The 116,702-nt window shown below is 29.6% G+C and overlaps 5 protein-coding genes, 1 long non-coding RNA gene and 2 other non-coding genes across 12 annotated transcripts; 4 read left to right on the top strand and 4 right to left on the bottom strand.

The window, feature by feature from the left end:
• The first annotated feature begins 10,834 nt into the window (after positions 1–10,834).
• On the top strand, positions 10,835–16,360 carry LOC132921040 (uncharacterized). The gene is made up of 4 exons (XR_009660821.1): positions 10,835–11,197; positions 12,893–13,068; positions 14,562–15,343; positions 15,402–16,360. It is a non-coding gene; the product is annotated as an uncharacterized LOC132921040 (long non-coding RNA).
• A 5,002-nt stretch (positions 16,361–21,362) lies between these two features.
• On the top strand, positions 21,363–84,258 carry LOC132920067 (uncharacterized). Of its 4 annotated transcripts, none has more exons than XM_060982117.1 (5): positions 21,363–21,839; positions 48,578–48,991; positions 63,406–63,540; positions 76,161–76,655; positions 82,553–84,258. In XM_060982117.1, exons 2-5 carry the CDS (start codon positions 48,749–48,751, stop codon positions 82,838–82,840), a joined length of 1,161 nt encoding a protein of 386 aa, XP_060838100.1. In that variant the 5' UTR covers positions 21,363–21,839; positions 48,578–48,748; the 3' UTR covers positions 82,841–84,258. The 4 variants fall into 4 exon arrangements, with proteins under 4 accessions (XP_060838100.1, XP_060838102.1, XP_060838103.1 ...); XM_060982119.1 differs by lacking the exons at positions 21,363–21,839; positions 48,578–48,991 and adding exons at positions 42,212–42,718; positions 57,156–57,587; XM_060982120.1 differs by lacking the exons at positions 21,363–21,839; positions 48,578–48,991 and adding exons at positions 42,213–42,303; positions 57,156–57,587.
• On the bottom strand, positions 81,132–81,233 carry LOC132923561 (U6 spliceosomal RNA). Its single transcript, XR_009661215.1, has one exon. It is a non-coding gene; the product is annotated as a U6 spliceosomal RNA (small nuclear RNA).
• A 4,303-nt stretch (positions 84,259–88,561) lies between the features above and the next one.
• On the bottom strand, positions 88,562–88,668 carry LOC132923557 (U6 spliceosomal RNA). The gene has a single exon (XR_009661212.1). It is a non-coding gene; the product is annotated as a U6 spliceosomal RNA (small nuclear RNA).
• Positions 88,669–93,816: 5,148 nt separating this feature from the next.
• LOC132918968 (E3 ubiquitin-protein ligase CHIP-like) lies at positions 93,817–96,469 on the bottom strand. Its single transcript, XM_060980322.1, has 4 exons — positions 96,419–96,469; positions 96,309–96,365; positions 96,131–96,247; positions 93,817–95,141 (listed from the first exon to the last, which is right to left on the bottom strand). The coding sequence occupies exons 1-4, from the start codon at positions 96,467–96,469 to the stop codon at positions 95,007–95,009; spliced, it is 360 nt and encodes a 119-aa protein (XP_060836305.1). The 3' UTR covers positions 93,817–95,006.
• Positions 96,470–97,745: 1,276 nt separating this feature from the next.
• LOC132921831 (E3 ubiquitin-protein ligase CHIP-like) lies at positions 97,746–102,093 on the bottom strand. 2 transcript variants are annotated; one of them, XM_060985056.1, is made up of 9 exons: positions 101,977–102,093; positions 101,512–101,585; positions 101,041–101,204; positions 100,755–100,953; positions 100,537–100,664; positions 100,348–100,473; positions 100,238–100,294; positions 100,060–100,176; positions 97,746–99,070 (listed from the first exon to the last, which is right to left on the bottom strand). In XM_060985056.1, exons 3-9 carry the CDS (start codon positions 101,170–101,172, stop codon positions 98,936–98,938), a joined length of 894 nt encoding a protein of 297 aa, XP_060841039.1. In that variant the 5' UTR covers positions 101,173–101,204; positions 101,512–101,585; positions 101,977–102,093; the 3' UTR covers positions 97,746–98,935. The 2 variants fall into 2 exon arrangements, with proteins under 2 accessions (XP_060841039.1, XP_060841040.1); XM_060985057.1 differs by having other exon boundaries at positions 102,001–102,019.
• Positions 102,094–105,207: 3,114 nt separating this feature from the next.
• On the top strand, positions 105,208–109,044 carry LOC132922522 (uncharacterized). Its single transcript, XM_060986089.1, has 6 exons — positions 105,208–105,371; positions 105,647–105,769; positions 106,322–106,469; positions 106,957–107,884; positions 108,447–108,612; positions 108,697–109,044. The coding sequence occupies exons 1-6, from the start codon at positions 105,358–105,360 to the stop codon at positions 108,860–108,862; spliced, it is 1,545 nt and encodes a 514-aa protein (XP_060842072.1). The 5' UTR covers positions 105,208–105,357; the 3' UTR covers positions 108,863–109,044.
• Positions 109,045–109,955: 911 nt separating this feature from the next.
• Positions 109,956–116,258, top strand: LOC132922145 (nuclear pore complex protein Nup85). Its single transcript, XM_060985497.1, has 11 exons — positions 109,956–110,156; positions 110,334–110,629; positions 110,986–111,131; positions 111,276–111,547; positions 112,004–112,126; positions 112,197–112,415; positions 114,733–114,845; positions 114,931–115,148; positions 115,264–115,482; positions 115,703–115,805; positions 115,883–116,258. The coding sequence occupies exons 1-11, from the start codon at positions 110,127–110,129 to the stop codon at positions 116,112–116,114; spliced, it is 1,971 nt and encodes a 656-aa protein (XP_060841480.1). The 5' UTR covers positions 109,956–110,126; the 3' UTR covers positions 116,115–116,258.
• Positions 116,259–116,702: the final 444 nt, after the last annotated feature.

Below are 116,702 nucleotides of genomic sequence, written 5' to 3'. Positions count from 1 at the left end.
AGGAACGCAATATAATATACTGAGCATATAGCGAGATTAAAAAATATATAGATGCATATTATAATTTTCATTAATATTCACTTTGAAAATGCACACGATAAAATCAAAGTCGTTAGATGTAGCGAGTGCAATATAACACAGCAGGATTTACATATGTATAGGAAATCGAGGAATAATAGATAAAATATTCACATATTTAAGAAGTGTTTATATTCTTCGATCTCTACCATAAGTGTGGACGAAAGAATTAAAAAAACTAATTAAATTTTATTTCCAAATAAAATATAAGTAAATCGAAAAAGGGGCCTTTTCGCTTTAAGAAATATTGGTCCACATATGTTATATCTGCAGAATAAATCTATAGGATAAGTATATATTAAATAAGGATTGTAGTTTTTGAGATTTAATGCAAGTACCGTACAGGAGAATAACTTTAATACGTATATATGATCATGAAAAGCTATTAGAAATATACCAGGGATCTAGAAAAATATCAAAAACAAAAAAAATGAAATTAATGGATGGAAATTTTACTGAGACATGATAGTTGCTGCTTGCTTGGATTATCGTACGAAAAAAATAAAAGGGTGACGAGTGTCAAAGAAGAATGGTCAATAATTGCGCTGCTGTAGACCGATCTTATATAAGATTGAAAAATGAATAAAAATAATATCGAAATAAGCAATACTTTTCTGGCTGTTTCCAGTGTTTCCTTACACCGTATTCGACTAATTATTAGCTTTCCCTTAATGCAGTGACAATTCGTCGACTGACGAAAATATATCGTAAAATGTTGTTTTGATGTTAACAATTATATAGGTACGTATAATAATATTGTGCAATGGTGTGCATGTACTACCGCGTGCGCGTAAATCTGTCACGTCTATGGCCGGTGTATAGACACAAGTCTAAATAAGTCAATATATCATCCGTTCGAGAAAACCGATTACCATATTAGGTACCTGCGGTTCACCCGCGCGTCATGTCTCTCGTTTGAATTTATACGTTTTACAAATACGAGTCGATTCGACATCTACCGGAAAAAATGTACCTACAAACAGTAAAAATGTAAAACACAAATTACGCTAACGAATAATTTTATGGTTTGTTCGAACAACTCTATTAAACATACAATACAATATAGTGTGTATTATTGTGTATATATTTCCATGTCGTTATATGCTCCCAGTGAGTACAGGCGGGTGTGCCCGAGTGAAACATAAGTCTTCAAAAAATTCATTATTCTAATACTTATATAGCCTTCGAAGTACGCGCGTGGGTACGATTTGCAGTATTTTCAATTTGAATTCATTTCCACTGCGCCGCCGAGGAAAATAATAATAAATAACTAATCAGTTTTCTCGTTTTCCGCGCGTGTAATAATAATATTGTCATGCAGTCTGCAGGGAAACTGAGAGAAATCGCGATAAAAGCCTGTGATTGTTTTTTTGCGAGCTGCAGTTGTAATATGTCTTAGCCGGTGGTTTTTATTTTTTGTAAATTATTCTCGGCCAGAGTATATTATTATATTTTTTTAACGCGCCTCTTGGCAGAATAAAAGCCACGCGGTGTCCGCAGTAATACACACACACACACACACACACACACACACACACACACACACACACAGACATTTGAGATTTTTAAAATATTGATTTTATACTTATTAAGTATTAAGTACGAGAAGAGTGTTTAAAGAGGGTTGGTTAAGGTTGACACGATGACACTAAATTTGAACTCGCTCGACTAATTTAATTTTCTGCGGGCTTGTCGCTTCGGGGGACGTATATTTAACACAATATAAGTATATATAACGTATCGAATGAATATATATATATATAACATAGAATGCGTATAGAAGTATTTATAGCAATTAATTAACATTGTATATTGCGTATGGGAAGTCTGGTTCAAATTTAGAGGTTCATAATGTGCGTTATTGAAAACGATTGTTCATTAATATAATATTATATAATAATATAATAAGCATAGAACGAGAATTCGGTTACTATAACATGTATTGTTATTTGTTACACAGGCGTCACACGTTGTTATTTCGTTTCAGTCAATTGATATTTTTTTTAACGAGAACAAAATATCTCTTTGTCTCACGTTTATAAAAAAATCATAAACCACACTGAACTGATATAATAATAATATACACAAAAAAAAATTTAGGCATATTATATATAATTCAATTAACCATAGTTATTTATTCTGCAGATAGAGCTATTGTAATACATTTTTTTGGTGAATATTATTTTTAAATTTATTAAATACTATTTTCTGTTTAATAAAAACATATTTAATTTAATTTATACAGTATCTCCATAAATATTACACATTATTACCTATTAACACATATTTTCGACTTCATAAATACAAGTTTGATGTATATAATGTATTATCTATGTATATAATAAGTATATCGATATGTAATACGTATATTGTTATGTTTACCAAGTAACTATTAAAATAGATATCGAATATAATGAACCAACCACAGTCCATAATATGATGCCAGTTATGATTTACAAGTATTTTGAGTATTGTTGCAAATAAATTAATCGATTTTTAACCTCTTGCAATCATTGTCCCCATAAAATGTTACTATAATAAAAATTTAAAAAGGATTCAATTTAAATATACGGACAAAGGATATTTTAATGTATTTGCGGTAGTATTTGTTACTGGATAAAGGCAATTATGTGGTCAAACTCAATCACGGGCGATATTCAATATTGTTTTAAATTCACGTTTCGTTTTTGTGACGCTCGATTTATCCTTGACATTTATTATGTACCTTATGCAAAATAAATAATATTATTCTAATGGGTTCGATAATATAATAATAAAAAATAATAATAATATTATTTATATTTTTATCAGCTTGCACGTGGTGCGACGCCAACGCATAACACGAACACTGTATACGATATGATTTTGTCGAGCTAAAATGTATGGTCTGCGTATCACACCATATTATGTAAGTAACCATAATAATATCACGCATGTTTTATCATAAACGTTTGTTTTCAGACATTTTTTTTCGAATAGTTTATGTATTGTAATTTCGGTACTCGTGCCATCGTCATCACAATTGTAAACGTGATACATATAGACACAGGCGTAGGTGTGGTAAGTGTATATCATACACATAATGTATAGTGCATTTTTTTTAAGGTTCTGTTTGGTTTATAATTTATATGATAAATATTATGCATTTATATAAACATACTGGCACATTTTTACAAGTCAAATATTGTACATACGCGCGACCTGTTGCAGTATATAGAGTATAATAATATACTATGTTTACTCACACTGTTTTCTCGAACAAAACGGTCTGTGTTATTATGCTATTCCTCCGTGGTATAGTTAGTTTCACCGAGTTTTGAATTTACTTCAGCGTATCTATTCGTAAATGACGAAGGTGATGAACATTAATAGTCAACATGATTTTCTTTGGTTAAACACAGCGATTTATCAAGTGAATTTCGACCATTATGGCATTCGCGAGCGACTCGTCTACAATGGCGTAATAATAGTATAGGCATAATAAACTTGTTAATACCAAATCCATCATAATCCTATACCATCACCGGCTATGTTAATAATACACGTCGGACGATTATTATATATTATTCATATACCTGCAAAAGTGCAGTTCGCATGCAGTTACATCAGATTCAAGCAAATGCTCGAAGAGACCCTCTCAGTCACCTGCAGTGGGGTCAATGACCGTCAACCGCGGTAACCTGTAGTTATCGCAACGATTCGGGTATATATTTTTCTAAAAAAAAAATGATATGATGACTATATACGGTTTACGTGCTGAGCTTATATCTGTGTAGCTGTGGTATATGGTGTATCTATGTATTTTGTATATAGTTATAATATTATTATGCGGACTTTTATTAAAGTCTTTTCCCGTTAATTTTGTTCAGCCCATACTCACTTCGCACCACCGAGTGGTTCGAATATATTTTAGAAACGCCTTTACATAAATACATGTAATTATTATTAATTGCCGTATCTCCATATAGATTTCGTTGCATCTCGGAACGCCGTATGAATTTAAATTGCGTTCAGACATATAGCCACATATATGTTATACCTGCACACACACACACATATACATAGACGAAATAAGTATGCGAGTACACGAACTTCCGGAAACTCGTACGTAATTACACCGCGGTTTATAAGGATAATAGAGATATATGTATTATAGCAGCCGCTGCAGTATATATAATAGACGACCCGACTCCGCGGGTATATATATATTATACTTATAGACACCTCGTATAAAGTATCATTTATTATGGTCACAAGTGTTAGACGATTATTCGGTGATGATTAATAATAATTATGAAAATACGCTCGCTCGTTTATATTCGCGTAGTACGATTAAATGAGCGCCCATAGCTCCTTATACGCACATAGTAGGTATATTATATAGATACATTATATGTACACGGCGTAGATATATCCATAAAATAATAAATACTATAGCGGCATCCGTATAGACACGACATTTAATCGAAAGCATGCAGCCCTTCGACGATCACACGGCAATGAGTTTGCAGAATCTTACAACGTATGATGTATAAAATAATATGTATAATGCACCTAAATATATGTTGTTTTATATATTACGTTTAATACCGAATAGAATAATATATTTAAAACATCTGCATTGATCAAAAGAGACGACTTAATGTATATTATTATTAGATACATAGATACTGTGATCAATTCATAACGAGTTGGGCTGTTGGGCATATTTATTCGGTCAATTTGTATGATTTAAAATTAAAAAATGTTAGCACATAATATAGAAAACGCTTTGAACGGTAGATTTTCTATTGTTTTTAAAATGGTGACTTTTAGGTTTGTCTTTACTTTTTATGCGGAGTACAGATGTATGGTTTGCATGTATTTTCATAACATTTTAAAGTTTAAATCAACAATAGTGCACACTTATTAGTTAAATTTTAGGGACAAAATAAAAAAAAAATTCGAAATGTATGTTAAATAATTAAATAAATAATAAAATTTAATATTACCTATATAAAGTTTTTAATGTACCCATATATACTTATTGTGCTAAGTATTATTATATGTTAAACTAAATTAATTTTATTAAGCGCAGTGAAATAAAAATAGTAGAACAATAAAATTTATTTTTTAATAATATATCGGCCAATAATAAGTGTATAATTTTATTAGTATAATCTAAATTAAATTTATTGGATGATGTCATTAATATTGCGACGTCTGGAATGAAACTATCTTGGCACAATTGTTCACTCTTTCGCGATGAACGTCCAATAAATTACAAGTTTATATTATTTTTCCACGATAGTCAAGTGCTATTCTCTTCTCCCGTACCAACGGGAGCCCGTGTTAGTGTGGAACCTTCAAATTTGAGGGATACTCGAAAATTATTATCGCGAGTCATTCAGGCGCTGTTGGCGGTTGGCGCTGTATAGTGTGTAGACGATGAGAAATTCGATCCTATATAATATATAGTTGTTTTGTATTATTTTATTACACTACTCGTGCTTTGCAATACATCACCTTCGGTGGCGGTTACGTATTTGTCGTCACGATGAAATCGATCGTTTTCTCCCCGACATACGCGCGCTAACGGCCACGAAATCGCGAAAATCACACTTTGCTGCAGCGGTTCAATGTAAGCGTAGGTAAACAGTATTTGTTGAACGCGCTCAAAACGTAAACCCGAAGTGTATATATTAATATATTATGGGCAACCGGAAGAAAATAATTAACAGGAAGTCGAAAAGAAAAGAAAAATATCTAGCTATAGAGCTGCAGTGATGGTAATATCTATTTATGTATATATAATATATATATTATATATTCAATTGTACAGGGTGCGGGGTGATCTGGATTTTCCGCTTTCCCTTGCGCGAACAGTTGACACAGCAAATAACAGGAACGAACGACGGCTCGCGGCGTACCCTGTATAATATTCGTGTATACGTAACATTATTATAATGACGTACGCCGCACAGCAGTGTAATGATCATCAGACGTAACGATAATAATATACAGCATTACTATGTAAAATAATAATAAACGGACAGTTTTTCCGAAGAAAGCGAGAAACTCCTTGGTAACCGTTGATAATTTTCAATCGTGCGTACGAAATCGGCGGCGGTGTGCGCTGGCGGTATAGTACGCACTTGAACATAATTAAATTATTGCAGAAAATATTTTTATTCCTGTAATAGTTATCTGACTGCGATGGTATATAGATCTGCGGTTCCAGAGCTATGCTATTATATGCGTATAATTAGGGGGCTTGGAGGGGTTAAGCCTCCAACTTTGATTTTAGCCCCCTGCAATCATAACTCATAATTCTTATAGTCCTACCGATATGATATAGTTAATTTTTAAATTTAAAATACTGTTTGATTTTTTTTAAATTTCCAAATTTAAATAAAATTCTACATTTAGCACTTTTCGTTCCAACAAGTTGGTGAAAGAACATTTTCAGCAACGCGTCGCATAAATACTTACATAAAGTTAACAATGTTACTAAATCGTTTCTCTAAATTGTCTATAATAGCTATTGAAAGAGATTTATCAAATGTTCTAAATAATAAGAAGATATTTTTAATACATTTTCTAATAGGTACTGAGTGTAGGTTAGACTTAAACTGTAATGACTAGTGTTTTTATTATATAATGTTACCTTTAATAATCCTTTAGATATCACTTATATTTTAGGAAAATTAAACTCGAATTTGTATCCAAAATAATACTTAATAATATTTTAATCATTTAATTAATTACCACACTACCACTTTTTTATTATTTGTTTTACACACAAAACCAAATATGTCACACCTCACACACACACACTTTAATAATTAAATGCGGTATTATAATTTTAACGATTTATTTAACACGAATTGGAACGACAGAGCCACCACTTTTTTACTTTTTTTTTTTGAAAATTCTAGGGGTGGAGCCTCCTTCCCTTTAAGGTCTAATTACGCCTGTGTGCGTATATCACTATATTAAATTTGACCACTAGGTTATATGTAATATGTACCACATATTTTACTATACGGTGCGTGATGGTACGATGCAGTAGTCCACGTACTATACGTAGTGGTAGTACGGAAAATTAATAAATACATTTTTTGCAACGGATCTAATTTTTTTTTTATGTTTTATGTAAACATAGATACTGAGAAGTAAATACTGTTAAATGTACCTAAATTATTATTTTAGATTTGGAGCGGATAGATGAGCGTATTTACTTTACACGTCTTCTAGATTCAATAATAATCTAGAACACCATCGCCTATTCTGTTTTCATCATCTTTTTTTTTGTGTTTAAGTATGCGTAAACGATAATAGTAATCGATTAAATATTTTTTTTTTTAATTTGGGAATGGTTTTGAATAGAAAATTGGATCTTGGTTGTACTTTAAAGAAATCAAAATAAAAAAAATAAAACCAACAAAAAATTTAGGAAAAACGAGAATTTTTACATTAAATCAGTTTTTGGCTAATTGTTTTACTTTGTCATAATTAAAAAACAAATTACATTATTTGCAGAAAGATGTTAATACGTTTGATGAGTTATGTTAATAAAATATGTTTAAAATAAATATTATTTTAATAGTTAAATATTATATAATAAAATAATAAATGCAATATTTTCAGAAAACTTTAAAAGTAAAATAAATGACTTATTTAATACCTATAAGTAGCATGAGAATATTTAGTGATATAGCTATAGGCTATACTGCAATAATGACATATTATTGAAAATAGTAACTCACTCAACACCTAATGTACAGCAGAGTTGCAGAGCTGTACACCACTTGCTCACATTTTTATTTATTATTGTATTGTCATAATTTTATGAAAATTTTGAATATTTCTATTTTTAGTCATAAGTGGCATATGAGTAATTCGTAATACACACTATATAGTGGTATACGAAAATAAATGTTTGAGAGCTTCAGGTATAAAGATTTTATCTTAATGTCAACAAATACTCTTAATATTAAAAATAAAAACATATTTTCAGAGAACGATCAAATAGAAAAACACATCGTACAGTTTATTTTCAATAGTAATTTTCGTATACTTATTACTTATTTATAAATTATATAAATATATATGCTGTGTGTATTATATATATTTATGTGAGATGGACTTGCAGCGTGTGCAAATTTCAGATCTTCGGATATATTGAATATTTGTGTTCCCCATTAAACTTTGAAATGAAAAACTCGGTAAGTTTATGATAGGCGTAACAAAAAGGCTAAACAGTATGGACTCAATGCTGATATTAATCATATTATATTATAGTATTAATAATTTAATGCTGCAGTTATAATTTAAATTAATTAAATTTGTTTATTGTTCTGTATTTTACTATTAAATATTCTAAAAAATTTTTCGTTTTTTATTAAATGTATGTACTATAGTACTATGTATACGTAAATAATTTTCGTGATATTAATATAAAAACATGGTTAGGTAAGTCTTTGTACGTCCCTCAAATGATTATGATCAGTGGGCTCATAATTTTTTTGAAATAAATGAAAATAAAAATATAAAATTAACATAAACGCAAGAATAGCCTTAGTTAGGTGTGTATTATGATTTATAATAATTGTAGTTTGTATACTCGACTTTGCCATGTAGTCGCGTGTTACGGGAACAATTAAATAAAAAAAAAACAGATATAAATAGGTAATCAAAACTTATAGACTTGGCATGTTGTTTTTTTTTGTAAAACGAATTTAATAATTATTATTAACTTTAAGTATAACTGAATAAATGCATAAATTATTATATCATATTTATTTAATTTAATTTTTGTACGGTATAATTTATAATACTTTTTGACTCTTGTATGTTATACTCGACAAAACTGCAACACCAACAATTTTGCGTTTTTGTGTATAATGTGACGTGATAGGTGTGCAATGCGCCAATACTGGTCAGTGCAGGTCTGCAGATACCATTTCTTCATTAGAATGTCTTGTGGTAAGTATTATATGTTTTGTATTTTTAACCGAGTTATCGAGTTACGAGACATACCATCTTTTTCTTGACCATAATATACTGGAATATGTGACTCATCGTATATATTAGTTATCTCGGATTTCTAAAAAAATAACTTAAAAAAAAAACCGTGTAAACAAACATTTTTATATTTACTATTTTAGTTCGGAGAAACTGAATCATATACTATTATATCACCCATAAAACAATCGTGGCTTTTCTGTAATAATTTATGCTTATTAACGTCAAACACTGTAGGTACACGAGGATAGACGGAACATCACTAAACATGTTATAAATGTTATAAAATATGTCACGATAAGTCAGGTGTAATTATTATAAGTTTATCCACTCTTGATTTTTCATAATGAAAACCAAAAACGGCAAAAACATACACATTTTTAACGTTAAAACTATTTTAACTATTTTTAGCTTGATGGTGTTGAAAAAATTGAAGATTGCATCAATGTTGGTCTCTCCAAGTGCTTCTTCGATGTTGGAGGGGTGGTTTAAGATGCTTCGTTCGTTGTGGCAGGTTGGTTGTTCATAAAGATTGATCAGGAAGAAGGAGTGAAATGTGTGTGGCCGATTCTAACTTTTGTGATGGTGACAATATCTACTATTATACGGGCTGTGTTGATAGAGCGTCGCCATTTTTGTATGGGTTTTTTATGTTTTTTAATTTATACATAAATTATTCGAACGGCATTGAGAAAAATGAGAAATACAATTATTATTGAATTAAATCGTGTGCTTGTAAATTGTAGGTACATGTACACTGCAGACACACTGTACATGCATACCAAAGATTTTTCAATTGCAGAGTCCCCCTCGGACATAGAGACATAGAGTAAATGAAAATTAGGTAGGTACAATACATAGAGTAATAAATTACTTTATGGTACCAACTGTCTGTGCACCTTTTTGAAAAATAAATTTACTTTCGTAAATATATATATATATATATATATGTCGTTTTTTAAAATATAATAATACAATTTTTATTATTATTCTTGAAGTTATTGGAGGACTACACTCGAAGTTGAATATTTTTCAGTGTTTGGATTTCAATTAACGATAAATATTATCAAATGTATTATATATTTATATAATAATATTTTGCAAATTACAATATATTATGTATCTAATTTTATGTAGGCACGTGATTTAATGGTCAATTGAGTAAATTATCATCAATATATTGTACTTTAATATGTATTTTACGTTTCTAGTTTTCAACACCAAACAGTTGAAAACGATTTAATATTTTAATGTTCTCAATAGGGGGAGGGGGCGGTGCTCGAAGCCCTCTTAGCCCATCACACACACACACACACATGTATTATATTCACATATTTAATTGCACCTGATCGGTTGCCAAACATTTAAAAGAACACAACTCCATCATCGCAAAATGTCCGTCTCCGCTACAACTGTAGGTGTGTTTAATTTCTGCGACGTTATTTTTTACGTGTAGTGTGAGCATATACGTAATAATACTACTCTATCGTTAAACGAACGGTAAGTTATATGTAGCCAATAAAGGTACGAAATATACTAGGTATATATATATATATACATGTACTAATTGTACGTATATCGATAGTTCGCGTAATGCTGTAACACGGGTATTGCGCGGCCGTGACGTAGTTCACCTAAATAGTAAATATTACACGTGTTAACCTCACATCGACATGTCATGTTATGTGTATAATAATATGTGTCGTCTACTCGTCTCGCGTGCGTACACCTCACACAAACACTAGCTAACTATTAGCACGCACACTTCGCGCGCGCGAATTGTATATAATATATTTTCGCCGGTGCTGCCAAAAAATGTTTTTTTTAACGCGCGACCTTGACTTACATACCTGTTATTATAATTTTTTACACGATTCGTTTTCAAACGTCGCGCGTTATTTTTTTCGTCGATATTATAAAGAGGTAGGTATTATGAGTAAAAAGCACCTATGCACGTACTCTATGACATTATATGTTTTCGTATGACATAGTCGACGGGACGACTGATTGTGATAAATTTAATAACGTTAACGCCGCCGCGACTACAGCTATAGGGAGCCTATTTTACAGACTCTCTAACGGTGACTATAATATAGACGCAGGTAGTTTATAGGTAGGTACGTCATATTATTATATTATATACGATACTTACCGCCGTCAGTGACCGTATTTCGGTATTACCACTCTGTTGGCTTGCAAATTATATTATTATGTAAGTAACTCACGCGTATCGACCTGTATGTTTATATATATATATATAGTAAAGCCTGGTGTAGATAAATTCAATATTCATATATTAGTATTATGTACGAAAAGATACATACCTGAGCATATCGTAATTTATATAATATACACCGTACACAGTTCCGACAAGGATTTATGTGGTGGGAGTGATGTGAATGTATACATTCGTATATGCAGTCGAAAGATTTACTTAACGTTTAGAGTGATTCTTTAAAAGTGAACATCATCAATCATTAACCTCGAAAGTTTCTGCGTTTTTGCGGATATTTTTTTTTTATGTAATATTAATTAAGATAAATTTTAATGCAACAGTGCAGCGTCGACTTCTATTTTTGAAGATATTAATTTATTTATTTGTAATAGGCACAATTAAATATTTATTTTTAATTGATTTTACCAGATAATAATTTTTTTTTACTAAAAAATATTGTATATTTGTATGTGTTCTTATGTAATTTTTTTTAGAAAATACTTTAAAAAGCCAATGGCACTAGAATTGAGGTATTTTTTATCGCCTCTTTAATAATATTTGTAGATAATATGAAATCGTAGTCAGAGTTTATTGCATATCTACTACATACGTTGAACACTATGTCACTATCTGACCACTATAGAAAAATTCTAACATTATGTTGGTTTTTATCACAAGAATAAATTTGATACAGCAATTTACGTTTGCTAGAAAAAAAAATGCTTTAAAAGCGCGGAAAATGACATATAAACTCAAAAAAAAAAAAATGCCAATAAATGTGAGATAAAAATATTATTAATTTACTCGTATAATTGGTAACACTTATACCTATAGTTATAATGTATTTTCCACTTACACGTATTAAAACATCATAAAAAAATGATATAACATTACAATTCTATACCTAGTTGATAATAAACACCAGAATAAACCACAGTCAATTTTTACACAAATTAATTCATCATTGCTCCACTTAAAATTTAAAATCGTATTTCAAATGATTATAGTTGCGGTTAGTTATACAATATAAGTATTTGAAATTTAGATGAGGGAGCCAATATTTTACAAGACGTTTTTGTGCCACCGGCGTATTTATAATTTAAATTGGTATTCCACCTAAGACTTATTGTTTATTGAAACTCGCAGAAAAATATTCTACTTCTGAATATCAAATAAAGAAATATTGTCTGTTATATGCTATAAAAATAAAACACTTAAAAATTATAATGATACAAAATTGAAAATAATAAGAATATCATTTTTTTAGAGATGCTGTTTACGTATTTTTATTGTATATATTACATTTACACTATACTTTATAATGATTTTATTAGGTCTAACGCTGTATTAAATAATATCTTGCATAATGCTATATTTAATACAATTTTCTTAAATTTATAATTTACGATTTTTAGGTTATTTTGTTTAATCCGGATTACTGATGAGGTTCTACTCTTCTACAGTATTATTAAATGGTTTATAAATATTATAAGTATTTATTATATCATAAACACACGTTTGCACGTAACGTTTTTATACACCTAAAAGGCACTTATTAATAATAATTTGTCTATATTTTTTTTTTTTATCTAGCCGATGTAAAATCACAACATTCGTACAGTCCTGGAGATGATTATCTTTGTCAAAATCGTATACAGCGGAAACAGAAATTTAAAAAAAAAGAGGTTTTCACGACGCCTTTCGACCGATCGCCCACCGTGTGTAAAGGCGCGCACTATATGCAGTAAATGCGTTTGCAATAAACTCAAGTGTGTATATATGTATAAAATAAATAATGTATAAACTATAAGATGTTTACGACCGCCCCACAGCAGCTAGGAGGCGTTAAGCGTGTAAAACGCGTTCGGTGACTCTCTCCTCGGATATAAAATCCTAGCCATCACTGCACTGTATGCGTCGATTCGCGAGTAACAGCCGTTTTGGGTTAGATTAGATTGATGTCCAGCAGTACGCCTAGTCTGTTGATGTGCGTTAACGGTATAAATGTATATAATTATATTATAAAACGCGAGCGAAAGTCTACTACGGCGTAATACAATATTATATGTTGCGTTAAATACTTCAGACCTACTCATACGTATAGCTTTTCAACTGTGTAATATACATGTTATACAATTGCATGTTATATCTCATACTCGTTTTTGTCGATAACATTATTATTTGTAGCGCAATATACACTACACATACTGAATACTTTAATTCTGTATAGGTACTGCCGTATGATAATTATGACGTATGTCTGTAGTACATTTTTTAATATAAGGAAATAATGTTTAATTTTATTATCGTCTACAATAGTTTTAATTTTGATCGTAATTTATATGTATACAACGAACAAGCAATATTTTACGAACATACAATATGTTACCTATATATAGTTTTTATTAGCACTTATGTACACTAATTATAATTACGTACACTTTTTTTTTAGTCACAGATTACGCTGCTCGTGCAATTACATTTTATATATAGAAATGGTCAAAGTTCAGCTGTTTAGCACAAGTATAGGGACGATTTGAAATGTTTATATATTTAGTGTATATAGTTATTATAACGTATAGTAAGGCATTAGGGTGGATTGCTCTGCCAGGTAAGTTCGATTAGCGTCATTAGCGACAAAAACCCAACGGGAAGGCATAACCGAATTGTAATGATTATTTGATTTGTCCCATACCGATTTTCACTTAGCCTAGATCACTTTAATAGGATTTCATTTCACCAGAATGCTTAAAATCGACTTTCAGTCACTCCTGGCGTATAAATAGAAAACGATAACATTATATTTTACTCTTTGGCTGGACACAACACACAACCGATGATCCATTTTCGAGTTGTTTTTTCTTCATTTATGCACGGTTTCTATATGGGTATAGCTTCTATAGGTACGTCAACCATGTGAACAATTAGGTGATTCGCATATAACAATGATCACCATTAAAATTGTTAAGGAGTAATTTTTATAGTTATCCGCATTGCACAGTCATCCGTGCATAATATCATCACAGTAACTATACACTAACCTGAAAATGTGTTAAAAAACCACTCTATAGTTGGTTGAATGAATCAAATCTATAGTATTTACAATGCGTAACAATGTTGCGTATAATGACGATAATAATATTATTTATACTTGAGTAATAAGTAAAATACACCAATATTGTTCATAGAGCACACGAGCTTTACAATAATATTATTACAAACGATGAAACGTTGTTTTAATTGGCGTCATCGTGTTTTTCAGGTTTTTGGCTGAAGTCGAATTAAGGCGTACGAGTATGCGTCGCGTAAGCCGTCATCGTCGATTTCGATGAACCAAGCAAAAGCTATACGAGCTTCTATTGCGTTGGATTGATCGGGAACTCCGGACGATCAGCTCCGCTGTTTGCTCCAGCATCTCTGCTGTCGTAAAATCACGTTATGAATTTAATGCATAGATACCTTTACACATCACAGCAATAGCCGCGAGAGATTAACGGTGTTCTTCGCACTGTCACCATAGCCTCTGAGTTGCACAGGCTGTCGTTGCCGTGGTGAAGATTGTACAGCGACATATCTGGCCGAAGTGGTTGTTTTTGAACTATAGATGTTGTGACTGCAGACTAAGGATAAAGGTTCGAGGAAATGTCACTCAATTACACCACAAGGGGTCACAACTTTCGGAGGTCACAGAAACAAAATAATAGGCATACGAATGACTCATTAAAGTCATCTACTCATATGGTATATATATTTTACTATAGTTAACAACCACGGTTTATATAACTCGGTAAAAAAATATGAAAATACCTGACTATATTTGATTTTTTATAACAATTAAATGTTAAAACTGCCTCAATTAATAAATAACCATATGTTTAACCGGATATGTATTATTATGAATAACTGCAGTTTCTGTTTTTATTTTATAAAACACGACAACTGGCGGACCGGCGTGGAGTACCTATATATACGTTTATGGTTTTCATTGTTTGATTTAGATCTCTGACGTAATATTACAATGTATTAATGTCTCAAAAGTCAAAGGTAGGTAATATCATTCATATCATATTCACCATTAATCGTAGGTATAATATGTACACAGGTGTAATGCACTTATGTAATCCAGCTATATATACACACCGCTGCTGTCGCCGCCGCCGTCGGTATACTGGTTTCTCTTCGGGCATCATCGAAATAATAATATATCGTATCGCAGTCGTTTTTACAGTCCGTATTATAGGTATCGTTTTAGGTATGCCTCTAAAAAATGCAAACACATTATACGTATGGTCGTATTATTTAGGTTACGGTGGACTACTGTTCAAAATGTGTTTTTCTGTTCGCGCTCTCAAACCGATTCCATTGTCATTATAATGATCAGTTCGAGCTATTGGCATAATATACAATATTGTATCTGCAATTTTCTGGTCTCTCGCACATTTGTAAATCGTCATTGTGTAATATAACTAATGAGTGTACTCGCGGGAAAATAAAATTTCTTTATGATGTCGTACGGAACAGATGGGAGACCAGAAATATCGGGAAATTTGTACGAAATATAAAGTAGATTTACTCCCGCGACATTCCCATTGACGGAATAGTAATATTATATACATGACAATAATTTATCTGTAAGAATGTTCATTGTTCGTGTGTTTTCTTTTCGTTGTTATTTTAACGACAATCGTTTCTTTGTTTCTGCTGATGAGACTCGCACACGCACAATAGCAAACGAATTCAACAGCTTAAAATTTATTTTAAATTCTGAACGATCCAATTTATTGGTTTTAAAATAATGTGTTTATTTTTATTTATTTTGTTTGTATTTTTTGTCATGTTTTGGTTAAAAATTGTATACAATCATCGACTTAGAGGATTTAGTTAACACAACATATTATATGAATTGTCGATAAAACGGATAATTAATATTGGTGACGAGAAGTATTTCCACTATAATAATATTATTTTGTTATATTAATAAAATCTATTGTGGACTTTACATAACCTTGTTGTTGAAGTGACAATACGTATAATCAAAATGATAGTTGTTGATTTTATACCATTGATCATACTAATACATCTATTTATTATTTTACCAAACTAACAAGGTAACAACTTGTAGGCTCTATATCAACAAGAAATTAGTCGACTTAACATAGAACTTTATTTCTATGAATGTGATTATTTTTATTTATGTTTTTTCAATAACTCATCTGTATATACTATATAATACATAGTCTGTGAATTCAGTACTATTATTAAGAAATTACTACAGCGACTCAAAATTTTCCCTAAATATTTCTATTGAGATTTTCTAAGAACATGATGATCTTTAAAAATATTTTTATTAATTTTAAGTTATTAATACCACAAATCGATTATATACTATTCTCTATTTCGTCATTATTTACTTATAAAGTTATAATTAATAAGTTATTTACAATTTTTTCTGGTAAAAATTAATTACTGTCGAATTGCCATTCCAACGTTTTCTATAGAATAGGAGTTAGGACTTGAAAGAGATATTCGACCGTATAATATTTGTATTAATAAATTTGGTAAACGGTCATCATTATTTTATACAATTGAGTATTTTATTAAAAATTTAATGTTTAAAGAAGTACAATTGAAAAAATAATATATTTCATACATCAAGTAACAATTTAAAAAATATGAGTATTATATTAGAACGAAATAATTTTTATTTGTTTTTAATAACCATTTAATGATAATAAAAAAGTACAAATTAAAAATACTAAAAATAATTTTTAAATGAAAAAACATAACAAGGCAGTTAGACAGATATAAGTAGGTATATCGTGTAACCGCAAACAATTCAATTTTTATATTTTATTTAAACCTAAGTAGATAATAATAAAAATTGATTTGCATGTCTTATTAACCTTGAAAATGTATTACATAACATTTTAACTTTAAATATAACTGTAATTTGTTTGTATTTTAATCATTTTAAGTTTTGAATGTTTTTAAATAAAACTTACACAGTAACATCAAAAATTAGGTTCTATATTATTGTCTTATTTTAACCTTTATTAATTTTTCAGTATTATTTCATTCATATTTTACTAATAGTACTAATAGAATAAATTATTAGAAAAATGTTATGTTGTATAATACTGTATTATATATATTACAGCCTTTTGTCATTCAATTGGTTGAAGTTCATTGCCGTCAATTATAGTTTTTTTATTTCATTGAGGTTTTTAATCAATACGAAAATCAGAGTAGGTGCGTCATTACAAGGTAATAATTTAAAAAATAAAATTATTTTAATCAGTTAATTAAAACATTTAGGCATAAATTGCAGTAATTGCACTATATTGTATTATTGTGAAGCTATGAATTATATTTTTTACTAATTAAGTTAATTTCGCTCTCCTTAGATTGTAAGAAGTAATGAATATAGATTATACATTTATAATTATGATTATTAAACTTTGATATTTCATATTTAAATGTTGGCCATTGAGTACTTGGATGAAATACTAAAATATTTTTAATAAAGGTTACTTAAAAGTAGTGAAGTTACTTCGGGTCACGACTATAAACTCTATCCCACTAATAGAATCACCTAATATTACGTCTAAATTATTTACATTCTAAAGTACTTAATTTTTTTGTTTTATCTAGCAACAGGTTGAATATAGATTGCTGGTTAAATTTGCATATTATTTGAATGAGTCATAATCAAGTACATAATGACGTGCTGTTTTATATATTTATATATATTCTAAAGTGGTGTAAAATGATGGAAAAAATATATGAATCATAACTTTTATCTTATATTTAAATATTTAAAACGGAAATTAATGTTAAAACTCTTTCCTGTAATTTATTCTAAAAAAATTCTGAGTATGGACCGTTATTGACTAGAAATTTAATTTATTTTAAAAATTGTCATAAAAAAAATGCAACTAATTTATTTAAAAAAATCAGATAGTGCGTTTGTGGTGATTATTTAAAATATAGATTTTAAAATGTGAATTACAGGTATACAATGTTGAAAGCCTTTAAAAAGTCGGGGATTAAGCTATGATAGAAAACATTGAGATTTTAACTAATCAATAAGCATAGGCGCAAATTGACTTAATTTGGTGAGCTTATTCAGTCCAGACTATTTATACAATGAAAAAATTTTATTGACAATAAAGAAGGCACATATTTATTAATAGGTTTAAATTAAAATTAAGATCGATCAAAACTTTTTTTTTAAATTTGTTCACTAAAAAGTATAAGATACTATACAAAATGTATAATTACTTAAAAATATTGGTGCTCTAAACATATACTGAAATATATACTTATTATTATTGTTTATTATAATTTATTGGTCAATTAGTATTTGACATTTTTGAAAGTTTTAAATATTAGCGGTTATTGATTTTGAATTATATAACAAAAAATAAAATACGTTATTCTATAAATACTGGTTTTGAGTAAACATTTTTTTTTATCCTTTCTTTTTGTAAATACTGAGAATATTTAAATTCGACCTCTTTAAAGATCAAACTAGATCAAATTTTCTAACAAAAACTTACCTCAAAGTTGAAGATTGACAACACACACACAAAATACATTATTGTAAAATCAACACATTCATCGTTCTTCTCAAAATCAAAATATATATATTTCAAATGCATTATTTTGTTGCATTTTTACATAATACAAATTAAATATAGGATCTATTGTTTATTAACGATATCCAATGATGGACGTCACGGTAAAAAATGTATTAAGAAAAAAAATATTTATTAAGTATTAAAGAATTTTAAATTTTGCGAGTTTAGAAAATTAAAAATTAAAATAATTATTCATGGATAACTAAGAAAAGTTATAAGGTTATAGTTAAGTTAAGAATTGTTATCAAATTGTTGATCAATCTAAGGTTAGATATACCGAACATACTAAAATATTATTAGTCAGCAATTCTTTTTTATATATCATTAAAAAGAATGGATGAAATTGTTAAATAAGCAAAAATGTTATTATCAAAATTAAAAATAATTATACATTTTTTATAATTTAAAATGTACCTAATGTGTACTTATATGTTTTATTATGTTATTTATGTAACATGCTATAGTGCATTCGATTTATTTGTCATCGATTTCAATTTTTTTAAGTATAGGAATTCACCAATTTATTGTTCCGTATACTATCAATTATTATAAGTTTTCACTAATGTTTCAGGAAATGTGTAAAAACTATTTAAAAAAAGGGTAACTATTAATTATTATTTGTAAATTTTTGCACAAACGATTCGTAAAATTGTGCGCAAAAAATATTGTTTTTTAGGTAAATGTAAGTAAAGTGGTTTTAATTGTGTGGCATTGGAATATAAAGATTAAAGGATAATTTATGGCCTTGGAATATAAAGAATAAAGGATAACTTTTAAATTTACTGATATCATGTTAACTGATAGCATATTAGTATACTATCTCGTTATTGGTGGTTTATATAGTAATTTTTGTAGGATGTCAACCAAAAATTGATCTAAATTAAACTATGCATAATTATATTCTATAAGTATAGTAAGATAAAGTATTATTATTATTATAAATAGTATTTACGCATATAATTCAAAAGCATAGAAACTCAGAACTCTATATATTATTTATCTCGTTTCGTGGCAGATTAAATTAATAAACAAATAAAATGATTATAACGGTAACTATCGGATTATTTCGAGTAAAACCTATTTATGTAAACTTAAAATCATAAAACTGACATTATTACGTTTATATTATATTATAGAACCGTAGTTTTAGTACGCTTAGGTACTATATGTGTTGCGATTAACGCAGACATCATTGTGGTTGAGCGTAACATGTCTTGAGGCTAGGTTAGGTACTAAATAGTTTATCGATATCAACATTTCATAGTCTGTTTTACATAAAAGAAATTTCGGTTTTTAAAAAAATTTGGAATTAAACATTGGCGTTGTCTAAACAAAGTCTATAATAAATCATAATACCTAGCTTGTGTGTTGATGTATCTGTACGAAAAACACATTTTCCCACTTTTATATACTAAGAATAAACAGAAATAAATTGGAACGTAGAAAAAACGAATGAAGGCTTAGAGTTATCGACATGCGGAGTTGGAAGTAATCGTTTTTCAAAACATCATCGATCGTCTTATTAAACAATTTAAGCCATAATTATTATAATAATAATTGATCATATTTGATATTTTGCTTTTGTGCGCATTGAACGCTTACATTTTCTTAATTAGGTGCACAATTTCCTTGCATTTTTACGAATGGCTCTCCGTGTACATTTTTTAACAAACAAAACAAAAAAAAGAAAAGGTTATTAGACCGAGTGGTACTTGGACATTTTCAAAACTCGTATTGGCGGTACTCGGTTATAAAAACGTATGTATATAATCTATATCGCATGTTATCGCACTCGCGATCAACAACCCCGTGTCCGGCCACACTGTATGTCGGTGTACTCAGCTGTCACAACCCCCTCGCTACGGGATTCCGCTCCCTGTACGGCGGGGTATACGATATATAAGCGTCGATATCGACGTGTTTCTCGGAATATATAGTATAGAAGTCGTCAAGGCGTGCAGTCGTCAAGGCGCATGTTCGAGCGACAGAAAACACGAATTGCACCATATGTACCCATCACGCTCTGTCCGTAATCGAATCCGGATGAGGAGTCGTATGGCGGGACGGGCCAAAACGGACCGGAAATAAAAAGAAAAAAAATCCGACTACGGTCGACGGAAAAGAAAATTAAGATCTAATTAACTCACGTCGTCGTCCGAGTGGATATAATGTACCGCTAACGTCGGGGGTGTCGCGTGCGCACCATTTGCTCCGGTCGTGTTTGTACGTATAATGTCATACATCGTGTCTTGTACACACGCACACGCCTACAAGCGGACACACACACGCACGCTGGCGCTTTCTATGCGCGAGGGAGGCTCCCGCACGTGCGCGTCGACGAAAACCCCCTTAGGAGGTTTGGTCGGGCGACTGGTGGGGGCAAATCTCGGCTAGGGACATTGCGCAGGAATGCGTTGAATTATGAACCGCTACACGCAAAAAAAAAAAAAACACATCGAGACGACTCCGAAGAGAAGGAGTAAAAATCGTTTACGATTATCGTAGTAAAACGCGAGTAAAAGGATTAAGGATTTAATATGTTTTGATAAATTTTTTTCGTTAACGGATATTGTATACGCAATACATAGTATTATTCGTTTTATTCGTTATATTGATTTATCGCCGTACGTTATTCTGTACGATAATTTTTCTGTTTTACATTAAATTGCGCGGTCCTTTGGAAATTCTAACGTTTCGTATTTATACCACTATTCATTGCTTTCATTTACGTCTTGGAGCGTATTATTGTTTCGATTTTTTTTTTTTTTATCACTTTATTCACGTGACAACGAGCCGTTCAAGTAACGTAATCATTTTACGAACCTCGTGTCTATTAACATAATTTATTTTATTATATACACACACACATACACTCGTGAACTGAACTTTGTCAATGGAAGGTGAGTCGAATGACCTACTAACAAAAAGCTTAGAGTACCGTAGCTGTTGTTTTGGTAGATTTAGAGTATGTTGAGGCATACAGAGTCTTAGACGACGATAAATTAGTGATTAAAAAGTAACCTAACCATTTATCAGTAGTATTAGTAGTATTATAGTATTATAGTAGTAGGTCATTCGTTAATGTTGACCTTCGAATGGGTATTTTCATCTCGCCCTTCATATTGTGTGTATACGAAATCTGAAACTTCCGCGTACGCGGTCAACTATTTATATTATTATAATCCACACGTAAAATATATAATTTTCCTTAGTATATATTATATATATCAAGTACCGTATATGTTTACAAATTAGACCAAAACCACAATATATTATTGGCTATTGTATTGCGATTGCATTAGAACTATCTCGCCCGTTATTGGGTCAATAGTGTGAAATCGGGTCATGTAATAAGAGTCACATTTCAAAAATTCAAACAATATATATTATTCATATAATTTTTACTAATCCACTCTTATCGATGTCTTCTGAAATAAATGTTTACATCTATTTCATGTGTCAGGGCTTGCAAATCAATGTAAATATATATTATTTTATGTGCACACGTATTTGCATCAACTTTAAAGTTGCAGATATCGATACATGTATTATGTTTAAAAATTACTATAAAATTTACTTGTATACGTACTTGCATAAAAATGATAATTTTATATCATCACTGATTGTCGATTTTCTTTATCTCTAAAATGGCAAGTGTGTTTATGTGTTTTCAACCTTGGTTGTTCGGCGAGTTGTTCAATTTTCCTCCCGAATATATCACTAGAGTGCGTTGGTATTACGTAATATTTTCTTCCGGTGGAAACTATATTGTATCACAATAGTTTTTAAAGTTTTTCGTTAAACTAACAACCAATAATTTAAATATCGTGGAAGAATACAGACAAAGAAGACCTCGTACTTGACACTTGTATAGTTTTACTCGCTTTTAATCAGTAGTCAGTACCTGTAGCGTCGAGTTTTTATAAACTATGATATTAAATTAGAATACAATAATAAGATTACATTCGAAAGACGATGTTTCAACATTATTTGATTAGGTATACAATAAATTTTATAAAATAAAATCAATAAATGTACTTATACAAAAATGATGCTTAAACGTTTTAAATAACATTTTATTTGAAAGTACACAATTTATGATAAACCTATAAACGCAATAGTTACAATAGGTCAATAGCTATACATTATGTATTCTCTAGCAATTGGATTAACATGTATCTATAGATAGAATATATATGTTATACTACTTATACTTATTGAATAAAGTAAACGTTCAAAACAAATATTAATATCGGATATTTATAAATTTATGATGCACCTTCATAGGTGCAAACATCTATGAATGGATTTGGATTAATATTGATTAGTATAACACACATAATTTACATCATGCAATATTTTTAACCGTAATTAATAATAATATATTGTTTGATGTTTTGGGTTACAGGAAAATATTTATATTATCATGTATGACAGTAGTCCTAAATTAGTAATTTATAATTTAGAAATTAGTGCATAATAATTATGGGCTTTACATTTGTTTAGTATAATATAGCACTTTCAAAATAATAAAAAAACAATTACAATAAAATATATAATATAGGTACCTACTCCGACATACAAACACATGCTTCTATTATTTCAATAAAATTATATGATTTTTAGAACAATATAATAAACCTAAATTAATGTTTAAATTGTTTATAAGAAATTTCTTTGATAAAATTATTTTTTATTGCAAAAAAAATAAAAAAAATGAAATTGAATAAATTCTAAAAGGACATAAAATGATGCGATCAAGATTAATTTTAATTGAAGAAATGACATCTTATATTATAAATCATGTACTTAATATAGTTTTTTTTATATGAAAATTTAATAAGACTAAAAATAAATGAAGAAAGTTAAATCATTTCACCTAATTAGATCAAGTTTATTAAATTAATGTGTAATTAAAAAATTCGATTTTTTTTTTAGCATCTTATTCCTTCATTTTAATTTTAGTTAAAAGTAATTACCTATGGGAAAACGTTTTTCTGATTAAACTTATGAGACTAATACTATACAATCTTAGTCATTCAAATTGAATTTATTTCTTTATAAGAATATAGTATATATAATACTTAAAATACGAGTTATTATAATTTAAATTTGAAACAATAAAAATACTTTTGTACCATATTAAATGTTTAGATTATGATGTAGTATAATTTTGTTTTACAATATATCAATGTTAAAACAATAATACGTAATTATATAATTAATTCTTAGTCAATGAATTATGTTTTGAAAAAAATAAGATAATATACCATATTAAGATTTTATTACACATAGATTAAAGTAAATAATATGATTCTACGGCATTTTAATTATAATAGGTTTATTTTTATTGTGTTATAAACTTATAAACATATTTATCTACAAGGTCTTTCAAATTGTGACTATGTAACATTTTTTAGCATTATAATATTCTGGTTATTATTTATATCTATAAAATGTGTAATTAAAAATAAAAAATGTTTTTCCATAGGGTCAAAGTGCTCAGAAATGTCCATGTTACATTGTTACAGCATTTCATTGAAAATTTTTAGCATTATTCATCGTACTAATAAATGTTTTATTTTATTTTTTTCATAAATATTAAGTATATAATTTTTTAGTCAAGTTTAACTCCGTAGTAATAAAGCTATGACTGCGGTATTTTTAAATCTAATTTTATCTAATTGGAATTTTTTCTTAATATCATTATTTTTATAGTTTATTTTTTATTTAAAACAAAATATTTTTTTTTTGTTACTGCTAAAATAACTTTGAAATTCAAATAACTAACTTTTTTTAAATGCAATGGTAATCATTTTAAGTTGATATACTTAACTTAAGTTTTCGACTATTACGCAACATATTTTATTGAACACTATAATAATAGCAGTTTTCCGACATATGCAGAAGTTTAGTTTTTTATTCAAATTGTTATGAATATAACAAAAGTATTTTTTAAATGTACATCCACAATGTCATTCAGTAACTACTTGTTACTACTTAAATATAAGTATAATAAATATTAAACTTGTATAGTTATTTTCGTTTTCCATTGGTGATAGGTCTTCTGCATAATACATAATAGTACAATAAAATGTATATGATGATAAAATGCTTTTAAAATCGTTTGCAACTGTTTAAATCTTGTATAAAATAAACTGCCAAAATCAATAATTTTTTGAAGAAATTCGTGGAATATAATCTCAAAATACTTGTTTTATGTAACTTACGTTAATTGGTGTCTAATGCCAAGATTTACGGAAAAACAACATTGCTTTAATAGTGCTATGAAATAAGAAATCTATATTTCGGAAACACTTTAATAATGGCCGTGTGAAATAATATTTTACAAAAAATCTTTCGTTTTTAAATGATTGATAATAAAATATGTTATTATTATGTGTACCTTACTAAATAAATGTTTAAACGTTATTTATTAAATATAATAATACGCAAAAATGTAAAATTCTTAGGAGGAAAAAATTTTATTGGTAAAATGAATAAGTTATGAGTAGTTAATTCTATATCGAATGAGGTAGATTTGAATTAATGGCTAAAAAACGAAGAAATATACTGAAAAAATTATATGTTTTAGTTGATCATAATATAAATATATAATTCAATACTAAATCCGAATCGATATATATATATTTTTTTATCGTTATAGGAATTATATAATATATGCACATATATTTATGTATTAAGTGTATACTGAGTGTATGGTATACACATTATACACTGCATCTCGACCAACTAAAAATTGAGTTTAGGAAAGAAAAAAATAAAACATTTTTATGTAATTTATAAAAACCCCATAAATTGAAGAAATATTAACCTGATTGTTTGCAATTCAAATGTAATTCACTTAATAGGTTCGACACGGTACATTAATCTTTTTTCTCAGACTCTTAAACAATATTAATTATATTTATTATATAATATAATGGTATAATCCTTTAATATATTTTTAAATTTTATTGAATAAGCTATTTAATTGATTAATTTTTACGCACTAAAGGAATTTTTAATTACAGACCCGGATTCCATGACGAATTCTTTTCAGTCTAAATTTGTCTTTATTTTGACTTGGCACATAGTTGATATTTCTTATAAAAAATACAACGTCTAACCGTATAATTGATTTATTGAGACGCTATCTTCGAAATATTATAAGCACATTCTTTTAAGGTTATATTTTTATTTGATTGTTTCTATATTTTATTTGGATACCATAACCACTGTGGCACTGTATACCTACCCTGTATTTTATACACACAATTTAATACTTAAATACAGCATAAAGATTTTTTCTCATATTTTTTTTCATTAGTCTTTCAAATAATTTAATAGGTTTGGGATTTCAAGTACTTACGAAGAGCGTTTTTATAGAACATCTGTTAATTCTGTAAATTATAAGACATTAACAATTGACTCAATAAAATCGTCACATCGCAAATAAAGTGCTTACTCCTCTATTTACTATAGGACAGGTATACCGTATACATTTGGTTGGCATATTAAATAAATATTTTATTATTATATAAATATGTATTAAACTGTATTGGTTCATACAATATATATTTTTTTAAATATAAATATAAAATTATAAAACAAAATTACAGTAAATATGGTCCTTAAATACTTTTAATTTACTTTTTGAAAGTATTAAAAGACTGTGAATTTATTGTTCTTAAGAAAATTTGTTAAATTTATCTGTTTTATAACCATATTTCATAGTAGAAATATTACGCTCTCTAACGTATAAAAAAGATAAACAATAAATGGAACCGGAGTTCCACTCAAAATAATTTCTTTTGGTAACGATTTATCATTACTTTGACATTTATAATAATAATATGACATTGTCTCACACCAAAAAGAACGAAATAAAAAACTCAATTAACAAATATTTAGTGTAGGGAACTTTAATGTGTATAACATCTTATAACTGCCCCCCCCCCAAAAAAAAAGCTGTGATGTGAGATACAAAAGTTGTGCCAACGTGATAAGTGAATTAATTTAAATTTGTAACACTGTAATCAATACAGAAAAAATTTGCAGTAACCAGAGCTCTTAATGTTTCTATTCCAAGCATTTAACTTATTTTATGGTCAACGTTTGCTGTATAGTGTATACTATATAATGTATAAAGGTAATACTGTGTTTTAGTATTTGAATTGTGCATAATCGTCATTCGTCAAGTTATTCAAAATAATTTATTATACAATATTAAGTAAGCAAAGTCTAAACACTCTAAACTCTTTTGTATTGCATACTATACCTAGTTCAGAATCTAAAATGTAGGTAATTATAAAAATTGTATATTATAATGAATGTCTATAAATAATAATTCAAATAAGTAAAAAAAAAAAACATACAGACCTATATTTACTGATTTAAACGTCTATTTCGAACAAAATATGGGGGTGTGTGAATACAATTTTTTATTCGTTCAGGAAAAAGGATATTTATTTTTAACTTACTATACAGTATAACCTGGGGTATATTATTTTAACAGACGAGTAGACGACCTTAATAAACCGTTAGAGAGGAAAAAAAAATGAAAAACCACTAATACTTGGCAATATTCGTTGCACACGTACCGGTACTTATAAAGACCATCATCGTTGTCCCAGTTTGCTTATATAAAAGCGACGAGTTTATGATATTATTTCGTGTCGTCTCTTTATTCGCAGCACCCTATCTGTAAAAATATCCAACATTTTTACCATTTTATATTTTTGTTTTTGAAAACGTGTTGACATCGCACAGTACTAAAACGAACTATAGAATATCTATCCATACGCGTTCGTGTCCACATGTAGTGGTGTACTGCCGTACTGGTGTATATATGTATGCGTAAAATTTGACCTATATATAAATGAAAACAGTTTTTAGCGTTCCCAAGGGATCTACGCGATGTTTCTCGGGAACACCCTTCCTCTTCGTTCTTCTACTCATCCCTATCATCATCATCATCATCATCCTATAAAAATCGCTATTTTCAAATCAAGCGATTTGCTGATGCGTGGACTATGTACACTGCGTACAGAGTGCTTTATAAAGCATATTCACTCCATAATATAAGTATGTAAAATATTACAATTAAAAAATGATCATATCTAGTTTTAAAATTGAAATTTTATGAAAAAACAACGCAAAACATGGATAATGTTTTTTACTTAAGTTTGATAATATAAGTTATTTCATTTTATTACTAAAAAAGTCACTTGTGGGTTATTAATATATTTATTAACTAAAGATTATAGTCTATGGTAATAGATTTAGATGATATTATGGAATCTATAAATCATAATAATATATAATGATTAGATAATTATTGTATTATTTTATTTATAAATTTACATTAAATTTTATAAATTGTAAAGATTTTTCAAGTTTAATAAGTTCTTAATTAAATATTATCACGTATATTTTATATTTTATTAATTAATTTTATCTTTAGTAGGTAAATAATAACTCAGAAACTTCAAATCACTTATTCAAATGTATTCGAAGAAAGAAGTTTATACCACTACAGAATCCTCTTTTAATGTTAAAAAAGTAAATATGGTCTTTCAGTATTTTTAAAAATTCTGGAAACAAGAATTAAAATCACTTCATTATAGTTGGATTATGAGCGTTCTCGATGAATCACTCTGTATGCGGCATTGCTATATATATAAAAACAAATTATAAAAACCTAAGTCAACGAATATCGTGCAACACGCGAATTCGGAACACTGTTGTCCACCGTTATAGTAGTAGTAATAATAATGATAATAATAATAAAAAATGTCCCTTGGGGATAGTCGTCGTCAGTGGTCGATGTTGATTGCCTGATCTGATCCGGTCGATTTCAAGACATATTAATTATTTTCAATCAGTGGTTATCTCAATAACGAACAAATGCTGTTTGCCAAAAGTCTTTTAATTCTGGTCCAGTCTTTTACGAATTAGAGAGGTAGATAGATACAGTATGAGTAAAGTAAAGTATAATGAAATAGTTTTTCTGGCTGAGGTAGTCATGACTGACAAAACCTTTTTTTACGTTTTTCGATGTCGCTTCAAATCTTTCTATCATTTTCATAACAGTTTCCTATGTAAGTTTTTCGGACTATTAATATTTTTGGTTATTAAATAACCATTTTATTTTACATTTAAATTCACAGAATATAACTAGGAGGATAGTGAATAATAATAATAAAAAAAAGAATAGTAAATTATTGTTAATTTTTTTTTATATTCTATATACTTTATAAATTACAATATTTGACAATTATAATAATATTGCGCAATAATTTATTTTTATTGTTTTGAATGTGTGTTTTATAAAGCGCACAATCAATAAATATTTATTTGTAATTTAAGACACGAGTGTTGTATATGCTTATAAGTTATATTAAAGGTGTGGATATTATTATTAACGTATATTTCAAGGTTTTTCCTCTAATATCACGTGTAGTGTATACGGTCCAATATCGTCCACTCAGTACGTAAGAAAACACCATTTTCTGTAAGTACTAAATTTCTATGTCCGTGAAAGCATATAGTGTGACATATAACGTCACTTTTTTTTAAGGGGATTCAAAACAATTATTTTTATGTTGTCTAACACCTTTATTATACAAGTATTTATATGTGTTATATTTTTATTGTTAGATTGATCTAGTGAAGCAACAAGAATTTTAAAACCAAATTTGAATTTATTGTCATATTTACCTGCAATAGACTTTCTTACTTTTTCAATCCTAAAAAAGTAACAATATTATTATAAATCATTGTTTTAAAATGTTTGCAGAAAAAATCAAAAAAATTGGAAATTTAGTTTCAAGTAGATTACAATAAATTTAAATAATGTTTTCAGAATTCTTACAGCTTTACTAGATCAGTTGGTACGTTAAAAATATACCTCATCTAACCCTTATGTTATACGAGTGTATTTTAAAAATGCAGAAACTCACTGCTTGTATAAATCACTTAACTTTAAAATATCGTTGGACAATATAGATTTTTTTGTAAACTTCTTGAACTTATTAATCTTACGTAAATGTAATTTTTAGAAGTTTAAAAAGGTTGGTTCATACCCGGAAAATGTATCAATATCTGTTAACTAAAATTAACGCAAATAATAGCCGTTTATTTGAGGTACATATCATATTAGTATAAATTTGCTTATTTACAATTAATATATTAAACGTTATTTTGAGCTCCATTTCAACAGCATGTACATTTGTGATTTTTTGAATTTTTATATATACATTATTTTGCGGATAATTTGCGTGATTTTGCGGACTAGTTTTCAATTTTTGCGGACAAATAGTTTTTTAGCAAATCAAAAAAAACGGTTGACATGCTGGTGAAATGTTGCAAAAATTAAAAAAATTCGATTACTTCACTTTTTAATATATCATCATTTTGCGGATAATTCGCGTGATTTTGCGGACTAGTTTTCAAATTTTGCGGACAAATAGTTTTTTAGCAAATCAAAAAAAACCTTGCAAAAATTTAAAAAATCACTTACTTTATTTTTTAGTATACCATCATTTTGCGGATAATTTGCGTGATTTTGCGGACTAGTTTTCAAATTTTGCGGACAAATAGTTTTTTAGCGAATTAAAAAAAACTTTGCAAAAATTTAAAAAACCACTTACTGTATTTTTTAATACACCATAATTTTGCGGATAATTTGCGTGATTTTGCGGACAAGTTTTCAAATTTTGCGGACAAATAGTTTTTTAGCAAATCAAAAAAAACCTTGCAAAAATTTAAAAAATCACTTACTTTATTTTTTAGTATACCATCATTTTGCGGATAATTTGCGTAAATATTGTACTAGTTTTCAAATTTTGCGGACAAATACTTTTTTTGCAAATCAAAAAAAAATTTTGCAAAAATTTAAAAAACCACTTACTGTATTTTTTAATACACCATAATTTTGCGGATAATTTGCGTGATTTTGCGGACAAGTTTTCAAATTTTGCGGACAAATAGTTTTTTAGCAAATCAAAAAAAACCTTGCAAAAATTTAAAAAATCACTTACTTTATTTTTTAGTATACCATCATTTTGCGGATAATTTGCGTAAATATTGTACTAGTTTTCAAATTTTGCGGACAAGTAGTTTTTTAGCAAATAATACTATTTTACGATTTTGCTGACTTTTCAAATTCACTTGACAAACATTTATCATATTATAATTACCATATAAAAATTATAATTTTTACAAATCAAGCAATATTTTCCCAAAATTTAAAAAAACTGATTAGGTACTGTATTTTTTAATACTTTTTATAGACATGTTATTATTTTGACTACCAAAACCTGCATACTATATTTTTGCAAAGTTTTTTTTAATTTGCTAAAAAACTATTTGTCCGCAAAATTTGAAACCTAGTCCGCAAAATCACGCAAATTATCCGCAAAATAATGGTATACTAAAAAATAAAGTAAGTGATTTTTTAAATTTTTGCAAAGTTTTTTTTGATTTGCAAAAAAAGTATTTGTCCGCAAAAATTGAAAACTAGTCCGCAAAATCACGCAAATTATCCGCAAAATAATGGTATACTAAAAAATAAAGTAAGTGATTTTTTAAATTTTTGCAAAGTTTTTTTTGATTTGCTAAAAAACTATTTGTCCGCAAAAATTGAAAACTAGTCCGCAAAATTACGCAAATTATCCGCAAAATGATGATATTTTAAAAAGTGAAGTAATCGAATTTTTTTAATTTTTGCAACATTTCACCAGCATGTCAACCGTTTTTTTTGATTTGCTAAAAAACTATTTGTCCGCAAAAATCGAAAACTAGTCCGCAAAATCACGCAAATTATCCGCAAAATGATGATTTACAAAAAAATAAAATAGGTGGTTTTTTAAATTTTTGCAAAGTTTTTTTTTATTTGCTAAAAAACTGTTTGTCCGCAAAAATTGAAAACTAGTCCGCAAAATCACGCGAATTATCCGCAAAATGATGATATATTAAAAAGTGAAGTAATCGAATTTTTTTAATTTTTGCAACATTTCACCAGCATGTCAACCGTTTTTTTTGATTTGCTAAAAAACTGTTTGTCCGCAAAAATTGAAAACTAGTCCGCAAAATCACGCAAATTATCCGCAAAATAATGTATATATAAAAATTCAAAAAATCGCAAATGTACATGCTGTTGAAATGGAGCTGAAACTTACTAATACAATATTCCAGTATAATATAAATTACACTAGGTTTCTAACTAATGTTCTTTAATCAGGGGCTTGTATACAAATGTAGTAAATAATATAAGTAGGTACACTATGTATTTATATGTATACATGATGTAATAATTATTAACTAGCCCCTAGATAATATTGCCTATTACTATAATTCGTATTTGATTTGAATTATAGTCATAATATACAATATGAATCGTTATTAATAGAATAATTCAATTGTATTCAAAATATATTTGAGAGTATTAAATATCAAAATAAATAATAAGTAACAGTACAGAATTGCATACAATATGATTGCACTTGAAATAGTATTTAAACACTAACTCTTTATTCTTTTTATTTTATGTTTTAAAATAACTACAGATAGCCTATAATATATATCTACTAATTACTAAAATACTTAGGTGGGCGATTAGCGACTTCTTCTAATATAATAATTGCGTTTTCTATACGACAATACAATGAGACACTTGTAATCTATGTACATACTTGAAGTTTTTTCTATATTTTATTTAACATAGTATTTACACATTTATTTTATTTTATATATTTTAATACTTATATATCAGACTTTTTAAAAAGTGCTAAATTAGTAAAAATAAATAATAAACAATTAAATTAAAAATATTATAATATATGTGAAATGTTTGATATTTAAAAACGGTATCTAGTTAAATAGACTAGGGATTTTATTTTCAAATTTTACAATGATCAAATAATTTTCATGATTAACTTATATCAAAATGTATAAATTACACTCAGAATTTGGTAATGGAATTTTATTTATTCAAGAATAATTGTATTTACGTATTTATGTGTTTATGTATAGTTCTATAAAATATATTACATTTATTGATTTGTAATGTTTGATTTTTAACGTTTTTGTCATTCAATTCCTCTCAACCAAAACTGATTATTTAAGCGTTTATATCGATTTAAACATAATTTGTGCTGTAGAATAAATGTATCTAAATTTCTATTGTTCATAGTTTCTACATCCTTCCAATATATGTATTGAACATCGCCATAAATACATCGACTGTTGACTAAATGGTATTTGAAATAATCTAGATAATATAATATAAAAACAAGAAAAAAATAAACAAATAGATACACGTAAAATAAGATACTTCAAAAGTATTCATAATAAAATAAAAAAGCAAATACCATAATAATAATTCTAGTGCCTACAAAGTAGTAAAAAATATAAATGGCAATGGAAATAACAATAAAAATAATAATAACTTATAATTTTAAAAGAATGAACAAAGGAAAAATCAAAAATGATGTTATATACACAAGAGGAAAGAGCTAAGTGAAGTTCGCAATGGCCATTTATAACACAATTTGTGATAATATTCAGTAAAAATATAAAATAAATTGTTTCTTAAATCATTTTTTTATTTATAAATAATTATAATTTAAATTAAATTTTTTCTATTAAAAATAAAACTGTTATAATTATATTTAATTCTCGAGAACCTAAAATTAGATTACGTTAGATTATATATTATTTATAATGAGAAACTTATTTTGCCTAACGTATGTTTACTTATTTATATCATAATTTTAATTTGATGAAATTTTACAAATCAATTACCAATACTGGGAAAACGTAATAACAGGAGACAGTGATGTACATAAAAAGCCTATCCATAACGCCGTATATATATATACTTAATACTTAAAAAGTTATAAATTATAATGAAATAATATAAATGGTAGCGTACTTAGATTATCTATCATCGCTACAATGTAATCATATTTGTATAAAAATATCATGTCAACATAATAACTGTATAAATTATTATATTTAATAGCACTATATTAATTTTATAATTTTAAGTTTTATCAGTTTTATGAGTCAACACAATAAATCAAAATTTTATTGATATATCAATACAGAAAACGGTAAAATAGAATATGATACATTACTAACGGCGATTGTTGAGCACTTGAATTTTACAATCCATTTAGTTATGTTATATAACTAAACATAAATAAAAATTTGTTGTGATGGTCATCTTGCTTGACCCCCTGCTTACGTCTTGTGTGCCACAAATTCTGTGCATATAATCTTTCATCTGAGCCCATAAATAAGCTTTTTAAAGTCACTGTCATGCTTTATCGTCGTTATTATTACAAAAGATAGGGGAAGAAAATAATTTAACGTAATATAATATAAATAAAAAATAAAATTTAACACTAAACATTCTGAATATTATGTTTGCATAGCACACAGTACATAAAAAAATATATTCTACGCTAACGAGGATATAACACGGTTGTCACTTTTCCATCATATTTCATCATAAAAGAGTTTTACGAGAAGGTCATTTAAAATAAGAATTTGCGGTCAATAAACATAAAACTATAAAGGAATCAAGACAAAAAAATAAATTATTATTATTTCTGTTCGTGGAGCACAAACGAGTTGTTCAAATGCTATTAAAATGATCGACGATTCTCATCTTTGCACTGTAACCAAAAGATACGAGGTATTTAATGATTGAACCATATTATTGATTTTTAGAAATATATATAAGTGTGTATAGAATAATGTTTAAATGTTTAAATATTCTTCATAATTTATTTTTGAATATTCAAAGTTTTTAATTGGAGACTATTTCTTTGTCTCTTTGTCTCTTTTTTTTTTATCAAAACTTTATGTTCGACATGAATTATTGTTTTAGTTTCAAAATGTCTTATCTGTGAGGGAGTGGGGCAAGAATCGTGTGAAACGAACACCTGTTCACGAAACCCCGAATTGTATTTTTTGAACGCATCTAAATAAAGGTATACCGTTATTAAATATTACACAAAATAAAATATATAAATAGAATGAAGTATGTATAGTTAGTAGCTGCTATATAGCCAGTAGGTTATATTTATTATTTATTATGAATCCACAGTAACCGATGTTTAACCAAAGAAATTGTATTCATCAAAGGCATAAGTATTATGGGCACGTCGACGATAATTCAACTGTCGCAAGTTGTACAGGCGGAATTAATACAGCCAAATAAAAATAAAACATAAATCGAAAACAGTGTAATAGAAATTTTGTGCGTAAATCACAGTTACAATCCTGTATGTCTTTGTTAATAGCTTGTGTCTCCTTCCCCATCACACTTAAAAAATAACACAAATTAATAGAACACGAGTTGACCTATATAATATTTTAATACCGTAATTATTTTTAATCAAGTGCAAAAAAAAGTAAAAAAACATTTATTAATCCGATCTTTGATCTGGATTTTTATTTTTATTCTACCATTTTATTAAAATGAAACGGTGTAACTAGATTATAAAATCGACAACGGATAACTACTGCGATTTCCTTTTCCCGATTGTAAACTGCAGTAAGCAACAGAATCTAGGCAGAAAGCGTTTATTCTTATTTATCATCGTATCAAATTAAATTAAATTGTATACTTTATTTATTTTATTTTATACATGCATTTTATACTTTTTTACATATTAATTAATAACTTGTATTCTAAAACTAAACTACATAGGTACATTTCAACATCGTTCAATACAATGTAGTTACACCGAAATTTACGGTAAAATTATTAGTAGTATAGGTAAAGAGAGGGTTAAAATTTTAAAATACCTAAATATTCAAATTAAGTCAGTTCTCGATTGTTTGAACAAACATTATTACAATTCCATGATAGATAAAATTACAAAATTCTTTGTATTTTTTTGTTTTGTGAATAGATATTTAACGTTTGGAAACTATTTTGTGCTTAAAAATTTATAAAATATTTAAATTAAATACATAAGAAATTTATGTTTAGGTATAATTAATTTCTACATTGAATAAACAAAAAGTTCAACCACTTCGATAGGTAGTCTGGTTGTAACTACCACGGTGATTAAAGGTCAAATATCTTATGTATTTAAATTTATTTTAAAGTATGCTACGGCTGGTGGTTTTGTTATCGTTCACACAATATTCGCACAAGCTGTTTGTGGAAATTAAGAAATTTTTTTTTAGTCAAAATATCTACCTTAACATTGAAATATTCATTAATATTATTTTTGTTATAAATCTATCCACCATTTTTTATGGATAAGATTCGTAAGTAAAATCTAAATTATTAAAAGAATTTTCAGTCATTTTAAGGGTAATAAAAAGATTTTTTGGGGAGAGGGGTTGTATACACCAATGTGTTGTATACCTCTGTAAGCTGTAGTCACCTATTATTATGCAACTGTGTGTGTATAGTATATATTAAATTTAAGCTGCACATCTATATTTAGGAGTGAGGGGCTGGTATATTCGGTAATTAGTCTTTAAAGTCCTAAAAAATAAAAAATAAAATACTAAAATAAAATCCCCAATTTTATACACACACGTGTACAGAGCAGTGGGATATAAAAGGTTATACATAAAGTATTGTACGTGTACCTATCTACATAAATATCCATTCATATAGATAATTGTGGATTATAAATTATATACGCGGGCGTTTTACCTAGAGTGGTAAAACAGGAATATAATAACACTGATGAATGTGACAGAAAATTAAATCAGAAAATGCGTATGGGTCAAAAACAACCAGTGAATCGACAAAGACGGCTCTAGTAAAGTTAATGAAAGTTGATGAAATGTACGATGGTCACACTAAAATAATATTTGAATGTTTAATTTTGACATAGTCATACTACGTTGAATAAAAAATGTAAAAAAAGTTTTTTATAATAATTGTAATATGGTATTATTATTATTATATTATATTTTGTACAATATAATAATTTATATCATTATTTAAACATTATATATTATATATCGTAGGTGATGGATTATAGTAAAAATTCTATGTAAAATTAAAAAAATAAAAATATTAACTACGCAAGGATAATACATAAAAATTAAAAATTTACATAAAAAAAAATATAAAGTAAAAATATTACATTAAAAATTGTTTTTTTTATGGTATGACAAAATGACAAAATATGTAGGTCCGAAGTTCTAATTACACTTTTGTGTGCAACTTTCCGCGGTACTTACCTATGTTCTACTCAGAGAAACAGTACTAGTTGAAAATTAAAGAATGTCTCTTATTATATATATATATATATTATGAAAACGTGATTTAGACGAAATCGTCCATTTAAGAAGTCATTAAACAAATTTTTACAAGGTCCACTATTCTATTATCGTCGTATTAAAGTGGCCGCATAAGACGTACGTAGAATTTCCACACACGCGGCACATCCTAGCCTAAATAAAACGAATATTAAATAATTAAAGATCACCGTTCACCATATTTTGATGTCTTGTGTTGTAAAAATGTCTGTGGATTTAAAAATTGTAAGCTATATTTTGTTAAAATATCGAAATATCAAAGATGATGACAGGATGTACACATACTCGTTATATTATATATTATGTAAGTGTCCGTTTCAACTCGACAACCGAAAAAACGGTGAATCGATATTCATTCGACGACACGAGTTCCTTATCAAATGTGATGTAGAAAAAAGTCTGTACACAAGTACAAGTATGATGATGATGTATAGTTATCAAATACAAGCGCATATAGGTAAAACCTATATAGGTATACATTATTGCTATCGGTTTGCCCAAGAATCTAGATAAAACGCGTGGGAAAGACGTCGGGTCTTTGAGTATTCCGTATAACGTGATGTATGCGCAGCAAGCATGTATGTAACACGCGCAGAGGCGACGACATCGTCGGCACTCGTGTGGACTACCGTGACACAAGAAAAACCGATACGACACACGGCTCCCGCGGCGGCGGCAGGATCGTTCACCACCGTAATTTATGGAATCACTTAATCCGCGACGTTAATGGACTGGCGCGACGACGCGCGCGTTCGATACAGCGTCCATTAATTCGATTAGAACGCGTCGACGTCGTATTAGCAATACACACACCCACTGCACACACATATATATTATATTGTATGCATTATACACTAAAGCGCGCGCCAAATAGTCGAATTCGATGTGTGTCCTTTTAAAACGTTATCGTTTTCACGACAAGCTTAGCGTCGCGCGTATACATTATATTATATTATATAGTTTGTAGTAGCGTTCTGTGATCACACGTTTTTCTGTGGGACGCGTAACGTATGTCGATAGAATCGTCGAGAAAAAACGACGGTTTTTGCGATTTATATACATTACACTTAATATATGTGTGTGTGTGTGTGTGTGTGTGTGTGTGTGGTTTACTTTGCGCAAATAGGCTTTTCTCAACGCCGCTGTACGTGGATTAAACGGAAACGAGTTTTCCATCGCCGCGAAAAATACAATCGATTCGCTAACTGCTGCGGCTTTCTTTGAAATTATATGTATGAAAAAAAAGCAATCCAATATCGTTAATTCGTTCTCCGGGTACGAGAGTCAGTCTCGCCGTTTATGCGCTACACTATATATAATATACATTATGTATTATGCACGCGATTGCCTGCGATGTGTATGGACCATTGGTTTTATAATATATTATAAAATCAGTTGGTACGGGCGGACAGATGAGGACTGCGGTTCATCAATTTCCTCTCGCGTTTCGAGTAAAAAAATGAATTGTACACGCTATTAGTATAAACGATGAGCGTGCGCATAGTTACGTGACGACGACGATGAAGGGGTGGCATTTCCCGAAAGTAAAAAAAAAAAAAATTAAAAACGAAAAAAAATAAAGTAGAACGACCGCTGTGGACTACGCCCCGAAACCGCACTCATGTAATAATAATAATAATAATAATAATAATAATAGTATCCGTTGCCCGCCATGTTCGTAAATAAGTTAGGTGGTACCTGTGGTAACTACACGTGTTGCAGTGGGTGTCCGAAATCGCCGTTTGGACTTTCGCACACGTGCGTGTGAATTTTCCCCCGGGTTTTGACGGCGCCGGTACTACAGCCGTTCACATTGTTGTACGCCGGTTATGATGTATTATTATTTTTTTTTTTTTATGTATAATTCCGCATTAATCTCTCGGAGGCGTCCATCGAGTATCGATCGATTTCCCGTCACGTGCGAACGACAACGATTCCTGCACGGTGTCCTATTAATATTATATTATGTGTATCGCAAGTAGCCTATACACCGATACAATATATTTATCTATTTTAACCTGATAATAATATATTATAAACGTACGTTTCTATGATGCTATGGTGAAAATAAATTCGTTGACCCAGCGTCGAGGCCAATTTAATGGGTAGAAAAAACTGCGTACGGTTGCGCGTACTGTAGGTATGTTTAACGGACGTACCTTTTTCATAAAACTATTCGGTATCGTCATTTTCGTGTGACGTTGGCACGTCGGGAAATCACGAATGAATATGCTGCTTATATGCGGAGTATAGACGAAGATGGAAACGTTAGATAAATATTATTGTGTAATAAAAGGTCTCACTATTTATCACTGATAAAGATTTTATTAGCTGACCGTTCGGTTACACATGATAGTCATGATACATGAACAACACTGTTTTGTCGGGTAGTGGAAAATGTGTAAAATATAAAAAGAATCAATCGAAATAATTGCGAATACGGTAAAGACTTGGAATTAGTTAAGTAAATATTGATTTATAATCCAGCAAAAAAACGGAAAAAATTAATAGATGTACACAAATTATACTTATAGTATACCATTTTATTCATTAACAGTGATCGTTTCAAATAAATTACATTTTGGGTGGTCATTATCATATATGATAAACATATTAAATACGTGAAAATTAACTTAAAGCAAATGACTTAATTTTAATAACAAGCCATAAAATAAATTAGAACCGAGCGTAATCAGTCATGATGATGGCAATAACTGCGAATGAATACGAAAATCCATTCCATAAAAACGAAAAATATTTATTTTAGTATTATAATTCTTTCACTCAAAATTGGCCTTCTTCTTTTCGCCCAATTATCAATGACTATTTTTCTCTTTTTGATCAATAATATTATTATTATCATTCTTTTCGCTCAAAGTTTGACGTTCAACATTTCGGAGGGAAATATGAATCAAAATAATTAATTTTAGACATTTAATTATTATTTATTATTGCTTAGGTATATTTTTTCATGTTTATACAAACTATTTTAAGAACAAAAAAAAACGATTAGGTTTTAACTAAAAAAACTAATTAATACGAGTCGTAGTGTTTTTAGACAGTGACAACATTATTTGTATATAAAATAGTAACAGCTAATGAACGTGTGTCATTTCACACGTTCTTTAATTAAAGTTTTTATTGTAATTTTCTACCTTTATACGTATGTACGTGGTTTTCTGTAATTCAAGAAGTCCAAATTGTTGTTTATATGAAATTAAATAAGATTCAATTATATCACTTTCCTTAAGATAGGAAAAAAGACAGAAAAATAGAAGAACGTTAATTCAATTCTAACGATATAATCGAATAATATAATAAAGGAGAGTCAACTCAATATGAGCTTATTAATTGTATGACATTTGACTACTCAAGTAAGTACCTACCTATAATTAATTTTTTTTAACGACCTCATGACAAATATAAAATACTTAATTACTATTAATATTATATAGTATTATAATGGCTATTTTAATGAACACAAACATCATAACTTTTTTTATGTTTCCCAAAATTTTGAACGTAAAACTGTAGATAAAAAGAATATAATTATTATTATTATTACTAAAGAAAAATGTTTCATCAGATTTGGGCAAAAAGAGGAGTCATATTTAGACGATAGAAATTCCGCCTATTATATCATATACGACGAATTGTGTTTCCAAAAAGGAAAATCGTACTCGATCGTAAGTCTCACCTAATTTAATTGTTTTCTACCACGTAGAGAATAATATAGTACAGCATAGTATAGTGTAATACATATATAGCATCATTCTACAGTATCTAATTATCTATATGTGTATTATGTACTGTCTATACCGTAAATTTTATACGATTATTATTGATCTCGTACATTACACAAATAGAAGTTGCACATACTGCACTGCTGCAGTGGTTCATATACATATTACACGTCGACTAATAATATACTATACATGTATACATATTATATTTCAATTACCATCTATAATTTTCATACGCACGTGTATTGGTAATAATAGCATTACTGAGCGTTGTTTGCGCGGTGTCTGCAGTGTATGATGAAATCAACCGAATGCGGACGACGGAAACGTACACCGGAAGAGGGGGTGAAGGGGAACGAACAAATTACACGTGCTTTACACAAAAGCTGTCACCTCCATTTGTACGGCGGATCACAGTATAATAAGTGTCCTATACACATAGAAAACGCACACACACGACTTTAATACGCGAGCATATTATACAAAACCTTTGGTGTCGATGAGACACCGTGTGTTGATCAGTCGTCACACGAATGAGCCGAAGGGCGCGATTGGACGACTGCAGAGATGTATAATATTATATAAAGACGACACGAAATATCCGTAGTGTGCCTGACGATTTACATTGAGAAAAGTGCGTTGATCTCATATCGAGTTTGGCGTGCAGCAGCGTCCCGCGATGACACAACCACACGGTGTCGGGTACAATAACGCAGTGCTTCGTACAAAAATCTACTGTCATTCGGTTAATATTTTCATAATATTATATTATTCGCTGTGATGTTTGCGAATCTCATCACAAAACGTCTAGACCTATCGCCACCGCCTACTCCGCGGCGGCGACGACGACGTATAGACAGTACAGTAGTAGCGTCGCGTCACGAGGAGGTGTGCATATGAGGGCGTGTGTGTGTGGGGGGGGAGGGGAGAGTAGGTTTTTCTTAAAAATTCTAATCGGTATACGGTCGGCGAACAACCGCAACGCGGCGAGGCTTATAACAAAATAATAATATGTCGTCGTCGGTCGACGAAAAAATAAAACTAAAAACTCGTCGAATCCGCGGGGCAGGGCAGCGGCACGAACGAACGAAAACACGACGTATACCTTGTGTGTGTGTGTGTGTGTGTGTGTGTGTACAACCGAAGTACCGAACGTAAGGCGCGTGCTCGGATCACCACACCTCGGCGGCGGCGGCGGCGACAGCGATACGCCGACGGTATCCACCAAACGCGCAGTCGGCGCGCATCGCCAGCGGTAGAAACCCTCGGGCCGCACTCGTCTTCGAGTATCGCGGCGCGCAACACGCGTTCACAGGTGTAGTATATTATAATAGCCTCTGCTCGTCCGCGATTACCGCCGACACGGTCAGTCCGCCCACTCGCGGGACATCATAATAACAATAATAACATAAACACGCGCGACACTCGCGGGGCGATCTGCGAAAAATATCGTTAAAAATCGGATAAAAACCGCCGTGTCCATCACGGGGCGATACGCCGCCGTAAACCGTTTTCGCCGACGTTATATCGTAACTGTTGCTCGGCGGCGCTCGAAACTACCTGTTGGACATACGCCGCCGCCGTCGACGCCGCCGCAGTCTTCCACCGGTTTTCCGCGCGATTCGTATAATATATAATTTTCGAGTTATCATGGTCATGCGTATTATGTAAATCGGCGATCCCGCGATGACGCGTACTCCGATTTCCGGTCGTTCACGTCGCCGCCGGCCGTACGTATTACCGTATACAGTATAACAATATGATATTATTATTATTATTATTGTTGTTGCACTATATAATAACAATAATAATAATATCGTGTGATGATGTCATCGTTACACGAGCGTTGCGTAATATTATAACCACCGACGTACGGTCGTATGGCGATATTATTATTATAATGTCGTCGTACGTCACATCGTTGGTCGTAACGAGTCATAACGCGATTGAGTTACGACGCCGTATTTTTGTTTTTCAACCTCTCCAGAGAAATCGTCGGGTTTCGGGGTTTTTTTTTTATGTTTTGTTTTTGGTCCGACAAAAAGCTCCGCAGTCTGACGTTTTGCCGTAACCCGCGCGTGTACATCACCAGGTCATATATACTATATATATATATTACACTATATATGTACGTACGTGTTCGGTGTAAACATATTATATTATACACACAGACATGACGGCGGGGATCGGGCGAAAACACACAAAGCGCAATGCGAGCCCCGCCGAACGAAATACAAAAAAACACGCAATGTTGTTATAGTATTACGATCGTCTCGCTCTCTGCTGCCGCCGCAAATGCCGCCGGAAACGTTTCCCTTACACGTCTTATACCTATATATATACACACATGTATGGTTTATCTGCGCCTGACACACCGCGTATAGAGAGGTACATATATATATTTATATAAATATATACTTAGTCGTTACGTCCGGTCGTGTTTTTGACGGGAAAACGTTTAGACCGTTTATGTATGTATGCACTATGCGTGTGTCCGCGACGACATACGTATTAATGTAATAATTATATTATTGTTGTCGGCGTTGTCGCGCGTCCGAAGAAGGGAGTGCGAACGACGTCTGCCGCCGATATATTTGACGGACCAGCTCCGCGATGTACGTCGCAAACCAAGTGAGTAATATTCTATACGTACTTATGGAAAATAAATATTAATAAAACACTCTACGGGACAATATATACTCTCGAATACAATACGTATCTATAGGTCGTCTATATAAATACATTATGTACACAATAATTTAGTCGTTCGATCGTATCGTAAACAATAGTTTAAATGGTTCGCATCACTATATTATATGACATACTTGATAATAATATTTTTGGAGAGCCTCAAATCAGGAAATCGGAAATCGGTAAATCGTTTGGGTCCATCGAAATTTAATTTAAACGTTTATCCAAAGAAAGTAAAGTCAACATGAAAAAATAAAAATAAGATTAGGAGTCAGACGAGGTTCGTCCGCAGCCCACCAATTTGGTGACCCTGGCATAGGGATCGTTTGGGGCGTATAAAAAATTGAACCGTACACTACACTATTCTCACGCATCCGACACGTACCTTGTGCACACACGCCAGCCGGTGTAATATAATATTATTGTTTCAACACGGCACCGCCACCACACGTATACATAATAATATTACGCGCATCTATTATACTTACATAAATTTCTATTTTTTATTCGTGACAATTTTACGCTGTTGAATTAAATATGGAATTTTTTAGTGCGAAACGCACCGAAACATATATTGAAGGCGCCGACGATTTTATTACTGCGTATATACGCGGCGCCGGTAATATAGTCATATGTACATGCGAGGATATAAAACATACACTGAAGATAATCAATGTATGCAAATTATTATTGCGAATCGAGATGATTTTTTCGAACAGTAATACATATCCGACAACCGGAATTGATTACTTGATGTACCTATATCGCGACATTTGAATATATATATAATAGTAACGAGTCATCGCAGTTTAGAATGTTTCTGATACCTAAGTCATAAGTCATAACAAACGTTTCACGTATCCAAGTGTATGGATAATTAATTTATATGAAAAATCAAAATCAATTTTGTATGTAAAATTGACATTTTTTTTGTCAATATAATTTCATATAACGCTAAAAGTGAAAATATTATAGATCTATTTTTTTCCACGAGGAATTACTTTTTGATAATACCCAATTATTATTAAAATATAATTTGTAAGAATGTGCAAATGTATTCGAGTATTTTTATTAATAATTTAAACATCTGTTCATTAAGCTGAAAAATTAAGTTTCACATTAGTGTCAAATATAATAGATATTGATTTAATGTTTATTGAATTTATTATGTTGTATTCAACTATAATTTTATTTCATAATATTTTTTAACGAAGTACGTCGATTTATAATTCTTTAGTATGCAAAAGTGTGTTTGTCAAATGTGACAATTCAATTTCATTTTTACAGATCTATAGTGTAAATTTAATGTATTATTATTATTATTTTTTTTTGTGTAATATAATATACATATATTATATAAATACTTATTATATGGCTCAATAGCCATATATAGTATATAGTCTGTACACTTTGTAAAAAATGGATACGAAATAATGAATTTACTAATCGATAACATGATGCGCTTAAAAATGCTTTTATTATTATTGTGAAAGTACACACAATTTATTTTATTTACTGTATAAACCAATTAAATATTATTGAAATCACATATATTTTTTCAGAAATATTATTTCAAATAACAAAAAAAAATCCATTATTGTAAGTCTGATTGATTATATAGAATGTTTTTGACGTAGATAACAGCATGTTTTATTCATAATAAAACCAAATTAATTATATATTTTGTACAACAATTATTATTATTATCTTAGGGTACTTTTCCAAACTTTGAGCAATTAAAAAGGTGACAGGTAAAAAAATAATATGTCGATTTTTAATGAACATCGTGTGTGTGAAATAATTGAATAAAGTGGTTTTATTGTATTAAATAGGTCGGGAAAATTGAAATATTTTATTATTGAGTTGTAGACTCTCACCGGTTAAATAGTTTATAAAATCAAAACTTTGAAAAGTGTGTTATGGAATCGTCCGACGTTTTTATTAATCCCAATTAAACTTGTTGTACCTGTTTTTATTATAACCAATAATCACGCATACATATAATGGATATACGGGACAATATCATAATTTAGTCAATGAATTAAAATAGATCTGTTAGAATATATCTTAATTACCATCTGATATGCAATAAAATAAAATTATAACCACGACATATTATAGAATATTTGATCGGTAGACGAAACAAAATAGAGTTAAACTACGACGGAGTACAATTTTGTAATATTGTTTTATTTATTTCAAATACCTTCGAAGACTTATCGGTAACACATAACACTATAACAGCCCCATTCAATGTATAATAAAATATACGAATAATTTTTATTGCAAACGTATATTTATGTATAATGTATATTATAATTTATAATTCCTACTATTACCAATATATTGTGTGATGGTTATACTTTTTTGGCGTACATTTATTTACTATATAAATTATGGACGATTAAAAAATTCCATCTATAGTTTTTTGACCAATTAAATTTTTTAATATTAAGATACAACTAAATTTGATTATTAACAATGAAACATTTTACTTCCGAATTTCATGCTAAAATCAATTATACAACGCGTTGAGTGTCATAAGCTACTATTTTTATGTGTAGAGATATGGTTTTTTTTTTTACTATTATCGTGAAAATTATGTGTTAGTATACATTTATAAAGTTGATGTTATGTTCTGATAAAGAGTATTACTACATTTTTCCAGCTATATATAACCATAATTGGAAAAATTAGTATAAATGTATTTAATTTAATTTATGTATATATACATATTCTACATTTATATTTTAATGTATAATTATGTTTAGAAAATTTGGATTTTATTTTATTTTTTTATAACATCGGTGAAATTTACATTGATTTAAATACCGGTGGAACTTCTTATATGTTATACATTTGACCCAAATCATTATTTTATTACTATTACCTAATATTTGGCCAATAATAAAATATATGGATTAAATTTCTAATATACCTACATAAAATTTGCTCAGTAGCGTTTTTAGATTCGGAGCACTCCGGTGAATGTACCTATTGATTTTGTCATGATGTGTTTTGTTTTGTTTATGAGTATTACACGATAACTTGTCAATAAAATAGTTTGATTTATAAAAATGGGGGTTGTTTTGGATATCAAATTAGATCTAGTTTGTACTTTAGATAGATGACATTTTAAAATTCCAATCTTATTTTAATAATTGGGAAAAACAAACAATAATTAAGGGAAAACAGGAATTTTTACTCAAACTTTTTTCGATAAAATCTTGTTTTTTTTATGTCACTCGAAAACTAATATCTATAAACACTTTAGATTTTCACTAAATGTTTATATTATTGTTTTAAACTTCCTACTTATGATAACAATTTCAAAAAGTTTTGAGCTATTTATAGACATAAGAAATTTTCAAGGTTTTTTTTTTTTTTTTTATTATATAGACAATTAAAAATTATTTACTGGGTACAAATGCGTGAAAATTAAATACAAAATTGCTCATAAGTTGTTTATTTCTCAATTATAAAATATAGAAAATTTACAGCCATAATAATTTTATAAAGTTTAAAGTTAAAATTTTAACAAAATCAATAAAAATCAGAAAAATAAGTAAATTATTTTGTAGTTAGAATTTCATAAAAAATTGTATGTTTATAAGATTTCATACAAAACTCCTCATAAGTATTTCATATTGTATTGGAACTATAAAATCTAAAAAATATATGATGACAATTATTTTTTATAGATATTTTAAGTTCCACATTGGACGAAATTACTTATTTAAACGATAAACAACGATATGTTAATTATTTTGTTATAATCAAAAATTTTGTTCGTGGAACTTTAACCTTTACCTATATATTTTATATTATCATGAAATTTATTATACACGAATAAATGTTCGATTTATTTTAAAGTATTATCTATTTATACTTTATATAGGTACTATGAATCTATTTGACTGTTTTATAATATTTTTTGAAAGATATTAAAAAATATTGAGTTTTAAAGTTGATATAATTTGGTATAAATATATTTTATTATAATCATTAAATACTATTTAATAAATAATGCTATATCGAGAAACATTATCACTTTGTGATATAGGCTGATAGACCGTTTACGTTCAGATTCGTTTTTCGTATACAATGACATATCATTGAATTCAAATTCAACAGACCTATAATAATTAATAGTGGCCCACCGACCATTATATTATACAGCAGAGTGATACTCACTTACCATGTCTTATAATGATTTCTATACTTTTACTTTTCTATGTGTGTATGTATTATAGTAAGATTATTTTATTAATTATGTGACTTGATGCAAAGACCATGGTAATGATTTTGTTAAATTTTTGAGAAATTCAACCGTTCTTATAGTAAATCATATAGTCAACAACTGCTTATATCAATTTTATTTAATGGAAATTTTCTTATTTACTTTTCCAAAGCAACATCGGATAGGTTTAACATTGGATTATACTGCGGCCCACGCAGAACGATGATATTCAACAAGCTCCCTTACCATTCTCTACGCCCTCTGCAATATATAAGTAAAAATAAAACCCTTAACACGAGTGTACACGAGCGTCTGCGAGAGTTTCGTTTATTTAAAATAATTGTATAACGATTTTTTCGGTGCTCCAAAAACTATATTATACTGAAAAAATTATATCATCATAACCTCACTATATCTATCCTTGCTGCGAGGTTATAATAATTTTGTCGATATACAAACTGTTTTTTTTTTTATAAAAATCTTACGGTTACCTGTACTGGAGGGGTTGTGTCAGTGTGATGGGGAAGCGTATATTTGCCGTGCACATTGCCATCCGCCGCACGATGTTAGACTTGTTCGTTAGCTCGCATTTAAACCTTCAAATATCGTTCTCTGACGACCCCCGTTAAATTATGTCTAATGTTTTCGTGTTTTACAGGAGTGTGACGGAAGTTTTCGCGGCGGAAAACGGAAGCAGAGGTGGTGGCGGTGGCGGCGACGGCGACGGCGTCGGCGGCGTCGTCGTTCACGCAGCGGATCTCGCACGCGGTCAGCGTGATCGCCGCGCCCATCGCATCGGGAAGTTCACGCCGCCGACGACACCGACGTCATGTACGCGGCGGCCGGTGGGGCGTCGCTGGCCAGCAGGCGGCACAAGCCCAAGCACCGGAACACGGCGGACGCGGACGCGCTGATCCACCAACAGTTCCAGCGCCGGTTCCAGCAGCACCAGCAGCAGTACGCGCCCGCGTCCGTGGAACACCAGCTGCGCGCCTCGTCGTCGCTGACGCCGTCCACGCCAATGTCGCCGTTCGGTCAAGTCCGGTTGCCGGGCCCGTTCGATCCGGCAGAGGTACATAGACAGACAGCGACTGGTCCACCCGAGACCCGGCCTAATCCCCCGCACGGATCTCCGTGCCCGCCCCTATATATAGCTGTATAAGTATATAGCTGTAGTATATACGCTGTATAGCGTATATGTATATATACTTATACCGTGTCGCGATGGCCGAGTGAGACCGGCCGGGCTCTGGATTTGGGGATTTTTACTCCGGCCACGGGGGGGGGAGCTTCGTGTTCGAAAAGGAAAACAAAAGTCGGCTTAAAAAATATGATTTATTCGATTGTGTTATAAAATTTAATAATATGTGATGTTGTCGAGCATAATATTTTGATGACGACGCGCATGCGGTAGGGCAAAACCTATGGGTCGATGCGGTGTAGTACATTCGGAAAATCCTATGAAGCCTTTTTTGTTTAATGTTAGTTATACATATATAGACTTGATTCGCTTCTCGCCAGATAAATTAGTTATTACGGTATATCACACCACATTAGATGGCTATGACATTTTTAGTGTAATTCGAGATTATTTTTATCTGCTTTTGCCGAAATGATTGACAATTAATTTGAACAATTCAATGTGAATAATAAAAAAGTTCTCAGGTATGTTTTAAAGACATTTATATATCAATATAATGTGTTTGTATTACGTTTCACAATAATATTTTCACGTCGAACCTTGAAAATTGCAATTATTTTGACTCAGTTTTTAGAAAATATACATCACTTCAACAATAATAATAATAATTAGGGGTAGGTTATATACGCGTTATAAAACAGTGAAATATGCATTTTATTTTGTTAGAATGTTTATTGAAATATGAAATAAATATACAATAGAATATTATTCAATGAATTTTTCAATAATTTCCAAACATTAAGTGAAAACGAAAGCACATAATAATTTCAAAATAAATTGAATAAACTTTTTATTTATAGCATATTATAATAATTTTTGTTGGTTTTACTTTTAAATAAATCCATAACATTTTCAATACATTTTTAAATTTTTAAAAACATTTCAGATTTAATGAAATTGAAATTAGTAACGCAATATATTATGGCATTTATATTTTTACACTACTTTCATTTAAACACACCATAAAGCGTGCATTTATCGTATTTACAGTTAAAATACAAATTATATGCAAAAATTTGCTAAATGAGAAACACATTATTTGTATCAAAATAATAGATGATTCGTAGACATTATTAACCAATGTTTAGTCTATTGAAAAAATAAGATCTATTTGAATTCTAGCATCCTATGTATTTCTTATTAAATAAGAAATTTTTTAAGTGAGAAATGGTTAGGACACATTCCTATTATAAGATACGTTTATTGTATACTACACATACCATTGCAGAGGCTATGTGAATGAAATGGTGATCAACTGAGGTGAATTATCAATTTAAATACTATGGACTTATCACGCTGAATCCGTAACTGTTATCCTCCACTTTACTACGCGTGTATTGACTTAAAAATAAGTGCATCGAGATTAATTATATCGAGAAGGCTCGGTTAATTACGAGTCAGTGTTAAATACATGGTCCGCCTGAGTTCAAATTTCATGTCGTGCATTCATTTCTCGCCGTATTCATGATGCGTGTCCTTTGACGTACACCTCCATTTCTGAACGTTCGGAAAAATTCCAATATCCATTAGACAGGCTACTATATCGCCATGTTATTGGTATAAAGTTTACCGCAATCAGTAATACTGGTTAAATCCACCCTCCCCAAAAATAAGAAAAAAATGGAAGTTTATATCCTGTGCATTAATTTATTGACCTATCACGTGTTTACGATTTATTCGTTATTAAAACCCGTGTTATCGTAAACGGTGGTGAATTAGGAGGAAAAAATATTATGCCAAGTAATAATAATTTATAATAATATTATTGTTTTCTCTCATTCGTCCATTCGGAAACACACGTATAAACGCCGTTATTATTATAATATAATATACAATTTGTTTAACCAAATGATTATTTTCACGATGTCGCATTGGACGATTAAGTAGACTAAAAAAATATCGACCTTTATTACGTCATAACAATAATATAATTTTATTAACATAATATTGTTATTATCAAATGTATGGGTTCTTAGACGGCACCACGTATAGGCAATATAAGTACAGAACTATGTAGGAGAACATTTTAAAAACGTTCGATATTGATGATGATGACGTATGGGTATTACACCACGTGATGACTTCACATTTTTGTATTATCATGGTTGTTGACAAAGATATACAATTATTATAGTATTGGTCGATCATTTCACTATTAATGGTAGATATGTTTATAATGAGAAAATCGATTACACGCGTATTTGCTAGGCCCTTTTTTCACGAAAAAATTATTCACATTATAATATTTTAAAGTATTTTTTTTCCCGGTAATTACGCGATGCGTAAAAAATGCTTTTACGCTTCATCTGACGGCTAAAACATCTATCCGATTTATGTGATTGAACAAGCCTTACCCGATATTATCAAAGTTCGTGAAGTGGAAGTTTCTTTCGGGAATAGAACGATTTCTTGAAATAAATGCAACATAATATTATATTATTACACCTCTTACGTAAATAACATATTTTAATGTTGAGTACGGCCAAATATTATGACTAAGAGATGGATTTTTTACGTCTTTATGTGAGGGAGTGCACCCACGTTTATTTTACTTTACCGCCATATTCTATATATTTATATTATTATAAGCTTATAATTATTATGATTGGTGATTAAAATGCAAGTATGAAATCCAATGTGAGTGTAGGACAGTATATACATTGTGTTTTTTTTTTATTTGTTGGACAATAGTATTTTTATTCAAAATTTGTTTTTACATTTTAAAGTTTTTGCACAAATAATTAACAATAAACGTAAAATGATTTAAAACTTAATAAACCCTATTTAGATAAAAAAAAAAAAAAAAAAAAAAATTGAAGCGAAATTAGATTCTTTGTACACAAAGGTCAAAGATTAATTACTAATATTGAAATAGTTGTTTGAATTTTTAAATACATTAACATTTTCAAATATTCTTTTCATGATCTTCGCTTTCGAATTTGTAAATTATATCAAATTCTGTGTAAAATGTTAAGCTTAACGTTAAAACCACGTTTCCACACATGAATGCACCCAAGTTTATATTGAACGAACATAGTATACAGTATAGTTTAGTTTAGTTTACTTAACTACAATCGTTATGAGTTTGTTTATATTGTGTATTGTATATCGAGACGTGAAAAGAGTGGATATGTCATTTTGTTGAATTGTATCTCATCACTCCTTCAAACTTTAAATAGCTATAGTTAACTATTCACTTAATACGATTGAATCGATACATTTGAATAATATATTCGTCTCGATATAATAAATATAATATACAAATATTATTATTTACAATATAATAATAAGTATTATAGTTTGATAAGTTTACTTTAATTAAAATGCAGACTATATAAAATAAATAAAAATGCGTTATTTATAGTATTTGATTTAAGCATAATTTTATTTGATAGTTTAACTGATAAAACCATAAAAAAAAAATTGAAATTAAAAAGAAAATAAAACTTTAGAAATAATAAAAAAGTAAAAAGTCCAAATCGATTAAAATTATTTATTATATTAAAGAATTCGAATCTATTTTAATTGATACACATTTTTGTTTTTGTTGAAATAACTATCCGTTTTGACTTTTGAGTTTCAAAAGGGGTGACAAGTTTTTCTATATGTAATAAAAATAAAGTAAGTCAATGTCAGTGCGTTTACCGGGTTGCTCAAAAAAAAATATTATGTTTTCGCTGTGATGTGGTGTATTTTTCTCATCGCGTAATCCAACGAGGTTGGTAACACGAAATAGGAGAAGGTGTCGACCAAGCACGTCGAAATGAATTCTAAGAAAATTGTGTTTTATTCTACCTCTGAAGCGTAAAAATCCAAATTTCCGTTCCATTATGTTGTAGTTTTATAAATATTTTTTTTTTCTATAGTTTTTATATAAAATAATATTCTGAGCGAATGCAAATCCCGTCTTAGCAACATTCGTTTAAGATGTGAATATTATCCACTATTGAGTGACACTAAAATAATACTAGGTGTAATGTGTAGAGCAGGTAAAATAGGTACTCGTATAAATTATATTATTTAAACACAAATTTTATAATTAACAACCAATTAATGTTAACGAGTTTTCTAATAAAGTATATTTTTTGTGATTATTTAATTTTACATTTGCAGAAATTGAATATAAAAATATAAAAATACATTAAATTATATCTATTCAAAAAGAGTTATTAATTTTGAATTAGATCACGATCGCTATAATATATTTCCTATTATACGTTTTATAAATTGTATACTTAAATAATATCTATTCCGTGTTTATAGTTAGGTATGGTACTTCTATATATATTGTGAATAAAATATATGATTGTTTTCCTTTAAATAACGCTTACTGAATACTGTACGACAATGCAATCATTTTGAAAGTCTTATTTGATTTATTAAATAAATATTAAATAAAAATGATATGATAGGTTTACCGTATGATACTTTCGTATACTTGTATGACTGCAGTCGATTATGATTGCTATTGAACTTTAAAAAAAATCAAACTATGCCAGTATAGATTCGTTTTTGAAATTGTAATAAAAATGCTGTTTTCATTAATATCCTAGATATTTTTTTATCTTGTCAAATAATAATGGGTATCATAAAAAAGCTACATTATGTAAATCGGCAATAACATAATAAACGGTATTTTTATTAGACCTCAAACATGTGAGCATACACACGTCATCAAATATGCATTATGTCTGCGTATATAATATAGGTAAATATGTATATTATATATTCCATCTATGGTGAAATATTACATTTCCAAGAAGTGTAGGTAAGCTGTGACCTGTGGTTTGGATTATCATGTCGAAATCCTGTCGCATTTTTAAAAGACTGTCATTAAAAAGCCACGAAATCTGTTTCGAGCTGGGTTGTCATGAAAATAATAACACACACGGGTTATGCACACCGCTTGTCATCGCCGTGTATATGCATTATGAACTATATACGCAGTACGTATATATTGTTTCGTGTCTTAATTTTTCGACGTAAGCGGAATTAAACATTTAAAAACAATTTGTTTGACAATTATTGTTCAAAATTTGATATCAGACCGAACGAATTAACATTTTATATTATATTAACGCGTTATCGTTACTCGTTATTTAAAACTACATGATGGCAGTAGAAAATATGAAATGCCATCAAATGTTTAATGATGAAAATATCAACGTCATAATCTACAAATCGAAAAGTTGATTGCAAACTTCCGTTATATTAGTGGTAATCTTTTTTTTAAAGTTTTTTTTTTATATTGTATCGCTGGAAGAAAAAATGTCATCATCGACTTTTAATTTAATTTTTTTTCAAACAATTTCTCTGTTTAGCATTTTTACATTTAATAAAATACACGTGTTCTAATTAATTATACGTAATGTATCCATCGATGATTTACGGTATAATATTTATAAGATAAAAATTTAAAAATTTAATTTTTTTTTTTTTATTAATTATGTTATAAGCTTTTTTGATTTGTATCAAGACAATTTTTTTTACATATCGGACGAATTTGGAAAATATATACCAACCGATAATGTTTGTTAATAGTCGGTTATCTTCTCGTCATGTTTTATGTAACATATGGTATAGGGAAATTCAGTCTGTCCAGAATTATGTATTTTATATACACCGTAAAATTAAAATCATATTTTAATGATATAAAAATGTATTTAACAAAAGTAGAGGAAATAAGTGTAAAATCAGTGTGTTTAGTGATTTTCTAACTTAGGTGTTTAATACTATTAGAATTAATAATAAATATATTAAAGTAACAACATATTACTTTACATAATAATTAATACGTTAACAACAAACAACTACGTGTTTCAACGTATAGTAACAGATTGTAATATAAACACATATTTGATTTCCATAGGGATTATCTTATTATAATATTATACTACGTGGTTCGGATAATACGATGATAGTATAATATTATTACATAATATATTTTCTCCAATTATTTATAATATTATATTATGAGCGGACAACAAAATATATAAACAATAATCACGTTTCCTGGGGCTGGAGAAATGTCAAATTGGAAATTAGAACGCGGACGTAATAATACACTCTTTATATTATTATTATGTACGAATAGGTGCATATAGATGTGTATTCGGAGACGAAATAATTAATTAAAACCGTTATTATAAGCCCCGTGGTTCCGCTGAGTGAATGCCGTGAAAAAAAGGGTGCTCGCGGTGCGATAGTGTACTGCGTATATATGATGTATATAACATTACACAAGCACCGAACGGTCAATTAACCGAAGGGTTATAATTACTTTCGTAACAGAAAAAACACAACGCGGTCGAATTCGATCAATCGCCCGCCCGCAGACGCAATATAGTATATTCTACCTATTATGTATAGTGAACTTTTTTCATTTTTTTTTTTTCGTTCGTCGTAAGTATATGTATTATATTGTTTATTATAGCTGTCATTTATTCGACGTTAAGCCATGACATCGAATTAACCTTTTGATTTCGCAGTGCGTTGCTAAATTACCGCACTCTTTTTCATTCGCCCTGCAGCACTCTAACATTCTATCTCTCTCACACTCTTTCGCTCCTCACCTATATTTAATGTTTTATACAGGGTGTTTCAACGTTTTGAATATTGTTTCAAAAAAATTATGAGTGGAACTGAAATTATATTTTCCATTTTGAAAATATGGGATTTTTAAAAGTACAGTACGTGGAATACAGCCATGTCTTGTGATCATAGTATAGTTATTTTATATATTTTATACAGATTTTCAACATTTTTATTTGGAAGAAGGGGATCTTCATTGTCTAACATGTGTAACCTTGTGTACTTGATAAATTATAGGTTGCTATTTGTAAATCAAAAGTTGATAGTGATTTCACCATTAAATATAAGGGTGAAAAAAAATAAAAATGTTATATAGTTTTAAAAGAGCATGAAACAAAAAAAAAATTGAAAAAAGTCAATACTTTGAAATAATTAGAGTTTAATGATTAAAGAATCACTCTGTATATTATTTTTTTTTATTGTATTCGATGAATAAGTTAATTGCATACAATTATAATTTGGCTATAATATTCTTGTAAAAAATATGACATTTATCGAACAAAATTCTTTGACTTCTTATCTACTTAGCTACACGAAGATGATTAAATTATATCGCATATATAATAACAATTAAATGGTGGATACATAGATATTAGATATATATTAATTATTAAAAAGAATTTATTGGTAATCATTTTTCACTGATTAGCGAATTCGTTGATTCATCTACTTTATTTGTAGTTTATATCTATATGTTATTAACAATTTAAAAATCAATTCAATCCAATTCAAGCAACGACATTATTAATAAAAAATAAAAATTTCTATGTTTTATGATTTTGTAAATTTGTTTTTAATCAATATTATTGAAAATAAAAAAGATGCAGTGAGACATGTTATTTAGGTTAAAGAAAATTGATGTAATAAATCCTTCTCGGACAAAATATTTATTAAAAATTGTATGCTTACCAAACAACTTGCGCAATATTGATTTAAAATTTTAACATCATATAGTTAACGAAAAAAATCGTTTTTTAGCAGTCTGTGTAAAATATAAGGCAACTATAGTTATAGTTAAAGAACTGTAGCTGATAAAATAATATACGAGGAAATGTATTACGAGAACATTCGTGTACTAATATAAATTTATAGTAAATTATCATTGGTAATATTATTTGAATAACAACCCGCGCCCCATTACTCATCGGCGCAGTATTTTATTCTCGATAAATTTATATTGTATACCTTATATAGTTGGTACGATATTAATGTATTATCACTCCCCTGAATCCGCCATTGATCTCACATACTAATAATATACACACGTACGTACATATATATGTATATATATAGGACAAGCGCAACGAAGTCTCGTATAGCAGCGAAGTTCGTTTGTATGCGATGTGTACACAGCGCACGCGCGTTATTCGTCGGCAAAACGTCGGGGTCGGTGTGATGAAGTTTTTTGCGTTCCGAAAAACAAAATCGCTCTCTATGCAAACAGGTGCCGACGTCTCTCGTCGCGGCGGTGTTAGAGTCGTTCTGGTCGCCGTCGCCGCTCTCCCCGCGGCACCGCGGGAGCGTCCAAACCGCGTCGGACGACCATCTCACCGCGGCGTGCCGGAGACGACTGCAGTCGGACGACGCGAGTGCACGGTAAACGGATGGACATCGGATCGGCGGCCGTGGTGGCGGCGGCGGCGACCGCGCCGGAAACGACGACGACGAAGACGACCACGCACCGGTCGCGGCCGGAAGCGTTGCCGGGCCGCGGTGAGCACCAGTGATGGCCAGCTCAGGTATGCACGCAGCACTGTACATACGAGAGAGGCAAAAGATCCGCGTGAAGAGGATCCGTAGGGATAGGTTCCAATTGCCCAGTCACGTGGCCACCAAGAACATAGCCCCGTTTCCGGAGTTCCCACCTACGACGTGGGTACGTATACGCATGATGAAGTAATAATTTTGACGCAAGTGCAGCCGTTTAGGGCGATTTTGGACGATGTCGGCGGCCTCCCCCCCCTGTCGTGATTTCGTGCACGGACGATACAATATTATAATGACGACGTTGGTCGTCGCCGGCCAAGTTTTGTAACATATTACATAGCGCGTAATGCTATATTACAGTTCAAATACAAGTGTGACAATCTACGTGTATAGAAAGTTAAAATATGGATATAGGTAAAATAATCAATTACATCCTAGTAAAATTTGGTAACATATAGAACATAATTATAACAAAAATTATTCGTTTTAAATGATTTTATATTTTTACCGTTTCAAAATAAATGAAATAAGAGGGTATATATGAAAAAATAAAGAGTATCCCTTTCTCTCATCACCACCACTCTAAGCACTGAGTATAGTCTGTCATAATTAATTATCTATAATTATTTATCAAAATTCGTGTCTTATCTTAGCCTATAATTAAAAATATGCATCGACTGCCGATATATTGCAGTGTTTGCTGTTTTTTAGTGGCACTATAAATGATGAATTAATTTACATTTTTTAAATCAACTATGCTGTAAAAATAGTATTCAATAATATGTATCATGCAGATAAAAAAATTGGTCGACTTTTTCGCGAAGTCCAATTATTCGTTTACTCGGCCATACGTTGTACCTACTCAGTGACGTAATCAAAACGGACCATAGGGTGCATTCGCAGCCTAGACCGGACGCTAAGCGTGAGGGTACAGAATATGTTTTCTTTTATATTGTATAAACACCTACTATGTTTTGAATTTTTTTTTAATAATTCGAAACAAACTTGGATTTAATCATCATCATTATTCATTTTTTTAATCTGTTGTCTACAATAATAATTGTCTACAGGTATGTCGTAGCTCGTATAAGTGCATGATTGCGCCGCGGAAGCAATGCGAAAGCAGATCCCGCGGCGTCGTCGGTTAAAACAGGAAAAAAAAAAAAAAAAAAAAGTGCATGATTACAAATTAAATACCTAACATAGTAATTTACTATTAGCGCAGTTTCCGTGTGTATAGTAATTATGATGTAAAACTTATAATGATTGGAAATCCAAAATTTTTACCGAAAACTTGAAATTCACAATGCGTTTTTTGCGAATAGCATTAAAAGGGAGGGCACGTTTGCAATCCGTGAGTTCTGTGACCGTTTCACTCAAAATACTATATTATGTATAGTGTATACTATCCACTCGTTGGTCTCTATAAAACGATTTATTTCATAAAACGTGTAATAATATTTGAAAATTATATAAAATAATTTCAGCGAGGGGATGAATCGAATATAATATAATAATATCGGGATATTTCGAATACTTGTCTAATGGAGATGGGCTATTATTATTCGCTCGCGGGCCCAAATTTTAAGTACACCATTACCACTCCCTTGGTCACCACCACTTTATTGTCCATATCTGTTTATTTGTACTTCCAGTTGTAGTCTGGTCCATACCCAACAATCTACACCAACAAATAATTGCAATACTTGTGGTATTGTAATACAATAAGTATAATTGATTGATTCAGAAGTTAATTTTCTTAAATGCTCTAAAAAGTATGAAGTTATACATACTCAGAACAAAATATCTTAACAATTGTTTTTTTACAAAATATATTTTTTTATATTATAATATTTATAATATTGTTTCTTTAGATGATAATTGTCAATTGTAAATTAAAAAATAATTTCAAATTTAATGATCAATAATCGACGCAATGTCGTCAATAAAATATATATCTTTTTTCGGTTGTTTTTCTAATTAATACATTAATTAGGATAGCGGTAGATAGTCAATTGTATGGATGAGTTTTGAATTTTAGTTTATAAACATATATTGTAACATATGAAAAATATTTAAAATCGAATAAAATTTATTTAAATATAAAAATTACAAAAGCTCAATAACATAAAAATAAATATTTCATTATTAAATTCTTTGATATACCTTTGTAAAGAATTTTGTGTTAGGAAATCAATGTTTCTGAGCGTTCGGGGAAAAATTGGTTTTGCATTTAAATCCACTCACTAGTGTAATATACATATAGAAGCCTTTAGCCGTTGTAGGTAAACTAGTTGAAGGGCTTATAAGATAAAAGATATTTTACACCACAAAATTAGTATTTTATTGGTGAAATACACTGGTTAAGTATTTGCTACATTGATTTATTTTATTAATTAAAAATATATTAATATTTGATTTTTGCAGTGTTGTTATATATTTGTTAATTTTTATAAACATATTTGTTTACCAACATACTCTGTAGCTCAGACGTTCAGCCTGTATAATGTATGTATTATGTATTTGTATTACACTGCAGTTAAATGCAAACGTATATTCTAAATAGTATAATATTATATTTATTGTCCATGCCGTATATATAGTCAACAATTAATTATCAATTTTTGTTACCTAATAAGAATTTAGGCGAATATTAAATAAATAAGATGATGAAAACATTAATTTGTTAGCATAGTGGTGATTTTTAATTAGGTTTTTACTTTCCTAAATTAAGACCATAATTTTTAATATCATTTTAAGGAAATTATCAAATATTAAGCTATATGTATATTATACTTAAAATTTTAAAATATAGCCATATAGGTACTATATGGATAATAATCTACATGGGTAATGTTTATAAGCAAGGTGAGACAATACTCAATAGTCATTACTCATTATAGCATCAAAAAAACAAAAAAAAACTTAATACAGCCAAAAACGATCGTATTTAAAAACGAGTGTCATGAATATGATGAATAATATGTCAAAAAAAAAAATCATCACACCACGGTAAGTGTGTCTCGGAGTAATTTTTTTTTTGTCGTGTCTATTTATATTATATATATCAGGACGCGCGGGAATACTGAAAACGACGTGCGATGACGCTATACGCCTCACTTCATTTACACGACCGCCCGGAAAGTTGGGATGGTTTGTTTATTTTGTAATTTTCCCATTTTTTTTTTTTATTTATATACTTATATTATATAATATATGTATCCAATTTGAAGAGTGAAAAATTCAATTGCCCCGAGGCGTTGACGACACTCTCCGCTCGTTCTGGCACAAATCGAACGACCGCTTTTATGTCACTATATACAGAACACACGACGTACACACACACACACACACACACACACATTCACTATTATAACTAACATATTAAACAAGAAACATCATGCATATAGTAGAACTGGTGTGTTTGTGTGTTATTTTTTTCGAAAAGAGACCGAAAATACTATATTAGCTCGGACCGTTTTAAGGGTTTTCACAATAAATTGACCGGGACAAACACTATTATTATTACACTTGCACTCACACCACACACACACACACACACACACACACACACTTTGTGCGGTCTACCGGGTCGGACTACCCCCTCCCCTCCCCTCACCCCACACCAACCCATCCGCGGTGGAATTAAATTCGATTAAGACACGACGCCGCGGCACTATATACTAATAATAATACGCGCGCAATTCGGTGTGCGGTCTGCAATCCGTTTTGTTGAATAGGCGACGGTGGCTAATTCGAGTCGTTTCCGTCGTAAAACTTTCAAACGTATTGGTGCGAGCGCCATAACAGTGGCCGTAACTGTGTTTACCTACTGCGCTATACGAACGTTATTATAAAAATATTATACAAATTTAATGCGGCGCTATAGACGATTAGACGTTTTCGGATAAGACGTGCGCGTATGAGTGTATATTATAGTACGGATAAGACCTGTACATAATAATATTATGTACGTGCGTGTATGCGCGCGCCCGTCAAACGTTTTATTTTTATTTTATATACATATTATGATATTCGAAAAGTTCATAGGTCTCGAATCGTATATATACATATAGACGAGCATCACTCCCGACTCCCGTACGGTATGCAATTTTATTGAAAGCGAAAACTTTCCCCTAAGAGCTAAGTTTTTCCTTAATTTTACGTTATGCGCGTAAACGTGATTCCCTTCAGAGAAATGCCACGCTTACACATTTTAATATATATCTACACACCAAACTACTGCAGTATATGAGTTTTCGTTTTAATTTCATAATCGAGTAAATATTTAGAAAAATTATGATTTACGAATTAAACAAGAAATTTAATTGTAATCATCATATTTGCTATATTATAGTATTACGTTTGCTGTAAAAATAAAAGAACATAATTATTAGTAATAAATAATACATATTATATTATAATTGTTATTGTACGTCATTATCTTTTTTTCATTTGAAATTGATGGAGTTATTTAAAACTGCAATAATATTTTATAATTTTTTAACATTTTATAATGTTATCTTAAAACTATTCGTTAACAAGTCAATTAGTTCTTAGGAATACTTTCAAAATACGTATATAATATTTTTTTTATAGTCTATATATACACTAAATAATTTTTTTTCATTGCAGTTTATTTTTGATAAATACACAATTTAATATTCAAAAGGTACAAACTATTTTTTTAAGATATTATCAAGTACGCCTATTGAATTTAATTACTGCAACTATGAAAAAATAAACGTTATGTTATGTAAATTATATGAAGAAAAATATATTGAATAATTTATTTCTATTTACACTTCACAGAACAAGTATACATATTATAATGTATTATAATGGTAGAACATTTTTAAAAAATCATTATTGATTTAATGTGTTTAATTGAATACCGAATGCGAGAAACATTTTAAATTTCATTAATTTTGTCAGAATCACGGTGTAAAATAAATTACTGAATCTGACACCAATTCACTTTGTGAGTTATATTTTAACTGCACTGTGTTTTTGTAGTTGTTGTAAAAGTAGGTACCTAATTTATAAAGGAGTACCCTGGAGCAGCGTTATGCTTATCTCAAAATTACCATAGTCCTTTGTTTAAATCACGAATGTCACATAAAATGTATATTGTTAAGAAACACGAATTTGGATTTATTTTAATAGTGTTTAACTCCCGTGACATTTCGTGTCAACCTTATAAAAAACTTCTTTTCAAACGCTTCAAAATTAAGAAAATCCTATTGCAATGTTCGAGAAAACGGCCATTCAAATAACCATCGCCTTACAGTAGTGTGTTTATTTACTCTAATTAAAAGATAAAAAAAAAATGTTTTTAATGGACAAGACAAAAATACAATACAAATTCTTCGCAGAATGTATTGTACAAAACATAGTGACAGAACTAAAACATAATAACCATTAAGCACTTAAGCAGTTATTTTTAATAAGTACTTGTTTGATTTTAATATTTTTAAAAATTTAAATAAATGATATCAAAATTAAATCGATCAACATTTTATTTAATAATGAATATATGTAGAGTAAAACACATTATTTATTTTTTTTTTTATCACTGTTTAACTACTTTCTTTTTTAATAGTTAATACTTAATTTCATTAAATCATTAATCTACAGTAAAGACAATTGTATACGTCTTGTTCTCCTTTAAAATTCAAAACATCTTATTTAATGGAATGCTATTTTATAATTCTGAAAAGTATTTCAATTTCAATATAACAATCTAAAAGTATTATAAAACGAAATTGAATTTTGGGTAGATAAAAAAGATAAATAGTTTTATGAAAATTACTTAAATATTATTCTATAATATAAATACACAAAAGTCAAAAACGATACTGCATTCGATTTGAATATTTTTCCCGTATACAATGCGGATGAATTGTTTTCAAAGTCAATGTATAAACTGTAAAATATATACATGTATAACGGCATTATTGTCATTGGGTGTATTATAAATATTTCAGAATAAGACAGCGGCTTCGGTAGCTTGGCCTGGACCAGTCGGTCCGTCTCCAGACAGCGATGGCACGGCACCAGGTGGTTCCATACTCATACACCTGCCGGCTGACCCACATAGGAAATGGACGAAAAAAAATAAGGCAAGTGTCTGTTGTAATACTCGTTATTTATTATTATCTATATACAACGCATGACGTATATACAGTGCACACACGGACACGTGACTAGTGAAATAAATAAAATCGCTTTTTCGCTAAACAAAAATAAAAAAATAAATATAAGTCTAAAAAGGACGTGCCCCGTTCGACGAAAATATCCTGTCATACTTTTTTTATTCGCATAACAGCCATAACACAAACCGTTACTCCGATTTCACAACAATCCGTTGAAAACTCGGACCATTACAATCTTATATCATTCTTCTCTGTAGCATTCGTATAAGGTTCACGAGAGAATTATCATGATCGTTTATATTCCCTTTTTACATATACCTGTCCGGGGCATGTTTGCTGTACAGCAGTCAGTTAAATCTTGAATACCAACACATCAATATTAATAAAAGTTATAAAATTTATATTGGATATAATAATGTACGAGGGCCATCTCAAAATCAACCTCCGATGTTCTTCAATTCATTACATATGCAATTCATAGCAATAATTCGTTCACGTGTTGCTACATATATCGCATTATTCCCAGTAAACGTATTGTCTGATAATATGCCGAATTTCGTTCTGTATTGTTCTCTAATATTTGCAGCGACAACATGGAGAGTACAATTTTATCTACTACTGCCTATGAAGTGTTTTGAGACCAAACGGGCACAGAGCTTGTGAGGGTAATTCGATATTTTTACACACGATTTTGTGTAGAATACTGCGAGAAATTTCGGAAATCGTTAAACGCCTGTTTTTTCGAACAAATTTGTCAACTTTCAGGTGAACCACGTCTTCGGTCATGATCGATTTTCACTCTTGGCCCCTTCATATTACGCATATATTGTGTGCGTCCGTTTTTAAATTTTCTACACCAATAAAGTACCATCACTCATCACTGTATTGCTGTATACTGCAGCACATTGCCGACGATAAATTTGAGCTAAGCCATTTACTTCGGCTTTCAAAAAAACGAATTACACTTCGCACCTCGCGGCTCGCATACAGTGAAAGATAAAATTGTACTCTCCGTGTGATTACGGAAAATATATAAAAGTAATGATGAAATGATGAAAGAAAATAGTCGAAATTCGACATATAAACGAAATGCCCGAATGTAGTGAATTTATTACACATCCGAAATCGTAGGTTGATTTTGAGATAGCTCTCGTAACATCACTCATCTATCCATAATCGTAAATATAAATAAATGTAAATAAAATATCCAACTATTTTACAATAATGTAAGCTATTAAAAAAATAAAAAATATGATTTTGTGTCGATTAACATGTTTATTGATTACATAGAATAAATATTTAATATATATTATTCGCAGAGGTTTAAGTGGTGGGGGAAACATAAAGAGGCTCAGTTTTCCTATCAAAGTAAACAAAGGCTGTATTTAAAAAGTGTCACATTTAACATTTTTTTCCAAAAGGTATTTACTAGTATACGCTTAAGCTTTTATGTTGAATCAAAATAATTTCGTTACTCGTTTATAAAATTATTTTATTATACATTGTATTTTATAGCTTGATAAAAGTAATATCATACGCAATACAAAGTTAAATTAATTTTATTATTTAATTATTCCGTGTATTTGATTGTATACTAATTAGTAATTATATTGTAATAGGTAATAAAATATGTGGATACATATTTTATTTTAGTATTTTATGTGTAAACGAATTAAATATACATATACGTAGGTAATGTACGTTCTAAAGAAAATATAATTAATATTTCTATTAGGTATGTGTTTTACAATAATTTTACATTATTTATTTCAAAAACATATATTTTTACTTATGATTAAATTTTTCGTTGTATAAAAATTATGTACAGTTTAAAATTTTCAATACCGGATAAATAGGTAGTATTTCAGATTAAAATGAGAAATTTACATGTTAAATTAATAACATAGAGTACTAATTTATAGATTACACCTACGTGCTAATGAACACAATGGCCATTTTACGCCATATCGGTTGCGACAAAATAATAAAATTTGAATTTTTAAGTAATAAGAACTATTCAAGTTATATACACGCACGGAACATTCAAAAAAAATTATGGAGATCATCACACTCTTTGCCGTTTCGTGCCGCTTTAAGTTCTGGATATTTGCGCCGTATATACTTTATTTATTATTATGTTATAAATACGTGTATTGTGCACCTATTGCGTCGTTTATGAGTTTATGTCGTGTACGCGATCACTGCAGCCTAAAAATCGATACCTCCGCCCTAAAACCCACCCGTATAATGCGTTGGTAAATTTCATTAAAAGTGACATAACACCGCCGAGACACGCAATTATAGTCACGTGTATATAATTATTATTATGATGCCGCGCGTACAGAAAACCCGTACACAAGCATTTATAGGTAGGTACAACTACGAGCGATAGTTCCAATGCGAAACGACGACGTGTCTATATAGTCAATAATACGCGTTAGCAGCTGCTAATAATAATGTTAATCCCGGCGTTATTGCGCGTACGTAATTTTGCGTAATACGATATGCCCGCTACAAAATTGATAGTAATTATTATTAATTTGAATTCAGCGGGTGGGTGGAATCTCAGTTGAGCAGATAATATATTATAATACGTACAAAAGAGTAATGTAGTATAAATGAAAAACAATACAATGACGAAGAGGTAATTAGTGATAAATGATAATAGATAAAGTAATAGATAACAAACAAATTAATTACCTATATTATAGACTATAAAATAAAATACAGAGTATCAGAACTTCAATCGAAACTTATAAAAAGTAGTTGTATCATATTATTTAAAACGAGACTGAGAAAAAAACCAAAGCCAAGATAGTTGTTGCATACAGCAACAAAGCTCCTAGATATAGGAGTATTTTGCAAAATTGGAAATGAGATGAGATATAGAAATTGTGGGAAATCCGTGATGACGAAGAGAAACTTTAAACTGGATGTGATATAATAGATAAGGAGCATTAATGTAGCTATATTGATAGGGTTGTAAACGAGTGATATATCACAGTCGTTTCGCGTAGTCTCGTCGCCAAAGCGAGAAACTTGAGTTGTATGTGAACTGGGCCGTAGTCACGGGGTGGTTCCAAAAGGGAGATTTAGTTTAAAGGCCACGAATTTCAAGGAAGTATTTTAACTCGTTTAATACACACGTATTACGATTAACAGTATTGTAGGTGTTTAGGCGTATATAATTACAACGATTTCTATTTGTTACAGTTTATTATTGCATAATCTCAATTTCGCAGAGCGTAAAGAACCAAACACTATACCCATCGTGCGTTACCTACGTAAATTCTAGTCCATATCACACGGACAAAACTAGTTAAAAATCGGAATTTATCAAAAACACGTGTATTTATATTATTATGTCCAGTACGCAAAAAAAAAATCCTAGTCAAATTCAAGGTCATACGTTCGAAATATTTCATGTTACCTTTAAAATTGAACATACTGTAGGTATATAACTGCAGTTATTTAAATTGCAAAGTCGATTTATGGTGACATCCAGAGCGTTAGTAAAAAATGCATCGATTTCCTGTGTTGAAAATTGATATGGAATTTGTCATAACTGCACAGGTATAGAGGAACGTGTACATCATTTATCTACTCGAATGAACGCACTATAAATAGAGCCTACAACGAGGATCATTTCAGACGGCAAATGTATACAGAGTTTGTGTAAACGCCTTTCACATCAGATTTAATCTCGTAAAACACTTGGAATGTTTTTGAATTATTAATCGAAAAGCATAGTATATAAGAATTGTTTGTAAATTATTTCAACTTCAATGCGAAGTCTCGTCGACCATTCCAACAATTGTTGATATTGGCACGCAACATATCATATACATAATATACCTACCCATAAAAGAATTCGGGAATCGTAAAATAAACGAACAACCGCTATTTTCGTAGCCCTTATAACAATATCTGTACGGTACAAAAACAATAATATAATGTTATATATTATAATGGCCATTATATCTCCAAGTGCGAGAACAAACAAAAATGTTATTGTATACACAAAAACCTACACACCGCGCGCGCTTTTGCACCGGTGCTATTGTTATATCCACGATAATATTATGGTTTTAAGTTTTTTTTTCACGCTCAACAACTATTGAATTTCCATTTATTTTATATTATATTTTTCGTTTCGTTTTACTTAACTCCTTTGATGTCACGAATAAATTATAAAATAAATAAATTCCCCATTTCAAGTTTGATATCGATTGTAAAGGTTGTGTGTACTTGTGTAATACACGTATATATGAATATTTTTAAGCCTGCGACTCAAGACTTATAATATATATATATGGCTAATAACGTCACTAAATCGTGGGTTTGCGCAGCATCAATAACGGATGTTACCATTTTGTTGTTTTTTTTTCCATTATTATTTTATTGCGTTTCGCTATACACGTATAATTCATACATAAAAGCCTATAACCAATTGTATATCCGATTATTATATCATGTTTATGCACGTATGTTATGATACCAAACCATTTATTGTGTAAATATTGTATTATGATATATTATTATAATGTATGATATACTTTACTTTTATATTATTTTATTTTATTATTTGCTATGTATGGCTGTGGGACGCTATTTTAGTATTTGGTAATCGTCGCGGGCTTATCGCACCGACGACCGAGCGATCCCACATCCACTTTTATATATATATATTATATTGTATGTACGGCGTGTGTGCGCGGGGTGACCCGACGTAATATTCTATAAATATTATTTGTCAATTATTATTTTATAATATCTTTTACTGTCGTAGTGTCGTAGTCAGTTAGTTCTCCGCCGCACTGCTAACATGTCTTGTTAAAGTAGAATAAAGAGACGCACATTGATGTGTTACTGCATTTCGTATGAACCTTCTTTTTTTTTATTTACTCCATCGGCCTTCCAAGAGTTTTGACTCTTACAGTTTTCAGAAGTGGGATTCACGAAATGCCAATGTTAACACGGAATGCGAGTAAACATTGTGCGACTACCACAGAATGTAATGATTTGAATGTTAATGAATTGGAGGAATCGAACGAAATGAATGTACCGGAAGTAAATTTATTGGAAGAAAATAATAAATCGAATGAAACTGACAATATGAATGAAGAGAATGGATGTACGTCAAACCCTCCCACGTGTTCAGTAGATACGAACACTTTAATCGATACACTCGTAAAACAAAACAGTATGCTTATGGAACTATTGAAAGGACAACAAAACAGTAATAAACCATCGAACGACATAACTATCGCACCAGATCTGAACAAGTCGATACCGGTATTCAATGGATTGTGTACGGGTTCACAAGCTCTCGATTGGTTACGGACGGTAAACGGTGTTGCAAATTTGCACCGTTGGCCAGATAATTTCAAACTTCAATCTGTGCGAGCCAATTTAGAAGGCGCGGCTCGACACTGGTTTGCATCTCGAGAAATAGAACATTGGTCAGATTTTGAGAGACAATTTCATAAAACTTTTATTGGTGTGGTTATGATTGGCGACCGTTGGAAGGAAATGTCGCGGCGCGTTCAGTTACGAAACGAAAATATACGTGAGTACTACCACGAAAAAGTATTTTTATGTCGTCAAGTCGGTATGTCGTTTTATGAAAGTAAAATTCAGATACTGGAAGGGTTATATTCGAAAGACTTAAGTGTGTATTTGCTCGGACGTAATCATGTGGATGAAGATGATTTATTAAGCGATATAGTCGAGTACGAACGGCTCGATATATCCCGTTCTACACGTGTTCGGCAAATACCAAGCGTTAAAGAAAGTGTGTCACAAAAATCGACTACACTGCATGGTCCAAACAATGTCGTGTCTATTAAACAAGAAGATACGAAAATGACCGTAGAACGAAAGGACGAATCGTCGCGTTTATGTTATAATTGCGGCTCAAAATTGCATTTATCACCGCAGTGCCCAAAACCTAGACGTGAAAAGGGAGCATGTTACGAATGCGGGTCGACGACGCATCAACGAGGTTCGTGCCCAGCACTCAAGCGTAGGAATGACGAGGGGAAGAAAGAAAAATCGGCCAGTTTGATGAGTATCGACGTCGCACGAGACCACCAGGATCCGCTCGACGAGTATTCAGCACCGTACGAGGTACAATGCCAATTCAACGTTCCGGTGGAGGAGTCCGAGTTTTGCTGCATTTCCGTCAACGCTGTAGTCGACACGGGAAGCCCGATCAGTTTGATCAAGAGTGAGTTGGTTCCAAGTAAATTATATACTACGCAAATGGTGAGTAAAAATAACTTTTATGGTATTAACGGCGCGAAGTTAAATGTATGCGGTATATTTGATACGAATGTAATAATTAATAATGATGTTGAAATGTATTTAAAATTTTATGTAGTGTCTAATTGTACTATGAATGCGAATGCTATTCTGGGAAGGGACTTTTTAAATAAACCGGGATACAAAATTGAATTTAAAAATAATATTGTAGACATAGCACAATTAAATACGGGAAATTCGGACGCAACCGATATTAATTTTAAAGAAATATTGTGTATTGATTACGACGATTGTGCGATTAAAAATAATGATAATAAATTGAACGTAAACCCAGTATTAAGTTTAGAATTGAGGAACGCATTTAATGAGTTATATAGTGTTGATTATATTTCGAATAAGAACACACGGGACGAGGACAATAATTTAGACTTTGATATGAAAATAATTCTTAAGCATGAGCAGCCTATTTCATTTCGTCCCCGACGTCTTTCGTATAGCGAACAACGTGATCTACGTGTTATCATTGACGAATTATTGGCCGAAGGTATTATAAGAGAGAGCAACAGTCCGTATAGCAGTCCTATTGTGTTAGTTCGGAAAAAATCTGGAGATTATCGATTATGTGTAGATTATAGGGAGTTAAACAAAATCACGATTAAAGACAATTTCCCGACTCCGCTGATTGACGATCAGTTGGACAGACTAAAAAATAAAAAAATATTCACGTCTATTGATTTAAAAAACGGTTTCCACCATGTCCGTATGAATGAAAAGTCCGTACAGTATACGTCTTTTGTTACACCTTTAGGACAGTACGAGTATTTAAGGATGCCATTTGGCTTAACAAATTCCCCACGAGTGTTTAATCGATTTATTCAATTCATTTTCCGTGAATTAATTGGCCGGGGGGAACTAATGGTATATCTAGACGATTTATTAATAGCGTCAGGTACACCTAGGGCAAACGGACAGGTCGAAATCGTAAACAAGTCTATTGTGCCTATGCTCGCTAAACTAGCGGATGCCGTAAATAAATGGGATCGAGTGTTATATAAGGCTGAATTTGCTATTAATAATACAATACACAGGTCCACGGGGAAAAGTCCAAGCGTGTTATTATTCGGAATTAATCAAGTAGGTGAAGTCAACGACGAGGTACGTAGAACATTGGAAGACGCGGTAACTGAGAACAGGGTTGATTTTGAGAGCATGAGATTAGAGGCCGCAAATCGTATTATTAAGACCCAGGAAGCGAATAAAATACAATATGATGCGAAACATAAGGAAGCGACTAGGTATAAAGAAAACGACTACGTAATGATCACTAATACGGACGTGACAGTGGGGCGTAATAAAAAATTGATTCCAAAGTTTCGAGGGCCGTATGTCATAAAGAAAGTTCTAGATCGAGATAGATACGTGGTGAGCGACATTGAAGGGTATCAGGTCACACAACGTCCATATGAAGGTATCGTAGGACCGGATCGTATGAAAAAGTGGGTTAAATAAATTCAATTAATTATTTGTATTATGTTTTCTTTTTTTTTAGTATTATAATACTATATTTTATGTGTATTATACATTAATATTGTTTTGGTTGTATCATTTTTTTTAATTATTATGTAAACATGTTCGAGACGAACAAGTGTCAGAATTGGCCGAACTGTATGATATACTTTACTTTTATATTATTTTATTTTATTATTTGCTATGTATGGCTGTGGGACGCTATTTTAGTATTTGGTAATCGTCGCGGGCTTATCGCACCGACGACCGAGCGATCCCACATCCACTTTTATATATATATATTATATTGTATGTACGGCGTGTGTGCGCGGGGTGACCCGACGTAATATTCTATAAATATTATTTGTCAATTATTATTTTATAATATCTTTTACTGTCGTAGTGTCGTAGTCAGTTAGTTCTCCGCCGCACTGCTAACATGTCTTGTTAAAGTAGAATAAAGAGACGCACATTGATGTGTTACTGCATTTCGTATGAACCTTCTTTTTTTTTATTTACTCCATCGGCCTTCCAAGAGTTTTGACTCTTACAATAATGAATATTTATGATGAAGTTAATTTCAAAGTATAATATATTTTCATAACCTTTTCGTCGGGGGTGATGATATAATTGCATTGAATTACATATATAATATATTAATCATTTAATTACAATCTAAAGAGTATGATACGTAATGCGTATTTCTATTTTCAAAAATAACATTTGGTAAAATAATTAGTAAAATAAAATTGGATTTGTTTGGTATCCTGTTCTTCTCGAATTTGATTATTTGAGTATACAAATCTATAGAGATGTGATATTTATTTATTTTTTTTTTATCAGAAGAGCCAATAAATCTAATAGACTTATACAAGATAACAAATATTAGTATTTATTTAATAATAAAATTATTGAACTATACAATATAACAATTAAAATTCGTCTCCGTTTCGTTATAAATAAAAATTCAATATCATTTTGTATCTACTCATTTATATGCCTATTTTAGTAGCGGTAACTAAGCTATAAAATAACGATCATTAACATTTAACATATCAAATTATGGAAAGAAAAACGGTATAATATTTATGTTAGTATGTGTAAAGTCGGTTAATGACATACCGAGAACTTCGTAATAATATATTGTTGTTATAATACGTTTCTATAGGTAAGTATATAACGGTATATACAGCGTAGTTGTGTATGTGCCATATTATATAAATATAGTATAATTATATGCTATACCTATACATGTCTTCTAGCTAATGAAATATGCATCAGTTTTAAAATAAACTGTTTACTTAGGGAACTTTTGTGTTTTTTTCCCATCCCTTTAAATGATATTCATAAATTACAAATTAACGTGTAGATAATCAAAACAATAATTGAAAACTCGAATAATAATGTTCAACTTGTGTAATATCGCGTTATTATATAATACTCTATTGAAAAAAATCATTTTGTTTCTATTTATTATACTAATTATAATTTATAACCTACGTAGTATTATATTTACTTATATAAGTCTGTAACACAAGTTATTATTAATAAATTAAAAACTTGGAACGGTTATATAATTCATAGCATTACATAATTTCAAAACCGTTTATACAGAAAACTTTGACCAAATAAAGTGTAAGACGAAAACACGTAATATTATTTTAATTATTAAACGTATACTTAGTATATAGTTCCATAAGTTTTTGCACGTTATATCAATATTTTTTCGAACTTTTTTACTTTGCTACACTAAACTATATAAATTGAAAAATTAAAACGTATTATAGGATAATATTATACGTGTGTGTACTGTATGTAATGTGTTTATGCGAAACACGTGGACAATATACTATAAGTTATAACGTATTTTATATATATATTTATAGGTGTACCTCTATTATACATTACACAATCTGATGTTCGCCATAGAGGTGTAATTTTAATTAAATACTCAAAGGGCTTTTTCTATCGGGCTTATTGCAGCACTATTGCTGTTGAAAAAATTTCATTAAAAATTATCTAATCGTCAAATCGTCGTATCTTCGGATATGACATTAAAATGCGATCAAATATTTAATAAAAACCCATACGAACAACTCAACGGCGTTGTTGAATATTTCAATTGTGCGGTGCATTATCGTACTATATTTATATTCTAATATACATGAGTATATGGACATTTTATATATTAAAAAATAGGTATAGAAAAACGGAACTTGCGCACCGCATACCACTTGTTTACAAATATTTTAGTCAATATTACACCTTTTTTTTCTAACCCGTTATGTGACTCAAAATATACATATTACTCATAAATCATATTATATTCATAGACACCACCATTCTAGATGCAAATGACAATATTCGGTACTCAGTGGTAAAAGAGTTTTAAATTTATAACCGTAAATAACTTATATTTTTATAATTTAAATTGCTTAAAAATAAAGTAATACGTTCATTTAAAAATTACGTAAAATTAAATTCTGTTTTTGCTTTTATTTTAATTATAAATTATCAACATTCAACGGAGATAGGATTTTGTATAAAACTCTATAAAACTGAAAACTCTTAAAATCGACTTTAAAAAGTCACTTGTGTCGTGCATTTTATTCTACGCGTAATATAAATTGAATTTTGCTCCAACATACCATCCATTTTAGCTTTGTATCAAATCGATAGGGGGAAAAAATCAAATATCTACAAAAACCGAACTCAACTTCTTAGTAGTTATTAGTACCTTTAGGTTAAAAAAAAAGTCTACACTATATTAAATAATATATAAACATCAAAGGCAATGATGGTGGTAGTACATGATCCGTCATCATCACACGCACTGCCCACTTTTCCCAAATGAAAGCACTGCACGTGGAAAACATTTCGAGTTATCAGTACCAGTATTCGGTCGTATTTGGGACTACGTGTATTTTTAAAGGGGAACAATTGTGTTCATAAGACCATCATATTGTAGTGCTGGTTCTAGACTATGCATTGCCTCGATACACATTATTACATCATATACGTATTAAAGAGTTTTTACAATACATTTTAACTCTTATGCATCGGCCACCGGCGCGCTTATACATTCTATGGCAGGCAAATAAGATACAGAAAATAATAGGGGTGTCAAAGCCCAAATAAAATATACCTTGAAATCCCCCAAATAGCTCCCCTTGTAATCCAAGTATCATCTTACCGATAGTGATCACGCGTGATGTGAGAATACAATAAAATAAAAATTTGTTCCGGCACATTATATAGCTAAATATAACCTACATAATATATAATATAATATTATATATGAGCGTTATTCGGGTGCATAATGTCAAACGTATAAGCATTATAAAATACAGCCATACGTGGTAAAATATGTTGTTCACTTTGTGTTTTTTTTTTAACACAATATCACATCATTTTCCTGTAAGTACATATGTGTATTTATTATAAATATAACGTATATACATACACTGTATCAGAAGTAATAAAAGAAATTAAAAAAAATTGTAGCGATTTCGTATAAGATTTCATACATTATTATACTACTATTATATACTACTTGCAGATATATATTATAAATTATTTACATACGTGTTTATTCTTTGTACGTATTAAATCCCGAAGGTATTCCCCCAAGACACATAATACTGCGTACCTACACATATTAAGGTATTGCACAGTATATAATATGTATATAAATATGCTATTTTAAGTAGTCGTCCTCGCACGTTTGCCTGCAATTTATCTCCGATTATATGCATTTCGAATTCAAAAGTTTTGGCAACTCGTCTATTGAATTCATCTTAAGAGAAGTTCATGGTCGTATTCGACATAACATTTTTGGGATTTATTTTGCAAAACCGCTAGAACTTTTATCACCGCAGTAGCCTATACATCTTTTAAATACAAAATCACACTGTCTTTTTTAAACAAATAGTTTTTTTTAATTTACTGCACAATAATTTGAGCGTTAGAAAAAAGCAACTCAAAATTAAGAAAAAAATTATGACTATTATATTAAAACTGCGCGTTTTTTACAAAATCGATTATGTTAGTTATTTTTTAAAATTAACGACCGTAGAGACTTGAAATTTTAATTTAATAATATTATATAATAAAATAACTATAAAGTATTGAGTAGAAAAAAATAATTTTTAAAGCAATTATGTGATCGCATTTTATTTTTACTAAGAATATTAAAGTCTACATTTTTAAAATTTCCCATTAAAACTGCAATCAACTTAACTCCGTTTAGAATTTTCCTTAAACTTGATATCTACAAAATTAATAACAGAAGTACTATTACCGCTAATATCTCCTGCAGCTGCCCGGCTTTTATAAACACATATATATATATATATATATATTATGTATAATTTATTACACGACGTACCTTATAAGTCAATATAAGTACATTATTGTTAATTAAAAAACTTTTGAACATATTTGTAGGAAAACACAATATGTATCTAATAATGTTCTGTTGAAAGTTTTGGATCTCGATTCAAGTGTTTCTATGAAACTGTTTAAGGGTACAGTAGTCGATCACTTATAACAGTTAATATTTTAATGAAAACTAATACCACCCAAAAGAACTTAAATATATTTTTGTGAAATTTTTCCCACCACAATGACCTTTGCTTATTATTAGGGGTAATCGGAAACTATTATATAAATATAAATCTATATTATTTTGTTTAGTCACAAAGGCCGTAATAACGACACAATAATAATTAATAATAGTGAATAAAAATACGATATATTATATTTGAACAACCACATAATCCGCGCTTGTCGTGTGTGTGCCCGCGTCCGCAAAACAGATCCACGACGCCCTGTCTTTCGGCGGCGGTGACGGCGCGGACCGGCGACTGTACGAGCTGCAGCAGGGCGCGGCGGCCAACACGCTGCTGTACGTGGGACTGTGCTCGGTGGCGCTGGGCCTGATCATCGCGTTCGTGGGCACCGGCGAGAAGGGCTTCAAGACGGTCCAGCTCCGGTTCATCGGGCCCGGCATGATCGCCATCGGCGTGTGCTGTTGCGCCGTCCGCATCATGTTGTGCTTCTGTCCGCCGACGTTCTGCTTCAAGCGCCGCCGTCACAAGGGCGGCGGCGGTGCTTCCGACAAGATGGCCGAGTTCTACAAGTACATGCCGTTCCGGAACCATCCGCTGACCGGCAACGCCAGCGCAGCAGCCGCCGCCGGGGAACCACTCACCGGTGTGGCGGTCGAGGCCGTACCGATGACGGTCCTGAAACCGGCGCTGAAACGCGTGTCCATGGCCGCCGACCAGCAACCGCAAATCGTCTACCAACAAGTAAGTGTAGTGTGCCGTTTTATTATTTTTATTAAAATATATATATTATATTATTTTGTGCAGCGAACGTGTACCGTTGCACGGCGCGAGGGGGATGAACTCACGCGCTTAAGAGGAGGGTAACGTGGGCGTTGCGCAACATCCCATCATTTGGATTTCACACCGAGAAATAAACCGTTTTATATCGTACCGTGTGCTTTTATTTTCGTTTTAACGCCTTAAAATGCATCACCTGAAACGTTGAGAAAAAATGAAATTCAAATCAAAGTCAACACAAATACACAAATCGGATTTGCATAACAAAACGAACATTAAAATAAACAACGCGTTAAAATTTCAGCCCCGGCGGGGGGAGTGGGGGTGCGGAGTAGATCGGCGAGCAGCAGCCGAGAAACTCTCTGCGAACCGCTCGAATTGTGGGCGCTGGTTATGAGAGCGTTTGGTCGTAATTTAATTTTTTACGATAACGCGTTAAATCGGAACAAACATTATGGTAGAAAATAATATCATTGTATGATGGAATTAATAATACCTAATCGCCGCCGTACAGTATAGCTGCGTGTAGCCGTAATAAAACGTTGGAAATCTTTAGACTCGGTACGCCGCCACCGATACCTTATTGCCTATCCGGCGCCGAGTCCTATGGTTACATTATTATATATTGTATAATCCATAAATAAATTAAAAATCCCTCCCCACCTCGCAATTAAAATGTTTTACTGTGCGTCACGTCGCAGTCACTGTTTGTATATACATGGTATATAACACAATACAAAGGGAAACTGTATTAATTGTGTCTTTTCAAATTTATATTTACTTCAACACGTTTATATCGGAGGAAGCATGCAAAAACTAATTTACTGAAATTTCCGCGTCCGCGTTAGACTTTCATCAAATCTAAAACGTCAATAAGAGATTTACTCAGTGCGGAAGTGTATATTAGACGCGAAAAGAACGGCATCGTTTTTTTTATATACCTATATATACATCCTTCTATTTAAAAACGTCTACGCGAAAGAGAAACGTTCATTATTATTTGTATTGTTCGTTCAACCGAAACCGTAATACGATCGATCTTGTGTTGGCGTACAAGTATATAACAAGTATAGGTGTTTAGACGATTTTAAAAACAAAAATATATTTTGTACACAAAAAATACCAGCCATCGGGTGCAATTATTTTCTCCGAACAAAACAAAATAATGTCTGGTCGGAACAAAAATCGCAGACCTTTATAGATATAATAATATCGTATGTTCGTATGTATTATAATAATATGTTTGTCGTCGATAAATTAAAATTTGCGCCGTAGAACGTACCAGACAATCGACTGTAATACACGTAAATTATAAGCTGTACGAGACGTATGAAATAATACACAAAAGTCTAAAACGCATGATCCTATATAGAAGTACAATGAAATATGCAAGTCTCGCAGCGACGGTTTGGAATTCTAACCGTAATCGACAAGACCATTAGATTATTATTAAAATATATATGCTTATCTAGTACGTTTTCATGTATATGCATTTTATAAGTTTAAGAATAAAATAATATTATTTACATATGTCCAGTAAAGAATTATTGATTTAACATATTATATTTTGAGACGAAAACTCATCTGACGTAATCAAATGCAAGCCATATTTTTGTAGTCAGACAATAAATGGAAAAACACTATGAAAACGCAATGGACCTGCAAATGGTGTTTGTGGATTATAAATAGGCTTATAATAGCGTGAACAGGGAAACAGACTGCGTGAAGATCTCAGAGCATTTGACATTCCTATGAAAATTATCAAAATGATACAACTATGCAACAGTATGTGACGTATAGAGTATAGACGTACCTAAGTAGTAAGTAAAACTTACGAATGGAGTCAAAAGTAGACTACGACAAGGGAATATCATGTCGCCCATACATTTTTAACATAGCATTTGAAAAGTGCTACAACTCTACAGTAAGCTACATAAGACCAATACTAATATAGTTATGCATGTGTCATATGGTCCACGTCCACAATCACATAGGTGACGAAGAGAAATTAATGTAATGATATTCACATCAAGATCATTACACCGAGAAAAATGCATTGTCCAGTATTTAATATCAAAACACAACAATGAAAATTAAAAACGAATGCACAGCTGGAAAATTTGTACAAAAAAAAATGTTGTACAATGTATTAAAGGCATAAGAATGCAACGGGTCAGACATGCGTGACGACCAGACAGATGCCTAATAAAATATATTATTGACTTGGACGTGGACGGGGACGGGAGAAGACGAAGAGGATGGCCATGAAAAAGATAGATATATACAACGTAAATGAGTTATGGAATGCGGTAGCCTAAGAAGTTGGAACAGATTCGCAAAATATAACTTATAATAGAACGAAACGGGACGAAATAGTTTTGATAGTGAAGATAGACGCGGTAAAGCCGGAAAAATAATTAAATTATAATTTACCTGTATATTTATTTTAGTATTGCTACGTTTTTCTATCATACGTGGCCGGCAGCGTGATAATATAGTAACAATTATTAATACTCATAAATAGGTTAAAAGTTTAAAGCCGTCATCTCGTTAGCAGTTTTTACAAAACTTCAGGGGAAAGTAGCACGGAACGAAAAATTGTTTTCATCTACTCGTCAAAGACTGTCCTACTTATTTATGTTATATTCATTAACTTTTATTATACTTGCTATTATAGTTGCTGCAGTGTAGTTAATAATTACGATGCATTTTTAATGTTCACATATTAAAAGGAATAAACCAAATCCTAAACGTCGTCCACCGGAACCTCACACTATAGATTCAGTGGTATATACTTCGTGCGAAGTCAACACCAGTCAAATAAATCACATAAATTACACTGTTTTTAATTCCACGTCATAGGGTCATTTTTTTTAATAATATAATGTGTATAGAGGTACCTATACTAACGAGCGCATATTTAATTCTTAAGACATACCCTACAATATATAACTACAGGGTGCGGTTTTTGTACCGGAAGAAATCATCGTATTTTCTTCTGCATACAGCAACGACGGGTTTTTCGATATTAAAATGCGCTAATAAGCCATTATATTCCATAGATAAAAATAAATCATTATTTCGTACAGTATAAATTTTAATTTATTATTTGTACATGTCTTATATAAAACTATAAGTCTAACAATTTTATGACGGAAAGAATTGGGTGTGTAGTGTGTACTAAACGTGAGTTATTATATAAGTACACAGAATATTTTATAAATGTTATACCCGGGCCATAAAATGTCTAGTACATAAAATTTTTAACGGTACCGTTACCAGTATTCAGTCTAATTTATACAGATAACGGTTCTTCAAAAGTTTTATTTGATTCGTCATTAGTCATTACTCATTATACGGAGTGTAACAGGACTATTTAACAAATATAGTAACATTTGTAATGAAAGTTTATTAAATGGTCTTGTTACACCTTATATATACCGTATAAACTAGTGGTGCTATCAATAAGCCTTTTTTTCTTCGGCGACTACTTTAGTCAACAATTATCTTCCACCGAATATAAAAATACTAATCACCACAGCAATTACCTCTATCGGGAAATCATGTTGAACTTGTTTTTTCTATCTTTTATTGACTATTTAGATTATTCTTACAGATCGGATATAGGTACACTGTACACTATATACTTTGATAGAAAAATAAGATTCAAAATATTGTGTAGAAAATACTGATTTAAGCATTTGTTGAAAATTTAGATTATGCACAAAAACTGATGTTTCAAACACATTCCCGTTTTTCTGCTGTTTTTCATTAGCTGTTCTTATTTATATTAAGAAAAGAACTGAGAATCTTCAGCTCCGAAACGTGGTTACACACAAAAAAAAGAACAGTCTAAAACCAATACTTATATTTGTATTTTGGCTGCGAATCTCTATTTCAAACTGTCGCAAGACGTCTTTTTTATCAATAATTGATGATGTTATAAGTTGCTGTGTTGACATAATTCGTTACTACAATTAATGCGTAAATAATACTTATAAAATTAAATAATTTTAATTATATTCTTGTTATTCAAAATACATATTCCGCATGATCCATTGTCATTCCAATCTAGAGAAAAGTTGTGCTTAATTTTTGTGTCAATAGTCAGTAAAATTCTCAGTACTTTTCCTAAAAACTTTAGAAAACCAACAAAAAAACAGTGCTAAATCATAAACTAAAAAGATAATGTTGAATTTAGCATTAGTTAGTAGAAATGGGTTTTGGGTGTGGGTACGATTTATCTGTCTGACACCTCCCCCATCATTACACTCCCGCGACAAACTGCTGCAGTTATTAATTAATATTTGCCAAAAAATTAATTTTAAAAATTTAACGATAAATATTTTAATATTAATAAGTAATAACATTATTCAACATTGATAATTCAATAGATTGTATTACAGTTAATAAAATTTGTACCAGAGGAATTTCCAACAAATAAATATGAAACGCATCACGATTTTACTTGTCATACCTGCTCCTGAGCCAGCTAATCTTCTCTGTATCGTTACAATATTAGTATACGTACTGCCGAAGTGCCGAACCGAGTACATTAATAAATGTAAAGCCGCCGTACGCCGTGTATATAAGGAATATATAAGACGCAATGTTATTCGAACATCGTGTAGCTCGTTCTGAATATAATCATTATAAGTTATGATTCATAACGTGTATAGTGTCTGCAATAGTTGGAGCAAGCTATATATCCGGAACCGACGTGAGCGCATAAAAAGTTGGGAAAATAAATTATTTTATTTTATTATTATTTTAAACTATAGTATTATGTTTGCTATGTATTATGTTAAGCTCATTGGCATCATATTACTGAAATGATACCTCAATTAATTAAATAAAATATCTACTCGGATAAAAAAAATAACTATGACGCTTTTAATATCAAAACGGAAGGTAAAATGTCCCAGATATTTGTGTATCATTTTTTTGTTACAAGCAAATTAAATTTAAAAATGAATGAAATAATAATATTATTAGTTTCTGGTATCCGTATTTTAATTTAAAATATTATATTAAAATCACTGTTATATTTGATTTTTTTAAAAATTATAGCTTAATATAGTAAAATCATAAAATATGACGTATTATATATTTTTTCTCGTCCATAGCCCATAGTTAATATGATAATATTATGAGCATATTAAATTTTAAATAATATACTTAAACGTCTTAAACTCATATCGAAGTTCCGAAGTCCTATTCACCCACCCACAATTAACCCAAGACCTATCGTACAACAATAATTACACTTACTTATAGTTACACTTACAAAATAAATAATTAATGTAATAAAACATTAAAGTTAAAAACAAATTATGAATTTAGATTTATCTTTTTTTAATAATATTAGTACTTTAACATCATGTATACTGTATAGCAGTATAAAATTGCAATTTATTAATAAAATAATTATTTCCCACTATTTTAAATTTTAAATCTTAGTTTATAGATATAGCATATAGATATTAGTAAAATACTAAATGACGGGTCGCAAAATTGTATCATACAATAATGAATAATTATTACAGTTAAGCCAATTAATATTTAGTTAAAAATCGTAGAACATAAAAACAACTGTGACGTTGGAAAAATAATGGTCAATTCGATATTTGTATATAATGATGATTTTTTTTTAAGGGGGACGTCCATTTAGCTGTGCGCATCACACCTCGTGAGAATAATTGTTTTGGTTTGAGAAAAAATCATTTTTATAATATATTACACCTGCAGTAGGTATAATACATTATAATATTATTCCGACGGTGTCAACTTTCAATACACAATCTCTGTAGCCCATTATTGCACAATAATGCACAATTATTGATTACATTGTACTGTTGCAGGCGAAAAGGATGCCCAAGGCCACTCCGGAAGCCAGTTTGGACAGCAGCATGGAACATCTGATCGAACAGGACGACCATCTGTACACGAAGGACGAGGTGAGCTCGAACAAAAATCTTTCCAACCTTAAGTCAACGTTGACATTCGAGGACTCGTTGAACGTGGCCACCAAAATGATGGTTAAATCGTTCGAGGAGCTGAACAACACGTCTTCCACGCCCGGCGCCGACTCAGCCGACCAGCACCAACGTCGGGAGCTGGTGCTGAGCGCTGTGAACCTGACAAAGTAGATTTGCGCGTCGGTCCGCACAATATAATATATACCCACATATACATACCACATACATATAACATACCATAACATAAAATATTATAAATTATTGTTGTATTCAGATGAATTTGGCTGTGACGAATAACCCCAATACATATACCTGTATATTATATATATTATATTATTAACTACATATTATATTAGGGTAGGATGATCGTATAGGCAGCATTTGAATCGTGACACTGGAATACTTCCCTGGTTTTCGAGGGGACAAAACAATATAATAGTTTTGATTTCTTACCCTCCAAATGCCATAAAACAGGGTGAGAAGTGGCACATTACCTAAGGTCGGTCCAATGTAATTTTATTTTATCGATGCCAGTTTTTCGATTTGCATTTCTATTCTGTATTCTATTTTCAGAACATTTAATTTCTGCACTCCCTGGTAAGTTTGAAATGTGCCACCTATGAGTAGGGATAGTATATTAGAGTTCGTACTTTGAATATTGATATATAATTGCAATTTGTACGTTACGAAACATATAACAATAAGATAATAAGAAAAAGCCGACGACACATAATATACATAATTATATATAATAAATTACGAGTTAGAAAATATAGAGAGCAATTTATTTTAGTTTAATCGATTGTCTTGATGTGTACCTATAGGTGTACTCATATATTTTATATATATATATATATATATATATATATATATATATATATACTATATTGGTAAATGTAGTGGTAAAGCCGTAGAACCGTAGAGATAGACAACTCTATAATAATATTATTATAATATGTAATAATCGTATCCGTTTTTGGTGATGAAATAAAATATACATATTATTATATATAGGTATATGTGCCAGTTTATATAGAAGATATTATATATATACAGTGTAAATATTTACAATAATACCCATTTAATATATACATATATGTATATTGCTATGCAGTATAGGTACCTCCTAATAATGCTTGGTGTTTGTACAACATTCGACTAGAATATCGCATTATATACATCTCATCACTCTATATAAATAAAACTGCCGAATATTTACCTGATATTATAATTATTTATGCGTGTATTGTGTGTAATAATATAATATATAATGACGCGTGTTAGTGTACTAAAATCATGTTAAATAATATTATATTATTATATAATACCTATACGGTGTACCCCCACAGACCACAATAACGCAGACACTTGTTTAATGCTATTATTGTTATAATATTTTATTATGTAGGTATATAATGTTATACCCGTTTTCGTTTATATTTGATGAAAATTATTCAAAAATTGTTCATGTTAAAATATTATGTAAGTGCATGCATATAACGTGTTGTTAACAACTAACGATAAAAAAAATATTCAAATATATCTAAAAAAAAAAAATGTTCGTAAATAATACGTCCTTTAAAAGAAAATTGTTTTATTTCATACACTTTTTATAGTTGTGCAACGTCGTATTATATGTTAAGCTTTTACCCGGACATACATACATAATAACAATACTTCGATAACCTAATTTTATATAATATCCATCGTATATATATTATATATATATATATTATACAGCTTATATGCACATAAATATATACGTATGCTTGAGTAATATGTATATAATGCATAATGTTATTTGTTGCGTAATATTTCGTGTAGGTTATATAGGTATTAACATTGAATAAGGGAAAAACACATTATATACCTACGAAGCTGCAGTAATTTTACATCATGGTGTATCTCTGTATAGCATTATAATATGGCAACTTTAAATAATATCCTCCAATGCCCATATATTATACTCAAAGTTTACCTATACACAGCGGTTAAGTCGTGGGGGCTGCGAGGAAGCTGACGGTCTCCCCAAAATTTTAAGAAGAATTAAAAACACTTTATTCGGCGTTGTGCGAAAGTACTACGCGTTTACGTATCCCGGGATAATGTATTATAACCAATAACCATGTGTAAGACGGTTGCTATAAACATCTGAAACTTAATATTATATTTACGGCATCGTTATACCAAACTTATGAGAGACCCTATATAGTTGACTAAGTCCAATATAACAAATTTTCATACTCTGCTCCCTCCATAAAAAGAACGAAATCCCGGCTACGCCTATAAACAGTCAGTAACCTACAGTACTTAATATATATACGGAATCTGCAGTGGCAGTGGTCAAGAATATTATATGTTTATTGTGGGCCAATCAAAAAAATTTTAAAGTGGTCCGGGAGTTATAGTTATCCATGACATAATAATACAGCAGTGGTTCTCAATCTTTTCTATCCCGCTTGTAAATTTTCAAAATTTCACGCCCTCCTCATAAATAATTAAAGTATAGACGACCGTTTTTTTAGCGAGCCGTACTAATACATTTTACAAAAAAAACTATGTCTTATAGAACAAATGACTTATTTCTATTTTTAATCATTTTAAAAATAAAATATAAATCAACTGAATAATATTAATAATATTTTTATATACTATTATTATTATTATATTTTATATTATTTTTTCCTCGCAGTCCATAATCCGCGCGCAAGGATATTTTTGATAACACATATCATTTTCCACCACGCCCAACCGATTTCTTTGTTTGCTTTTTATTTGTAAAATAAATGAAGAAAAGTTTGACTCATAGTCATAAAATAATCAGATAATAATTGTTATCGATGGGCAACCGTCCAAAAATGTATTTGTTGTTTTTGATTTTACTGAATGTAAAATGGCATAATATTATTTTAACAAAATAAATTTTCGATATATCATCATCACTATATTCACCCTTGGTGTCGGTCGCCATCGTGGTAACAAAATAACTAGGGACTGATGTAACTATACTGTAACTCGATTTCGGGTATTTACATATCTACAAAACCGTTAGAAATACAATAAAACGCGTATATATTATACATAGGTATATATACATAATATATCTATTCTAAATCATTTAAAATTATTTTACGTCCCATATTTAAAAATCAAATAGGTTACGATCATAATTTATAATAAAATATTTCCATTTAAAATTCTTAGCCTAGTTAGGTTGAATGTACCTATTGATCTTACAAATATTACCTGCAGTGTTTTATTTTATTTGTTTGTTGTCATTGCCTTTTGAAACAGTAAAAATGCTTATAGACTTTCAACTTCGATATTTTTTCTGGTATAAAAATAAATCTAGATGCCAGACGGACCTTTTTTCGGGGGGAAGGTGATCAAAAGAAAAAATTGTAAAGTTGTAAAATGTCATTACTTTAAGTACCAAATCTATAAGTATAATAACTTGTCAAAAAGCTTGAAAATGTTCAATGTGCCTTACCCTAACCTTATTGCGATTTTTTTACACTGGTTACAAAAAAATCGAAAGTACTTGTATTATAATTATAAAGGCAAAGTCAACATTTTTACAAATGTGTGTTAGCCTTATTTATAATAATAATACATCAAATAGAATATAATAACCAATTAAATAATATAAAAAAAACATATTTATTTGGGAAAAACAATATACTATTTTCAATAACTATACTATGGGTTGTATGCCCATGTTACGCACAACAAAACAATAACCGACGGACAAATTTTTCGGTGCGTTTCCATCACGTATACGGCGCTTAAGTTGAGTCACCTTAAACTCTATTCCATCCTCGCTGCTGAAGGCTATTGAATCCAAAGAAATTTTCACGTCGCCTGTTTTTATTAATCTGGTTTTAACTTCGGCCGAAGCTTGCACAGGAATGCATTCAAATCCAGTCGCTTCGGTTATTGCGCTAAATGACACGTGAATGTTCGGCATGGATACCGAAGGTGGCGATTGCGTCTCAATTGCATCGCCTGCACCACACATCATCACTGCAATGTTGGGCATTGAACAATATTGCCTTGTTGTCAGACCAGAAAACTCGCGATATACTTATGCAGCTGCGGGTGATGGTGTTCGGCTGAAACCAGCAGCATCGCCTGATGCTCGGCCGGAGCAGACGGCGATCGGGTCTCGCCGCCGTCGGATGTAATAATATTATTTTGCATGATAATGCAGTATAATATTCGTTGATATGGTTGTACTATATAGACGAAGGAACAATTTAATTTATTTTATATTTTTAACCATTTATTACAAAAATTTAATAATATTTACGGATATTTATTACAGCTAAAAATTTGAAATATAATTAATACTTATCATTTATCAGTAATAAATATTTTATAGGTACCTATACTGGCCACTATATACAGAACAGAGCTGCACGAAACGTAAACATATTATTTTGCACCTACCTATATCGTATTATTATTATATTATCGAAATCCTAATAATTTTTTTAATTACTATTCACTAGCTATTCAGTATTATTTATTTTAATAATGATTAATACATTTTCAAAAGTACCGCGCCCAAAAGGATTAATTTGTAGTTTATACAATACAAAACAGAATACGTGATGAACTGCCCTCTCCCGCCACCTATTCACCGAAACATAATAAACGTCACTAATAAAACCCACGTGACGTTTTTTGTTTTTAATTAGTAGTTTTTGAAGTTTGTGTAGCCGTGTAGGTGTTTATAATGGGACCTATTACATAATGAAACCAAACATTTATAAATTATAATTAATAACTTCAATAGTTTCAATAGTTTTCGATACTTAGAAAGACTGAAAAAATACACTGAATATAAATTTGTTATTTGCGAAAAATAATGTTAAATTTGCCATTTGTGGATAGACATTTTTTTTTTTTAGGATGTAAGATTTATCTGTAAGGAAACTTCTCTAATAAATACCGGGCAAAAATCGCTCCTGCAATAATAAATTGGACTGTTGAACACGTGTGATAGCAAAATATTTTTTAAAATAACATAATTTATAAATGGTCAAAAAAACCATTTCGGAAAACTGCACGCTCTCAAACCAACGCTTTTGTAAAAGCTACCAGTAATCATAACGTTACCGCTGAACATATTCGGTTACTTAGTCACAATTAATTTCTAATCTCAACTATAGCCAATCAATTCACTGATTACACGTTTTTTTTTTTTAGTTTTTAATGCGGTTTCATCATGACCAAAAACTCCATATTTTATCTTTAATTATTTTCGTTAAACTTGTTCTCGTATAATCTAATCTACTCTCAAAGACATATACGGGATTTTCTCGAGGAAGAGGATATGAATTTATTTGTTCTATTGCAGCAACATTTAAGTATTTAACTCCAGTTACTCTGTCTAAGGTATTTTATAACAATTAAAATAATAATATTGATTTTTATTTTGCTCTGATTTATTAATTTATAAAATAAATTCTAGTTTTATATTTTTCGTACAAAACTCATTAATTACTTCGCCTGTTTAATTTTTACTACTCTGTGCGGCAAGACAGTAAAACCAACACATTAATAATCATAAAACACAAGCATTTTTAAACAGTTAATAGAAAATATTTCTATTGAAAATCGAAAGAAATAATATAAGTCAACTACTTTATTACCCATCACTCCCTTGTTAAAATCTTATATCTCACATACATTATATATATACATTCAAATTGTATTTCATTTACAGCTTTAATTAATGACCACAATATAATCATAATAATATCGTATAATTTATTTGTAATTAATATATTTTGTACATTATTATGTTGTTATTGTTGAGTTGTTTTGGTGCATACGAAAAGCTAATTGTTAATAAAAATAAATCGTAACCATAGAAATATCCGACAAAAAAATGTGGAACGCTTCACGATTTTGCGTGTCATCCTTGCGCAGGGGCCATGCTAATCTTCTCTGTATCGTTCCAATTTTAGTATATGTACTGCCGAAGCAAGTACATTCGATAGCGGTCCGAATACTGCTTATATAGAGTGCAATGTGATATAAACGTTACACGCGAGAGCGGGTATCAGTAGTTCTGAGTATAACGATCGTGTGCGATTGCCGATAGATGGGGCGAACGGCGTTCAGAACAGATGGACGCGCTCGCTCGCATAAGACATTGGGAAGTCATTCGTACGGAACCGCTTATTGTGTGCAGAAATTTATTCTGTTCGAAACTTCGAAATACACGTCGTATTATTGCTATTGTACTGTTAATTACTTGTTGTCGTTTATAATTCATAATTAATTAACACATTGTTTAACATTGTAAAATAATGAAAATTGAATACACTTATTTTGAAAATCAATTTTTGTCTACAAAAGTTGTTCAATGTGACCGCCGTTGAGGCGTTAACATCGAAGCCAGTGGCGGCTCGTGTGCTTTGAAAGAGGGGAGGGCGATATAAAATTGCTTATTTAAGGAAAGTATCGACCACAAATAATATTAATAATAGTTATTTAATTAAATCTATTTAATACATATATATTTAAAATTTTCAACCTAACCTAACGAGTTACGACCGCACAAAGTAAATAATAAACACACGCAAGTTTGGAATCCATGCATATCGGGCGATTAAAATCATCGCCCCGGCGGTAGTATTATTATTGTGTTCCTCCTTCTTAGTTTTTGTATTCCGATCATAGTTATGACTTTATGAGTGTTATGACGAGCGATTTAACATCGCCCCCAAGCATCGCATGCGCTGCTCGCGGGTTCCGGCAAATTGTTATTGGTTATCGATACTCAGAAGCTACAGTGTTGAATGATTTATTTTTAAACTAACATTATCTGATAATGTTTTCATAATATTTATTAGTGTGAATACTGAATATAGGAAACACAATTTTTATTTTTGACAATATTATTATTCTACAATAAAAATTTGAAATTTGATATTAAACTTATAAATTAGTAATAAATAACCTAACCGATCACCTCATCGCCCGTATCTACGAGCTGCCACTGATCGAAGCACTTTTCCATACGACTATAATTATTGTAATATTTAAACTCCAGTTTTTTCCAAAACATTTGGTAATAGACGAATGACATTAACTACATTATTATTCCAAAAACTGGAATGTCAGTATAATTACACAAATAGTTTCTTAATCCTTTTATATCTAATCCTTGACATGACGGATAAAAGTTACTATATTTTATTAGGTACTATTATTATGATAGTCGGGCGTCGGTGTTATATTTACAATTCACCGCGTTTAATGTATACGTTGTTTTAACTGTTTCTTGAAACAAATTATATAATACGTATTTACTATTTATTATATCATATTAGCCAACGGCCAGTTTTCATTCTCCCGACTATAGTAGGTATTTAAAGAGTATTGCAGGTTAATACATCGACCATGAACATGTTCATCTAAGTATTTAATTGTTAATTCTATATAGTACCTATATATATGTATGCAATTATACAAACAAATTTTCAGTTAAGTATACATAAATATTATATATTAACGATTTTATTAGTCATTTTCGTTAATTAAGAAGTATAATTTAAGTATTATATCCTTAACATTATAAAAAAGAAGAAATGATATTTTTTGTATAACGGAGACATTTTATTAACATTTTTAACAAATAAAAGAACGTGGCTAATTGACTCAAGCAGAAAAATACATTTTCAATTTCGAAATAATTAAATAATTGAAAAAGAAGCAAATGGCTCAACGTGGCACAAAATTTAACAAGTAATTTAACATAAAAAAAAAACAATATGTATTAAGAAAAAAATTGTCCAATGGCTTTCAGAAAAAAAAATAGACAATAGTCAATAATTAACATATTGAAGGCCAAAACAAAATGTTGCCAAAGTGACTTATTTTATAATTTACATAAACAAAACAGTACTATAGTAGATACCTATATTTTGTTGAAACAACGGATAATAACCATAATAATGAGATTTGTATTAAAATAATATTTTGAATTAATTTTATCCCACTGTGGCGGCGGCGATTACTGTGGCTACGGCTTACGGTGACCGCGGGATAGATGCAGGACGAAAAAGAGATTAAACTTGGACTGCGGCACAACGCACTGCGGTTCCGATATAGTCTCCGCGGGTTTGCCCCTGTCATCTCGTCGGCCGGGACGGTTATAGAGTCACGCGCCGCCAAACCTCGAAACCCCCGGAAACGTGCCGCTCGGGTCCGGCGCCGTTGACGTCCGTATTCCTGACTCTATAAACTCACCCCGCGGCGAACTAGATCTCCGCCGCGTTACGAGTCGTCATCCGGCCGTCGTTGGCCGCGTCTGCACTGGTCTTCGCCGTCGTCATCCGTTGCTCCGTATGACCTGAGAATCCGGACGTCCGCACGACCGCTTGCAGAGGATCGAGCGCGTCACGGCAACCGCGAGCTCGTCACCGCGACAACCGCTGCAAACTCATCGCGCCGCAGGAGATCGGATAATGTGCGCGAGTGACGTTCCGCCGGACACCGTTCGTGCACTTTCTCGTATCCGCTCCGCTCGTCCGTTTGTCGCCGTCGCCGCGTCTGACGTCTTCGGCTAAGGGCCGGTCGAGCTGCGGACGCTATTCGCATCGGGTGCGACGCGCATGACTCTTCGCCACACGGCGGAAAAACGTCGGCGTGTGGCGGTGTGCGCGCTGTACGGGCGTCACATCAGGATCAAGCCAACCGACGAGCCGGCCCCCAAAACCGTTACTCACTTCAACGCCCTTAGAGCCATCGAGACGCGGCTGTGTACCGCGAGTTCGGCGTCACCTCGCGGCTTGTCATCGACGACTGTATAGCAGTTCCTCCTCCGCGTCGCGGGTCACGCTTTCGACAGTGTCTCGTCTCCGTCGTCTATACGGTGTACACGGCGGTTAGGTTAGGTTAGGAGATTTTCGAAGACGTCGAATAAGCTTCATCGGTGAAAGTAACTTCTCTTCGCGTGAGGAGGCCGTCGTCGTCTTATTCGAAAATGTGTTGTGCACACGTCTCGAACTTGAGAATTTCTTAATAACATATTGTAAATTGTAATATTCTGTGCAAATTGCAAATCAACTAATTCGGAAAACCGTCGGCCACCGTGGCAAATAATTTCCAGAAAATCGCCCGGACGATGAAGAATACACTAATACAGCACCGTTTATTACAAGCATAGACCTATTAACTTTAATAGGTCCATGATTGCAAGCCAGGGAGTACGACCATAAACCTTATCATAACCTAACCTAATCAAAAATATATGACCACAGAATATTCTGTAATTAAATATTATGACGACCAAGTGCACAGATCATTATCATTAAAATTAGGTACCTACTTACTTAGGTCTTTAAGCTTTAAGCTGACTAAGCTGAGCTTCTGATTCTGATGGTATAGGCCGTAGGGAATTATAGTGTACATAAGATTAAATTGTTTTATTAAAAATTATTTTTGTAATAGATTACCATAATATTTATTTATATTTATCAATTATCAATTCGTTTTTGTTCATAAACTCCAAGTGATATTTATTATAAATCGTATTTATTAAATATTGTATTTGATATATCACAAAGGAAATGGATTTTAGGGTTGCCGATATTTTTTTCATAATATACATAAAATAAGATTTATAAAATCTATATTATTAGGTATAATATGTAGGTACAATATGACTGCAAGAGGCACTGTAAATTTTTCAAATCGGTATATGTATGGCGTATGCGTTCGTACAAGTCGCTGTTCGTAAGGCTGGAACATTCTCGCTCGATTACTTGGTAACAATATATTATATAATATTATAATATAATAGATAATAAACAAATATAGAAAAAAAACTAAAAGGAAATTGAAAATTTCTCATGCCTTAATATGAAATTTTTTAAACAAAAAATGGTACTTAATACAGATCTGACGAAAATATTTAAAGTATCTACGGTTATTCGTTTTCGAGTTAAACAAAAAAATCAAAATCAACTTTGTCAAAAATTAGAATAATTAGATTTGATTTTCTTTCCAAAATCACCCTCAAAGTAATAAATCCAAACATTTTATTAACTATACTTATTATCACTATTGTGTTTTCATTTTTTTATTGAACCGTAATCTCTTTAAAATATATCACGTAAAAAATAAATGCGCTCGGTATTGGAAGTATTATGGAAAATATTTTTTTGGATACATATTATTGTGGTTGAAATGAAAAACAAAATATTAATTTAAAAATAAGTGAGAAAGTAAGAATCGCTCCTGCCATATACATAGTTGTACAGTGCCTACTAGTTACCACCTATGATAGTTATAGTTCGAGGTAGGTCAATTCGATCGTCTCGATCTTGTAATTTGTAACAGATGTGTTAAATTTGAATTCAATGATATATTAATAAACTCATTGCTTACACTTAAGTCTAAACGATTTAGCAGAGCGATAATAAATTAATAACGGTTTGTAAATCCTTAATCTATCATCTATGTTACTAAATAATTAAATCTAAGTTGTACTACCTGTGTATTTGTATTGCTATTTACTAGTCTGAGTGAATAGGTTTGTGGTATAAATAGACAATACCTTAAAATTAATCTAAAGACTATATCATACCCACATGTGCTGTTTCTGTCTCATTAATGTACATGGCAAATTTTTGTTCTGTATAATCCATTATATTATGTTGTTTGTAAAATCAGTACATTCATTGCTCAGTATCTATCTAAATCTCACCAAAACCTAATCCTTAAACCTCATCAACGACATCAACTAATAAACTAAGAATAACGTCTAAAAATGCTAATCAATTTTAATTTTTTCAAATAGTAAATTTATTACAAAATCAGTGTTTATATTAAATTTAATACATTTCCCCAGTGGTAGTTAATACTATTTATGTAAAATTAATTTCTTACAAACCAAAATTTAATGTCCGTCCCAACACACACATGCAAAATATGTTTAAATGTTGTGCATCATACTCTTATTTGTCTTATACACACTAAGACCAAAACTATGAACTATTATGTTGGACATAAATGACATTGTTCATTGATAAATCTGAATAGGTATGTCTATTGTCACACCTCTGTACTTAAATAATTAATTTTACCATTGAATATTATGTTAGGTTATTATACATACAAATTGAGAATTTAACATGTTTAAAGCTGTTTGTATTTGTAACATAATAAATGTTTTATTTATTATTACACAGATAAGATTAACTGTTAAGTTAGTAAAAATAAAGGCAAATAAATATCTTAAACATATTTCATATTATCACAAATAATTTTTAATCCATGCTCTTGATTAAATCTAGATATAGACAATATGTACGACAGAAATAACATAACCAATACTATTGTACACGTACGTAATAGACTAAAATAATAAAATAATAAAAAAAAAAATCACATTTTGAACTAGAGGGTACAATAAAAAATGTAAGAAGTAAGACCTTTGGAAAATTTAACATACAATTTGCTCGTGCTTGTTATGATATTGATAAGTAGATACAATAGATAATATTATATAGGTACTTTAAACCTAACATATATTAAAATCTAAATGGTTTACTTAATAGCAAACGAATACAAATTAACTTACAATTTATATATCAATAAAATAAAGTAATAATATTAATACTTAGATTGAATATTATACAGTTGAACAAAAAATGTATTAATAGTATATATTTTAATTTTAAAATACTGACTTACAAAAAAAAAAATGTGTAAAAATATAATAAATCTGATGTAGTCTAAAAATATTAAACAATTCAAAATTTTTTTACCTATTCTATAAAATATATAGATATTTTAAAATATTAATTTAAACATTTGAATCATACATTTTATTACCCATTACTTTTTGTACCATGTTACAAAAATAATGATGAAACAAAACCACATTCAGTTTTAAAACGTTCAACTTATTGTTATTCAAAAAAAATATTTTAAATAGAAATAGTACAATTTCTATCAGGTCCTCATATAATTCATATCCATATTATAAGCAATTTAATGTAAAACTTAACAAATGTTTTATTTTTACACACAAAAAATAAGGTATAATAATTTTAATTAATGTGCATTATTTTTTTAAGATACTACATCGTATTATTAATTATTCATAAATGACTACAAATAACGATCAATTTTTTTAATTTTTTTTTTTTTATGATTTAAAATATAATTAGAATAATAATAACCATAAATAGTACATACATTCTTATACAGGAAATTACTATTGATAATTATTTGAAAGGTTAAGAAGTTATTAAAATTAAATATTTATAAAATTATGTATACTTTATTTAATAACATTTTTAATAATCTTGGCTTACAAAGTGCAATAGTAATTTACCCATTCATTTTCCATTACAAATGCTTCGACTGCTTCTTTTAAAGCCAAATTTGGAATGAGCTGATCAACAGTTAAATGCTGGCGTGAAACTGGATCAAAATGTCCAACTTTCTGGTAATGATAAAATTGAAAATATTGTTATTTATTAGTTAGTTAATTATATATAATTATATTATAAAGGAATAATTTAGCTCATACATCATGATGTTAAAATGTTTAATGATTTTTAATATAATATATTATTATTTGCTGCAGCCAGTTAATTAATAAAATTATCCACATTTGTAAATAATATAATTTTTAAACAAATGATTTTGTTAATATTCAGTGTAGAATAAGAATTCACCTGGTCAACAGGCGGCAGATCAGTTCTATACCGTAACCTTTCTTAACTGGGAAAGTTCTTATGCTGCCAAGTTTACATGTATAATTGTTACAAGCCATCCACTTTTTAAAAACAATCACTATTCACTACCTACCAAATCTTAATAGCCCTAAAGTACCTAACTGATATAGGTTATTATTATTTACATAACACAATACATTATGTTTGAAACCTTGGAGAACCCATTAGGACTTAGGAGTAACACTATCTAATGTCCATAAATTAAGTTCCAATTAGTTTTTTTAAATACATTAAACAAAAAAATAATACTTTATACTGGTTAAATACATGTTAACATGTCGTTATGGTATTCTGCCAGAAAGCTGAATAGATTTATACAATAATATAAATATACAAATAGTGAAACAATTTCCACAATGTCTAAAAATCATAAAAATGTTATCTATCTATGAATAAAAATAATGTATATTATTTAAAAATTATAATTTACATCTTGTGAAAATGTATAATTCATAAATAGAACGTTTTCTATACAGGCAACATATACAAATTGTATAGGCATTCTTATATTAATAATGTCTAAAATTGTTTTGGAGCAAAATAAAAATGACAGTCATAATATTTTATAATATTATTAGATCAATAATAAAAATTATATAACTCCTAAATAAGTGTAGAAGTGTATGAAAACTTTTTCTACAAATAGTTTCAGTTCATTATAATGAAAATATTCAATAAAATATTTTTTATTTACCATTAAGTGTTCTTCTAGATCCTTGCGGTCATAAGTAATACCACTTGGAGTGATGACAGGATCTCGCAAAATATCGTAACTTATGTTACCACACAAATAGTCTGGTACTTCGCGTTTCTAATAAAGAAATGTTTAATTAAATTAAATTATATTACATCACGTATATATATTATATTACCTTCCGTCTGTCATCATTCTTGGAAAATATGGTATGCAGTTCAGCAGCATATCTCTCCTAAAAATGAAATTCAATATAATAAATACAATTTATTTTTAAGTTCAACTTACACTTTGGTTTTTAATTTCCATATCACTAAAAGGAAATTGAAAATTTCTCATGCCTTAATATGAAATTTTTTAAACAAAAAATGGTACTTAATACAGATCTGACGAAAATATTTAAAGTATCTACGGTTATTCGTTTTCGAGTTAAACAAAAAAATCAAAATCAACTTTGTCAAAAATTAGAATAATTAGATTTGATTTTCTTTCCAAAATCACCCTCAAAGTAATAAATCCAAACATTTTATTAACTATACTTATTATCACTATTGTGTTTTCATTTTTTTATTGAACCGTAATCTCTTTAAAATATATCACGTAAAAAATAAATGCGCTCGGTATTGGAAGTATTATGGAAAATATTTTTTTGGATACATATTATTGTGGTTGAAATGAAAAACAAAATATTAATTTAAAAATAAGTGAGAAAGTAAGAATCGCTCCTGCCATATACATAGTTGTACAGTGCCTACTAGTTACCACCTATGATAGTTATAGTTCGAGGTAGGTCAATTCGATCGTCTCGATCTTGTAATTTGTAACAGATGTGTTAAATTTGAATTCAATGATATATTAATAAACTCATTGCTTACACTTAAGTCTAAACGATTTAGCAGAGCGATAATAAATTAATAACGGTTTGTAAATCCTTAATCTATCATCTATGTTACTAAATAATTAAATCTAAGTTGTACTACCTGTGTATTTGTATTGCTATTTACTAGTCTGAGTGAATAGGTTTGTGGTATAAATAGACAATACCTTAAAATTAATCTAAAGACTATATCATACCCACATGTGCTGTTTCTGTCTCATTAATGTACATGGCAAATTTTTGTTCTGTATAATCCATTATATTATGTTGTTTGTAAAATCAGTACATTCATTGCTCAGTATCTATCTAAATCTCACCAAAACCTAATCCTTAAACCTCATCAACGACATCAACTAATAAACTAAGAATAACGTCTAAAAATGCTAATCAATTTTAATTTTTTCAAATAGTAAATTTATTACAAAATCAGTGTTTATATTAAATTTAATACATTTCCCCAGTGGTAGTTAATACTATTTATGTAAAATTAATTTCTTACAAACCAAAATTTAATGTCCGTCCCAACACACACATGCAAAATATGTTTAAATGTTGTGCATCATACTCTTATTTGTCTTATACACACTAAGACCAAAACTATGAACTATTATGTTGGACATAAATGACATTGTTCATTGATAAATCTGAATAGGTATGTCTATTGTCACACCTCTGTACTTAAATAATTAATTTTACCATTGAATATTATGTTAGGTTATTATACATACAAATTGAGAATTTAACATGTTTAAAGCTGTTTGTATTTGTAACATAATAAATGTTTTATTTATTATTACACAGATAAGATTAACTGTTAAGTTAGTAAAAATAAAGGCAAATAAATATCTTAAACATATTTCATATTATCACAAATAATTTTTAATCCATGCTCTTGATTAAATCTAGATATAGACAATATGTACGACAGAAATAACATAACCAATACTATTGTACACGTACGTAATAGACTAAAATAATAAAATAATAAAAAAAAAAATCACATTTTGAACTAGAGGGTACAATAAAAAATGTAAGAAGTAAGACCTTTGGAAAATTTAACATACAATTTGCTCGTGCTTGTTATGATATTGATAAGTAGATACAATAGATAATATTATATAGGTACTTTAAACCTAACATATATTAAAATCTAAATGGTTTACTTAATAGCAAACGAATACAAATTAACTTACAATTTATATATCAATAAAATAAAGTAATAATATTAATACTTAGATTGAATATTATACAGTTGAACAAAAAATGTATTAATAGTATATATTTTAATTTTAAAATACTGACTTACAAAAAAAAAAATGTGTAAAAATATAATAAATCTGATGTAGTCTAAAAATATTAAACAATTCAAAATTTTTTTACCTATTCTATAAAATATATAGATATTTTAAAATATTAATTTAAACATTTGAATCATACATTTTATTACCCATTACTTTTTGTACCATGTTACAAAAATAATGATGAAACAAAACCACATTCAGTTTTAAAACGTTCAACTTATTGTTATTCAAAAAAAATATTTTAAATAGAAATAGTACAATTTCTATCAGGTCCTCATATAATTCATATCCATATTATAAGCAATTTAATGTAAAACTTAACAAATGTTTTATTTTTACACACAAAAAATAAGGTATAATAATTTTAATTAATGTGCATTATTTTTTTAAGATACTACATCGTATTATTAATTATTCATAAATGACTACAAATAACGATCAATTTTTTTAATTTTTTTTTTTTTATGATTTAAAATATAATTAGAATAATAATAACCATAAATAGTACATACATTCTTATACAGGAAATTACTATTGATAATTATTTGAAAGGTTAAGAAGTTATTAAAATTAAATATTTATAAAATTATGTATACTTTATTTAATAACATTTTTAATAATCTTGGCTTACAAAGTGCAATAGTAATTTACCCATTCATTTTCCATTACAAATGCTTCGACTGCTTCTTTTAAAGCCAAATTTGGAATGAGCTGATCAACAGTTAAATGCTGGCGTGAAACTGGATCAAAATGTCCAACTTTCTGGTAATGATAAAATTGAAAATATTGTTATTTATTAGTTAGTTAATTATATATAATTATATTATAAAGGAATAATTTAGCTCATACATCATGATGTTAAAATGTTTAATGATTTTTAATATAATATATTATTATTTGCTGCAGCCAGTTAATTAATAAAATTATCCACATTTGTAAATAATATAATTTTTAAACAAATGATTTTGTTAATATTCAGTGTAGAATAAGAATTCACCTGGTCAACAGGCGGCAGATCAGTTCTATACCGTAACCTTTCTTAACTGGGAAAGTTCTTATGCTGCCAAGTTTACATGTATAATTGTTACAAGCCATCCACTTTTTAAAAACAATCACTATTCACTACCTACCAAATCTTAATAGCCCTAAAGTACCTAACTGATATAGGTTATTATTATTTACATAACACAATACATTATGTTTGAAACCTTGGAGAACCCATTAGGACTTAGGAGTAACACTATCTAATGTCCATAAATTAAGTTCCAATTAGTTTTTTTAAATACATTAAACAAAAAAATAATACTTTATACTGGTTAAATACATGTTAACATGTCGTTATGGTATTCTGCCAGAAAGCTGAATAGATTTATACAATAATATAAATATACAAATAGTGAAACAATTTCCACAATGTCTAAAAATCATAAAAATGTTATCTATCTATGAATAAAAATAATGTATATTATTTAAAAATTATAATTTACATCTTGTGAAAATGTATAATTCATAAATAGAACGTTTTCTATACAGGCAACATATACAAATTGTATAGGCATTCTTATATTAATAATGTCTAAAATTGTTTTGGAGCAAAATAAAAATGACAGTCATAATATTTTATAATATTATTAGATCAATAATAAAAATTATATAACTCCTAAATAAGTGTAGAAGTGTATGAAAACTTTTTCTACAAATAGTTTCAGTTCATTATAATGAAAATATTCAATAAAATATTTTTTATTTACCATTAAGTGTTCTTCTAGATCCTTGCGGTCATAAGTAATACCACTTGGAGTGATGACAGGATCTCGCAAAATATCGTAACTTATGTTACCACACAAATAGTCTGGTACTTCGCGTTTCTAATAAAGAAATGTTTAATTAAATTAAATTATATTACATCACGTATATATATTATATTACCTTCCGTCTGTCATCATTCTTGGAAAATATGGTATGCAGTTCAGCAGCATATCTCTCCTAAAAATGAAATTCAATATAATAAATACAATTTATTTTTAAGTTCAACTTACACTTTGGTTTTTAATTTCCATAATACCGTTATCGTAATCTTCAATTTCGGTTTCATTATCCGATGGTTTTTTTATTTCACTGACTTTGCGAGCCAAATCATCATCCATTAGTTTTGTCAGGTATGACTAATTTAATAAAATATAATTAATAATTGTTAAACAATACACTTGTGAGTTTATTTTATTCACCAAAAGTTCTATTTCTTGATTCTGTCTCACTTCTTCTTGTTTCTCCCATTTCAGTCTACGAGCTCTTCTAAGTTGGCTTGTTATATCATCACCATAGTTGACTTTTTTTTCTTTTGTTAAATTATGTGCTAACAATAAACAATGCATGCATTAATTAAAATTACTAATATTACTATCTACTAATAAAATTTAAACTTATTAATATGCAATTGTCTTACCTCTTTGTAATTGCTTTATTGCTTCATCATAACTTCCTAACTCGATAAGCGCAATACCCAAAAAGAAACAACCTTTTATGAAACTGAAGTCCATTTCTAAAGCACGTCGACAATCTGTGCATGCTTTGTCCCATTGTTTTAATTTCAAGAAACATAAAGCTCTATTTGTAAAGTATATAGGAATCACAGGGTTTTTAATCTGTACAAAAAAAAAATTGTTATTATTAGTTGTATAATAGATATTAATCAAAAGACAGAAAATTGATAAAGTATTGATTTTACTTACAATTGCTTTATTGTAACATTCAATGGCCTTTTCATACTGTTTGTAACTGAATAAGCGATTACCTTCTTCCTTAAGATCCTTATCAGTTTGGTTGTTAGTAGTATGTTTGCTAGACGTATTGAATTTAAACATTTTATAAAGGAAACTGGATAACACAATAACAACTGAAAATAATTTTTATTATTATTACACAGGTATTTTATGTTAGAATAGATAGTATATTGTTTTTACAAGATTTAATATTAAAACACCTCACTAACAGTTATAATACGTGCAACTAATAATTGATAATTGTATACTAATACGACTATTTAATTTGGATCATATGTAATAATAACTATCAATACAAAAGCCTATATGTAATGGAACTAACATTTACATCATATTTAAAATGGAAAAATATTAATTTAGTATCACTAACCAACCAACTTGAATTAAAAATGTACACAATCATGATCCTGGGTTACTTACATGATGTTCAAGCGATAAGTAGACTCCGTAGATGGTATATTAATGATCTAATTTGGCGATGAAACGTCATATGACTAAAAACATTGTAAAAACAAACGATTTTAATTTCTTTGTACCAAATCAAAATAAGAATCAATCATGTTTGTTTGACATTAAAAGCTTAGCTTTAAACTAAAAACGTATGGATTCTATAGAATAGAGAACTGAATATTATTATCTATTATTCATTAGCACCACAAATTATGATTATAAAAGTATAAAAAATTAAAATACAAAATGTTAAATCAAAGAGTAATCAGTAAAATAATATGATAGGTATATAGTTGATATTATGTGGTTATATGCTATCAGCCGTGGACTATATAGCCTGTAGGCACAGAACAATAATTATACTATAGGAATTATTGTTATTTGTTACTATATACCTATCTACTATTGCTATCATGAACAACTATAATATTGTACCTGCTAAAAAGTAAAATTGTATACTTGTATAACTAGTTGTATTCTGCACAGGTTGACTTGACCCTCCGACTGGGGGTTGGTAGGATGTCGACAACACTTGAGGTAAAGCAACGCTATCTTTGTTTAAGAACCAACACTACTATTATTACTATTTATTTTAAATTTTAATAAAATATAACAATAGAAACAAAGTGGATAAATCCAATTCTGTTGTCTGTATTTCTATCTACTGTCAATTATCAAATACGAAATACCAATTGGCTATTTATCGTGACAAAATAAACGAAATAATATTTTGATTATTTTCATGATATAATAAAAATATATAATTATTTAAAGTTTATTATATCATTATTATTTTGTCTGTTTGTCAATATACATATTTTGTGAACGCGAACTCTACACAGTACACACACAGAACGCTCTTTGTATGTCATATTGTCATGATTTAGTAAACCCTGAAATCTATACATACATATGTATAGACTGTAGAGTATAGATTTATAATAATATATTATAATTCTATTAAATATATATTATTCACTGACATATCCACTATCCAGTCGGTGATTAATAAATGATTATATGTAAAATGATCTAGGTACGGAGGTCTAGGTTTCCCACCTATAGGCTATTCCACTAATAAATTAGGCTATAAAAGTTATTATACCAGTATAATAAATGTATTTAGGTAGTAAGGTACTAAGGTAGTTATAAATTATTAGTGTTATTACTTTATTGGTGTCACGTAAATACATCGCGGTAAATTTGTCGTGGTAATTGGGGCGCGGTAAATTAGGCGCGGCAAGTTGGGCGCCGGTGTAATATCGTCGCACGTAATTTCGGTGAGTGACGATACATGCCTTATGTACAATATTTTATACTTTATTATAAATATCTAGTTTAAATACAATATGCATAACTTAATGGCAAGTATAAAATATAATTTAAATCAAATTAGTAATAAGTCAAAATAGTTTTAAATTTTAAAAATATAAATTAAATTGTGCCAAAAATAGTATAATACAATAGTCAAAATAATATAATAATTAATAAATACCTAGTTTAAAAACAATATGCATAACTTATTGGTAAGTATAAAATATAATTTAAGTCAAATAAGTCAAAATAGTTTTAAATTTAAAAAATATAAATTAAATTGTTCCACAGATAGCTAATAATAATAAAAACAAAAATGTATACAAATAAAGTTCTAAATTATAATTGCAACTGGAAATTAACAGCTATCCCACGTAAATAATTTTGAATATTAGTAATATTTGGGTCAAATGTTGAGGTTAATTTTCGAATACGAATTGCAGAATCTTTATATTTTTTTTTTTTAGGTAATGCTATTCCAGAAAGTAACTGTTTGACTTTAAAAAGGTTTATATTATTTTCTTTTTTCAACGCATTAATAAAAATCCAAATAGATGGATGAACTGAATTTAACAACGAATTGAAACAATTGTGCCAGTCTTCTACTGCATTATTGGTGCGTGGAATATCTTTTTCAATTAAAAAATAACAATTCCATATTGAAATAGGAAATAGTGGAGGTGTTTTTCGTCCTCTTCTATTAACGCTATGTATCCTCAAAGTTAAGTTCAAAAGTAAACATAACACATTATAGGATTTATAATCACAAATCATCGAATCACGAGCCTATCATTTTACCTATAATTTAGATAGGTACCGCAATATAGACAACGATAATTTAAAACGATCATAATTTAGATATCCGACGATATGATTAAATTGACGCGATCTAATACAAAACGACAATATGACGCGCGATAATATTACACCGCGACCAATTTACTGCGCCTAAATTCCCGCGCCCAATTTACTGCGACCAAATCACATGGAACCTACTTTATTAGTTTATGTATAGTCGTATAGACTATAGGTTTACGCATTCGAACTCTTATGTTCTGCAGAATTCAATATTTTGTGAATTGTGATTTGTGATGGAGATAACTGAAAATTGTATAGGTCATTCAGTTATAAGGTTATTAACTATTAATAGTACCCGTCGGTTTTCCCGAATTGAAATTCCCAAATGAACTTTTTCTCGATTGGTATTTTATTCGAAAATCCGAAACTTTTTCCCGACGGTTATCGATGACGTATTTTCACAATAAACATATACATCATATTTTATACCTATAACGGCTATAACTAAATTACAGCTATTGTCATAGAATAAATTCTTCTTTTATTCTGTGTTATTACTATACATTCTTATCTATTAATAATTTTTTTTCCGTGCGATAAACGGACATAATATGTAAAATCACATATTATAGTGCATTAGTACCTATATTTACGAAAAAGTATGAGTACCTACGTCCTACATACATACCTTGCCATTATCGAAATTTACCGTCGTTACAAGTTACAACGACATAATATGCCTAAATGTATAATTTATACACTATTACTATCTTCGTTGCATAATCAAAATTTAACTGGATTTGTATTTTACACCGATATTTGTGATATTATTATCGCTTGAATACACGTACATTTTTGTGAATCGTACTGATCGTAGAGTCGCGTTATTCGAGTATCGAGTGCTATATTGGCCGTCGTTATACTTCCATTTTCAAATATCCAGAAAATGAGTGCGTTTTATTGTAAATTATATACATAGAAAAATTATTTTTATTTAATTTTACTTTACCATCATGGCTGAAATTAAAATTTTGGGTGGAACAAAATTAATTAATGGTATTTTTATTTACGTGAGTTCTAAATATCTAAATTACCATTCAACGGTAAAACATATTGGGAATGTCAAAAATTAATCGTTCGAGAAAAAGTTCATTCGGGAAAAATACCGTAAACCCATAAACCTATTAATAATTGTTAATAGGTCTATGCGTTAACCCTATTAATAGGTACTTTTTAATAGGTATTAAACTGAATTTAAAATATCTGAAGTATAATATAAATTATGAACATATGTATTTATTAAAATATAACAAAATTAAAACATTTTTAATAACTGTTTCATCGCTGATAATTAGTAACTTTAAAAACAATTCATATTATAATTAAGTCCATGTTTAAAATTTTAAACATAGTTCATACCACATAAGACATAAGTACAGAACACTGTAATTATAATCATACAATGTTTAATGTTTATGTAAATTTATTATTTTAGCGGTTGTATATTGATTGATAATACTTATCACAAGACAGATAATTTCTTATCTTTAATCATGTCACACAACATGCTTTTATTTTTTATTATTATTTGCTCAATTCTTATTATTTTTAAATTTTAACACTATAAACAGTTACCAGCTAAAAAGTAAAATTTTAACTACTATTAGCAGTCCGTGTGAGGTACAAATTACAATTTTCACTACAATGGATGCTGACAAGTAAATTAAAACTCAAAATACTTAAATGTAGTTTACTGAAACAAATTAAAATACTAAAAATTTTCTGTGAATGGACATCCCATCACGTCTTCCAGCTTTTTTTAATGTAACCCCACACTAAATTTACTAATTATTTTTAATTTTACTGATTGTAAATGTTCATATTTATTTATTTAAAAAAAAATACATTTTATTAATGATATAGATTTATTCAACAACTTTTGTATCAAGTTAAAATATTTTGTTTGATTAATTATTGTTTCTTATTTCAATAGGCTATATATAGAGCCACAACACAAACTGATAAGTGGAAGCAGCTTAAAGTGTAATTTGGAGGATATCAATCAACTACTATCTGCCAAAAAACATTTATTAGAACAACCACGTATTGAAAAATGGTACCTTTAAACAAAATTTAAATGCAATAGAGTGTATGTTATCCCCACTTGTTGGGAATGAGGGCATGCAAATAATCTAATAATTATTAAAAATAAGTATATACTTGTTTCATCAGCTATGGAAATGTTGTTTCTTATAAATCCTCTTCTAGTATCATATTTAAGCATATTTCTTAAATTTTACTGCAGTTTTAGAATTACGTGATAATATTTCTCCTCTATTAAAATTTAGCTATTTAAGACATTTTTATGACATTTTTAATTTTTGTCATTTAATTTTCACATAATATTGAAAAATTTTTATACAATGTCATAAATTCTAATTATATTTTAAGTATATAGATATCAAGTACTCGTGCATAATGTACATAGTAACACATTCAAAATGAAGGGGGCTAAAACCACTTATCCTACTGAATATGTGCTTGAATACTAATGAGGTTTATAAATTATTTTATTTGATGATAATTATTAGTTATTATAAAATTGTATTGATGTAACAAATTACCTATCTTATCATTGTGTTAATATTTTATATTTATGTATGTATAGTACATCACTAGCTGAAGCTGAATGGAATGATGATTTGAAATTAGCAAAATTAACAAAAGTTACAAAAAATCTTACCAAGAATTTTTCACATTCTTTGAATAAGTCATTGTATTTATACCCAGAAGAATGCTTGTGTTTGCTAGAAATGGTAATTGTTTATTTTAAGTTTATTAAATAACTAGATTTTAATTAAAATACTCATTATTTCAATTAACTAATAAAATATAAATATATTACTATATTTAATGTTTGATATATTTTTTATAACTTTATTTAAATTTACTCTTTTGCGCTATAAATTATATAATACCAATGATAGTGTATGAGCTATTATAATTATTCTACTAATTACAAACTTAGTGTTTATTTTTAAAATACAGTAAATTCCTGTTACAACGAAAAATCCTGTTATAACAAAAGTCATAGAAGTCCCCTGCCGAAAAGCAGAGCTTATAAAAATCTTATTATAATTTTCGTTATAACGAAAAAAAAATTTGATCCCCTGGAGTTTGTTGTAACGGGATTTTACTGTATAAAATAAATCATCTATAAAAACTTAAAAGTATCTTAATTTAATAAACATTCTTAATTTATGTTGTACCTGTTACATTTTTTAATTTAAATTTTCTTTTCAGAAATGTTTGGTACTAAAATGGAATGAAAGAAAACTGTCAATTAAAAATGCATTTTCCTTATTATTGGCTGAAGGAACTGGTTGTACATTTGAACAATGTAGAACCTATGGTTATTTGGTTAAATTGGGATTTCGAGTATTTAAACATAACAACAAGCTAATAAACAAAATATATGATGCTAAAGATATACCCAAACTTCCAGATGTGTCAACCAACAGAAAAAAACGTAATGGAAATTACAGGTCTATGCAGTCTGAAAATATTCCTAAATTTTTCAAAAAATTTCCTTCTCCTGAACGCAAAACTAATTTTGAGTTAGTATATACTCCACTATCACACTATTTGCCACAAAACTTACAACCTGTTTATGATGTTTACTCTTATGAGTTGGCTGTGATTTCTGGCAGTATTAAAATTATCGATTATAAGTATTTTGAAAAATACAATAGTTTAGAAAATGTGGAAAAAGAAAGCATAGTGTATGGATCAAAACCTATTGGAATGTACCCTGTGTATGAAAAAAATATTCCTAAAACCATAAAATCAAATGACGAAAATATTTATGAACCTAGTGTTAAGAAATTAAAATTTACAGAAACTAAAAATGTCCACTCACTTAATACTTTGAATATGGCAGCTACTACAAATAATGATAATGACTTAAGTACATTGAGTACTACAGCAAATGTAACCACCGTTCAAGAATGTGAAGATTCAAAAAATAATAAAATTATGGAAATTAATTTGCCAGTCAGCTTGAATACTGGAAGTAATTTAAGTTTATCAAATAATAAAATTAATTCTAATGATAAATTGCTTGATGAAAACAATAAAGAAAAAAATGAATCTGATAGCAAGCTACCAAAATTTACACTGTCCAATATTATTCCTGAAAAAGAAATGCTTAATATGCATTTAAATGTGCCAAGTAATGTTGTTTAATTATTAAATCTATATATTATATTGAAATTTTTAATAAGTGTTAAAATGTTAAGAGGGCATTTTGCTTTTGTTGTCTCACTTGATTCCAACTTATAAACATACCATAGAGCAAAATTTAAAATTTATTTTTAGTTTGATTTAATATTACTGCAAATATTAAATTGATTTATAACCAAATTTTAAGATACAGATATTATCTGTACTCTTGTCAGTTTTTTTAATTATATTTTATGTTTAAAGCGATTTAGAAGTATGTAAATTATTAAAATTAAAATATGCTTATAACTTGCTTTAAAATTAAAATTACAAAAACAACTAACGAGAGAACATAATATATACTATTCTTATCTTTAAATTGGATAAGAGGTAAATTTACCATTGAATTATATATTTGTAAAACATACAACACATGCAGGTATTTATTATTAATGATGATTATCGCCCTCTTAACTAAAAAAATTGTTGATATTTAAGTATTACAATATGGTACTATACTACTTTGTAAATATTTTATTTTATTTTAAAATATGTCTTGTCCTAAAATTTAGCTCACATTAGGCAGAAACTTTTGGCAATAAAACCATCAACTTTTCATGAAGAATCTATAACAAATACTAATAATAAGCACTGTGTGCATTATGATGTTTACTATCCAGATAATGATGTTCCAAAAACATCGAGACCTGCACCAGACTTTAGAGTTATTGTTTTTGAGTATGATAATACATTATTGTTAAATAACATTATATGCTTCCTACAGTATTTGTATTAATGGCCATATTTATAAAACTATTTTAGAGATGATTTAGAACATTTTCCAAATATATACAACATCAATAGATCAAATCCTCATGACAATATACCTACATTATGGGCCATTGTAAATTCAAGTTCAGTTTCATTTTTCAGTGTGGATAGTATAATCCTGCCAAAAACTACAGACTGGGATAAAAAAGTCGATTGATTTGAATTAAATCGTTCCATAAATTGTTTTATTGTGTCACTGACATTTGTTAATCATGAATAATACTATTTTGTACTCATCAACTGTGTGATTGCATCATTTTTTGTATAAATGAGTTGGTAATTTTACAGTTATATGTTGTGTTATGATATTTTATATATTATTAATTATTTATTTTCTTATACTCATGTTTAACATTAAAAAATATTTTATTATATTATACATTATAGTATAAAATTACAAAATGTTGTGTTTAAATTTTTATTTGTAATTTTCTAGTGTAACATCTGTTAGTCGTTACCACTGGCGTATCCCAAAATTGTTAAATAGTCTAAATCTGACTAAATCAGTCTGTAGTGATTATACTGATCGCGAAATGACTGTTTTAGTGTTATGATTTGTGTATTAGTGTTTTATTATTTATTTAATATCTTCGGTAAAGTGAGGATATAATTAAACGCCAATATTTTAGATAAATAAATTTGGCCAAACATTAAAAAAAAAAATAGATATATATTTAAAGTTAACAAGAAAATAAATATTTACGTATATTATATAAAAATTCTGAATATACTTTTCCAGAGGTGGCAAACTTGCAGTTCTTGTCATTGTCAAATGTGGCTCAAGTCTTATTTATAAAATTAAAATTTACTTATTATATATTATTATTAATAATTTAATTATTTTAGGTATACATTCAGGGCTGGTTAAAGCTTACTCTTTGCCCTTTGGATCTCATACAATATTTTAAATTTTAAGCGAGTCATGGGCATTTTTAAATATTAACATTTTACACACTCATAACTCGCATAATATTATGAGACATTGTCTTAATTATTTTAGATTAAATAATGTTGAAAAAAAATCGAATTTTTTTCACAAATAACAATAATTTACAATTCGCAGCTTACAGCCATCACTACCTGGCGGCTGACAGCTAGGATAAGACGGGTAAACAAATTGAAATTTGATCGAATAGAACACTGTTGGCGGGAAAATGCACTGAGCTAATTTATTGTTTAATCCATGATCAGCACTGATAAGCCCAGGTTACGTTATGTACTTATGTAGCTGTTAACTTACTGTTAAACCGTAAGCCGGAGTGCCGCCGAAGAGTAAGACGATAACGAATTTCATATTTTTAAAATTAGCATTTAGTATTCATTTTTATTCATGAAGTCTTGAGCTTTTGAACGGTAGAGCTATTAATTAATTAAGCTGTTTGTCGGTGATACTTATCCGTGCACACCCAAACACTCTAAAAATGAGTAAAACTATAGTTTATGACACTTTGGTAAGTAGGACTTACATAACTGGATAGGTACTCAATATTTATATATTATTCTGGATATCTTTGTTATTTGTCATAACAAATCTCAACTGGTAGACAATTTTTTACAAGGATCATTCATTTTATAGGTTCTTATCTTTATAATTCAGAATAATTGAATTATGTTGTGTTTTTTTACAGTCCATTCCTGATCCATCATTTATTGATGATGAATTCAGGATGTTGAGTTCGTGGTATGGAATGAGTAATATTTGTGTATTTCCAACTAAAATGTCTACGCCGTTCAATAATCAAAACTCATCTGGTGATGATAAAACTGAAACAAACATTATTCATTTGAAACATAAAACAATGCTATTCGATCCTAAAGTAAGACAGCTGGTGAATGAGTCTAGTGGACTGTTTCAAGAATTACAAACCAATGTGGACGACCCATCCAAGTCAACTGATGCCTTGTACTACAGTAGAAAATACAGGTGATTTGATCAAATTCTATTCCTTTGTTAAATAATACCAAATTAAAGTTAATGCTTATAAATATTAATTGTTGTCGCCAATAATGTACACTACTTTACTGAATGAACATCAAAATCAAATATTCCATACATTTGGTTAATCAAATGATTAATTAGGTTATAATATTAATTTAAAGTCTGTATGATACATCTATAAATGTTATTAGTTAATTGAGAAAATATGTATAGGTAATTCAATTGTCATTGGCAATTTTCTAATGATTTAACTATTTGAATTAACAAAACATTTAATCAAGAATTAATTAATTAATACTTTAATCATAGCATAATTTTTGATTCTTTTAATAAATTTATAGGGCAATCTTGTCAACTTGTATCTTAGCAATTGAACGAAGCAATTCAGACAAATCCAATGAGTTATATAACCAATACAAAATGTTGCTGCACAATCTTCAACTCATATGGCATCTGTGCGAAGTACTTTACCTAGTGACTGTTCCTGGTAATATTACTACTGTTTTTACATTTTTTTTTTGAAAATATAATATTTATTAGTACTTTATCTCTAAGTTTTATATCTATAATACTATAATTATATATTACTATTATTGTATATGGATAATTAATGTGATTTTTGTTGTTTAAGGTGATACTATTTTGAACAATCTATTAGATTGGATTAAGATTCATTATGAAAATGCAGAAAACCAAGCATCAGTGATTACAGAGAATAAAATTGCTTATTTAACTGATGAAAATGTAGAAGAAAAGTTTACTTTTTATTGGGATACGGTTATTGGACTAGTATTACAAGGAAACATTGACACAGCTCGAATGTTATTGTCCAACCACTCTCAAAGTGATACTGAACCATTTATTCATGCAATAAAAATATTGAAGTCTATGCCTGCTTATAGTGTAAGTTTTACGTTTTTAACATTAAGATCACACTTAATTCTAAAATCAGTATTTTTATTAGTTGGATTGTAAATTCAGATTATTATGTACTTAATCTTTTAATTATTTTATTTATAAATTAAAAACAAATATTTTCAAACTTTATGAATTATAAATTTAATTTACTTTATAGTAAATAACTAGAATAATATTAGATATTAATAATGAGAATAATATATTTTTATATTAATAATATTCTTATATACTTGGTTATTTTTTAATGAATTTGAGCCTTTGGGGCTGTTATAACTTTAATAAACAAATGTATTTCAATGACCACAATATGTATAGTTAGTCGAAATATTAAATAATTTTTATTCTTAGCTCTTAAGTGTTGGACTTTTAATTTGTAAATCAATGGTATCACAATAATTTTTTCCATTATAATTATATTAATAATTAAGTGTTTATTTTTAGATATATGGTGGTCTGCCAGTAACAGAATATACATCAAGATTCAAGGGCTGGCAATCAAGTGCAAAAGCCAAATTAGAATGCGGTGTTTTCTTATCAGATTCCAATCTTAATGACGTTATGAAGGTATTGAGTTCAACCTTATACATATTAATATGTTTATGATAATTTTACATTGTTTAAAATTAATTTTCAGATTATTTGCGGAGACCCAGATGCTACGAGTTTGATTCGCAGTCACTGTTCGACTTGGTTTCAATTTCTTGTCGCTCAACTAATATATACAGATCCAACTGTAAAAAAACATAGTTTAAGCTTGTATGCTCATCGAAGTGTTGCTAAATATTTTGAAGAATCAGAGTATAATCACATGGATACACTTGCCTTAGATTTATTTGATGGAGATTTAGAAGCGGTATGAATTCAAATTACTAAGCTTAATATGTCATTAATATTAGATTTTTTTGTTAATAAATTTAAAAATAAATTTTAGGCATTTACTAGTATCTATTTAGAAATTTTAAATTTTTTATAAATGTGGTAAAGTTGAATTGAAATGTGAGGCACATCTATTATAGTCTATTCAAAATGAAATCGGTGCAGGGCGGGCGACCAGTTTTTGTCGGTGGCACACAGATGAGATGGTCCCCACCAAGTCAACCACCTGCTGATTTACCTGCCGTGTCTCGTGGAATAAAGTCACACCCATGCGCATAAATTGGCTGCCCGTACCATACTCATTTTGAATACACTATATTATACCACTTTAATATGGAGTAAAAGAAAATATATGAATGACTATAGTTTGAAGTTTTTAGGCAATTTGCTCTTTTTAATCTATCTAATATAATGCAATTTCAGAAATAAATTCAAGTCATACTCACTTATACTATATTAAATAAAATAGTTAATATACTTTTTTTACATGTGCTATATGCTATCTACAAAAATGACGACTTGTGTTGTATCCTATTTACGTGAAAAATATATTCTTATTGACATAATAAAAAACTGTATGATGACCTCTACCAATTATATTTTCAGCTTGTGTTACTTTCAATTATTTCACATAAACTCAGATCCATTTTTATCCATGTAGGTAAAAAATAAATTTTTGGTTTGTATTGATTGCCATTTTTGACAGCCTCGTTTTTGCTTGTATTTATTTTTAACTAATTGGCCGGTTGGATCTGGTTTTCGACTATTTTTTAAAGTTTCTTTCACATTACCACCATAAATATCACTCTCAGCATTCAATTTAGTAGATACATTTGAATTTGGTAATAACTCACAATCTTTTAAAAATTCATCATTTAAAATAATGTTTCTCTATAAATCACAATTACTCATTTTCATAAAAACTCAAATAAACACACGTATATCAAGTACCAAACACATACTTGACGACAAAGCATATATGAATTCAATCGTAATAAGTTGTTATTGTATTAAAAATAGAATAGGAAAATGTGTAGATTACTTTATTAATGTAGTTAGCATATGATACCACAATAAATCAACTGTAGATAGCATATGAATCATGTACCCTTTTTTGGATTATGATTGTTTCTTACAACTTTTGTTCAAAAAGCAAGAAATGTATTGGCTTAATAGTGATATATAGGATTTTTTTTTGCCTATCATCACATTTTGAGCAGAACATTTATTTCAACATTTATCTTTATGGATGGTTTCTTTTTTTTTAATAAGGAAAAACTAACGTGAAAATGTAGAATTAAACACAATTTTAAATGGTTAACACTGACTGCAGACGTCAACGCATTGTCGACAACCTATATTACTTTCTGAACTTTCCCAATAATACCAGCATACAACATGCCCTCAAAGTTTGATAGTGCCAACTCCTTAGCTGTGCTCCACGGGGGTTTCCTTGATTTTAACCTGAGGTTAGGTGTATTTCTAAGTATTTGGTATAACAGGGATCTTTTTGTCTTATCAGCTTTGGTTGTTGCTCTAAGGAGTGCCTCCTTCCTGCATAATGATGGTGGCAGAATATTAGTTAAGACTGGTAACCATTGCGTCGGTGTGCTTTTTACTGTTCCACTAACTATTCTCATTGCGCTGTTAAGTTGTGTGTCTATTTTTTTCGTATGTGTACTGTTACACCAGACTTGAGCACTATATTCTGTATTATGTTGATGCGTGAATGTAGCTTCTTCGTTGTTTTCTCAATGTGTTCTTTAAAGGTAAGTGAGCGGTCGAGAGTAATTCCTTGGTACTTGGGTTTGAAACTGTGTTGGACTTGTACACCATTGAAAACCACCTCTAGTTCTTCATAAGCATGTTTATTATTTAGGTGGAATGCACACACCTCCGTTTTTGTGGGGTTGGGTTTTAGTCGCCATTTATAAAAATAATCGCCTAGTGTAGCAAGATCGTCATTTAATGTGTTGCTCTCGTCTTTTAATTCCCTGCTTTGGTGTACAATAGCAATGTCGTCAGCATATTGGAATATAAGTCCTTTGGTTATAAGATCTTAAATTTATAAGTGACTATTTAATTTTTCTTTTAAATTCATACATATTGTGCATACTTTTAATACTTGTCTACATTGTAATTCTAAATATCAGACAACAATATTTGTAAAACTACAATATAAAGAAAATACAAAAAAAAAAAAAAAATACTTTTTAAATGTATATAATTTAATTAATTTCTAAAATAGTGTATTCTTATTTTAATGATTAATTATTTTTTCTTTTTAATTACAGTTTGTAAAGAAATTGAAATCTTATCCTGATTCTGGATGGTCATCTACTCATTTGACTAATTTGTTACATCTATGTGATAAAATTGAACCAGAGTTTAACACGTCTGAAGAAGTGTAAGTAAAAAAAAAACTATATATTATATTATATTTAATATAAACCAAATCAATTTAATAATAAACTAGCGTTATACATTTTTAGGGAAAATAAAAATCCAAATGAACAATATCTTCTTGATTATGGAGTATTTCTCATGACTCACCATTCATTGTGGCAAGCTGGTGTCACTTACTTAGATCACTGCTCAGCTGTGGGTAAAGAATATCTATCAGTGTTATTGTCAAAGTTAGAAATAACATCAGATTTGAGAGTGTCAAAAATTTTACATTATGCTACAGCTAGGCGCCTACACAATGTTGGTGAGTAAATTAAAGAAAAAAAAACTATTTTAATTAAATAAAATGTATTGTTTATTAATGCGATTCATAAGATGGATGTATCTTAATTATTAACTAAAAATATTGTTATCAATAGTTTCTAGTGTTTGTAAAGTAAAAGGAATGCTATGCTTACAAAAATCAAGAATTGGCGAGGCTCTGTGTTGGGCAATAAGAGGACAAGACAGTGCTTTTGCTACACATTTAGGTGATCTATACTTGAAAAATTATGTTCAATCTGGATACTTTGCTAATTCAGATATACTGGACAATTTAGGATCAATTGTTGTCACCTGTGATCGTTTCATGTTTATTGGTAAATATTATTACATACTTCTAATTTTATCATTATGTATATCTTCGATTACAATATAATATTATTCTTATAGCTTCTTCCAATATCTTTTTCTCGTTTCACTAGTTGAAGATAGTTTAATCATTGCTTTAGAATTATTCTGACAACAATAGATAAATATATAAATTATATGTCTTGTGTGTATTCTTTTCTATACTATTTATTTATTTTTTTTTTTTAGGAAAATATATAGAATTCCTTAAAAAACTCACTTCAGGCAAAGAATTCAACGAGGCTGCATTATTGTACATAGAACTTTTAAGATCTAATATTTGCCCAGAATAGTAAGGATTTATTTTACATAATATTTACTTTCAATAACTATGGTGCAAATGTTTTAATAACTGTAAATGATTTTTAGTTTTAGACTAACATTATTGATGGACGTTAGATTGTTCGTTCGCGATAGTAAAGAGTGTTACTTTAATATCGCCGACATATCTCTCATAACAATGCGCTTGGATGATATAATTATGGCAAGTAATGAAGAGTGTAAAACTGCGGATGAATGTTTTTTAAACAAAGTGAAAGATATTCGGTATGCTATTGCTCAATTACTGTCAATCAGTTTATTAAAAACAAAGATAGTATAACAAAATACTTTTGTATTAAGTTTATTTTATGTATGTATATATTATATTTTTCAATATTACAATAATAATGAAACAATTATTTCTTTTTTAAATAAAAATTCAAACATGTTTTAACATATAAAAAGTATGAAAATAAATCAAAAACTTGTTTATTTTATTTTCAAAATACAGTGAAACCTGACTTAACAGACAAAATGACCGGGTCCCAGCAAAAAAATAGACACTCCAATGTATTTCGACCTGTCTATAATGGACTCTTTGTATTATTTGTATTACAGACAATGTAATATCAAATTATGTATATAAAAACTACAAAACAGCTTCAATACAGAGCGCTATTAAGTACACGTGAAAACACAGATTACCACCGATTGAATTATCCCTGATTTCGATAACGTTAATTGCGAGTACCTATTGAATTTATGAAGTTGAGATACAATTAAATAGAATTAAAAAAATAAAATTCAAAAATAAATTGTAATAATACATATAAAAGAAAACCATAAGTAATTTTAATGTTTTTATTCAGTTTCTATCGGTTTGCAGTCAAATTTTACATATTTTCTTAGCAATGGCACTTACTGTACT

Source organism: Rhopalosiphum padi, chromosome 2, assembly GCF_020882245.1.
Source record: "Rhopalosiphum padi isolate XX-2018 chromosome 2, ASM2088224v1, whole genome shotgun sequence".
In the NCBI taxonomy this organism is placed as follows: Eukaryota; Metazoa; Arthropoda; class Insecta; order Hemiptera; family Aphididae; genus Rhopalosiphum; species Rhopalosiphum padi.
The sequence above is the reverse complement of the archived record's forward strand: the minus strand, read 5'-3'. Positions and strand labels throughout refer to the sequence as shown.

Excerpts from the sequence above, each read along its gene's own strand:
- LOC132922145 (XM_060985497.1), top strand. The coding sequence starts at position 110,127 with ATGAGTAAAACTATAGTTTATGACACTTTG. Across the intron at positions 110,630-110,985 it reads TACTACAGTAGAAAATACAG|GGCAATCTTGTCAACTTGTA; the intron begins GTGATTTGATCA and ends ATAAATTTATAG. Across the intron at positions 111,548-112,003 it reads AGTCTATGCCTGCTTATAGT|ATATATGGTGGTCTGCCAGT; the intron begins GTAAGTTTTACG and ends GTTTATTTTTAG.
- LOC132921831 (XM_060985056.1), bottom strand. The coding sequence starts at position 101,172 with ATGTTTAAATTCAATACGTCTAGCAAACATACTACTAACAACCAAACT. Across the intron at positions 100,954-101,040 it reads AATGTTACAATAAAGCAATT|ATTAAAAACCCTGTGATTCC; the intron begins GTAAGTAAAATC and ends TTTTTTGTACAG. Across the intron at positions 99,071-100,059 it reads ATCTAGAAGAACACTTAATG|AAAGTTGGACATTTTGATCC; the intron begins GTAAATAAAAAA and ends TATCATTACCAG.
- LOC132922522 (XM_060986089.1), top strand. Across the intron at positions 105,770-106,321 it reads CAACCACGTATTGAAAAATG|TACATCACTAGCTGAAGCTG; the intron begins GTACCTTTAAAC and ends ATGTATGTATAG. Across the intron at positions 108,613-108,696 it reads TTTAGAGTTATTGTTTTTGA|AGATGATTTAGAACATTTTC; the intron begins GTATGATAATAC and ends AAACTATTTTAG.
- LOC132918968 (XM_060980322.1), bottom strand. The coding sequence starts at position 96,469 with ATGAGAAATTTTCAATTTCCTTTTAGTGATATGGAAATTAAAAACCAA. Across the intron at positions 96,366-96,418 it reads TGGAAATTAAAAACCAAAGT|GAGAGATATGCTGCTGAACT; the intron begins GTAAGTTGAACT and ends TTTCATTTTTAG. Across the intron at positions 96,248-96,308 it reads AGAATGATGACAGACGGAAG|AAACGCGAAGTACCAGACTA; the intron begins GTAATATAATAT and ends TTTCTTTATTAG.
- LOC132920067 (XM_060982117.1), top strand. The coding sequence starts at position 48,749 with ATGTACGCGGCGGCCGGTGGGGCGTCGCTGGCCAGCAGGCGGCACAAG. Across the intron at positions 48,992-63,405 it reads GCCCGTTCGATCCGGCAGAG|AATAAGACAGCGGCTTCGGT; the intron begins GTACATAGACAG and ends TAAATATTTCAG. Across the intron at positions 63,541-76,160 it reads AATGGACGAAAAAAAATAAG|ATCCACGACGCCCTGTCTTT; the intron begins GCAAGTGTCTGT and ends TCCGCAAAACAG.